General features: G+C 41.2%; 1 protein-coding gene, 1 long non-coding RNA gene and 1 pseudogene across 2 annotated transcripts; all 3 read left to right on the top strand.

Annotated features, from left to right (window-relative positions):
• Positions 1 to 3,102: 3,102 nt before the first annotated feature.
• Positions 3,103 to 3,949, top strand: LOC145822578 (uncharacterized). The gene is made up of 3 exons (XM_082919925.1): positions 3,103 to 3,250; positions 3,333 to 3,499; positions 3,617 to 3,949. The coding sequence occupies exons 1-3, from the start codon at positions 3,103 to 3,105 to the stop codon at positions 3,947 to 3,949; spliced, it is 648 nt and encodes a 215-aa protein (XP_082776051.1).
• Positions 3,950 to 65,182: 61,233 nt separating this feature from the next.
• Positions 65,183 to 96,001, top strand: LOC114292957 (geraniol 8-hydroxylase-like; annotated as a pseudogene).
• A 1,767-nt stretch (positions 96,002 to 97,768) lies between these two features.
• LOC145790623 (uncharacterized) lies at positions 97,769 to 118,110 on the top strand. The gene is made up of 3 exons (XR_014329495.1): positions 97,769 to 98,001; positions 98,262 to 98,322; positions 118,003 to 118,110. It is a non-coding gene; the product is annotated as an uncharacterized LOC145790623 (long non-coding RNA).
• Positions 118,111 to 144,179: the final 26,069 nt, after the last annotated feature.

The following is a 144,179-nucleotide window of genomic DNA, read 5'->3' as shown; positions in this document are numbered from 1 at the left end:
CTCAGATGCACCTATCACCAAGATAGGGGGCATATGACTTAGAATTGCAGAGCACTGAAGCAACACCTAGAAGACTTGGTAGCTGTTAGACACCTCTGAGACTACATTGATCAGGATAAAGGGGTGGCTGAACAGGGGAACCCTCTACCAGAACCGAACATTGAGCATCCACCTCGGTTGGTAATAAATGTAACCCATGGAACAACTACCCAAGAGCGTGAAGAAGCACTAAAAGAAAAAATTGCCAAAGCTGTGCAAATTCAGTAGGTTATGTCAGTAGGGCCCGCGTCAAAAAAGGTACGCACAGTACCCAAGTCCCCCTTGTGCACTGTTTCATTTACTAAAAAGGATTTAGAAGGCATTCAACACCCATATATTGATGCACTGATTATAACTGTGGGAATTGGGAAATGATTTGATGTAAAACGAGTCGTGGTAGATCAGGGTAGTGCAACGGATATATTGTATTATGACTTGTTCAGGAAGCTCGGTCTTTCTGAGTAGCACCTCACCCCGACGGCAGCTCCATTGGTCAGCTTCAATTCACAGCTTGAATGGCCATTTTTCAAGATAGTGTTGCTAGTTGTGGCTGGGACAAAGACCCTGCAGATAGAATTTCTAGTTATTAATACACTTTCTCCTTACAATGCCATACTCGGTCGTTCTTGGATTCACTAAATGGAAGCGGTCCCTTCGACCTACCACCAGCTTATCCGCTTCCTAACGGAACACGAAGTAGAGCAGATCTCAGGGGACTAGGTTTCGTCAAAACATTGCTTCATGGCTGCTATGAAAGTTAAACAACTTTGCAATCGAGTACAGACAGTTGAAGTAGCCAAACAGCCAGTCTTGGAGGATGTGGGAGGCGCCCCAACGGAAAAGATAGCAGAGGATTTAGAGAAAGTCCTAGTAAATGAGGATGATCCAGAAAAGTACTGCCTTATCGGTACCTCGCTAGGCGCTAATGAGAAACTTCAGTTGCTGGTTTTGCTGAGTGAAAGTATAGAGGCATTCGCATGGTCAGCATATGATACTCTAGGTTTAATCCGGATTTTGCTTGCCATAAACTCAACGTCAGCCCTACTGCTCGGCCTATCGTGCAAAAAAGTCGAAGATCCTTGGTTGAGCACATTGAAGCAGTAATTACCAAGGTCGAAAAACTCCTAGCATCAGTTGCGATTAGAGAAGTTCAGTACCCACAATGGCTATCCAATACAGTTGTAGTCAAGAAGAAAAATGAAAAATGGAGAGTCTGTGTTGACTTCACCTGCCTAAACAGAGCTTGTCCCAAGGACAGTTTTCTCCTACCTCGCATTGATCAACTGGTAGACTCAACAGTAGGACATGAGCGTATGAGCTTTCTGGACGCTTATAGTGGCTATCACCAGATACCACTATTCGGCCCAGATCAGGAGAAGACAGTATTCATCACTCCAAGAGGCACCTATTGCTACAAAGTAATGCCGTTCGGCCTCAAGAATGCCGGGGCAACCTACCAGCGAATGATCACTCGAATGTTCAAGGACTAGCTCGGAAGAACCATAGAAGCTTACATAGATGACATGGTAGTGAAAAGCAAGCTGGCTACAAACCACCTTCTAGACTTAAGATAAGTTTTTGGTATCCTGAAAAGCCATAAGCTTTGCCTTAATACCTCGAAATACACTTTCGGGGTAGGAATATGGAAGTTCTTGGGATACATGGTGACTCACAAAGAAATTGAGGCAAATCCGGATCAACTAAAAGCAATACAAGGGCTGGAAGTACCAACAAAGGCAAAGGAGCTACAGAAACTGGCTGGAATGGCGGCCGCCATGAATCGGTTCATCAACAAGTTTTTAGATCGGATGAAGCCCTTCTTCCAGTTACTAAGAAAAAAGGCTGCATTTGAATGGGGTCCTGAATGTACCGAAGCATTGTAAAGTCTCAAAAAATACCTCAGTACACCGCCTCTCCTATCCACTCCAGAACCAGGGGAGGAACTGTACCTATATCTAGTAGTCTCGGATCAAGCTGTAAGTACGGTACTGATTCGAGAGGTTGGCAAGGAACAAAGGCTGGTATACTACATTAGCAAGACTCTACTAGATGCCAAGACACGGTACCTACCCTTGGAAAAGCTAGCTTACTCACTGCTCATCACCTCAAGGAAGCTGCAACATTACTTTCAGGGTTATACAATCAATGTCCTCACTGAATTCCCCCTCAGATCCGTCTTCAGCCGAGCCGATTTCTCTGGCCAAACAGCAAAATGGGTGGTTGAACTTGGTGAGTTTGACATTTGATATCAACCCAGAACAGCGATCAAGGCCCAGGTCTTGGCGGATTTCATTGCCGAATTCACTCCCACCCAGGGCATCGAGCTCGAGAACTCTGGCTCGGTACAGGTGCCACGCACTACCGAACTAGGAAAACAGTGTGCTACAGAAGCATGTAAACTCTTTATTGGTAACATCTGGCAGCTCTATGTCAACGGATCATCCAATAACTGAGGCTCGGGAGCAGGGGTAGTGCTTATGTCACAAGAAGGGTTTATCTGGGAGCAAGCTCTTAGGCTTGGTTGGAAGGCTTTTAACAATGAGGCAGAGTACGAAGCACTGTTGGCTGGATTACACAGTGCCGAACACTTCAATGTAGAATAACTTTGGGTTTTCAGCGATTCTCAGTTGGTTGTAAACCAGCTTATTGGGGTCTACGAAACACTAGACGAAAGAATGGCAATGTATGCAGCCAAGGCTAAGGATCTACTCAAAAAATTCCAATCCATACGAGTGGAATGAATCAATCAGGACAGAAACAGCCACGCTGATGCTCTGGCCTGCCTCGGCTCATCATTAGATGCCAAATACGCTAGAAAAGTTTGGGTTGAGTTCATGCCAGAACCAAGCATTGCATCTCCAGTGCTCTACAGTAACCCAGAGCCAAGCTGGATGGATCCAATACTTGTTTTTCTGAAATCTGGCACTCTCCCCGAAGACAAGAAGGAGGCCAACAAAATCCAACATAGGTCAGTTCGGTTCTGAGTCTCACCATCTAGAAAGCTATACATACGCTCCTATCTCGGTCCTTATCTTTTGTGTGTGCATCCAAATCTAGTCGAAAATGTTCTTTACGAAATTCATGATGGGATTTGTGGATGCTACGCTGGTGGAAAGTCACTGGCGCACCGAGCCCTCACTCATGGGTACTGGTGGCCACGAATGCAACAAGATGCGCAACAGTATGTTCAGAAGTGTGATAAATGTCAGAGGTTTGCTCCATTGATTCATCAGCCAGCCAAAGCTCTCTCTCTCCACTCACCAGCCCATGACCCTTTGCCTAATGGGGTCTAGATATTGTTGGACCGTTGGCACGAGGCACTGGGAAAAGACGATTCTTCATCGCTGCAATCGGCTATTTCACTAAGTGGGTTGAAGTTGAAGCACTAGCGAGTATTAAAGAAATAGACACAAAGCGGTTTGTTATGAGAAACGCCGTGGTCCATTTCGGCATCCCGCGGGTATTGATTGCAGACAATGGAACACAGTTTGATGGAAAGATCTTCAGAAAATTTTGTGCCGACCTTAGAATCGAATATCAGAACTCTTCTCTGTGCTGCCCACAAAGTAATGGGTAGGTAGAAGCGTCGAACAAAACCATCATGAATGGAGTAAAGAAGCGGCTCGAACATGCAAAAGGAAAATGGATTGAAGAGTTACCCCACGTGTTATGGGCTCACCGAACTACGACCCGTCACTCAACGAGGGAAACACCTTACTCCCTAACTTATGGAATGGAGGCTATTGTCCCACTTGAAGTTAGTCTCTCAGCCCTCCGATCTGAACTGTTTGAAAGAACAAGTAATGAGGAAGCTATTACACAAGCACTGGATATGACAGAAGGCCGAAAGGAAGCAGCACTGATCAGACTTGTAGCATATCAGCAGCAGCTTATTAAGTGTTTCAACTAAAAAGTTTTCCCAAGGCAATTCACACCGGGAGAACTGGTTTTGAGGAAAGTTATGGATCACAAAAGGGTGCCTGGCGAAGGAAAACTTGGACCTAACTGGGAAGGTCCATTCAAAGTCACAGTCGTTGCTGGAAATGAAGGTTACTACCTAGAGGATCTCAAAGGCAGAGCCATACCTCGGCCTTGGAATGTAACAAATCTCAAAAAATACTATCAATAGAATTGTCCCCTAACTTCTCTATCAGAGTATAAAGACATTTATCTTTTGATCAATGCAAATGCCTCCCCATTTCTCTCAATTTTATTTTATTTTGTGTGCTTAATATCTTATCGACTTCATTACAAGAGATTTCCAGAGTCAGTTTTGGTGTTTACCAAACGGATTTAGCTTTGGTGTTTACCAAATGGAATTAGCTTTGATGATTGTCAAATGGATTTAGCTTTGGTCTAACCCAAACGGACTTAGTTTCAGAATGACTGAACGAGATTTAATTTTAGTTAGCATTCAAACATGATAAGTGGAATTGCTTGGTGGAATTATGTTTGGCAACTAAATTGGACTTTAGCCAAGTGGAATTGCTTGGTGGAAACCGCACTAACATATTTTAAATAAACATCTTTGAGTCCACAGAATTTCTTAAGTATCGTCACATCAACACTTCAACACTGCTGTATACAAACAGAGTTAGAACAAACTCGGCCAAATTCTATCAGGGGCAAACTTCCAACACTAGTCTTACTCAACTCTAGTTGAGGGAAAACCAACCTGGACTTGAGTAAGACACCTCTTTATACCTTCATCTCATTCAAATACACTCATATTACTAACGTTGCAACAGACTTAAGCAGTTCTGCCTAAATAGCACAATCTTCAATGCCAATCTTACTTAGCTCCAGGTAGGGGCAAATAATTGTTTTTCAAAACCAACCTGGGCCTAAGTAAGACCCTCTCCTTTCATTACAACACCAAACACAGTGGTACAACATATTCGTTAACCAGACTGAGCAGCTATTCGGCCGGAGGTCCCAACAGTGCTCGGCCGAGGGTAAGGAGCACAGATAACATTCAGACATAGTAGGAAGACCGAGCCCCAGTACAACAGAAACATGAAAACAAAAGAAAAAAAGAAAAAGCAAAAACTTCGAATCATTCCAAAGAAGACTTCAACTTCCATCAACAGGAGGAACCTCAGGAGCAACGTTCACAATCTTATCCAGGCCATCTTGGGGAGGAAAAGTAGAGGTAGCTCCAACTTCTTGAGAAGTAGAAGCTTCCCTAACCACATCTCTCACAGCTTTAGTTTCTAGGGTTTTACCCCTTTCAACGTTCACTATCTCATTAGCAACATCGCTCTCCTGAGTCTTGGTTATAGAATTAGTTCCTGGAGAAACCTTAGCCAGAAGAATTGCAAGGGTAGTAGCAGTCTTTAGACCCAAGGATCTTGAGGGAACAGGAGCATCCTGAAACAAGGGAGACCCTTCAGGAACTTAAGTAGTGGCCAGAGCACTTGACCAACCCTTCAAAAAGTGCTTGTCCCGCAACACCAGCACCTCTTCTTTGTAACCAGCCCCAGCATCATCCCAACCTTGCTGCCAATACTTAGCCTCCAACGTAGAACGTTCAACGGCCATCACAACAATAACAGCCTCCAACTCTGCCACCTTCCCTTCAAGTTGGGCCTATACCCCAATGACAGTTTCCTTAGACTTCTCAGCTGAGGTAACAACCTTGTTCAGGTGGAACACCTCCCTCTCGGCAGTCCTGCATCATTCTTTCTCGGCTTCCAAGCTCACTGATAGTCTCTCAGAATTCATAGAGGCCTCCAGTATGGCCTTCTCCAGCTCCTCTGCTCTGGTGATTGACAGGTGCATCCTCTGAATACACTATAACAGATAGCAAGGTATTAAAAGAAAGAAAACAGTAGCATAACACCAAAAAAAAAAAAAAAACACACTTACAATAGTCATTATTTGAAGGGTCCCTTTCAGAACAGGAATATCACGGGCCCTGTTGTGATCAGCGATGTCCATTGGCATTAATAAGGTCTTGGTTAGGTCAAAAGCAAAGTCTTCGGAAGCAATAACTGAATCTGAAGTAGAAATGGGCCTGCCCTAATGCAACATTGGCGGCTCCCAAATCAAACAACTTATCTTCAACAGGATCTTCAGAAGCCTCCCCAACTACTGCCTTGCCGGTTTCCCTCCTCATCTTCTTCGCCCTTGTAGCATCCGAAGCAGAGGGTTCGGCAGCAGCAGCATAAGGGCCAGAGGCTCCTATCTCTAACTTTACATCCATAAGGCTCTTCGTTTCGGCCTTAACCGAAAGAGTCCCTAAAGCGTCAGAGGAGCCAAAAGCCTCCGCTTCTAAATCCACCAATACTCTCCTTTTTGACATAGACCCACCCCCTGCAAAACTGGGGGCAGGAGAAGGTGTCCTCTCAGACGGCACACCTTGGCTTTGGCGACGATTCGTAACCATATGGGTAAGGGATCTATCAGTCTCAGTGTCAGAATCCAGAAGAGACACAGCGAGCCTCGCTTTCTTTAGAATGGTGGAACGATAAGTCGCTTGGTAATCCAATAGCTCGGGTGCGGACCTCTTCTTGTACCTCAAAATAGCTTTGATGGCCTCGGTATTCTCTCGATTCGGCCTGCGTTGAAAACGGGAAGCCTCTGCAGAAAAGAAAAGCAACATTAGAGCAACATTCAAAATGAGGCAAAAAATGCAAAAAACACTAGAATGAAGGACTCGAACCTGGGTAGCCATCCTTCTGGGGCATCCGTTCAGATTGGAACTCAGTCCCAGCAGGAAACTCCCAATTACCACTGACTTGTAGAAAATCGTCATTATGTTTGTTCGAATCAGGTAAACCAGTCACAAGATGGCAATCGACCGAATGAACGCGAAGGTAGTACGTGCTGTGATCCTTGTTATGCGAAAGAGTATAGCAACTCAAAATGTCCCAAATGTCCAGACTTAAACCCAAACGCCTGTTAAGAGCGGGGATGCCATAGACGACTTGGAACAGATTAATAGACACCTGCATAGGGGTAAGCTGAACTTGGTGCAAGAATCGGCACACCAAAAGGTCAAGGGAAAATTGAACCCCTCCCTCAACAATGGTCGCGACTGGGAGGGCAACAGTACTCCTAGTGCCCATGCGCTTGGCATCAACCTTTGCCAGCGAAAGGGCCACATCATCAGAGATACCGTAGTCTCAGCGAAACATGGCCATAGCCTCAGGGGTATCAACTAATGATCGAAACCTCCCCATTAAACAGACCTAATGGGACGAAGACAAAACTCAGACTAGGTAGAAAATAAAACCAGATACTGGAGACAATGACGCAAGGGCCAAAAAGGGTGATCAAGATAGAAAAAGACAAGAAAAGAAGAATCTCAAAGGAACTTACAGAGATTGGAATAGCAGTGACAAGCAGGAGGTGCTGAAATGAGAGCGGCAGTGGAACGTCTGGACAGAGCACCGATGAGACGAACTTAGAGGAACGAAAAGGGTTTTGGACTCTCTAAAAGTTTGAAAAACAGATGAAGGGATTTAAATTGATAAATCCATAGCATTTATTACACCAGACGGCGTGAAGATACATAAATCACGACCATCAGTATAGGATCAGCACACTATCTCTGTGCACTAGTACCACGTTGCCACGTGTCGCCATGAAAGGACATATGCAGGGGGCGTGTGTTAGATTTGAATCGTCACCAAGACTGAATTAGGGCAGATCCGAAGCGATGTGATGCTTGGAGTACAGAGCAATAGCTCCCCCCAAGGGGAACCTTAGCGCGAGCTAGGGAGTGAATGAAGGGGCTAAATATGAAATGGGTCGGATCCAAGCCTTGGGCCGGCCCAATCCATTAGACTCAAGACTTGAGAAGCAGGATAAGCAAGTAGGCCAGTCAGTTCAGTCCAATTACGTCGTCAACAATCCACCCAAGTCCTTAAGCACTTGGGCCCGGCATGTGGTAGAAAGGTCAGTCCAGCCGTGATGTTAGGCTGGGCTGAGCCGCAGGACCTGACCCTTAGATAGAACCCAAAAGAGGCCGAGCCCACACAAAGATATTATATTGGGCCGGCCTATCTCTACAAGCAATCCCATAGAGGGCCGAGCTGAGGCACAACAATGCCGAGCCAAAGGAACACACCAGAGAAACGTGGAAGCTGTGAGCATATGCATGTGCAAGTTACCACCTTAGCTAGTCCCCTACACCTAGAATCATGGAAACACTTAACCAGATGAATGTGGTTTGTTATCAGCATGACTACAATGAGTATATGCACCCCATAACAACTACCAGATGGTCCCTTACCTTGGGCAATGCTAAAAAGAAACTTGGCAGCACCAGAGCTCCATAAAACCATCTTGGACAACAAGCAAGGAGTTATAAATAAACTACCTTGATTTCACATTGAAGGTAACTGATCTAAGCTAAACCCTGCTCACTAAAACATAACTCTCTACACTTAGAGAGCATCTTCCTCCTTCTCCGATTACTTATTCCCACACTGGAGGGGTTATCCGGCCAACCCCAGCCGAGCAGCTCTGACGGTACTCTTTGTTGCAGGGCCTTAATTCCTGGACAGTTCAACCAAGTGCGGAGCCCCGATCCACAATCATCAAGTGCAGTATTCAGTACGCACATATATCATATGAGTCAACATAATGACTAAATAATTAATTTAGTTTTACAGATGAAACTAAATTCATAAATTGTTTTTCTTTTTTGTAAAACCACCCAAACCTTGAAACAGAATCGAAATAAAAGACTCCTTAATACAGATAGATCACTGGGCATGTGAGAGAACCATCATTCTTTGTTTATATTGCGTTTGCGTAGCTCACATTGCTTCTCCTTCATGTAAACAAAACAAGTCCGAGATCTCATTCTGATTAAAAAATCCAAACACAAAGATAGAGAGAGGAGTCTTTGGTTGTCAGTTTAAGTGAAGGAGGTTTATGGTGGGGTTTAAGTGAAATGAGTTTGGATGCAGTGAACATAAATAATTTTATTATTATTATTATTATTATTATTATTACCATAAAATGTATAATTTCATTTTTGAATTATAAAATTATTATAATTTTATCATGAAAAATACATAATATTTATTATAAAAATCATAACATACCCTATAAAAATGTGTAACAATCGTGCATACAGTACACCTCTTATTATTATAATTTTGGTATTGAAATTGTTTGGATGCCATGACAAATAAATTTTATTTATATTTTTTCATAAGTAAGGACAAATTTAGTATTTAAAACAATAGTGGATGACATCATGATCTTCTTATTTTTTTATTTTATTTTTTGTTATTTTTTTTTATGGGGTACATTGGAATACTTTCAGTTGTTAAAGGTTGAAAAAATCTATATAAAAAAAAAAACTAAAAAAAAAAAACAGTGGATGATGTCATCACTTCCATTGTAAAAAAACTTTAAGGATTTGATTTAATGGGAGTGGGACAACTAAGAATTTACTATTTAAGAAGTTGTAGGGTCAAATCCTATGTCAATCAAAAAAAAAAAAAATGGTCAAATTCTACAGAGATCAAGAGTATGTTTGGTTTGGTTTTGGAAGATAAATTTTAAAAAAAAAAAATTTGAGGAGAGAGTTTAGAAATTTTTTTGATTTGTTTGGTTGTATATGTTGGAAATAGTTTTGGAGTATGAGAGTTTGGAATGATTTGATATTTTGTTGTAGTTGAGTAGATGCGTGTGAGAGAAAAAGTGATTCAAAATAAGAGAGGAGAGAAAAAAAAAGTGATTGATTGATGTGTAGAAGAGAGAAAGTGATTTTGGAATTTTTTTTCCAAAATTACTAAACCAAACAAAATTTTAAAATTTTTTCTCTAAAATTACTCTCTAAAAAACAAACCAAACAAGGACCAAACATTTTAAATTTTGGAGTCAGTGGAAGTTTGCCCTTCATTAGCTTGAGGGTCTTGGTTGAGGTGTGTGTAAAATGGTTCGGACATCCGATTATTAATATAAAAAAAAATCAATTCTATTAGAAAGAAGAATGTTCTATTTTTAAAAATACACTTATCATCTTTTTTTTTTTTAGACAAACTCGACAAATGATGAAATCTTTTTTTTTTTTTTTGGTACAAGAAAATCCTCACATCCTCCCGCAGGTCTAAGGAAACGCCCAAGTCGAGATCATCAATGTGTTCTAGTTCCGAATTAGAGACTATAACCTTGAAGCTTACATCGAACCCTCAGTACAAATTCCGCTTATGTCAAGACTTGCTTAGTGGGAGAGAATCAAACTCACGCCAAGTGCTATGTTGGTAGCAACTTGAGGCCCCACCTAACCAACTATGTTGCTGTTGTTAGAGAGAGGAGTCTGTTTTTGTTGAGATCACCTAGCCCAATCTTCTATTCCATTATGAGTACTGCTAGAGATTCTAAAAAATTTATTAAATTTTTTTATCAAATGTTTCACATGAATGTGTGATTCACATGGAAATCACATGATGTGAGTCTCGTACTCATGTGAGATGTTTGATAAAAAATTTAATAAATTTTTTTAAATCTCTAATATTTTTATTCCATTATTTAAATGCTGCAATGTCAACTTGTGTAAGATTGAATTTACACTTAGATTACAGGATTATTACTTCTGGTTTGTACATCTGGTTAACCCGATGGTCTTTCATCACACTGAACACCATTTTGACTCGATCACACCATTGGGATCTCCACAACCTTTGCAACAGTTAAGTAGAAGGAAAGAAAAAGACTTCGAATCTGATTACTTCTATAAGATTTCTTCAAAATATTTTATTATATTAAATTCTTTATTTATTTGTGTTTTTTTAATTTTTATTTTTCTCCTTTTCTTCATTTGGCATCATATACCTCATAGATTCCTCTTTACTTCCTCTTTACCTGGGCACAAAATAATTTTCTGATCCATCACCACAAAAGTTTGTAAGAGGAGCTAATTTGAGTCCACTAAATTAATTAGACCCAATAGTCCAAGGTTGGTGGGCCCGAATTTATTGCAAGACCAAGATTGGTGGGCCCGGATTTATCGCCATCAAACGGGCTGAATCGCTCTAAGCCTTGAAAGGGTTCGGATCTACGAACTTACAGACTTACTCGGGCTCGGACTCGAAAGGGTATTGAGCAAGCCTAGAGATTCGAGGCACTGGGACTCGAAAGGATTCGTACCCACGAATCTAGAGATTCGAAGCACTTGGCTTCGAACAGATTCAGACGCAATCTAGAAGCCGCTCCATTAATGAGTCCCAGAACACTTGCAGACTCGGAGCTTTCCGGGATCTACGTACCAGAACCATGGGCGTAATGGGTTTTTCTCATCCTCGGAGAGGTCACCTCCTCGGACAAGGTGGTTAGAGAGAATATTCCCCATGTGCTTTGCACATGGGCTCCATCCTACATCATGAGGTGCCTATAAATAGTACCCACCCATAGCTTTACAAGGGATGGATTTTGGAGATTTAACACTTGAGAAAGAACTAATTTCCCTTCTCCATTATCAACCTTGAGAGTGAAAGTGGGAGATCCATGGGAGAGCCTTGCCATTATTCTCTCTCCAGCCACTTTGCCTTCTTTTTCACCCAATCTTTTATTTTCATCATCTCCTTTACTCTTGTGTTCTTGAGTTGATTATGAGAGGGTTCAAGAACGTCGTTAGAAAATTCGAATATCTTCGAAGATCCTTGAAGAACAACTTCAAATTCTCTAGAAGATGATGAGAGACTTAGATTCTTCAATAGTCTCAACTCAAGAACACAAGAGTAAAGGAGATGATGAAGATAAGAGGTTGGGTGAAGAAGAAGGCAAAGTGACTGGAGAGAGAATAATGGCAAGGCTTTCTCATGGATCTCCCACTTTCACTCTCAAGGTTGATAATGGAGAAGGGAAATTAGTTCTTTCCCAAGAGTTAAATCTCCAAAATCCATCCCTTGTAAAGCTATGGGTGGGTGCTATTTATAAGCACCTCATGATGTAAGATGGAGCCCATGTGCAAAGCATATGGGGAATATTCTCTCTAACTACCTTGTCCAAGGAGGTGACCTCTCCGAGGATGAGAAAAATCCCGAAGAGGAGATCAACCCCTCGGTGAACCCTTCTTCTTAGCCACACCTAACCAATGATCCCCAATCATCCCAAAGGGTCAGGGGTAGTCCCAGAGGACGTCTTGCCGCATAAGGGTCAGAGGTAGTTCAAGAGAACGCCCGGCCGCAAATATTGCCGAGTCTCAGGGACCCCCTAGATCGTGCCACCTCGACCCGAGTATAGGCTAGTTTAACCGAAGAGTGAATTTATCTCCACTCACCGTCCTCGGGATTGGGTCCTTTGTTCAGACTCCATTACGCCCATGGTTCTGGTACGTAGATCCCGGAAAGCTCTGAGTCCGCAAGTGTTTTGGGACTCATTAATGGAGCGGCTTCTAAATTGCGTCTGAATCTGTTCGAAGCCAAGTGCTTCGGATCTCTAGATTCGTGGGTCCGAATCCTTTCGAGTCCCAGTGCCTCGAATCTCTAGACTTGCTCAATACCCTTTCGAGTCCGAGCCTGAGTAAGTCTGTAAGTTCGTAGATCCGAACCCTTTCGAGGCTTAGAGCGATTTAGCCCGTTTGATGGCGATAAATCCTGGCCCACCGATCTTGGACTTGCGATAAATTCGGGTCCACTAACCTTGGACTATTGGGCCTAATTAATTTAGTGGACTCAAATTAGCTCCTCTTACAAAGTTAAAAGAAAAGAAAAGAAAAGAAAAAGACTTCGAATTTGAATACTTCCATGAGATTTCTACAATAAATTTTATTATAAATCACTTTTTTTTCTGAATTTTTCTCTTCTTTAGTTCGTATCATATGCCTCATAGATTCCTCTTGGCACAAAACAATTTTCTAATCCATCACCACTTTAAAGGTTCAATGCAATTTTAACCTGGGAATGACTTGTCTCAATTTCATTAGACAGTTGAGATCTTTGATCAGTAAGAGGTATTAAATAAAAAAAATTATTGGTAAGAGTTTTTAAAAAATTCAATTAGGCCATATTTTCATAAACTGTTACCAGTTAGAGTTTTCTATGTAATGACTCTTACCGATCAAAAATCTTAATTGTTTAGTCCAGTTCAACTTTCAACTAGAGACAAGCAAAATTATTTTCCTCTAAGGAAAAGGATTCCCTCCAATCCAGATTTTAGACTGAGGGTGTTGTTTGGGCCCGTGATGCCCATCACAGGCCATGTTTTAATAATTCAAACCGTTCATTTTGTTGGACAGTTCATGTATTTCATCTACAAAAAAATACTAGATTGATCCGATGACTGTAACTTGTTTATTTTTATTTTTCATTAAAAAATAGATAATAATTATGTTTTTAAAAATGAACCATTTATTTTTTCAGTGATAAACGTAATTACTTGAATAAGTTATAATTATCGAATCGATTTAATTTTTTTTTGAATGAAATATACAAAGCATCTAACAAATAAACGGTTCAGATTATCGAAATAGGACCCGTAATACATCTCACAAATTCAAACAATACTCTCCAATCCAAAATTTGGACATGAGGAAATCCTCTTCCTCCCTTTAAACCATTTATCTGTACTATTTATGATTCCATTTAATAGAGACAAAACTTTGTAGTTGTAGATTTTTTTTATTGATGGTCTGATAAAAAAAAACACCAACAAAGCACCGGTGAACATGAGGTTTAATCTTAGAGGAATTATACTGACATGTTTCATTCAAAAAATATTTATAAATAAATAAAAAATAATACAAATATTAATAATTATAATTGAAAGGGTAATTTATAAATAAATATTGGCTGATCTACGATCCTTTAGTCTCTGCTTTGGGCCGGACTAAAGGCCGAGGTGTGGACTTCGAATAGCTCGGTCTCATGTTGTATAAACTCCAAGTTGGGCAGAGGTACTGTGGACCGAGCTACCTAAACAAGTGGGCCTAGTGGTTAGCCGAGGTGTTGGTGAGAAAGGAGGCCAGGCTTGATATAGCTCAGCCGAATGCCATCTGCATCATTACTTAATTGAGTATATGACCGAGGTAATATAGCTCGGTTAGGTTACAACAGCTTAAACAAAGGAGGTAACCATTTTACTTGACTGGAGGAAGTCAGAGTGTTGTCATGATAGATATTCTTCATTGAGCTTAAGACTCCTAGAAGGACACTGCTAAGGAGAGTAGAGTCCTACTAGGATTGTGTAAACCATCTCACTTGGTTAGTAGTGAGTAGGGTGTGTGTGATTCCAAGGAGGACTCTTGTAAGGAGAGTTGGAATCCTACGAGGATTGTTCCAGGCAGAGTCTATAAAAGCTCATAGCAGGACCTATGTACAGGTATCCCAAGTCTTACTCTAGAATACACAGAGTTTATTGTTTATTGTCTATTGTCTAGTTGCTGACTTAGGCATCGGAGGGGTTTCTGGCACACACCCGTCGGCTAGCTCACGTTTGTGTTTTTAGGGAGTAAAGCGACGATGTTTGGAGGAAGCTAACTTGATCAACAGGATTATACGAGAAGATTATTTCGTGCTCGTACAATTGGCGCCGTCTGTGGGAAAGTACACAAAGAACAAAACCTTTTGATCAAGTTTGCGCCCCTTATGAGGGGAAGTCCGACCCCTACATGCACCTGAGCCACTCTTGTAAATAAATTGGGCCAAGCTAAGGAAGGGTCTTCTTTGTAAGTTGGATCGCACAATGGGCCTAGGTAAGAGTTGATATAGCCCGGTCTTAGAGCCAACGAGCTTGGCCCAGGCGCAGTTCGGACCGAGCTATGGATTGAGGAACTTGGGCCTCGCGTAATCGACCTCATCCTGTTTAGCCTGGTGAGAGGCTGCTGCATTTAGCTCGGTTTGAACCTCTAGAACCGAGGTGTATGTGGACAAGGACCGAGCTAGGCATTGCGTATAGAATCACCGAATTGAGTATGTCAAAGGGCAAGTGTTAGCATGGTCATACTGTTATCCAGTAGTGGTAAAGCCATCTCACTTGGTTTAAGCAGTGAGGAGGGTGTTGAAGGATAAGCATTATCTTTCAAGAGTGTGATTCCTAGGAGGACTCTAAATTGAGGAGTAAGAGTTCTACTAGGATTGTGCCAGGCGAAAAGTATAAAAGCTCACAACAAAACCCATGTAGAGGTAACAGACCTTTGATTCTCGGAATACACATAGCATTTGTCTATTTGTTTATTTTACTGCCTTAGGCATCAGAGAGGTATTTGACACACACCCGCCGGCTAGCTCACGTTTGTGTTTTCAGGGAGTAAAGCGACGGCGTTTGGAGGGGCGCAAACTTGATCAACAGGATTATACGAGAAGATTATTTCATGCTCGTACAATTGGCGCCGTCTGTGGGAATTCCACAAAGAACAAAGCCTCTTGATCAAGCTTTCCTCTCTAGTTGGAAGCAATGGCACACAATGAAGACTTGCCGCAATCAGCCATCGAGGGGCAAACCCCGGAGGGGGGTGGGAGTCACAAAGGTTTGCCTTCTATCCCTCCCATGGCGGATTTAGAACCCAGTGACAGAACCCCCGGAGGGACTCAAGGGGGAGACGGGGCGGTAGCCCCCATCGTTCTCAAAGTCCTGAAAGACAAAGGCGAAGAATGGACCCTCAAGTTCTGGAGGATCGCGTGAAAGAGCAAGACGAGTTAATAATGAGGATGACGGAAGACATGGAGTCAATGAAGCGCCAAATAAAAGGAAAATGGGTGGCGACAGGAGAGGGGTGCAAAGGCAACACGCCCCCTCGCCACTCGGAAGATCATGGTAGGCATACCACACCATCGCAAGCAAAAAGCAGGAGTATTAGAACAGGCGACACTCAATCACGGACTTCCAGGACTCGTTACTCTAGGTCTGAGAGAACGAGAACTGAGAGGTCGTGTACTGAGAAAAACACCTATCGGCCCTCGCGCATGCACTAGACATCATCTAGGCACACAGAGTTGCCTAGATCATCTGACTTATGAACTGTGCTTGAAGAAAGGGCCCGGTGGAAGGAGGACACCAGGGCTCGCGACCCACGCAGAGTTTCAGCCCTTCAGCGGTTGGCCCCTCGGACGTATGGGAGCGTCGAGGTAGGAATGCCAATGTCGCACCTTGCTTACGAACCTGCAGATAAAGTATTAGTAAGGTTACAGAGCTCACCGTTCGCTCTGAAAATTGAGTACGCATCACTGCCCTCAGGCTTCCACCAGCCCAAATTCACCACTTATAAGGGGAAGTCCGACCCCTACATGCACCTGAGCCACTTTCGCCAGGTTATGGCAGTATACCGGCAAAACGAGGCTTTAATGTAGATCTTATTTCCATCCAGCCTTGGCGAACTAGGTGTAACCTAGTTCGAAAGGCTACCAGAGGGCAACATTGCCTCATGGGCGCAGCTAGCAGAAGCGTTCGTTACTAGATTCAGGACGAACACCAAGACACCAGTGGAGATCGACTAGCTAATCTCCATAGACATGGGCGAAAAAGAGACGTTGAGGTCCTACAACAGTCGCTACTGGGAAACCTTCAACCAGATTGGGGATTGCCCTACGAACCTCGCCATTGCGCAATACAAACGGGGCCTGCCAATCGGTAACAAATTGAGGGACTCAATTACTATGACGCCACCCCTCATGATGGAGGCCTAAATGGAGAGAGTGCACCAACATATTCGCGTGGAGGAAGATAGCGCCCGGGCTAAGACAAAATTTGGCACAACAACAATGCCAGATAAAAAGACTACAGCAAAAGTCAACACGGTAGAGCAGCCTAACAGGAATGGGCGAGGCAGGCGGGCCAACAGAGAGGACCCAGACAAAAGGAGGTTAAGAGTTCGCACTGCCCTTACCACAGTGTTCAAAAAACCAATCTACCGAATTCTCAGTGAGATACGCAATGAACCTTTCGTCCGATGGCCAGCAAAGTTGGGAGAAGCACAAAAAGACTATGACGAGAGGTCCCGGTGCACCTTCCATGATGAAAAGGGGCACCGCACTAAAAATTGCACGCCGTTGAGGCAGCATTTGGAGGAGTTAATGGCAGCTAGGCACCTGGGCACCTGGACTAGTACATAAAAGGAGGAACACAGCCAGCCCCCCAGAACCACAACAACCCAAACAGGATGCCGGTTGACACTCCACCTCAAGGCGTGATTAACGTAATACATGGGATATGCGAACTTGAGCGGGTATGTTAGCTCAGGGGGATGATCAAAAAGGCTGAGTACGTGAGGGAGGTATTAAGTGCACAACCTACCATAAAAAAGGGGAGAACAGAGGCCACAAATGTCATATCTTTTTCAGACAAAGATTTAGCAAGAATATATTGCCCTCACAATGATGCACTGGTTGTCACTCTACGCGTCAAGAATTTCGACATCAAACGGATTTTAATCAACCAAATTGAGAGATTTTGATCGACAAAGAAGGCCCATTGTCCGACCCCTGCAAAACCTTTTTCAGCGACCACCGAATCTGTGTTCATAATGGTCCGGTTCTTAAAGGTAACTCTTGGTGCCCACTCAGAAGGGCTAGCCCAGTCAGAACGCACGGGTTCTGGGCTCGGTCATGTGGTCTCTGGAAGTACGGTGTCATCTTCATCAACAAGACGCGGCCCGGTTGAAGAAGTGCGAGCTCGTTTACTGGGTCGAGATGACGAGGCATGAGCTGTTGGAAGAGCTACCACGGCCTCATGCATTTGTTTGGCCCGTAGTACCTCGGTTTGGTCCCCGACGGCTGCGACAGTTGTTTCGGTGCTTAGTGCTCTGACTGCTCTCTTCTTAGCCATTTCTTGCTCCTCTGTTAGTGGGATCAGCCTAATTTGAGGAAGCGTGGGATCTGGTTCAGGAGAAGGCTCAAGGAGAAAGTCTGACACCCTGGTCTTCCTCCTTCCGCTATATGTGTAGGTCGGTTCGAAGTTAAGTAGCTCGGCCCAACCTCAGTCGTGATATTGAAGCGCGGCGCGGAGAGCGTCTAAGTTGGGATATTGGTATTGTAACTTTAGTTAGTTCAAATCTGCACATGGAGAAAGAAAACGGTTAGCACGGTGTAAAAGTTATAAACAACAAAAGCACAAATTAGACAAGTGAAGCCGAGGTATTCATACCGGCTACCCCTTTATTCCAGTTAATTCCGTATCCTGGTATTAGGGCTTCCTGGTCTTCAAAATTACCAGAAACCCAGAAAAATCGTCATCGTTCACGTCTTTGTCTGGTGTGCTTTTGATTATTTTCTCTCGGCATCTTCTTATTCTTAAATAGTATACCCAGCCGTCTTCATTTTGGCCAAGGGAGTATTGGTGAAATAGTTCAGCTAAACCGAGGTTGAGGCCAAGCCGGCGATTTAGCCCGGCGATGCCATTTATTATCCTATAAGAATTTGTGTTAAGTTGGGTTGGGCATATTCTAGTTTGCCTAAGAAATTCACATATTAGTGGTTGAACAGGAAATCGAAGTCCAGCTTCAACAATGGATATCACGGTGAAAGGAACGAAGCCCTCTTTTCCCCAGGGTATTGTGTCTAGCTCGGCCAAAGAAAGGTGAACATCGTCGGGGATATGGTAATCCTTGCGAAATTCGGCGATGGCCCCTGGGGAGTTTACTAGGAACTGGTATTTACCAATTTATAACTTAAGTTGTGTATAAATTAGCTCGAGTACTAGCTCGGTGTTGAGATGACGTTGAGTATCTCGGTTGAGCGTGCAAAGGAGTGCCTGGCCAACCTAGTCAAAGTCTACAAAGCGAAGAAGAAAAGGATTAAGCCTAGATCGTTGGACCGTGCTAAGTATAGAGGCAGAATAAATATGACCCTAGTTCGGCTACATGGGAGGAGATCCTTTCTTAGTCCGGTTGGAACAAAAGTCTTCAGCTCGGCTAAATGTGAAATGAGGTTCTTAGACCGGTTATAAGATTAGGCGAGGCGTGAAAATTTTAGTTCGGTTATTGAGTGAAGCTCTGTCACGACCCAAACTCGGCCCTATGGGTTTAGCACCGTAACCGGCCAGTAATCCGAGATTACCGAAGGCCTGCTTAACAGTAATACAGTAAAACAGAGTACAGGGCCTGGCGGAAGCCAATACAGTAATTAAACAATGTCCAATGAGCTGTGACAGTCTGTATGCCAAAAAGATTTTTCATGCATTCGTACATACACAAACAGTACAGTCTATACAAAATTTACAGTCACACAGTACAGGGACCTAATCCTTTGATACAGTACAGTTAGTAACTGACAGTCTATACAGTAATCCAAACAGTATGGAGACAGACGGGGGAAAACAAACAAAACACCCCAAAGCCATAGCATGGCAACTCGGAACCTCGCAGTGAGGCACAAAGGCTGGCTTGACAAAACTGGAGTCTAACCCACGCTCCTAGCTCCGATCTGGTGGCTGAGCACCTACATATATATATAAACAGTGAGCTAAAGCCCAGTGAATAACATAATGCGTAAAGAGGTTTAGAATGAATGTCCTTACGGTAATGAAAACAGTTCAATTCAATCAGTATTTCAGTTGTTTAGTACAGTAAACAGTCATATGTGGTACATCCATTAGCATAACAGTAACAGTAGGTCTTAAAAGACCGAACAGTAATGATGGCCATCAGTCAGTAAACAGTAGTGGCTCCACGAGGGAACCGACAGAGATCTCTGTAACAGTAACAGTAACAGTAAACAGTAGGTACTAAGGATGCCACAGTACAGTTCAGAAATAAAGGACATACATTCATTCAGTAATACCAGTTCAGTAAACAGTTCAGTTCAGTATTCAAAAGATATCAGTTGAACATATCTTTACACAATTGTTACTCACAGAGTTCGGGCTACAGAATGCTAGAGCGTGCCTCTCCAGTCGCCAACCCTACACAATTAACAGATTGAACACACTAAGCTACACAGCTGGGAAAGATAATAACTTAACCCCTAATGCCTCGGTGTGTTCTACATCTATATCCTCAACAAGATGCCTTAAACTAGGCCTAAGAATGCCTAGAATGGGATGAGGATGCAAATATGTACAATTAAAAGCATTTTCAGAAAAACAGAGTTCCGCTCGAGCGCAGGTTTCCCCGCTCGAGCGGTAATGCAACAAAGGTACACGCTCGAGCGTAAACTTTCCCGCTCGAGCGTACCATAAAGGTACTGGATGGGTGAAATCTCCGCTCGACGCCCGCTCGAGCGTGAGATATGACTCCGCTCGAGCGCCCAATCCTCCGCTCGAGCGTACTGCAGAACAGTGCAGAGAGATGCTGGATGCTCGGATTACACGCTCGAGCGGAACTTACCCCGCTCGAGCGGAAGTGCGAAATCTGGAAAACCCAGATTACACCTCCAAGCTCAAACTCACACTCAAATGCATCAAAACTCGACCTCTTGGGCTCATTTTCTGAAAAATGTTTATAAACACATAGAATAACATGGTTCAAAGCTCAATTTTGAGAAATCAAAGCCCAAGGGTGTTTTATTCAAACCCAATTTCAAACCATTTTCCAAGAACAATCCTCGAACATGACATGCATGATCTTAAATCATTTTCAAAGCTTTAATGCTGTTTCAAAAGAGCTTAAACCTTCAAAAACAAGATGAACTCATGGGGTACCACAGGATTATGAACATGCATGCACCATTATACCATGAATTCAACTCAAAACTCATTAATTCAAACATGCATGCATGAAATGAGCTTCAATTCACCATTAATGACCCAAATCATGACTTAGCTCTACAATCTAACATGGACCATGCAACAATCAACTCAAAACATGAACAAGAAGACAATGGAGCTACCTTTAGTCTTGTAGCTCAAGAAGGGAGCTCAAATATGCAATCTTCTTAACAATTTCTTCAATTTCCAAACAATTCTACAAGTGAACTCAAGGCTCTCACTTCCTCTCTCTCTAAATTCGGCTAGAACAAGAAGAAATGGCTGATGAAATGTTTTGAGAAAGCATACACAAGGCTTCAAATATGAGTAAACAAAGGCCCCACTAGATGGCAAAAGTGTAATTACGTCAAACTCTTTAATTAGCTTATTTTAATCTAATTTAATCATACCTAATCAGTTTTCAGGTAAATACACCATAAAATCACATTAATTACGAGGGTCATGGAACATCAATCGGTTTCTAATTCGGCCGCCGATAAGGCCTTCAATTAGCAGTTTAAACATATAAGCATGAACAGATAATCATACAGTCAAACAGATAGAATGCAATTTAACTAACATATAATCAATCAATTCGGTTTCCAATTTCAGTCAGTCAGTTCAGTACTTTAATCAGTTCAATTATCAGTCATAATCAATTCAGTTTAACGGTAATCGATGGTTATCAGTAATCAATCAGTCATAAGTCGGTAAACAGTATGAGGGTTGTTACAGTCTCCCCTCCTTATAAAGAGTTTAGTCCTCTAAACTCGAGTTACCTTCATTCTGGAAGAAAACAGGATTCAGTGGAAACAGTTCAGGATATCGTTTGGCCATGTCATCTTCCCTTTCCCAAGTGGCATACACGCCACCGTGGTTTTGCCAGTCAACTTTCACTAACAGGATCTCTTTGTTCCTCAGTTTCTTGATTCGTCTGTTTACAATCTGTATAGGCCGTTCCTCGTAAGCGTAGTCATCACTCAACACTACGTGGGTAGGCTCTATTACATGGAAGGGATCCCGGAGATAATCTCTTAACATAGAAATGTGGAAAACATTATGCATGTGTTCCATTTCAGGAGGAAGCGCAACTTGATACGCCACCGGATTGATTTTCTCAATAATCTCATACGGTTCGACATATCTCGGCGCTAACTTGCCTTTGACTCCAAAACGAGTCTGGCCTTTCATTGGTGTCACTTTCACAAAAACGTGATCACCCACTTCATACTCTCTGTCCCGTCTTCTGACATCTGCATAACCTTTCTGTCTACTCTGTGCAGTTTTCAGTCTTTGCTGTATCAGTTTCACTTTTTCAGTTGTTTCATACACAATCTTGGGCCCAAGCAAAGGCCCATCTCCAACTTCTGCCCAGCAAATTGGAGATCTACATTTTCTGCCATACAATGCCTCGAAGGGCGCCATACCAATACTCGAATGGTAGCTGTTATTGTAGGCGAATTCAACTAATGGCAGATGACTTTCCCAGTCTCCCTGAAAATCAAGGACACACATTCTCAGTAAATCCTCCAGAGTTTGGATGGTCCTTTCTGATTGGCCATCTGTTTGAGGATGATAGGCACTACTCAGTCTCAGTTCAGTACCCAGTGCAGTTTGTAGGCTTTGCCAAAACCTCGATGTAAACTTCGAATCCCTGTCAGAAACAATAGACACAGGCACTCCGTGCAGTCTTACAATCTCATCAATATAGATAACAGCCAATTTGTCCGCATTATAGATTGTCTTGACAGGTAAGAAGTGAGCAGATTTGGTTAATCTATCAACAATAACCCAAATTGAATCCATACCTTTTCTGGAGCGAGGCAATCCAACGATAAAATCCATCGTGATATGCTCCCATTTCCACTCTGGTATGGGTAGGGGTTGCAATAGTCCGGCAGGTCGTTGATGTTCAGCTTTGACCTGTTGGCAATGAAGACATTTGGATACAAAATCAGCAATTTCTTTCTTCATTCCCGGCCACCAGAAATTCTGTTTCAGATCTTGGTACATTTTCGTATTCCCCGGATGGATAGACAATTTCGAATTGTGGCCTTCTTGCAGAACTCTTCTTTTTAGTTCAGTATCATTTGGTACACACAGTCTTTCTTGAAATTTCAGTACATTATTATCAAATTTGAATCCCGGTCTCGGTTTAGATTCTCTTTCTTCGATGATCTTTTTCAAGAAGTCATCCAGTTGCTGTTTCTCTTTAATCTCCTCAATCAGCGCCGGTTGAGCAGAAATAGTAGCTAAGATTCCACCTTGTTCTCATAAAACAATTTCGATTTCAGATTTTTCAAGGTCACAAAGCAACTCTTTCTGTCCTGTAAACAAACAGGCTAAGTTTCCAATCGATTTCCGGCTCAATGCATCGGCAACGGTATTGGCTTTTCCCGGATGGTACAATATCTGTAGGTCATAGTCTTTAATCAGTTCCAACCATCTCCGCTGTCTCATGTTCAATTCTTTCTGTGTGAAGAAATACTTTAAACTCTTGTGGTCGGTGTATACTTCACATGTCACCCCGTACAGATAGTGACGCCAGATTTTCAGCGCAAATACTACTGCAGCAAGTTCCAGATCATGGGTCGGGTAGTTCTTTTCATGCGGTCTCAGTTGACGGGAAGCATAGGCAATTACTCTCCCATTCTGCATTAAAACACATCCCAAGCCCTTATGAGAAGCATCACTAAATACAGTATAACCATCCGTACCTGAAGGTAAGGTAAGAACCGGTGCAGTCACTAATCGAGTTTTCAACTCCTGAAAAGCAGATTCTCTTTGGTCAGTCCAGTCAAATGATGTCCCCTTCTGAGTTAACTGAGTCAATGGTAGGGCAATTTTGGAGAAATCTTTAACAAATCTTCTGTAATATCCAGCCAGTCCCAAAAAGCTTCGGACTTCAGTCACATTTGTCGGTCTAGGCCAGTTCACTACAGCTTCAATTTTCTGCGGATCAACAGAAATTCCATTTTTGCTAACAACATGCCCCAGAAACATAACATGGTCAAGCCAAAATTCACATTTGGACAGTTTAGCATACAGTTTCTGTTCTCTTAAGGTTTGTAGGGCAAGTCTCAGATGATGTTCATGTTGTTCTATACTTTTGGAGTAAATCAATATGTCATCGATAAATACAACAATAAAGTCATCAAGGTATGGTTTAAAAATTCTGTTCATGAGGTCCATAAAAGCAGCAGGGGCATTCGTGACTCCGAATGGCATAACTAAAAATTCATAATGGCCATACCTCGTTCTAAAAGCAGTTTTATCAATGTCTTCTGGTTTAACCTTCAGTTGATGATACCCCGATCTGAGATCGATTTTGGAAAACACTTGTGCACCCTGTAACTGATCAAATAAATCATCAATACGCGGTAATGGGTATTTATTCTTTACAGTTACCTTATTCAGTTCACGATAGTCAATGCACAGTCTCAGTGAGCCATCTTTCTTCTTGACGAACAAAACAGGAGCACCCCATGGCGAAGTGCTAGGTCTGATGAACTTTTTGTCTAACAGTTCTTGCAATTGCACTTTCAGTTCTTTCAGTTCAGTTGGAGCCATTCGGTAAGGAGCTTTAGAAACTGGTTGTGTTCCGGGAATCACATCAACGGTAAATTCAATCTCCCTGTCAGTCAAATCTCCTGGAAGATTATCTGGAAAAACATCTGGGAATTCTCTGACTATAGGAACACAATTCACATCAATTTTAACACTATCATCAGTAGACGCAGTCAGCACAGAACACAGATACCCTTTACACCCCTTCCTAATTAATTTAACAGCTTTCACTGACGAAATCAAATACGGAGGAGGTACTACTCCACTCCCATTAAACACGAATTCAGGCAAACCAGGTGGACGGAAAACAACTTGCTTGGTCACACAGTCAATAGTGGCATGATATTTTTGTAACCAATCCATCCCCAATATTACGTCAAAATGATCAACGTTCAATGGCAGTAAATCAATAAATAGATGCATATCCCCAACAATGATTTCGCATGCGGGGTACATATAAGCACATGTCATGGACCCTCCTACGGGTGATGATACGGCTAGCAGATAGTTCATAGGTTCTAAGGGTCTATTCAATTTTCGTGAGAAAGCATGCGATACATAAGAATGTGTAGACCCCGAATCAATCAATACATATGCATTTTGTGCACAAATAGAGAGAATACCTGACACAACGGTCTCAGTATTTTGCACGTCTCCCGGTACTAGGGCGAACACTCGGCCCTGCCTTATGGGCTCTTTCCCGGTAGCTCTGGGGTTTGGCTTTGGTGCTACAGTTGATACTGCTGCGCTTGGTGCAGCTTTGCTACTGGCTTGTGGAGCAGAGGGGCAGTCTTTAACCATGTGGCCCACCTTGCCACACCTGTAACAGGCTCCAGATATTCTGTAGCAGACCCCCTTGTGCTTCTTGCCACACTCAGGACAGGGTGGTATGAACCCACTCCCTTGGCTGGGGCTAGTTGTCGACCCCGTATTCTGTTTCTTGTTGGCTGGGTTGTGCTTGCCTTTCTTGAATTTGAAACCCTGCCTTTTTCCATGCCATTCGGTTGTTGGTGTTTCAGATTGTTTCACTGCTGCAATGTTCGACTCGGCCATCAATGCCCGGTCGAGAACACCCACAAAAGTCGGTAGTTTCAACACATTTATTCGGTCAAGTATTGCAACATTAAGGCCACCCTCAAATTTTCTGGCCTTCTTTACTCAGTATCCACCATATGCGGTGCATAACGGGCAAGTTCAGTAAATTTCGTTTCATATTCGGCAACCGACGTGGTGCCCTGTTTCAGTTGTTCAAACTCAGTTACTTTCCTATCCCTGACACATTGTGGGAAGTACTTTTCAAAGAAGGACTCCTTGAACTGAGCCCAAGTCATAACAGTATTTGTATCACGGATCAACATCCACCACCTTCTAGCCTCTTCTTGTAGGGTGAAGGTAGCTAACAATACTTTGTTTGCCTCTGAGCACGGAAATACTTCAAATAATTTTTCTGTTTCCAGAACCCAAGCTTCAGCTTTTAACGGTTCAAGGCCTCCCTGAAAGGATGGCGGTTTCATTTTGCTGAACTTCTGGGTCAGAGCAATTATATCCCCATCATTCACATTCACATTAGGTTCCGGCTGAACCGGAGGAGGAGGAGGCTGTTGGTTCTGTTGTTCAAGTGTAGCAGTTATCAGTTCCATCATTCTTTCCATTCTTTCCTCAGTAGATGAGGACTCAGGTTCATTTGCATTGTCCATTTCACTATAAGCAGTTATAACAGTTTTAAACATAAGCAGTCATTTGTTTAACGGTTTACCACATTAGCATGTATTCAGTCATAACATAACCACACACTTATCATCCTCATGAGATGCCCTAATAACTTTTCTAGGACACCCTATAGCTCATTTGGACACGTGTGTGCGGTATAACTCGTGGTAAGTATCGCTCTGATACCACTCTGTCACGACCCAAACCCGGCCCTATGGGTTTAGCACCGTAACCGGCCAGTAATCCGAGATTACCGAAGGCCTGCTTAACAGTAATACAGTAAAACAGAGTACAGGGCCTGGCGGAAGCCAATACAGTAATTAAACAATGTCCAATGAGCTGTGACAGTCTGTATGCCAAAAAGATTTTTCATGCATTCGTACATACACAAACAGTACAGTCTATACAAAATTTACAGTCACACAGTACAGGGACCTAATCCTTTGATACAGTACAGTTAGTAACTGACAGTCTATACAGTAATCCAAACAGTATGGAGACAGACGGGGGAAAACAAACAAAACACCCCAAAGCCATAGCATGGCAACTCGGAACCTCGCAGTGAGGCACAAAGGCTGGCTTGACAAAACTGGAGTCTAACCCACGCTCCTAGCTCCGATCTGGTGGCTGAGCACCTACATATATATATAAACAGTGAGCTAAAGCCCAGTGAATAACATAATGCGTAAAGAGGTTTAGAATGAATGTCCTTACGGTAATGAAAACAGTTCAATTCAATCAGTATTTCAGTTGTTTAGTACAGTAAACAGTCATATGTGGTACATCCATTAGCATAACAGTAACAGTAGGTCTTAAAAGACCGAACAGTAATGATGGCCATCAGTCAGTAAACAGTAGTGGCTCCACGAGGGAACCGACAGAGATCTCTGTAACAGTAACAGTAACAGTAAACAGTAGGTACTAAGGATGCCACAGTACAGTTCAGAAATAAAGGACATACATTCATTCAGTAATACCAGTTCAGTAAACAGTTCAGTTCAGTATTCAAAAGATATCAGTTGAACATATCTTTACACAATTGTTACTCACAGAGTTCGGGCTACAGAATGCTAGAGCGTGCCTCTCCAGTCGCCAACCCTACACAATTAACAGATTGAACACACTAAGCTACACAGCTGGGAAAGATAATAACTTAACCCCTAATGCCTCGGTGTGTTCTACATCTATATCCTCAACAAGATGCCTTAAACTAGGCCTAAGAATGCCTAGAATGGGATGAGGATGCAAAGATGTACAATTAAAAGCATTTTCAGAAAAACAGAGTTCCGCTCGAGCGCAGGTTTCCCCGCTCGAGCGGTAATGCAACAAAGGTACACGCTCGAGCGTAAACTTTCCCGCTCGAGCGTACCATAAAGGTACTGGATGGGTGAAATCTCCGTTCGACGCCCGCTCGAGCGTGAGATATGACTCCGCTCGAGCGCCCAATCCTCCGCTCGAGCGTACTGCAGAACAGTGCAGAGAGATGCTGGATGCTCGGATTACACGCTCGAGCGGAACTTACCCCGCTCGAGCGGAAGTGCGAAATCTGGAAAACCCAGATTACACCTCCAAGCTCAAACTCACACTCAAATGCATCAAAACTCGACCTCTTGGGCTCATTTTCTGAAAAATGTTTATAAACACATAGAATAACATGGTTCAAAGCTCAATTTTGAGAAATCAAAGCCCAAGGGTGTTTTATTCAAACCCAATTTCAAACCATTTTCCAAGAACAATCCTCGAACATGACATGCATGATCTTAAATCATTTTCAAAGCTTTAATGCTGTTTCAAAAGAGCTTAAACCTTCAAAAACAAGATGAACTCATGGGGTACCACAGGATTATGAACATGCATGCACCATTATACCATGAATTCAACTCAAAACTCATTAATTCAAACATGCATGCATGAAATGAGCTTCAATTCACCATTAATGACCCAAATCATGACTTAGCTCTACAATCTAACATGGACCATGCAACAATCAACTCAAAACATGAACAAGAAGACAATGGAGCTACCTTTAGTCTTGTAGCTCAAGAAGGGAGCTCAAATATGCAATCTTCTTAACAATTTCTTCAATTTCCAAACAATTCTACAAGTGAACTCAAGGCTCTCACTTCCTCTCTCTCTAAATTCGGCTAGAACAAGAAGAAATGGCTGATGAAATGTTTTGAGAAAGCATACACAAGGCTTCAAATATGAGTAAACAAAGGCCCCACTAGATGGCAAAAGTGTAATTACGTCAAACTCTTTAATTAGCTTATTTTAATCTAATTTAATCATACCTAATCAGTTTTCAGGTAAATACACCATAAAATCACATTAATTACGAGGGTCATGGAACATCAATCGGTTTCTAATTCGGCCGCCGATAAGGCCTTCAATTAGCAGTTTAAACATATAAGCATGAACAGATAATCATACAGTCAAACAGATAGAATGCAATTTAACTAACATATAATCAATCAATTCGGTTTCCAATTTCAGTCAGTCAGTTCAGTACTTTAATCAGTTCAATTATCAGTCATAATCAATTCAGTTTAATGGTAATCGATGGTTATCGGTAATCAATCAGTCATAAGCCGGTAAACAGTATGAGGGTTGTTACAAGCTCCCTAGTTCGGTTGTGTTTAAAGTCTAGAGTTTCCTAAACAGGTCTTTAGCTCGGTTACAGCGCGATTCTAGATTCAAACTTCATGTTTTCAGAATCCAGACGTTGTGTTCTTGAGCTCGAGCCTAAGGTTTGGGGTTTATAACATTTACTCTGTACTATGGTAGATATCTAGCGTATATGAACACATGTATGTGGGGATTGAATATCAAAAATGAGGAAATAATTAGAAAAAGAACAGCATAAAGAAGTGTTAGCAAAACTTACGAGTGAGAAGTCGCGAAGGAACAGTAGCCAATGGAGATGAAGGTGTGAGTATGGAACTTCGAGTACACAAGTTTTCAGAGGGCAAAGGCAAGAAGATGAACAGTAAGAGTGTTTTTCAAAAAAGGGGATTCTTTTTTATAAAACCTAAAGAAAGGGCGGGACTGTTCAAAATTCACAAGGTACAAAGACGGCGTTGACAACTGTTCTCAACCAATAAGGGCCAGCCACGTGGCTATGGGGATAGCAAACGATTCAGATGTACAGCGTAATTGAAAAGACGTTTTTCGATCGAACAAATTGGGTAGCCCGGTGACGATTTAGCTCGGTTAAAGGTCTAAACTTTTAGCTCGGCTGGTAACAGGTAATCCCAATCATGCTACGCATATGGAATTAAGGGGCAATTAAGAGGGTAATTTGTAAATAAATTGGGCCGAGCTAAGGAAGGGCCTTCTTTGTAAGTTGGGCCGCACAATGGGTCAGGGTAAGAGTTGATATAGCCCGGTCTTAGAGCTAACGAGCTTGGCCCAGGCGCAGTTCGGACTGAGCTATGGATCGAGGAACTTAGGCATCGCGCGATTGACCTCATCCTGTTTAGCCCGGTGAGAGACTGCTGCATTTAGCTCGATTTGAACCTCCAGAACCGAGGTGTACATGGACAAGGGCCGAGCTAGGCATTGCGTATAGAATCACCGAATTGAGTATGTCAAAGGGCAAGTGTTAGCACGGTCATACTGTTATCCAGCAGTGGTAAAACCATCTCACTTGGTTTAAGCAGTGAGGAGGGTGTTGAAGGATAAGCATTATCTTTCAGGAGTGTGATTCCTAGGAGGACTCTAAATTGAGGAGTAAGAGTTCTACTAGGATTGTGCCAGGCGAAAACTATAAAAGCTCATAACAAAACCCATGTAGAGGTAACAGACCTTTGATTCTCGGAATACACAGAACTTTTGTCTATTTGTCTATTTTATTGACTTAGGCATCGAAGAGGTATCCGGCACACACCCGCCGGCTAGCTCACGTTTGTGTTTTCAGGGAGTAAAGCGACGGCGTTTGGTGGGGCGCAAACTTGATCAACAGAATTATACGAGAAGATTATTTCATGCTCGTACAATAATTATAATTTTTTTATTAATAGATAATTAAATTACACTACAATGTTATTCTCCATTAATCTTACATAAGATGACGCGGCAACATCTACACAATAAGATAGAAGATTGGGACGTGGACAAGTGATCCCAAGCCATCTAGGTAATGGCTAGCTTTCCTCTCTTCTTAGATTTTGAACGGATGGGTCTCGATAATTTATTTAATTTTTAAAAATTGTCTATATATATTATTTATAAAAAAAATTAAATTGATTTAATAATTGTATTTTTTTTTTAAATTAATGGGTTTGTTTAAAAAAAATAATAAATAGACAAGAAATGTGTTTTTGAAATTAGACCTTTTTTTTTTTTTTTTTGGTGATAAACGTGATAAAATAAAAATAGGGAGAAACACCAATAAATCTCAAATTAATAACTTATACACTGTTTAGTCCCAAATGTTTTCTTATGAACTGAACAGTCCCATTGTAAGGGAATTGACCGTTGAGGGCATATACATCGTACGCGTGTGTGGTATAACTGCTGGGCAACATTGGTAGTTTAGTAATGTGAAATTACGGAAAAAGGGCGATCCATCATCAACATCAGTGCTAGACATCATCAAACATCAGGGCCATGATCAACATCATCAGCATTAGTTCCATCATCAACATCAGCGACATCCACTACCACCATATCCATCCTCACGATGACCACCACCATCGCGGAACCCGCCGTCTCCGCCAACACCGCTTCCGCGAGACTGGGCCTCCTTGACAGTGATGTTGTGCCCGTCAAGATCCTGACCGTTCGGAACAGATCCGCGGAACAGATCTAATCTCTGCGACGTGTAGATCAAACAGACCTTCGATTCGATTACTTCACCGAACTGAGAGAAAGCGCCATGATCGACATCATCAACATCAGCGCCATGATCGACATCATTAACATTAGTTCCATCATCAACATCAGCGACATCAATGCCATGATCAACATCGTCAACATCAGCGCCTCTACACCGATCTCTCTCTACTTTCTCTCTGTGTAGAAGCCCTTGAAGATTTTGTTTTGAAATCTCTTAATCTTTCGAACAATGCCTTGGGTGAGAAGGGTGTTTGTCACGACCCGAACCCGCCCCCGTGGGTTAAGGACGTAACCGGCCAGTAATCATGAGATTACCTGCGGCCTCAAACTGTTCTAAACGTATTTTAACAGAGTTAATGGGGGCCAAACGGAAGCAAAATTAAAAACTTTGTCCATAGAGCCGTGCTTATATGCACATCAAACAAACCATACTCAGATACGTTAATAACTCACATCAAAAGTGCAGTTTCACAAAATTCATTACAGACAGGATCGTCCAAAACGAGTCAACCTATAACAGACTATGTACAGACATGCACTGGGTCCTTGCCAACAAGACAAAACATAGGTACATAGTAAAAGGGCAAGGATGGTCTCATGCGCGGGGCACAAGGCTGACTCTCCCAAAACTCCTGTTGTTCCTAGCAGACTTCACTGGGGCTGGGTTTGGACTTCCCTTGGCTCACCTACAAATACATGAATGAGCGTGAGCGATAGCCCAGTGAATAATATCAAACATAACAGTTACATAACAATATGTAGATCAACATGCTCCAAACGGCCTTGGGCCCAATTCATACTTCTGTTTAACAGCAAAATATATATAACTATACGAAATGCAAGTCAAGTAACCGTAGTTCCAAACATTCTGGCCTTTGGCCCATCCGGGTTTCCATTCATGTCAAACGGCCTTTGGCCCATTCATTCATGTCAAACGGCCTTTGGCCTATTCATTCATGTCAAACGGCCTTTGGCCCATTCATTCATGTCAAACGGCCTTTGGCCCATTCATTCATGTCAAACGGCCTTTGGCCCATTCATTCATGTCAAACGGCCTTTGGCCCATTCGTTCATGTCAAACGGCCTTTGGCCCATTCATTCATGTCAAACGGCCTTTGGCCCATTCATTCATGTCAAACGGCCTTTGGCCCATTCATTCATGTCAAACTTTTGTCCACAATCCCAATTAACAACTCATAATATTTATAGGGGAATAACAATTGGACATTGACAAGTTTTCAAATATTGATATTACTCACAGTGATCGGCTTGTGGATGCGCCCTGGAGCTTGACCCTACACATTTCATGAATACAAAAGGGTCACTAACAGTTCAATCCGTTCTTTAATTCACATATTCCTCTTTAGGCTTTGTTCTTATCTCATTAACTCATTTACAATGCTTAACACATGCCTAAGAGTGCTTACAAGTGAAAGAGAACGGAAAACGAATCACAGAATGCATGAACAAAATTCCAGGAAACAGGGTCCCCGCTCGAGCGTAAGATTCTCCGCTCGAGCGGACCCTTAAGGCCTGCAAGGTACTGGTTGCACAAAAGATGCGCTCGAGCTGAAGGTCCGTCTACAAAAATCCACGCTCGAGCGTGAAATGTCCCGCTCGAGCGGGCATCCAACTCTGCAAAAATGCTGGGAGCACGATTTTCCCGCTCGAGCGGCCATTACCCCGCTCGAGCGGACCTCAAAAATCTGGGTTTCCCAGATCGTGTTCTTGAGCTCCAAATCAGTTTTCCATCTACATTTCTTGCATGCAATGGTTCAAATTACACATTTACACATGCTAACATGCTACTAATGCAGATTACAACATTAGGAAGCTCAATTACATGAATTATCTACATGCATGTCCCAAATTGTCTCAAACCCATCATCAACATGCTCAAATTCAACATTCAAGACTTATACTCCCATGATTTGTACATGCATGTGGGAGATGCTCATCATTCTCAACTTAGATGGTACAAATGGTGACTACAATATGAGCTTTACCCAAAACTCCACATGAGTCATGTGTTTCAAGCTCAAACATGCAATTTCAAGGTAATTTCTTACATGCATGAGTTCTAAGACTTCAATCTCAACAAAAATCAACTCATTACATGTTCTTGATCACAAACAACCCTTGAACTTACAAATTACCAGTAAGAGTTCATGAAATCACTTACCTAAGAGCTTCAACACTCAAGCTCTAGCCAAATCTTGAGCTAGATCTTCAAAGTCCCAAGTCTTGAGCCCAAATTACACAAATCTCTCCCTTTTTCTCTCCATGACCGGCCTCTCTCTCACTCTCAATTGTCTAACTCAGATTTTGAGTTTTTAAGAGAGCTAAAGGAGAGTGCAATACAAATATACAACAAGCCCCACTAACAAATATTTTAATATAGAATAATGGGGTACTTAATTTCTCAATTTAATCAGTTTAAATTGACCAGAATCAAATTTCAATTAAATTTCACCGTAGGCCCTAAAAATTATGCCAACCACAATGGCGCAATCAATTTCGGGTTCCGTGGCCGATAAGGCCCTCAATTAAATTTCCAAAACAGACTACTCAAACAGATATTCCTACGATGAACAGATAAAATTTCAAACCACATATTTTCACATAGTGGAACACAAAATCATATCAAAATACATAATCACATCATGTTAAGGACCAATTAACATACTACGGAACAGGGGTGTCACAGTGTTAGGGCATTTGAGAAACTCTTGAAATCACAGAGTATATTGGAGGAACTCTATTTAATCCGTTGGTGATGTATATATATATAGAGAGAGAGAGAAAGAGAGGGTTATTCAAGTAATCAACAGTGCTCAACAGTGCGGTAAACATCTATATGATGAGGAAAGTCACAAAATGATAAAGGTTAGATATTTACAATTTCTGATCCAACAAAAAAAATATATATTCACAATTTTAAAATTTTAAATTTACTCCTGATTATGTAATAAGAGAGCAGGTCATATATGATTGAGGCTATTTGGAGTTTAGTTATTTTTAGATTAAAAATATATATATATATATATGTTTGAGTTGATTATGATGTTGTTGATGTTGTTGGTGATTATGATGTTGTTGATGATGTTGGTGATTATGATGTTGTTGATTAAAAAATCTGTTTTAGTAATTGATGTTGTTGTTGATGTTTTTATGATGTTGCAGATTTTTAGGAAACAAACATTCTACAAAAGGGGTATTATTGTAACCTGCAAAATAATCAAAATTAAATAAACAACATTACCAAAATAAAATGGGACTAAATGGTGCATAAGAAAACTTTTAGGACTAAATGGTTCAACTTTTCAAAAAATAGGATTTATGGGTAAATTTTCCATAAAAATATTACAATTATCGAATCGACTTAATTATTTTTATAGATGAGATTGCTAAAGAGCTGAATAATTCAGATCGTTGAAACGGGACTTGTGATGAGCTCCATTTAGAGGTGACAAACTTAACCCAAATTTACAAACTTGTCCAATTATACCCATTTAAAACTCATATAAATCGCCCAAATCAATAAACGTGCTTAAATATGTTTCTCATTGTCAATCCAATTAAAATTGAGTTTACATGGGTTAGACATGATACCCATTTAAGCTCGTCTAAATGGACACCACTTCTACTACCAATCCACCTACACCACCGCCACTCCTCCACCATGCCTCCTCTGCCACCACCACCTCTACCTCCTCTACTACGGCCACTCCACGATTACCACTGCCACTCCACTACCGCCGACACACTACCTCCTCTCTCACTATCACCACTCCACCACCATCACCACCGTCATCACTCCACCACCACTACTTTGCCACCACAATCTCGGCTTTGCCACAGCCATCGTCGTATTAAAAATATAAAAAAATTATTACTTTTTAAATAAAAAAAACAGTTTTAAAAATAATTAAAAAAAGAGATTAAGTAAATGGGTTGATCGAGTTTATTTGTCCAACTCGTATCTATTTCAATCAAATCCGTTTGAACCCATTTATTAAATGTATGAGTTTGGTTAGGTTGCCTTAAATGCATAATCGTTTTGATCCATTCGAACCCACCCACTATCTCGAATAGCACCTTCAGTCGAGATTTGGATCGGAGGAAAACCCAACCCAATATGAAATATAGAAGCAAAGATTTTTAAAATTGCTTTAAATTTAAAGAGAAATGAGTGTAATTTATTATTAAAAAAAAAAGTTATATTAATTTTTTCCTTTTAAGGTATGACTGTCTTTTGGTATTACAGCGGTAGTCCATGTAACATCTTCGGTGGTCTTCCGAACCAAAGTCACAGCCGGCTAATGGAGACAATCAGATCAAAGTAAAGCAAATAAAACTCTTATCACTTGAGTTTTTTGAATTAAATTTTTTAAAAATTAAGTTTTTTTATTTTCGTATTTTTTTATTTTTAGTGAATATTTTTAATATTTTAAACATTTTTTTTTTACTTTTTTAGATACACCTTACTTAGATGTATCTAAAAAGTAAAAAATTTGTAAAAAAATATTTTAAAAAATTAATAAATACATAAAAATACAAAAAAATGTACATAATTTTCGTATTTTTTTTTGTATTTTTAGTATTTAGTGAATTTTTAAAAGGTTTTTTTCACAAATTTTTTACTTCTTAGGTTTAATTATGTTAGGCATATCTAAAAAGTAAAAAAAATTTAAAATATTAAAAAAATTCAGTAAAAACAAAAAAATACGAAAAATAAGAAAATAGAATTTTTTGAAAACTATTTTTAGAAAAATGGAACCAAGCATAGAAATTATTATTTTTATATTATTTTTATTTTTTGAAATTACGCACATCAAATATGAGAATCGCTAGTAATCTAATAATTTTTTCAAATCATATATAAAATATATAAGCTTTGCTTTATTTGAGAATGTGCTCCATGGCTTTAAATAAGCATTATTTGACTGATGTTGCTTCTTTGTTTTCCTAATTATTTGTTCTTCCCATCGTTTGTTTTCCTTTAAAAAAAATATAGAAAAAATATAAAAAACTTCTTGATGATTCTCTATTTTTACTTATACTTCATTCTTTATTGTCATTTTGATTTTTTTTTTTTTTTAATGTTCAAAACCTATCCAATTTTGTAAGATTTTCTTGGGCTTTACATGAGATGATTCAATAATATATGTATATATATTAAACAAGTTAGCCTCGAATTTACCAAAGAAAATTGAGACAGATAAAAAATTAGTTAACTAAAAAAAAAAAAAATGATCAATATGATCAACATGAAAGGAGCATATAAACAACTTCATTGCTCCCAAAAAAAAAAAAAAAAAAAGAAGAAGAAAAAAAAAAAACAAAAACAAAAACAAAAACAAAACAAAAATATATAAAAATAATAAAAGTTTACAATAATTTTTTTTATTGAGATTATGATTCCCTCATCCTGGTATTTTTGAACAATTATACTATAAATTTAGACTTAATTATCTAAATAATACTCATTATTTTATGATTCGGAATTATTTTACAAATGAATCTCACGTTACACAAATTCAATCCCAAACAAACACACTTGAACGGGTAACGAGTAGTTAAATTGGGTTGATAGAATTATTTATTGTTTAATGCAAAGTTCACACCTCACCAAGACTTTAAAAACCATTGAAATCTCTCCAATCTTCTCCAACCCATCCATACATTCACCGGAAACAATGGATTTCCTGAGCTTTGGACTATATCTTCTATTGTCTTTGACTTTGTTAGAATGATTGAAAGAAATATGAAAATTGTGTATTTGTATTATATTTAATTGAATTAGTATACAACAGGGGATGCCTGTATATATATAGGCCGAAAAAACCTAGATAAGTATAGAAGAATGTAGAGATAGAGATACAAAGAGATAGAGATAAGATATATGTACAATACAGATAGGTAAAATAAAGCTAATATATACATTAACAGCCCCCTTCAAACTCAAGGTGGGTAAGCATCAACCAACTTGAATTTGGAAACTAGATCACTGAAATGACCAGGAGGATGAGCCTTGTTGAAAATATCAACAGGTTAATTAGCAGAAGAAATAGGGAGAAGATGAATAGTACCACGTGTAACATGTTGTCGAATGAAATGACAATCAATCTCAATGTGTTTGGTGCGATCATGGAAGACATCATTGTGAGCAATCTAAATGGTACTCTGATTGTCACAATAGAGAGAGATAGCACCGGGAGAAGAAACACCCATATTAGCAAGGAGCCAGCGAAGCCATAAACGTTCATGAGTAGTGTTAGCAAGAGCGTGATATTCAGCTTCATTACTAGAGCGAGCAGTGAGGGACTGTTTCTTACTGCACCAAGTAAGAAGATAATTCCCTAAGAAGAAACAGAAACCCGTGGCGGAACGCCGATCAGCAGGATCCCCAGCCCAATCAGCATCAGAAAAGGCACGAAGCTCGAGAGAAGAGTAAGCAGAGTAGTGGAGTCCATGGAACATAGTGCCTTTGAGGTAGCGAAGTATGCGAAGTAGAGCAGTATAATGCAGGGTGCGGAGAGCCGACATGTACTAACTAACAAGATGGACAGCATAGACAATGTCAAGAGAAGTCACAGTGAGATAGACAAGACTACCTACCAGCTAGTGATAAATAGTAGTATCAGAGAGAAGATCCCCATCTAGAGGAGTGAGACGAGTCTGAAGATCAATGGGAATAGAGGTAGTCTTGCAATCGGTAAGACTAGCACATGCCAGAAGATCAGATGCATATTTGGCTTGGGACAAATAATAACCAGTGGAATCATGAGAGATTTCAAGCCCTAAGAAATAATTGAGAGTTCCAAGGTCCTTCATCTCAAACTGACAATTAGGAAATTCTTTGAGGCTAAGAATACTAGCCACATCATCACCAGTGATAATCATATCATCCACGTAAAGAAGAAGAAGAGTGGTGCCATTAGGAATGGTTCGAACAAATAGAGCGGAGTCATATGAGCTAGAAGTGAAGCCGAAGTCATGGTTGGTGGAACTGAATTTAGCAAACCAAGTTCGTGGGGATTTCTTGAGACCATAAAGAGCACGCTATAATTTGCAAACCTTATGAGCCGGATAAGTAGACCAAGGGGAAGGTTACATGTAGACATCCTAAAGAAAATCACCATTGAGGAAGACATTTTTGACATCCATCTGAAAGAGATCCCAGTGACGAGCAGTGACAAAAGCAAGTAAGCTACGCATAGAGGTAAGCCGAGCAACCGGAGTGAAAGTCTCCTCATAATCAATGCCATATTCCTAGGTGAAGCCCTTTGCCACAAGACGGGCTTCGTAGCGTTCAATAGAGCCATCAAAATGGGTCTTGATTTTGTATACCCATTTGTAGCCAATTGTAGTCTTTCCATGAGGAAGATCAATAACATCCCAGGTATGAGTTTTGTCTAAAGCTTGTAATTCATCAGTCATAGCTTGCTGCCAAAGAGGATTAGTACTAGCCTCACGATAGGAGGTAAATTCATACATAGAAAAGGCAGTAGACCCGACAATATAATCACAAAGATGAACAGGTGGTTGAGTTACTCGATGTGGACGACTGGTGGGAGGAGGATCTGGTAGGGTGATAGGAGACTCAACAGGACCATCAGAGGGAGCAGTCAAGATAGGATCAAGTGTAGGTAAAGGCGTCTCTAGAGAGGAGGAACCTGTATCATAGGCATTAGAGAAGAGATCTATAGAAGGATTAGTAAATAGAATGGAAGTAGAAGATGATGATAAATAGAATGAGGATAAGGATGAAAACATTTTATACTCTCAGAAAACCACATTACAAGAGACACGAGGACGTTTAGAGATAGGATCCCAGCAACGATAGCCTTTATGTTCAATTCCATACCCAAGAAAGCAACAAAAACGAGAACGGGGTTCAAGTTTGGTGTGTTTATGAGGTTAGAAGAGAACAAAGCATGCAGACTCAAAATTCTAAAGATTTGTGTATAGAGAACTAGTGCCATGTAAATGTGCATAAGGAGTTTGGTTATGGATAATAGGAGTAAGAACACAATTGATAGTGTAGACAGCACAGTAAGAGTAACTTCCCTAAAAAAATATTCAGGACACGAGGAAGAGATAAGAAGGGCTCGAGAAGTGTTAAGAATATGCCTATGTTTCCGTTCAACATAGCCATTTTGTTAGGACGTGCCAGCACAGGAACGATGAGGCTGAGTACCATGATGCTGAAGGAATGAGAGAAAAATCAAGGTCCCTATATTCCATAGCATTATCAGATCGAAAATTTTTAATGGTTTTAGAAAATTGGTGTGGGTTCACCTTTTTCCGTGCCCTCGCCTTTTAGAAAGGGGTTTGAAAAGAAAGGCTCTCACAGTTCGGACTCTACCTGCGGTTCTGAATCTAGTCTCACAAGTGCAATGTGAAACTGATAATCACCACAGAGTCCAATCCGGCAAATCATTTTAGAAAATCGATTTTGAATCAAATAATGCCAAACTTGGACTGCTTTGCCAGATTACAGAGTCGCCACCTAAATATTTTGTTTTTGAAAAATTTAGGAAACCCTGACTCGTGCCAAAGGCCACGTGTTCGCCATCACCAAATTTGCCTCAGCTCGGGAACTTGGGTACGAGGGGGGAAGGTCTTGAAATGAGCACCCCTGCTCGCCCGATCAAAGGATCGGCCTCTACTAATCATGATATGTTTTTTTATAAATCTCATATGTTCTTATTCCAGTTACTAGCTAACTTTACTATGTGATGTGCACGCATACAAGTATAGACTATGTCGCAAGAATAGGAACAAATTCAATTCATGTTTGTTTTCAAAAATAGTTTGAAGTTGCCACCCTCAAGTGGGCTTAAAGATGCGGATTTGCCACCTTAAGTGGGCTTAAAACATGATTTGCCACTTCGCAAAATGGGCTTAAAACTTACATTCGTTGAACTGTTCCAATTCAAACAACAAAACCTTCATCCACAAGCATTCATCTAGTTAAGGAAGTAAGCACATAGCTTTATGACAAGCATGCGAAATATAGCAATATGGCAATGACACTCATGCAAGTATGCTAAAGCATAAAACTCACCGAGTGCTCCAAGCCAAAACAAAAGCCAGTTACAAAAATGTATGATCCTAACTATACAAAATGCCTAATGCAACGCATGCAATAATGTAATTAATAGGCTCGGCTACTAATATGGCATATGATGCAATTTGATAAAATGTGATTAAACACGTATTCAAAGAAGTGTATTGAAATGATTATGCAGTTTGAATGATGCATCGAGCCTTCGTGCATGCAAGACAAATGAATGGATGCAAACATGCAAGCATAAAGGTATGCTAATAAAAAATGTCCCTAATCTAACCATCGAAAGCGGATAAATAAAAAGGAGAAAGACATGAGATTAGAAGACATGCACACACGCACGCACACTTATTACAACATTGCACCCTCTCGAAGGAGGGTTCGAATGAATAAGCTAAGATAATCTAAGCTAGGCTAACTAATATAACACGAAACTAATTAACTATTCTAGTTAACTAATTATTACAAACCAAATTGAATAACTAGCCACGCCAAACTAATTAAATATTTCAAATTGGAATTGATTAACTAGTTACACTAACTAATTAAGCAAAGCAAGTAAATAAGCAAAGCAAGTAAATGGCCTCGAGGGGCGAGGGATGCATGCATGCTCGGCTTCTTTTCCCGAAAATGCCACTGCCTTGCCTTTTGCAGCCTCTGTTTGCACTTGCTTAAACACCAAAAATTGTGCCAACTTCCAAAACACGTCTGCTCCCTCTCAGGAACACATAGAGAAACCTTCTTTCACTGGTGGCCGGTTGGACACAAATGGTGGCTATCAGCTACCATTAGTGGTCGGTCGACTACTTTTGGTGGCTGTCGGCCACCTCTTCCCTGGACTTCTCTTTTTTGCTGCAACAAAGAGCAAACAGAGGCAAATCAGTATATTCTTAAGGAGTATATGTATTATTACCCTCCTTATCGTTACACAAGGTCAAAGGAGTGTAATTCTTGGCTCCAAAACCATCAACCAAGCATTTTCAATGCATGATGGCCAAAGAACCAAGAATTACAACTTCATTGTATGCAAAAACAAGACTCAAGACCATCACCTTATCATGTGTGATCAAAGGCAATGGAGACCAAGGAGATTGGCTCATTTCATCACTTTCAGTATCAAATGCTCCAATCTTTCTTGTGTTTAACATAACGTCCGATTAAACACATACAATGCAACACAAGATGCTTATCTTGCCTCTTTTACCTTGTCGCTTTCGCTTACTCATTTTACATTACCGATCAGTCCTTTAATTGATTAAGTCTAAGGTGAGAGTCTTCTAAAGGGAAAGAAGTGTCAACTAAGGGATGATTTAAGGCAAGAGAGAGGTCATGCCTTTGGTTAGTACAAACCCTCAAAAGAGGATTAAAACAATTAAGCATAAACTCTATCTCAAACTTAAAGAATCCCAAACTTGAAACAACTCTCAAAAGCGATTGAAAGAGTGAGACAAATGAGTATGTGACAGAGATTATGATGCTGAGATTACATGCAAAATAACACTGCAACATGCAAGCAACTCAAGCACTTTACTAAACTAGTGAAGCCCTTTACACTACAACCATGCAATACAAGCCTCAAAGGACTTAACCAGTCCAAAACAGAGCTAAAACAAGTCAAAAAAGTAGCAAAAACATGCTGAAATTAAGCTAACACAAGCTAGAATAAGAGGCCAAAGCATAGCACAAGCTAAACTATCAAGCACAATTGCACTACAAGCATATAAAGCAAGCCTCAAGGGCTCCAACCAGCCTAAAACAGAGCTCAAATATGCCAAAACAGAGCCTAAATCATGCTTGAATTAAGCTAAGTTAAGCTAGAAAATGAAGCTAACATGTGAAGCATCCTAAGCATGGAAGCAAGACACAAGGAGGGGAGGCTAACCCCTCCTATTTTGAACTTCAAAAATTGATTTTTACCACTGAAATAACTCTAATTTTTGGTGGTTAAAAGGGTCAAAAAGTTTGATTTAAAGGTGGTAAGAAATGGCACAAACGGCTTCACATGCCAAAGAACAAAAAAGGGAAGACAACCCCCTAACTCACCAAGACTTAAACTACCATTTTCAAACCTCAAAAATAGAGTTTTTTTGTAGTTGAAAAACTAGGTCAAAACAGTACAAAAGCATAGTAACTCAAGTTATGCAAGACAAGTTTAAAAGGTAAGTCTTATACCTCTTGAAGCACAAGACAATTTCAGGCATAAATTCAAGCTAAAAACCCTTTCTAAGTCTCCAAGAAGACCTCCTAGAACCTCAGCTCCAAGGTAGTCAAGATTAATCAAGGGTCTATGTGCAAAAGTGTAGAGAAAGCTAACTACAAAGCACAAAATAAGAAGAGAGAGAGAGAGAGAGAGAGAGAGAGAGAGAATTTTGATCCAAATTGTCTAACTCTTCAAAATAGGGGAGAGACCTCCCTATATATAGAAAAACAAGCTTGGAGCTTGTATTCATCTCTCCACACACGTGTATGGAGATGCATTTTAGTGAATAACAGCTGGCACAACTAGCAAACAAATATCTGAAAAAGGAGAAAAATGGCCGTCGGCCATCACCAGTGGCTGACCGGTCATTAATGTGGCCGACCGGCCACCACAGATGGCCGGCAGGCACAAGCCATGGCTGCTGGACTGTAGGGATGGCCGACATGCCACCTTCTCCTCCAGACTTGAAGCAACAAGCTCTTAGTCCACAACCAAGCACAAAACAGACAAGTTGAGAGGCTCAAAGGCAAGGCGCTCGGCGGAGAACTTCAGGCACTCAAAACGAACACAAGTATACAAAACTATCGAGTATTCAAATGATGACGTCCAAGTCTTGAGAATGATAAAAAATGGGGTGTCTACAGTTGCCCCTCTTTGATAGAACTCGGAAATCATGAAATGACGGGAGTGAATGTCAAAGCCCAGAGACGACTCATTTTTGACAAGGCCGAAGACTTGGACAAACAAGCAAACAAAACAAAGAACGGTTGCGCCCACAGGCTGCTTACATATCCCTTTGCAAGGAATCAAACCAGCGTAGTTCTGGGACAAAATGCAAATGATATGCACAATGCAAGAACATAACTTATGATCATGCAATGTGGCTACAATGAAACATCAAGATGCAAGCGCCGTGCAAAGGAATGCTATAGCAAACTCATACATCAGCAAGTAAACATGAACCAAACCACATTTCATGCAGAAAGGATGTAAGAAAATTAAGCAATCTTAACTGCGCCTTACGCAGGAACAGCAAAGAACAACACAACCCTTGGGTGCACTCGAGGTGTTAAATAAGATTCCAACGCGTGGCACGCGCGGGGAGAGAAATAGTGTGAACCAAAGGACACACCCTAATGTTCCGAACCAAAGGGAATAGTGATAACAATTGAAACACATCTAAATATTATTTAACCAAAACAAAGAGCGGTATAAGCATTGAAATCCGTCCGAATGCTTTTAACCAAAGCATTCTAACGTGTCACGTGCGAGAGGGAAAAGAGAGTGGTGCAAACACCAGTGGATGGTATAAACATCGAAGCACGCCCCAATGTTTCTAACCAAAACAAGGTGGTATGAGCATCGGAATACGTTCCAAATGCTTCTAACCGTGGGGTGGTATAAACATCGGAAACACGTTCTAATGTTTCTAACCAAAACAAGGTGTGGTGTAAACACCAAGCGTACCTAAGCGTTTCAAACCAACAAGGTGTGGTGTAAGCATCAGAACACGTTCCAAACGCTTCTAACCAGAGGGGTGGTATAAACATCGGGAACATATTCCAATGTTTCTAACCAAAGCAAGGCGTGGTGTAAACACCGGGCGTACCCGAGCGTTTCTAACCAACAAGGTGTGGTGTAAGCATCGGAACACGTTCCAAACGCTTCTAACCAGGGGGGATGGTATAAACATCGGGAACACATTGCAATGTTTCTAACCAAAGCAAGGTGTGGTGTAAACACCGGGCGTACCTGTAACATGACTGGGGGTACTCGCGCGCGTTAAACAGTTCGGACTCCCTAGATCTCTTTGATCTAGCCTCACTACTGCAATGTAAAACATAGATGAGAGTCCAAATTTGACAACTGTTATTGAAAATCTATTTTATTGCAATTTTGTCAAAAATGGACTGCATCATCAGATCTCAGAGTCGCCACCTAATATTTATTTTGAGAAATTAGGAAACCCATGACTCGTGCCAAGGCCATTGTTCGTCATAACCAAAGATGCTTGGCTCGGAACCTTAGGTATGAGAGAGGAAGGTCAATAATGAGCACCCCCGCTCACCCGATCAAAAATCGGCCTCTACTAAACCATGATATGAATTTTATTTTCTTTATACGTTCATGTTCTGATTATTTAGTAAACCCTAAAATTTATTATGTGAAGCATACAAGTATAGACTAGTTTGCTCAAATTGGAACAATTCAATTTCATGTTTGTTTGTCGAAAGGGGTTTGAATTTGCCACTTGACAAAGTGGGCTTAAAGTTTGTGAATTTGCCACTACAAAGTGGGCTTAAAACGTACATTTGTTGAATCATTACAATTTAAGCAACAAACCTTCATCCACAGGCATTCAAACAGTTTATTATTTAAGCGATTAGTCTCATGGTAGAAAGCTAACACATAGTAAGAAAAACACACACAAATGGGATTTACAGACGTCCCGCGAACAGCTACAAAATAAAGTTAGTAAAAATATGTATGATCTTATATACAGAATTCTAATGCAATTCACTCATGAGATGCAACTAAAGATTCGGCTTCTAAGATATGGCATGTGAATCATTTCAAGAACATGAGGTAGCGCATATAATCACATAAGAATTGATTAAATCTACAAATGTAAAATTAGCCAAATCTTAATGCATGAAACATAAATGGAAAGTATGGATATACATGGCATGTCAGATGTATATATATGTACAGTTAGGAAAAACGATTAAAGAATGTGTTAGAAAGAAATGAAATGGAAGATTTTTACAACACTTTAATATTACAAATCCAAAAGAGGGACAAAGGAGGGAATAATAAAATAAAATGAAACCTCCAAAACATTCAAAAAAAAAAAAAAATAAAACCTTGAAACCCCCGGCCTTTCATCAACTAGCAAGGAACGTTTGTTTTCAATCCGGCCGACCTGCACACCTCAGCCCATGTATTCATCTTTAATGGAGGGCCCCACCTGAAAAGCATCACCTCGTCAATGAAAATAATTGCAGGCGCATTCTCTTTGGCAAGACGAAAGACATCACGAACCATTCGAGGACCCTCACCCAAGTATTTCTGAACAAACTCAGAACCAGCCACTCTTATGAAGGCTACTGGCTTGTGCTGAGCAACAACCTTAGTAAGCATGGTCAACCACCTCCATGAACTGGCCGATCTTCATAGCCAAAGCTATATCAAAACCCAGCAACTCGGGCCAACACATGCACACCAAAACAAAAATCATGTGTTGGCGAGAGGAACCCATGAAGGACCACAGAACCCAACTTCATTTGATCCAGCGATAACCCCGAAGGATCGTGAAACCCATAGACGGAGCACCGACCCAGCTTATCTCTCGTTATCAACTTTTCTCTCTCTAGAAAAGCAACTCGAACTCTACCAGAAACTGCAGCATCGGCCTTGGCAGAGCTGGTGGTGCTGCAGCGGAGACCGGTGGCAGTGGAGGAGAGCTTCGCGGTGGTGCTCCTGTTGCTTGCAACGAGTGTGCGTGAGACGATAGCGAAGAAGGTTGCACCTGTGGGAAGAGAGAGAGAGTGTAGAGAGTGTGTCCGTGTGTGCTGTGTGTGTATCAGTGTGTGTGTGTGTGTGTGTGTTGAAGCTCCGTGTGTGTGTGCACTGTGTGTATGTCGTGTGTGTGTGTGCTGTGTATGGAGAACCAACCCGAGAGAGAGAAGAGAGAGATCAGTGCATGTCTCAATGTGTGCTGTCTGTGGTCTGTGTGTATGGGCTGTCCTCTTCTTCAAGAGAGAGAGATGATATATATTATTTATACAACACTCCCACAAAACTTCCCACCCATTCTTTCTTTTTTGCTCTAAAACATTATCCTTCGAACCACCACCGAGAGAGAGTGATGATATAGTGTGTTGATATGCATTTTGTTTTTTTTAAATCCCCACCTAGAGAGATATAATGCAAATGTGTGTTGTCCCTTATCAAAAACCATATCATCTATTTTAAAACTCCTCCACCACCTCCCTCTTTTTCCAAAAGAATATTTTGCACCACCGCCCCCATGATATTTCTTTTTTTTTTTTTTTCTATTTCTTTTATCATCATTTTTTTTTTGTTTATAAAATATTTATCAATTTATATAAAACACACCTAAACATATATACACACACATAAAATTATATAAAAATATATAAAATATTAGTATTATAAAATAATTTGGCCAAAAATCTGTGAGGTTTAAGATTAAAGCTTCACTTTGATTTTTCTGCTGAGAGTGGTCGAAATAAAGTGCCCAAGGCTTAGGGCCAGTCAAAATGGGGTGCCTACAGTACCCGAGCGCTTCTAGCCAACAAGGGTGTGGTGTAAACACCAGGCGTACCCGAATGTTTCTAACCAAAACAGGGTGTAAGGGACAGGAATGATCTTACCTGGAGTTCTTCTGAATGAACCGTACATACAATATCGTTTGATTGCACCAACTTTGAATGAATCGTACATACAATATCGTGCCTGCATAAGAAAGAAACTTAACAGGTATAATACAATAAGAATGCATGCTCTATGTAAGACGAATAACCTTTGACACAATGTCAGAGGTATGTTGCATACACAACATGCAAGAAACAAAACAGAAGCATATTCTATGCGACGCGAGCAAGAGCATGTTCTATGCAATAGACGGAGTAATGCATATTCTATGCGATAGTAGCAAATACATGGTCGATACAACAGGTACGAATATTTTCTATGCGAATGTAAGGGCATGTACAAGGCAATACAACGCATCATGCATATCCTATGCAAACATGAGAACATGTACAATGCAATACAACATAACATGCATATTCTATGCAAAATGACAACAATGCATCTTCAATGCAACATGCATATTCTATGCAAACATGAGAGCATGTACAATGTGATACAACACAACATGCATATTCTATGCAAAATAACAACAATGTATCTTCAATGCAACATGAGTGAATGCATGTTCCATGCGAGAGTAACAAATGCATGCTCCATGCTCGCCTAAAGTACAAAATGCGTAACGCACGCCTTACATATACGACAAAAATGCTGTAATGCAACATGTTCAAAAAGCAACTCTTCAATCTCGCGATACAATAAAGGATATGAAAAGGATACGCTTCGTCCAATAAGAGGCAAACAAGGATCACCAAGAACACAGTTCAAGTTTTCGCGAAGAGAACCCAATCTCAACAGTAACTTTTCCTTGCACCTCTTAGGAAACAAGGACCAAATCAGTGGGAAAACACCAAAATAGGAACATTGGGGATTGGAAGACCACCAGGGAGGGGTGCCGACTACCCATCGGCCACTCCTAGGCACCATCGGCCACAAGAGGAAGCTATTGGCCACTAGCGGTGGCCAGTTGGCCACAAATGGTGGCTGTCGGCCACCAATGGCATATTCGGGGCAAATGGGAAATTCACCTTAGGTCTTTATATTTACACCCTCACACCTCATTTCCACACAACCCTAATCCCAAAAATCATCCTCCTCCCTCTCTAGACCTTCATCCTCCTTAGATCCGAGCACTACATGCGTTTTCCAACGCCAACCCTCGTAGTTTACCTTATTTTGAACCGATCGAAAGTTGATTTCGGGGTTTCCTTCTTGATTTTCACCACTCGGGGTTTGTTTTCCCCAAGTTTCTCTTGGATTTGGTGCCCTTTCTTGGACTCCATCCATTTATTCCATTTTCTCCTTCTGAGAGTTAACTTTTGTTGACTTTTGGCATTCTCCGCCCATTTTTCACATTTTCGACCACTTTCTCATCTTCTCTTGAGATGGCGGACGACATCCCACATGACGGAGCTTCTCCAGAGATGGAGGTAGATCCAGAGTTTGAGCCACTGCCATTCAGTATTCGATCTTTTGACCCAGTGACGTATCATCCCGAGATACATGTGCTACCACCTGATAGCATTCGACTGTTCAGGGGATTTGCACGAGGCGCACCAGAGAACCTCTTACTGCGCGAGCTGAAGTCACATTTATCTCATGGCGCCTCTGAGGTATACACTTCTTCTTCATTTTCCGCAATGTATGTTACATTTCTTGCATAGCTCACACCGTCTTTCATCTGTTCATCGCAAACACATTTATGCACTATATTTCTTATACTGCCTTGTATCTGCTTGTCCCGAACATGCTCTTGCACTATATTTCTTACACTGCCTTGCATCTGTTTGTCCTGATCACAGGGAAATTCACGCGCCATCCGAGGATACGAGACCACCTCCACGAGGGAGTGGTACATGGAGCTCCCCAATATTGTTCGCTACATCATTGACGAGGCCGACTTCGGTTCATTCTACATAGGGCTCTCGTGCCTCATAGTGAGCCAGCCTTTACTGGGTGCCTTGGCAGAGAGGTAGTGGGATACCACTGATTCCTTTCGCTTCTTTACTGCAGGGGAGATGACGATGACTCTCTTCGACTTCTCTATGCTCACCGGCATAGAGGTGGAGGGTCATCTGATTCCTTATGATACTAATATGGGTGAGTGGGAGGCCGCTCAGATTCATTTGTTGAGGACTCGCCCGCCTATCTCTCCATCAGGGATAGTTCGATACTCTGGGTTTGCAGACCATTACAGAGGGATGACACTAGTGACCCAAGAGGAGACCGAGTAGTATGCGCGAGGTTTTTTGATGTTCATGTTTGGCACTACCCTGTTCGCCGACCGGGTGAACACCGTCGGGCTATACGTCATAAGTGTCCTGGTGGACCTGTCCCGTGTCCGACTCTATGATTGGAGCGGCGTTAGCCTGGCCACCTTCTACGAATACATGGGCTCGACCTCCCGCAGGAGCGGACATCTGATAGGAGGCTACTAGAGGGCCTGAGAAATATTCTTTACTTTTCTGTTTTACATTTCCTATCGTGCTTTTTGCTTTGAACTTTCTGTATACTGTACAAGCTGTATACTGTACACATCTAATATGTTTTCTGTTTTGCATACTCTGTACACTGCACACACACAGTCTGCCTTCTACTTTACATACTTTGTATCTCGTACAAACATAGTTTGCCTTCTGCTTTACATACATTTATCCCGTACACACACAGTCTGCCTTCTGCTTTACATACATTGTATCCATTGTATACTCACTGTTGCCACTTCGCCTTCTGTAACTATGGGTGTATGCCTACTTTCCGAGACTTGCCCCAGAGCCAGAGGTGGAGATGTCGCCTGTTGTGCCGTACTCTCACCGGTACGACAGGAGATGCCAGCGGAGGTCCCGGGAGTCCTTCATCTTCTTCTGCCGATACTTCGATACTATGACCGTGGCTGAGGTAACTCAAGTTTCTCTGCTATTTTTGTTTTCCTTTGATTCTGACTCATATCGCAATATCTGATGATAGCTAACAATCTGCACACTCTCCATTTACAGATTACTTGGCAGCCCTGGGTGACGATGCCTAAGGGAGTCAGGGATCAGTTCATTGGTGCCCGAGAGGCTTCTCACTTCCAGATCCTGCTTGAGGGCCTGGTTTGTCAAGCATGGTTCTTAGGGGAGCAATTCTTGAGCCAGACCATCAGCTTGCCTGAGCCGGTAGTTCCGATGCTGCCTCCGACGTATATGAGAGGCACAGAGAAATACACTATATAGGAGATGATCGATTTCACTAGAGGTTGGGACGCCGACTTCTTCCGAGTCAAGGGTGATTACACAGCCTTTATCCAGTCATACCTCATGCCACCTCTAACTGGGGCTCGTGGTGATGAGAGAGCGAGGGCTCCAGCTGTAGGAGAGAGAGGTAGAGGGGCCGGGGCGACTAGGACCCATAGAAAGAAAAGGTTCTGGGGCGAGACGGAGGACTGGGTGGCCAGAGCTGCCTACCACACTTACCTACCAGTGACATACCGGGGAGGCTTGCCAAATTCCCATTGAGCCCGCACCAACCAGGCATGAGCTTGTCAGGGTTCAAGGCCCGACTCAAGTATGTACCATACTTTACATTTTGCATATTTACTTCATTACAGTTATGCTTTATAGAACACTAATCCTCTCAATGCACTTGCAGGCACTCATAGAGTACATCGGGCAGGCCCTCGAGCTAGTGGCTTCCCTGACAGAGATGGTGCAGAAGAGCATGAACCTGCTTAGCTTCTACAAGATTCTGGTAATTTTCTTCAATTCACACTTCATGCCATGAAACTTCCTGGTGATACATTAGCATTTCAAACATAATCTATTCCACACTGCACTGATCTTGCACACTGCACTCAGACACTACACTCAGATACTGCATTCAAATACTGCACTCAAATACATTTAGACTACTTCCTGCACATCATTTTTTTGCGTCAGGTATACACCGCGACTGATTTGTTTTGACAAACTGCCCCTTTTCAGATCCCATGCACATTGGATGTTCCAATGGGAGTTGCAACGGGACCATTTATACCTCCTCTGACAGCAAGGAGAGAGAGATGTGAGGCTTTGGCTTACAGTCGAGGCAGAGCTAGGGGCACTTGTGACAAGAGTGGCCCTTCAGAGCCGGTTCCGGATGATGATGAGGATGAGACGAGTGAGGATGAGGAAGCAGCTAGTCGACAGTTAAAGTCATCTGAGGACGGAGAGAGTCATGCTGGCTCAGATTCTGAGGGCGGAGATGATGCTGAGGTCGGTTCAATAGCTAGCTCAGACTCGGGGGCCTCTAACAACGGCGCTGATGGAGATAGTTCTGAGTCCGTGCCCAAGAAGAGGACGAGGAGGGCCTCCCGATCCTGAGGTGAATGGCACTGATTTAGATGTTTTTTGCTTAGTTTCTTTTTGCTAGTACTATTAGCACATTGTACAGTTTTATTTTCTTAAAAACTTGTACCCTTTTGTAAAAAGAAACCATGATTGAAATGAAAAATCAGCTTTTGATGAAACATGTTATATTTTACATTCTGAACATCGCGTTGCACCATTTTACACACACACACACACACACACACACACACAAAAGATGAGATTTGATGGAAATTAAATATTGTACAATGTATTGACAACTTTAATCAGGTAATGAACCGACCAACACATAACAGACAGAGTAAAACAACTCAATGAACAACTATTGCAACAACTCGATAAGCAAAACAACATCAATACAACTCGATAAGTAACAACAAAACAACTCGATAAACAAAGAGAAACAACATAAAAAGTGACTCAACAAAACTCTTAAAACAAGGCGGCAAAATGCACCAAGAGTAGAACAAAACAGAGGTTCTTAGCTCTCTCAACACATAGGAAAGCCATAAAAATCATGTCGGCTATAGAAAGAGGTTGTCGGCCTCCAAAAATGACTATCAGCCACTAGCACTAGCCGGTCGGCTACAAAAGTGGCCAGTCGGCCACCAACACTGGCTGGTCGGCCACTAGTGTAAGGAACCTCCATATTGCTGCCACCTGTCTTCCACTCAACACCTTATCTTCTACAAAAGTTGGGACTTCGTAGTTTCTTCATTCCAGCTCTGTTTTTGCCACAAATGGAGTCATTCTTCACCGAAAATCTTGGAATCCCGGCGTGACAAGAAAATCTTGCCCCAATCCCGTTTTGGCTACATCGAAGCTTTAGGAAGGATGTGTGGGCTCACTTTACATGAGGCTCGATCCTTGGTTCGCAACGGAGAACTAGACATTCCCAGTCTCATTCACCGATTTTCTGATACCGGCAACCGCAGCGACCGTCTAGGGTAAAGTTTTTGGCATTATGCCTCTGTTTGTGCATGTTGGCTCATTTTCTTCTTGCCCCTGGCTTTGGAGGGTCTAGTATTCGCTTGATCAAAGTAGCCCAAGGTTTGAAAGAGGGTAAGAGCTGCATTAGCTTAGTATTGGCCGAGACTTTGATAAGCTTAGACGCCTTCCGCCGGCGAGAAACAACCAAATTCGCAGGAAGTCCACTACTCTTGCAGGTAATGTTTCCCACCCTGTCTCACATGTGTTTCTCATATCATTCGGCCCTCAGGCTCTGTTTTTCTCTCAAAACCCTTTCTCACTTTTTCTCTCCACACACATCTCTCTATTCGTTAATCTCTCTTATTTTTCATCCCTCCCCAGATATGGCTCATAGACAGGTTGCAAGTAGTGGACTCTTGATTTGCATAATTAGCACTAGGCTATTTCTTTCGCCTACAGCTGGTTGATTTCCCGAATGAGAGATGGTGGTGCCACTGGAAGTGCAACAAATCTACTACTGACATTACTTGGCATTGCCCATGGTTTGATCAGCCCGAGATGAGCTACAGTATGTCTCAACAACCTGACATTCAACTGATTGGCTTGATACACTGTATCTTTTATTTTCTATTCCGATTCAGGTGTCAGTTCGGACACGATCAGATTTGCCCAGAATAAGGGTAGAGTACCCAGCTCCATTTCCAATCCGAGGTTCATAGCTAGCTCAATATCCCACTACATGGAGGACAAGAGAACTTCTGGCTTCCACTCCCAATTTCAGTTGCACCCTTCCTGGCGAATGCATAGCTTGGCTTGAAGATGAGGCACAAACCGGGCCTACTTTAGTATCTAAAGCTTCCACAAGCTCTGGGAGGGGACGCAGGAACACCTGACTCATCTGTGCTCCAAGTTTATTGCTTTGGTCTAACTTTCAAGTTTTCCCTTCAAATGTAATAAAAATCAACTTTGATTTATATCGAGAGTTAGAGAACTCTGTATTGAAATCAATGAAATTGAAGGTGGTGGGCATTGAAAATTTTTCTTTCAGTCCAAAAATGGTCTAAGTTGTAAAAAGGTTAATTTGAACAAAATCAACTTTTATTAAAACTTTTCAAAACCATTTTCAATAAGGATCACAACTGGTCACACCCGGAGTCTATCCTTGAGATGTACAACCCCGAATCCAATGAATGGAAAATTACCCCTTGTCTGAATAGCACTACATTGTATTGTAACCAGCTCTGATAGTGAAGATCACAACCGAACTCTTGGATGCAGAAAAGACAAAGATAACCAGAAGAATCTCATAGACATAATTGATTTGGAAGTGTTTATGGCTGGACTTCAGAATGAAGTTGCCTACGTATCCCAAAGATGGGAATCAAGCCTTACGTAGTTCGGTTCGGGTTGACTGAGGTATCAACACTCTCCTTTTGTGCTCTAACTTTTGCCAAGGCCGCCCTTTTTGGGTTTTCAACCTTGCGAGTTCAGTTTTTCTTTTTTCTAATTTTTTGTGCTCTAACTTTTGTCTAGGCCACCCTTCTGGGTTTTCAACCTAGTGAGCCACTCAAGGATAGTATTTCTTCAATTTGTCCATGTTGATTGGTTGGGAGAATTCGAGGCCATCTAGGTCCATAAGAATAACAGCTCCATCCGACCAAATAGATTTGATGATGTAAGGACCAGTCCAATTAGGTCTGAACTTGCCCCTAGGGTCATGAATGGGAGCCCGGTTGTCTTTGAGCACCAGATCCCCTTCTTTCAAATTCCTGGACTTAACTTTCTTGTTAAAAGCCCTAGCAATCCTGTGTTGATATCCTTGGACATGGTACAGTGCTTTCAGCCTCCTCTCGTCGAACAACGTTAGTTCCTCGAACCTTCTCTGCTGCCAATCTGCTGCTGCTATCTGGCACTCAGCCATAACCTGCAGCAACGGAACCTCAACTTCAATCGGTAGAACAACTTCCATCCCATAAACCAGAGAATATGAAGTTGCTCCAGTAGATGTCTGACTTGATGTCCTATAGCCCCAGAGAGCAAATGGCAACTTGTCTGGCCAGTCCCTGTAAGTTTCCACTATCTTTTGTAAAATGTGCTTGATGTTCTTGTTGGTGGCCTCAACAGCTCCGCTGGTTTGCGGTCGATATGTAGATGACTTGTGAAAAGCCATGTTGTATTTTTCTAACAAGTCAATTACTTCTTTCTTAAAGTGGGAACCATTGTCCGAGACGATCTCATTTGGGACCCCATAACGACAGATGATATTATTCCTGATGAACTTGGCTACATGCGACGCCTTTAACACTGCATAGGATTGCGCCTCAACCCACTTTGTAAAATAGTTTATTGCCACCAAGATATATTCATGCCCGTTTGACCCCTTCGGAGTAACTGCCCTAATAACATCAATTCCCCAGACTGAAAATGGCCATGTTGAAGTCATGTTGTACAGCTTCGATGGTGGGATATTCATGCGATTTGCATGAATTTGGCATTTGTGGCATCGTCAAACAAAACCAATACAATCTTCCTCCATGGTTGACCAGTAGTAACCCTGTCTGAGAATCTTCTGAGCTAGCATTACCTTGCTCATGTGTGAATCGCATTCTCCTTTATGGATGGCCTCCATTAAGCGCTTTGACTCTTCTGCATCAACACACATCTTGTGCATTCCCAGATGGCCTTGTTTGTACAATTTACCCCCGCAAATGATAAACTGAGCAGCCATTCGCCGTATTACCCTTTTATCTTTGGCATTTTCCCCTAGTGGATAAGCCTCATTTTTCCAAGAAGTTCTAGATGTCATGATACCAGGGGTTTTGATCTTGTACTTCTTCTATTGCGGTGATCAGCTCGTAGGTCGGCACATATCTTTGTTCAATAATGATCGGATGCATTCGGACTCCCAAATGGATGTCTATCATGGAAGATAGAGTTGGTAAAGCGTCAGCAAACCTGTTGTTCTCTTTTAACAGATGCATGAAGGTTAGCTTCTCAAACCTGGGAATTAGAACGTCTAGGGTTTAGTGATAGATTTCATCATTTTTTCCTTAACCTTCCAATCTCCTTTCGCTTAAAACACAACCAGGTTCAAGTCCCCAATGACGTCTAACCGTTTTGCCCCTAATTCAAGGGTGGCTTCTAAGCCAGCGATACATACCTCGTATTCTACTTCGTTGTTTATACCTTGAACCGGAGTTTGAAAGCTAAAGGTATGTGGGAATTGTCGGGCACTATCAGCAACACCCCTATCCCATAACCATACTGGTTAGACGCTCCGTTAAAGTACATAGTCCAAATCTCTTCCTCGACTTGTAGAATAGCCTCATCTAGGAACAAATACTCTACTGCTTCGTCTCCCTCCACTAGGTGGTCGGCTAGGAATTCTGCTACTGCTCTCCCCTTCATAGACTTGCGAGTCATATACTTCAAATCAAATTCGGAGAGAAGAAGCAACCGGCGGGCTAGTCTACCCGTAAGCGCTAGTTTCTCGAAGAGATATTTGATGGGATCTAATCTCAAAACCAGAATTACGAAGTGAGCTAACAGGTAGTGCCTTAACTTCCTGGTAGCCCATACCAAGGCCAAACAAGCCTTTTCCAATGGGGTGTAATGGGTCTCATATTCCAGCATCTTCTTGCTCAGGTAATAGATGGCTTTCTCCACTCTATCCTCAGATTCCTGTACAAGTATGCCACCCATTGTCGTGTCGGTTACTAACAGATACAAAATCAACAGCTTCCCCGATTCTGGCAGTGACAACACGGGTGGGTTTTGAAAGTACTGTGTGATCTGCTCAAAAGCAACCTGGCATCTGTCATCCCATTGAAATTTCTTTCCTTTCTTTAGGAGACCAAATAGTGGTTCACAAGTCAAAGTTAATTTTGTAACAAACTGTCTTATGAATTGCACTTTACCCAGAAAGCCTCGCACCTCCTTTTCAGTCATTGGTAGTGGCATTTCTAGAATGGCCTTGATTTTGAAAGGATCAACCTCAATGCCCCTTTGTGGAATCAAGAACCCTAGTATCTTCCCTGCTGTGACACTAAAAGTGCACTTCTGTGGATTCAGTCGCAACCAATATTCTCTTATCCGTTGAAAAAATTTCTTCAAGGCGGTGTAGTGGCCCTTTCTTTCCTTAGACTTGGCAATCATGTCGTCCACATACACCTCAAACTCTTTGTGGATCATATCATGCAAGATCATGGTTGCAGCCCATTGATAAGTAGCCCCCAGCATTTTTCAGACCAAACGGCATCACCCTGTAGCAATAAGTTCCCCATGGCGTGGTGAAGGCAGTCTTCTCTCTATCTTCTAATGACATCAAGATCTGGTTATACCCGAAAAACCCGTCCATAAAGGAAAGCAACGCATGGCCTGAGGTGAAGTCCACCAACTCGTCGATGTGCGATAGAGGAAAGTCGTCCTTCAGACTAGCTTTGTTCAGATCTCTGAAATCTACACACACCCAAATTCTGCCATCTTTCTTTGGCACCGGAACAATGTTGGCCAACCAAGTAGGATACTCAGATACTAGCAAGAACCCCGCATTTACTACTTGGTGACCTCTTCCTTAATTTTCAAAGCCCAATTCGGGCGTATTCTCCAAAGCTTCTGCTTGACGGGTCGGGCCTTAAAGTCAAGAGGGATCCGATGCTGTACAATCTCAGGATCGATTCCAGGCATGTCTTTGTAGGACCACGCGAAAATATCTTTGAAGTCTTTTAATAAAGCAACTAAGCGTTCGCGTTCCTCTGAAGATAATGTGGACCCGATCTGGACCAGACGCGGATCCCTCTCAGTATCCACATTAATTAAAATGATTTCATCAACTAGGGGTTTTACAAACCTCTCATTCTCTCGATCAATCAAATGTTTCAAAACCAGAGAAATTCCTTCCTCGTTGTTTTTATCAAAATTTTGAAAGTCATGATCAATGCAATAAATAAGTGGCATAGAAAAGTACTCAGAAACAACAGTGGTACCATTCTTATTCAAAGCTTCCAACTTATCCAATTCCTCGGTTATAACCGACTCAAAAGAAAAGAAAAAAAATGACCTAGACAAAACAACGGCATCCGGGTTAACAACCCCAGGAATATCAGACTCTGACTCAGAAGCACTGGAATCTAATTCCAACTCCACAAACTCTGTAGAATCAGATTCCAGCTCACTACTTGATTCAAAACTACTGGATAAAAAGCCCTCCTCAAACTGCCAAATGAAGGAGAGCGCGATAGAAGCGTTCAGAATACCATCAGAAGAGTCCACAACTGATTGATCTCTAATCATGGAAACGGTGAAGTCATCCCCTAAGCTCTCCAGTGTGATCTGAGGATCTGAAAGGAGACAAGCTAACGCTGCTCCTATCTCAAGTTCTCTGCCATTGGGCTCATCCTCTGTACTTTGTTTAACCTCAGCCAGTAGGTCAGTTTGTTCCTCTGCAACTTCATCTCCTTGCAGCTGTAGGTCGAAGAAAATCTCAAAGCCGGGCAAACGCTACTTCTCAGAGTTCAACCATAGCTCAAGAAAGCCGTAAAATGGGAAATCTTCCCCCTTCCGGACAAAGCGGCCATTTAGGGTTCCTTCAATGGGTCTATGCACCAGCTCATAGTGCTTCCCACTTTGCTTAGCTTTAACTTTTCCTGCCATTTCCTTTCCTTTTCTTACCCAGTATTCTCTGGTAGGCATGTAACCTAAACCAAAGGTATGAGGTTATGTGGCACTTCGGCCATTGCAGCAACGCCCTTCTGACCACTCCTTCCCAATCCCATTCCGGGTACATGCTGTAGCTTATTCATGAGGTAGACGGATTGAGCACTGACGTACAACCCTTCATAATAGCTAGGATATCCTGCACCACCCGGGCCTCGGCCAAGGTGAACCTAGGCAGGAAAACATCTTCATTGCCATGTACAATTTCCAGTACCGGTGTAATGACTTCCAGCGGAGGATGTATAGAAGAATTTCCAAAAATAATAGATACCCTCTTTTCATGGGGGTACTTCAACATCTGATGCAGAGTGGAAGAGACAGCTTTTACTTGGTGCAGCCACGGCTGTCCACGGAGTAAATTAAAGGTGGCCGATCCTGTTGGACCGGACCAAGCTACGTTCTGATCTAGACTGTCCCCATCACTTCTCGACTTGTATTGTCATAAGCCCGAATCACCCAGGCCGTTGGTACAAAGTCTACTAGCTTCAAGCCAATTGCATAGGCAGTGCGCGACGGGCACACATTAATTGCAGACCTGGTATCAACCAAGACGACTGGTATCCACTTCTCTTTACATTCAACAGAGATGTATGGTGGTTTGTTATGCTCAGAGCCCTCAGGCGGTAATTCCTTATCTGTAAAGGCAAAGTTGGCGAAGCCCCTCCTGGAAAGACTAGTCCCACTAATTGCTCAGGGGTTGTGTCGATAGAGAGCTTAGCCTTATCCATTACTAATAGGACGGCTTGTCTGTGCACCCGTGAAGCCATGAGGAATCCCCAAATAGATATGTCTACTTGAATCTTCTTTAGCTGATTCAGTACAGCTTCTTCTTCTAGAACTTTATCTTTCTGTTTCTCAGCTTCCTTATCTTTCCCAGATGCTTCTGGTTGGTCCAGGTGTGGGGGCTTAAAATACCGCCCGCTTCGAGTCATGTGATCGACTTCCTCGGAATACCAAGTATCATCTGGTAGATTCTGCTCCCAATCTTCATCAGTGTGGGCAAGATGCAAATCATCATCTTCCCACCACATTCCTCTGACAACCGACAAGTAACTGTTCGGTTCCATTGTAAGTATTCCCACATCTGCATCACAATCAATCCCCTCAGGGCCTCTGGCTTTTCTAGCCTTCTGATCATTCTCAATTCTTTCATGCTTGAACCGTTTCAGCGTGGCCTCTTGTTCTGTATCGGCTGTACTAACGCTACGTAACTCCTGAGCACAATTCTTAGTACCGGTGCTCTCCGACAACTTTCCCTTGTTGTCGACCGTTCCGACCGTTGCAGCAATTTCGATTTCTGGCTGTTCCTACTTTGGTTAAGACCCCTCATCGACATCCGGTTCATCACTGAGCCATCCCGTATTATCCGTCGATCCGTTCATATCAAACCAGCCAATTTGTATACTCCCCAGATCTTGTTCATCGAAGAACTGCAGATTACTAATGTCCTCCTCAAGCTCAGCTAAGTCATCCAGTCCCTGGCTTAGTCCATCCTCCCGGACTACATTAACCTCTATTCCAAGTCGACAATTCCTTCTCTGGTCTGGCCTGACTTGTTGGCACAATGTAGCAACACGGGTTGTATGCCTCTTCAATTAAGCTCACAGAGCCCTCAAGCATGTCTTCTTCAACCGCAGCCACCACCACAGGTTCGGGTTGGGATATGGACGTGCTCATCATGCACAAGTTTGTGCTTTCTGGGATGAACAGCGTCGGCTTAGGTATGTGGGAAGGGGTGATGTATCTACTAGGGTCGTATGGGACGACCAATGTTTGGATTAGATTTATTTGCCTGGGTAGAAGGGTTTGGTTATGTGGTGGGAAAGGATTTGTAATGACGTTAGGCTTTTGAGGAGGCGCTATCACTTTGTTGTCAATGAGATCCTGAATCTCATGACATAATCTGAAGCATAGGTCGGTGTCATGACCATGCTGTTGGTGGAAGGCACAGTATTTGGCCGGGTTGTGTGTAAGAGGGACGAGATTAGGCAATGGACGTGGCTCTAAGGGCTTTAGATACCCTTTTTTGATCAGGACCCTCAAGGCCGCAGATAGAGACATGTAGAGTGGGGTGAAAACCCTCTGGCCTTGGGGTTGGTTCTTTGTAGGTTGTGAGGTGGTTTCGAATGTACCGGCAAATGGGGTGGCTGTTTTCGGTGTGGTGGTGACCATACCAACATCAAAGGTCCTTACAGCTACATTACTACTTGTAGCCGCATTGGAACCGCGTGTAAAAGCCCTCTTGGACTGCTCTTTCTCGTGGTCTATCAGACCCTGTTTCATTGCATCCTCTATCTGCACCCCTATTTCATGGAGGTCGGCAAATATAGGCAGAGGTAAGACTATCATCTTCTGTAGCAGCCTCGGTTGCAGATTACGGATGACCATTCTTATCTGGTCTTTTTCAGCTGGCCGGATGGTCATCATGGAGGCCTTGGCCCTCCACCGAGTGACAAAATCGGAGAAGCCCTCCTTCGACTCTTGACGAGTTACTTCGAGATCAGGAGTTGTGACCTCAATTTGAGTGTTATAGGAATATTAGGCAATAAAAGCCTCAACCATCTCTTCCCAGCTCCTCTTTATGGAATCTTCCAACTTAGCATACCAAATGGCCACTATACCCGACAAGGTCCAGCCGAAGAGGGATAACTTTTGCAGTCTAGTTAGGCCCATTGGCCGCAAAATGTTTGAAAATAGTCGCAAGTGGACCATAGGATCACCCGAGCCGTCAAAGCGATCTATATATGGCATTTTAAACCTATCTGGCAAGGTCATCGCTGCATCGGTATAGCCGTCCTTTATATCTGGGATCGAATTGACACCCTGCGCTCGTTTGAAAAGCTTCTCAAGCTTGCTCACTCTCAGTACGGTAGGGTCAGCCTCAAACTCAAATGGCACCTCTGTTGGGTAAACCGGTGCTTTGGAAGTCTGGGGTGGAATCGAATCCACTGGGATGTCCACATTTTCCTGGACATTGGCTATGGGAGCAGGTGCTCTGGGTACTGGAATGTTTGCAGAAGATGGATGGGATGCAGGAGCTGTTGCTTGTTGCGGCTGTTGTTGCTGTATCCTAGCAATCAACTCAGCCTACTGGACTATAATTTCCTCTTGGCAGGTAGCATCCAACTACATATTCTCGATAGTCTGTTGAAGTTGGCGCATCATATCCTCCATGTTGACTGAGGGGTACTAATTTATCAGAACTAGTGTGTCCTCCCTTTCTAAAGTTGAAGCAGATAGCTGGGTTCGACTGAGCATAAGTGAAGTAGTCAGTAACTATTGAATTGGCGACTGCTGAACCGGTGAGCTATGCCTAACTCTCCTCTGTCTGGTAACCGGGGATAGCGAAGCGAACACTAGTTGTCCTCCAATAAGATCCTCAGATCGGTAAATCTGCCTTACTCGACTCCAGAGTGCTTGAGGGGTAACTGCCTCGTCTAAAGCAATTGTGAAACACTACCTTGCAAAAAGAAAAATAAAACAAAAGAAACAAAAATAAAAAAATGCAGAACACCTCGGCTTAGACAGAGACAACACACAGTTGAAATCATAAGCTGGACGACTATACTCAAACACTAATTTTTGCCCCAAATTTTCTGCCTCAAAACTGATACCCTCAAACTGATTCCCAGACTTACAACTGATATATACATTCTTGTAGAGTTACGCTCTAAAAGCACGTATCAAGCAAGTGAGAGCCAAAACACCCCTATGATGGGGTAGGGTTGCCCTATCCTAATCTCGTCAGGAGCTAAGGGTTCACTACGCAAATAAGCGGTTTCATACAATCCTGCATTCGGGTGAGCAACCTGTCCTAGTTTGGAATAGTCTCTATGGTTTCCGATATGCAACTAGGCCGATTGGTCAAAAAGGATACCTCAGCAAGACTACCTAATATACCTCTCACACCTAACACCAAGAAGTGAAAGGAGGATCAAACGGTACAACAGTAGTCCAGATCCAAGGGTTGTGTTCCCATCGTGGCAGAGCCCGCAACCGGTCAGCCTTATGGCATGCTTTTCCAAGCAAGCCTTCGACAAGCCATTCAGGAATAGCAAATGGCAAACATTGTGACTTGGGCGCACCGATGCAAATGCAATGCAAAGAAACACATAAGTGTAGATAAAATAACATATCATGAGTTTGAGTCAAGTTCTCTAAATCCCCAGCAGAGTCGCCAGAAACTGTGGGCTTGCCTTTTTCCGCGCCCCTGCCATTCAGAAAGGGGTTTGAAAAGAAAAGCCCTCACAGTTTGGACTCTATCTGCAGTTCTGAATCTAGTCTCACAAGTGCAATTTGAAACTGATAATCACCAAAGAGTCCAATCTAGCAAATCATTTTGGAAAATCGATTTTGAATCAAATAATGCCAAAACTGGATTGCTCTGCCAGATTACAGAGTCGCCACCGAAATATTTTATTTTGGAAAATTTAGGAAACCTTGACTCATTCCAAAAGCCACATGTCCGTCATCACCAAAGTTACCTCGACTCAAGAACTTCGGTACGAGGGGGGAAGGTCCTAAAATGAGCTCCCCCGCTCGCCCGATCAAAGGATCGGCCTCTACTAATCATGATATGTTGTATTATAAACCTCATATGTTCTTAATCCAGTTATTAGCTAACTTTACTATGTGATGCGCAGGCATACAAGTATAGACTATGTCGCAAGAATTGGAACAAATTCAATTCATGTTTGTTTTCAAAAATAGTTTGAAGTTGCCACCCTCAAGTGGGTTTAAAGATGTGGATTTGCCACCTCAAGTGGGCTTAAAACTTACATTCGTTGAACTGTTTCAATTCAAACAATAAAACCTTCATCCGCAGGCATTTATGTAGTTAAGCAAGTAAGCACATAGTCTCATGGCAAGTATGTGAAACATGGCAATATGGCAATCACACTCATGCAAGTATGCTAAAGCATAAAACTCACTAAGTACTCCAAGCTAAAACAAAAGCTAGTTAGAAAAATACATGATCCTAACTATACAAAATGCCTAATACAACGCATGCAATAATGCAATTAATAGGCGCGGCTACTAATATGGCATATGATGCAATTTGATAACATGTGATTAAACACGTATTCAAAGAAGTGTATTGAAATGACTATGCAGTTTGAATGATGCATCGAGCCTTGGTGCATGCAAGACAAATGAATAGATGTAAACATGCAAGTATAAAGGTATGCTAATAAAAAATGTCCCTAATCTAACCATCAAAAGTGGGTAAATAAAAAGGAGAAAAGACGTGATATTAGAAGACATGCACACACACACACACACACACACACATACACACACACACACACACTTATTACAACATTACGCCCTTTCGAAGGAGGGTTCGAATGAATAAGTTAAGCTAATCTAATCTAAGCTAACTATTACAACACGAAACTAATTAACTATTATAGTTAACTAATTATTACAAACCAAATTGAATAACTAGCTACACTAAGCTAATTAAATATAACAAATTGGAATTGATTAACTAGTTACACTAACTAATTAAGCAAAGCAAGTAAATGGCCTCGAGGGGCAAGGGATGCATGCATGCTCGACTTCTCTTCCCGAAAATGCCACCGCTTCGCCTTTTGCAGCCTCTGTTTGCACTTGCTTGAACAACGAAAATTGTGCCAACTCCCAGAACACCTTTGCTCCATCTCAGGAACACACAGAGAAACCTTCTTTCACTGGTGGCCGGTCAGACACAAATGGTGGCTGTCGGCTACCATTAGTGGCCGGTCGACTACTTTTGGTGGCTGTCTGCCCCTTCTAGTGGCCGGTCGGCCACCTCTTCCCCGGACTTCTCTTTTTTGCTACAACAGAGAGCAAACAGAGGCAAAGCAGTGTATTCTCAAGGAGTATATGTATTATTACCCTCTTTATCGTTACACAAGGTTAAAGGAGTGTAAATCTTGGCTCCAAAACCATCAACCAAGTATTTTCAATGCATGATGGCCAAAGAACCAAGAAGTATAACTTCATTGTATGCAAAAACAAGACTCAAGACCATCACCTTATCATGTGTGATCAAAGGCAAAAGAGACCAAGGAGATTGGCTCATTTCATTACTTTCAGTATGAAATGCTCCAATCTTCCTTGTGTTCAATACAACATCCGACTAAACACATGCAATGCAACACAAGATGCTTATCTTGCCTCTTTTACCTTGTCACTTTCGCTTACTCATTTTACATGACTGATTAGTCATTTAATCGATTAAGTCTAAGGTAAGAGTCTTCTAAAGAGAAAGAAGTGTCAACCAAGGGATGATTTAAGGAAAGAGAGAGGTCATGCCTTTGGTTAGTAGAAACCCTCAAAAGAGGATTAAAACCATTAAGCATAAATTCTATCTCAAGCTTAAAGAATCCCAAACTTGAAACAACTCTCAAAAGCGATTGAAAGAGTGAGACAAATGAGTATGTGATATAGATTATGATGCTCAGATTACATGCAAAATAACACTGCTACATGCAAGCAACTCAAGCACTTCATGCTTAAAGGCCTAAAACACTAAACTGGTGACGCCCTTTACACTACAACCATGCAATACAAGCCTCAAAGGACTTAACCAGTCCAAAACAGAGCTAAAATAAGTCAAAACAATAGCAAAAACATGCTGAAATTAAGCTAACACAAGCTAGAATAAGAGGCCAAAGTATAGCACAAGCTAAACTATCAAGCACAATTGCACTACAAGCATATAAAGCAAGCCTCAAGTGCTCCAACCAGCCCAAAACAAAGCTTAAACATGCCAAAACAGAGCCTAAAACATGCTTGAATTAAGCTAAGTTAAGCTAGAAAATGAAGCTAACATGTGAAGCATCCTAGGCATGGAAGCAAGACACAAGGAGGAGAGGCTAACCCCTCCTATTTTGGACTTCAAAAGTTGATTTTTACCACTGAAATAACTCTGATTTGCAGTGGTTAAAAGGGTCAAAATTTTGATTTAGAGGTGGTAAGAAATGGCACAAAAGGCTTCACAAGCCAAAGAACAAAAAAGGGATGACAACCCTCTAACTCACCAAGACTTAAACTACCATTTTCAAACCTCAAAAATAGAGTTTTTTTGTAGTTGAAAAACTAGGTCAAAACAGTACAAAAAGATAGTAACTCAAATTATGCAAGACACGTTTAAAAGGTAAGTTTTATACCTCTTGAAGCACAAGATAATTTCAGGCACAAATTCAAGCTCAAAACCCTTTCTAAGGCTCCAAGAAGACCTCCTAGAACCTTAGCTCCAAGGTAGTCAAGATTAATCAAGGGTCTATGTGCAAAAGTGTAGAGAAAGGTAACTACAAAGCACAAAATAAGAAGAGAGAGAGAGAGAGAGAGAGAGAATTTTGATCCAAATTGTCTAACTCTTCAAAATAGGGGAGAGACCCCCCTATATATAGAAAAACAAGCTTAGAGCTTGTATTCATCCCTCCATACACGTGTATGGAGATGCACTTCAATGAACAATAGCTGGCACAGCTAGCAAACAAATATCTAACAAAGGAGAAAAATGGTCGTCGGCCATCAATGTGGCCGACCGGCCACCACTGATGGCTGGCAAGCACAAGCCATGGCCAATGGACTGTGGGGATAGCCGACAGGCCACTCTCTCCTCTAGACTTGAAGCAACAAGCTCTTGGTCCACAACCAAGCACAAAACAGACAAGTTGAGAGGCTCAAAGGCAAGGCGCTCGGCCGAGAACTTCAGGCACTCAAAACAAACACAAGCATACAAAACCATCGAGTGTTCAAAAGATGACGTCCAAGTCTTGAGGACGGTCAAAAATGGGTTGTCTACAATTGGGTTTGGACCATGCTTATCTATGTCTAAAACATCTCACAAACTATTTTCTTCCCATGCTATTATTATTTAATTTATTGTTATTTAATATTTAATTTCTAATTTCTTGAACAGGTGTTGCGGTGGATATTGGGAGAGTTGGTTTCAGGACGTCAATGAATGTGTTGTGGAACACCATTTTTTCGGAGGATTTGGCGGACACTAGTCAAGATACTGGGAATGAGTTTAAGGATCTAGTTTGGAATATCATAGTGGAGGCCAGTAGATTCAACGTGGTGGATTTTTTTCCGATAGTGGCAAAGATGGATCCACAAGGGATAAGGCGGCGTATGACTAAGTACTTTGGTAGTATGATTGAGCTTTTTGGGAGAGTGATTGATCGGAGGGTGGAGGTTAAGATATTAAGCAAGAGTGGTGAAGAAAATGATATGATAGATATATTGCTCAATATTAGTGAAGAGAAGAATGGTGACGAGCTCGACAGAGTTCAAATCGAGCGCATGTGCTTGGTTTATTCCGTCTTACTTTTATGGGTGAACCTAACTACTCGTGTTTATATTTTATTTCTTATATTATTTTGATTCTTATATTTTTTAATTGGATCATTTTTTATCTTTCATTTAACTTTTGTATCAATTTAGTGCAATTGATAATATTGTTTATGTTTTTTTTATAGAAAATTATCACTAAATTGGTTTATATTAACTCGCTAAATTAAGTAAGTTTATAATTTTGTCCTTAAAAATATGACATCTAACACTTATATGCATATTTTCTATTAAAAAAAAAATTAAGAGTTGCAATTAATCGGACCAAATTGAGACAAAGTCATAAATTCATGATCAAAATCGAGTCAATTGAAATTGTAGAGATTAAAATGACACAAGAACCAAAATACAGGGACTGCTATCATAATTTGCCCTACTTTTATTATATTGAATTTGAATTGAGTAATTATTTAGTCTGAATTCGTACAAAATTGTGTTATAGGATTTATTTATAGCATGGATAGATACAACTTCAAGTACATTAGAGTGGTCAATGATAGAGCTTTTACGCAATCCAGAGACTCTAAAGAAAGCCAAAACCGAGCTTGAACAAATAGTTGGCAAAGGCAAACCAATATCAGAATCAAATATTGTACGCCTACCTTCCTTGAGGGCTGTTAGCTGTATACTTATATATTCCTATACTTAGGATTCTTGTACACTTAGGTTTCTTGTATACTTAGATTTCTTGGCCTATATATACAGGCTTCTCCTATTGTATTGTATTAATTCATTAATACAGTTCTTATACTTCTCTCTCTCTCTCTCTCTCTCTCTCTCTCTCTGTTACTCTTACATGGTATCAGAGGCTAGGATTTTCTCCTAACCTTCTCTTCTTCTTCATCATTTTTTTTTCCTTTCCTGCCTGACAGATTGATTCCTTTTTACGTTGGTTTCTACATGTCTAGTCATTCCCTGTTTCTAAGGCCAATGCCACCAGAATTATCTTCATCCAACGCTTCACGCGCCGCCAGAAGATTGGTCACGCGCTGTGCCGTTTTCTTACGCGCCTCTACATGCCTCATGCTCCTGTCTCGTGCTATCTTACGTTGCGGCCTCATCTGTTAACGTAAGCCACATGTTTTGACGTCATCGTTGATGTCATTCCTAATTCACTGTACGCCGTTTCTGCCTTTTTGCTATCGTGCGCCGCGCGCACCTCTACTAACGTACGTCACATGTTTCTAATGCCAATCCCCTTGTTGTGACGTCAACCCTTGTTCTGGTTGACCAAGTAGGTCAAACAACTTTGACCAACCGATTCGCCACCTTTCTAGTCCTATCTTTGGCCCGTTCAGACCATATCCTAATTGTTTTTGGCCTCTTGAATCTGCTGGTGTGTTCTGTTTTGGCAAAATCAGCCTCTACAAAGCACCTTCTTTTTCTTTTTCTTTTTCTTTTTTTTTTTGCCCTATTTGAGCATCATGCATCATTTTGACAACATTCATTCAGTTTCTGTTATACTTAATGGGTCAAATTATGTTAGTTGGGCCCAAGCTCTCTCCAACTTCATCAAAGGGAAATAACTTTGGCGAATCTTTACTGGTGCTCTTCCTAAACCCACCCAGAAGGAGGATAAGACTAACTCGGCATTTGCTGACCGTTTTAACGAATGGGAAAGTAAGAATTATCAAATTATCACATGGTTCTGGGCCACCTCAGTTCCCTCCATTAATCTTTAGTTTAGCCAGTTCTAGGATAATGATCAAATTACTTCCACTGCCAAAGCAATTTGGGATTTCTTGAAGGAACATTATCAAACCACTGGACATGCTCATCAAAATCACCTGTTGCAGACTCTTCATCTGTCACGACCCAAACCCGCCCCTATAGGTTTAGCGTCGTAACCGGCCAGTAATCCTTGGATTACCAAAGGCCTCTGAACAGAATAACATATAATTAGGGGGCTGAGGAAGCGAATATATAAAACACATTGTCCATAGAGTTGTGCTGACATATATGGGATAGAAATTTAAAACTTTAAATACAAATATGTTACGTTAAAAATAAAGTTGTCTTACGTCACATTCATTACAAATAGAGCAAAAGGGGAACTGAGCCCCATAAATAGATAAACAAAAGTTTGCTCATATGTTAACAGAAAACAAAGTCTTAAACGTTTACAAAACATGGTCATAAGGCTTGACTTAATCCGGAACCTCCTTGGGAGACACAAAATGGTAGCTGACACACCAAAACTCCAAGCAGCAGCTTAGGCCTGGTCACGCGCCTAGTCACTTACATACATAATATAAATAGTGAGCAGAAGTGTGATAACCCTACTCTGTGTTATGTTAATTAATCTTAATTATGCTTATAATTATGAGCTTGATATGATTTTGAGTGCTAATTATATGATTATGGGTGTTTGTGAATTTATATATGTTCACCGTAGGAAAATCTGTTTGATTCTCTGCTATAAAAATTAAATTGAATGCCGTAAAGGCAATAGAAACCAAAATTGGCCGTATTATTGTGATTAGCATAATTTTTAGAGCTTATGGTGAAATTTAATTGAAAACTGATTCGGATCAAAATAATTAGATTAAATTGATTAAGTTAAGTACAATTGATTAACTCTAAGAAAATATGATTAGTCAAACTAATCACCACTATCTATACATAGTGCAAGTGCCTAGGCTCATAGTTTTGAGCTCTAAACCTTGCAAAATCTAAGAAAGGCCTATATATATATATATATATATAGAGAGAGAGAGAGAGAGAGAGAGAAAGTGTGATTCTAAGGGAGAAGAGGCTCAAATTTAAGGACTTGAGCTCAAAGCTTGGAGAATTGAAGAACTAGCCTCAAGAACTAACTAGATTTGGAAGAGTTAAAGACTCTAGGTGAGTAATTGAACTCAAATTTATGAGTTTAATTTCATAACTATGTGAATTCAAGAAGTATATGTTGATAAATATGAGAATTAAGCTAAATGTGTTGAATTTAAGATCAACTTGGGCATGCATGCATGAATTTATTGTGATTTCTCATAGTTGAGTATGAATCATAATGATCATGTTGAATTGAGAGTTGTTTGACACATGCATACATGAATTGCCATGTTTTGAAGCCCAATTTTAAGTCTTGAAGCTTGTATATGCAAGATATGAAACATGGATTTTACATACATGGTTTCAACTTCATGTTTTGAGTTTGAATTCGGAACAATTGTTCATGATTTGAGTATTTGGTCTCAACTTATTTATGTTTCCATGTCATATGATGGTTTTCCATGATTCTAGACCAAAAATATGAGTTTTGAACATTTGAAGATGTGTTTTGAGCTTCAAACAGAGTTTTGGAAAGCCTATAATTCGATTTGTCCACTCGAGCGAAGAAAGTGTCACTCGAGCATGAAAGTCAAGCTTCCATACGTTTTGCAGAGTTTTGCACTGTGGCTCGAGCGGCAAACTCTACGCTCGAGCAAACCCTGTTTTGCAAAATTCCCCGCTTGAGCGTCGAGAATCTCACTGGAGCGTGAATTACATGCAACCAGTACTTTTGCAGACCAAAGGGGTCCGCTCGAGCAACCAAAGCTGCACTCAAGTAGAGAGCCCTATTTCAAAAATTTTGAAAAGTCATTTTATGATTCGTTTTCCGTTCTTTTTCATTTCTAAGCACTCTTAGGCATGCATTGCACATTCTAAATGAATTAAAGAGCATGAAAGAAGCCTAAGAACATTATATGAATTAAAGAACGGAATGAATTGAAGTATGACCCAATGTGTTATGAATTATGTAGGGTCAAGTGCAAGGACGAATCAAGCACCGGAATACAGTGAGTAACATCTTAGTAAAGATATTTTTATGTATGCATTATTTTCTAAATGTTACCTACGTGATAAATTTTTGACCCTATGAATTTGTACTATGAATGAGTATTCTATTTGCTTGATTCGTAATGAAGTATGTGAAGTGATTGATATATGAGTATGAAATGGGCCTAAGGCCATTTGGTATGTTTGACGAGGACACAGATTGGGCCTAAGGCCGTTTGGTATATTTGATGAGGACGCGGATTTGGCCCAAGGCCGTTTGGAATGTTTAACAAAATAGACTAAAAGTCATCTTATATACAAATTGTACCAAAGGTCGTTTTGAATATAAGCATGGATGTGATCACGATCATATGCGCATAATTATGAATATAAGAATGGTGGACCCAAGGTCGTTTGGTAATATGATATGGAGGACCGGTGGTCCTTGGTACATGGATCCATTATACCTGAAGTTGGTCTATGAATGTGTATTGGACTCGAGGTCTCTTTGTATAGATGGACCTAAGGTCGTTTGTTTTATATTGAGTTGGACCCGAGATCGTTGTGTATATGGCTACGATGTATTGTACCCAAGGTCATTTTGCTTTGTTATGATTTACAAATTTGTATGTGAATGGGAATAGTAGTTCAAATGTTTAAATTATAAGTATGACTCATTTGTGAATCAAACTCATTCATTAACCTCTTTACGCTGGTATTATTCACTGGGCGTTAGCTCACTCTATATTTATATGTATGTAGGTGAGTAGCGGGACGTCCAACTCCAGTCCCAGTGAGCGTTGAGAAGCCAAGTTTTGTGAGATCAACCAAGGTTGCCTCATGTAGAGGCCTTACTTTTGTTTTACTTTTGTTTTTGTTCTCTTATGGTCAGGTATGACCAATGTCGTGTATAACCTTGGAACTTGGTGTTGAAACTATAAAATGATCCTGAATGTACGTGGTACATACATAACGTAAATATTACATGGTGTGAGTTATTTCATGTATATGAGAAAGTTTTTGACTAAACCATGTATGCACAGCTCGTTGGACAATTCTTGTATGCATTGCTTCCGCAGTTTGGCCGCCTATTATTAAATATGGTTTGATTTTTGATTGAGGCCGTAGGTAATCTCATGATTACTGGTCGGTTATGACTCTAATCCATAGGGGCGGGTTTGGGTCATGACAGGAAGCCCAGTGAATAATAACAGAGTAAAAAATTTAATGAATGATATCACATAGCTGATTTCGAATTAGAAACAAATTCAATTTTGCATACTTAACCAGAGACTATAGCAGTTATATGCGATACATCTATTTAGCCGTCATATCATATCTAATTTGCATAGTCAGTACCGATGACCACATAAGCCCACATCTTGTGCACAAGTAGCCATGGTATTGTTACCCCCAGGCGAGGGCCACGTGAACATAGGCTTCGGTATTGTTACCCCCAGGCTAGAGCCACATGAACATAAGCCACAGTATTGTTACCCCTGGGCGAAGGCCACATGTATATCAGCCACAGTGTTGTTACCCCCGGGCGAGGGTCACATGAACTATAGATGCCACAAATACATTTTAAAAAAATGGACATTCATTCATGATTCATAAATAGCATTCCAGATAGCATTTCAGAAAAAAGATCTTATTACATCATACAGAAAATAAATAAAGTTAAACATAGCTTTACTAAGTTATTATTCACAGTTGGCTTCAGAGGCAGACAGACAGAGCAGATAATTTAAAGAGCTTACAGCGCGTGACCTATGCAAACATAACAGATACATTCTTGAAACACACACCCGGATATAACTTAACCCAATACATTCACTCTTAGTGTGTTTCTAAGTCTTATCCTTCTTATTATGTCTTAACCATGGCCTAGGAATGCCTAGGATGTAATGAGGATGCTGAAATGTACTTGAGAACACTTAAACAAAACTTGTTGAAAACAGGGCGCAACTTTCTTCGCTCGAGCAGACGTTCAAAAATGTGAGTGGTCGCTCGAACGCAACTTCCTTCACTTGAGCCGTCTGTCAAATGACCAGCCCTCCAGCCCTTCTTGAAATTGAATCCGAATCGTTTACCTTTCCATTCAGTTGTCGAAGCTGGAGCTTGTTTCTTTGCTGCCAAAATGACTTCTGTCATCAATGCTCTATCAAGTACTTCTACATAGGTCAGCAACTTCAAGACACCAACTCACTCAAACACTTCCAAATCCAAACTGCCTTCAAATTTTCATGCCTTTTTGTAATTAGTATCCACCATGTGTGTAGCAAACCGAGCTAATTCAGTGAATTAAGCTTCATACTCAGCTACGGACATTCTGTTTTGCTTAGGTTTTTGAAATTCTAACACTTTTCGATCTCTGAAGCATTAGGGAAAATACTTGTTGTAGAAAATCTCATTAAACTGAGTCCACATCATGTTCCCATTATTAGTTCGGATCAGTAACCACTATCTCCGAGCTTCATTTTTTAACGTGTAGGTGGCCAAAAGAACTTTTTGTGTTTTGGAGCAAGGAAACACTTCAAATAGTTTCTCTATTTCGAGCAACCAGGTTTCTTCCTTTAAGGGTTCAATGCCACCCAAGAAAGTTAGCGGTTTCATCTTCATGAACTTCTGAGTTAGGTTTATTATATCATTGGTATTTGGCTCATGTTGTGCTAGTGGAGGCGAAGAGGGCAAAGTTGCTACCTCTGTTGTTATGCCAATGCGTCAGTCAGAGCTGTAAGCATTTGTTCCATACGACTCATGCGAGTCTCAGAGGATTCGGTGACATCATTACTTCTTGTGTTTTCCATTTGCTATAGGTAAACAGAGCACTATAAACATAGGCAAATAGTCATTTTTACAATATTTAGATCATTCATTTCAATTTTATGTGTTTATGGTCAGATTCAATGTAATGCCCCAGCCCATAAATTTTTTGGTTCAATGCCAGACACTCCGGACTCGACCGTGCACCCTTCGAAACAAGTGACACTCAAACCCGAAATAAACAGGGACAGGAATTTGATGAAAAGTTCCGAACGCAATGAACCCAATATAGACAAAGAGTAAAGCGACGCACAACGAAACCGATCATCACATTCAATTTTTACATTTAAAGAACATACTCACTCACACATGTAAATGGAATGCCCGTACTCCTGACTAGAACATCCTAAGCTCATATGGGCTCGTGTGTGTGGTAGAACACATGCTCTGATACCACTCTATCACGACCCAAACCTGCCCCTATAGGTTTCGCATCGTAACAAGCCTGTAATCCTTAGATTACCAAAGGCTTCTGAACAGATGATCGTATAATATGGGGCTGCAGAAGCAAATATAGAAACATACATAGTCCATTGAGCTGTGTAGACCTATATGGGGCAAAAAACTTCAAAACTGAAATAGATATATACATATGTAACGATAAACTGCCTTAAGTCTTACATCACCTTACAGATAACATTATGTATTATAAGGAACTTAACCCAGTGTACAAGTAAACAAAAACAAAACAGCCTTAGCATGGTTACAAAACTTGACTTCTCAAAACAGGAACCTCCCCGGGAGGCACGGTGGCTGGCTGATCCAAAACTAGGCAACAGCTTAGGCCTAGTCACGCGCCTGCTCACGGACATGCATAATATAAATAGTGAGTGGAAGCCCAGTGAATAATAATAGAGTAAAGGGTTAAATGAATGATGCCCCACCAGATTCAGAAAAATAGAAACAAATTCATATTTACATTCTTGTTTGAATCATATACAGAAATTAAATTCATGCTTGTTCATATGTGATATATTCATTAGCGCAAAAGTTCAAATACAGAGCATTAAGAGTCATACTTGTCAGTTTCACAAAGGAACCTCCAGTACTGGGAACAGATAACACACTTGACAGTTCCATAAAGGAACCTCCAATATTGGGAACAGATAACATACTTGTTAGTTCCACAAAGGAACCTCCAGTAATGGGAATAACTAGCATACTTGTCAGTTCCATAAAGGAACCTCCAGTACTGGGTACAGATAACATACTTGAGCCATGGAATTGTTGCCACAAATACTTTTCAATATATGGACTATCATTCATTGATACAGAACATAGCATTTCATGAAAACGGAACATTTCTTGTCATATCATATAGGAAAATAATTAAACATGAACATAACTTTACAAAGTTATTACTTACAGATGGCTTCAAAGCAAACAACAGAGCAGACAAATCAGGTAACTTGCGGTGCGTGACCTACACAGATACAGAACGAATACGTACTGAATTACACACCCAAAATTATTAACTTAGTTCTTTCTTCTTTAGGTGTGTTTCTACATCTTATCCTCATTATTATGTCTTAACTAGGGCATAGGAATGCCTAGGATGCAATGAAGATGTCAAAACATGCTATTCAACACTTAGACAAATTTGCTGAACATAGGGGTCTCGTTCGAGTGCAACTTCCCTCGCTCGAGCGGACGGCCAAATATGTGAGTTGTCGCTCGAGCGCAACTTCCTTCACTCAACCGATCTGTAAACTTTGCAAAAGTACTGGTTGTGTGAATTTTTCGCTCGATGGCCACTCGAGCATGTGACTGAGGTCTTCGCTCTGGCGCAACTCTTGTCACTCGAGCGGTCTACAAAATGTGTCAACTTCTGGGAGCATGCATTTTACACTCAAGCCAAATTTTGGTCGCTTGAGCGCAAGATCTGTCGCTCGAGTAGTGAGGTCGAATTCTAGAAATTCTAGATTCACCTCTAAGCTTCAAAACCTATCTTTAGCCTTTCAAAGCACTTCCTTTGGACCCAAAACTTGAGAAAACAAGTTTAAACTTGGAAAACATAGAGAATTAAAGATCATTTCATGAAATCAAGACCCATAAGCATGTCAATTATACAAACTCAAGCTTGAAATGTGAAAACATAACATGAACATAACATGTATGAGATGATTTGAGCTCCAAGTTTCCAAATCAAGAGCAAATGAGATGTTTAGGTCAAAAACATGTTGAATTCTTTGAATAAAACCAAGATATGGATATGCATGTGGAAATTCTTGAGAATCAACTTACAATTCTTAGTGACTTATGCATGCATGTAGGAATCATGCTCCAATTCCTTAATCTAAGCTCAATTCTCACATTTTGACACTTAAACCTCTTAAGTTCAACCACCTATGTCTTAAATACAAACTTTGAGGGCATGATTCTTACCTAGAGTTCCCAATTCTCTTGAATTCTAGCAAATTCTTGCTCAACTCCACAAATTTTTCTTTAATCTTACCAACTCCCATTTTTTTCTTCTTGAATTCACTATCTCCCTCTAACTCTCACTCTCCCTCACGTTTTGTTGTCTCAAGGGAATAAAATAAGAGTGTAAAATGTATACTAGAGTCCACTCATGCCTTATATAGGCTCAATTAAGTTGACTTAATTAATCTTGGCTTAGGTCAATCACATTGACATTAATTATTCTAATTAATTCGTTCCGAATCAAATTTTAATTAAACGTACCATAACATTCTAAAAATTCCAACTAACACATATATCAAATCAATTTCATGGTCGGATGTCGATAAGGCCTTGAATTCACAAAATATAATAAAATCTCAAATAGATATTCCTACGATAAATAGATAGAAATACATATAATGAAACACATATGCACTTAATTCAGAATTTCATTTTAATTACTTATTATGCATACTTAATCATGGCTTAATCATGGTTTAACAGTTAATCATGGATCGGGGTTGTTACAGTCTCTTTCTCTCTCTCACACATTTGTAGGCTCAAAAGATGAGGAAATGAGTGTGTATCTAATATCCTAGAGTCATTTCTTGGCTTTATATAGGCTTGATTAGAGAATATCATTAGTGGCTAATTAATTGCTATTAATTATTCTAATTTAATTCGTTCCGAATCGAATCTTAATTAGACCTACCATAAAATTTTAAAAACTCTAAATAACACATAAATCAAGTCAATTTCTTGATTGGATGTCGATAAGGCCTTCAATTCGCTGAACAAAATAGAAACATAAACAGATATTCATACAATAGACAAATATAAACACAAATAATGCAATGCACATGGAAGTTACCCGGAATTTCTTCTGAATTATGTATTAAGCATACTTAATCATGGATTATTGGCTAATCACAAGTCGGGGTTGTTACAGTCTTCCCCCCTTAAAGAGTTTGGTCATCCAAACTCAAATTACCTTCGTTTCGAAAGAATATCGGGTCCAAAGGGAACAAATCAGGATATCTCTTTATCATGTCCTTTTCCGTCTCCCATGTTGCATATGTCCCTCCGTGGTTTTGCCAATCCACTTTCACTAAGGGGATTTCTTTATTCCTCAATCTTTTGATCCGGCGGTTCACAATCTGAATTGCTCTTTCCTCATAGGTATAGTCATCCTTAAAAAACACATGTGTTGGTTCAATAACATATAATGGATCTCGTAGATAGTCCCGAAGCATTGAGACATGAAAAACATTATGCATGTGTTCCATAACTGGCGGTAAGGCTACCCGATATGTCACCGAATTGATTTTCTCAAGAATTTCATATGGTTCAACATACCGCGGTGCCAATTTTCCTTTTACTCCAAATCGCGTTTGCCCTTTCACAAGAGTTACGCGAATGAACACATGATCCCCGACTTCATATTCTCAATCTCTTCTTCGAACATCCGCATAACTCTTTTGGCGACTTTGTGTAGTTTTCAGTCTCTGTTGAATCAGTTTCACTTTCTCAGTCATTTCTTGCACAAGTTTTAGTCCCAACAATGGTCTATCACCTACTTCAGCCCAGCAAATTGGAGATCGGCACTTTCTACTATGCAAAGCTTCATAAGGAGCCATACCGATACTCGAATGGTAGCTATTGTTATACACAAACTCGGCTAATGGTAAGTAGGTCTCCCAATTGCCTTGGAAATCTAGGGCACACATCCGTAACATGTCCTCCAAAGTCTGATTGGTTCATTCAGATTAGTCGTCTGTCTGTGGGTGGTATGCACTACTCAACCGTAATTCAGTTCCCAAGGCCTGTTGTAAACTCTGCCAACACCTTGACGTGAATTTTGAGTTTCTGTTAGATACAATGGATACTAGCACACCATGCAACTTCACAATCTCATTCAGATAAATGTTAGCCAACTTGTCTGCAGTATAAATAGTTTTAACAAGCAGAAAATTGGCAAACTTAGTTAAACAGTCAACAATCACCCAGAAAGAGTCCATACCTTGAGAGGAGTGAGGCAATCCAACAATGAAGTCCATCGTAATGTGCTCTCATTTCTATGTTGGTATTGGAAGTGGCTGAAATAATCCTGCAGGTCGTTAATGTTCGACTTTAACTTGTTGGCAATGCAAACATCTAGCCACAAAGTCAACAATATTTTTCTTCATTTCAAGCCACCAAAAATTATGTTTCAAGTCATGATACATCTTCGTATTCCCTAGATGCATAACAAATTTAGAATTGTGTGCTTCAGTCATAACACATTTCCTCAAGTCAGAACAATCCAATACACAAAGTCTATTCTGGAATTTCAATACATTATTGTCAAGCACAAATCTAGGCCTCGGTTTTGAGTCACTTTCATCAACAATTTTCTTCAATAATTGCAGGCTGAGCAGAAATGGCGGCTAGGATTCCACATTGTTCACGCAGGACTATCTCAATTTCATTCCTCTCTAGGTCACATAATAATTATCTCTAGCCAGTGAGCAAACATGACAAATTTCCAATAGATTTTCAGCTCAAGGTATCAGCGACTGTATTTGCCTTCCCTGGATGGTACAAAATCTGCAGATCATAATCTTTAATCAACGCTAACCATCTTCTTTGTCTCATGTTCAATTCTTTTTAGGTGAAGAAGTATTTGAGGCTTTTATGGTTAGTATACACTTCACAAGTCACTCCATACAGATAATGGTGCCAAATCTTTAGTGCAAAAACCACAGCTACAAGTTCAAGGTCATGGATCGGATAGTTCTTGTCATGTGGTTGGAGTTGTCACGAGGCATAAGCAATTACCTTACCATTTTGCATTAGCACACATCCCAAACCTTTATATGAAGCGTCACTATAAATTTGAAACCCATCAATACCATTAGGCAAAGTCAAAATTGGTGCATTTACTAACCTGGTCTTTAGTTCTTGAAAAGCCGATTCCCATTGATCAGTCCAATCAAATGGCACATTTTTCCGCGTCAACTGTGTCAAAGGCATGGCAAGGCAAGTTTGGAGAAGTCTTTCACAATTCTTCTATAATAGCCAGCAAGCCCCAAAAAACTTCGAACTTCTAACACATCAGTTGGCCTAGGCCAGTCCACAATAGCTTCAATTTTCTATGGGTGAACAGAGATACCCTCCTTGTTGATTACATGCCCCAAAAATGATACACTGTCAAGCCAGAATTCACATTTGGACAACTTTGCATACAATTTCTTTTCTCTTAGAATCTGTAAAGCAGTTCTCAGGTAATGTTTATGTTCTTCCCTGCTTTGCGAGTAAATCAAGATATCATCAATAAACACAACAATAAATTCATCAAGAAATTGTTCAAAGACCCTATTCATTAGGTCCATAAAAGCTGTAGGTGCATTCGTTACCCCAAATGGCATGACTAAAAATTCGTAGTGCCCATATCTTGTCCGGAAGGCGATTTTCTCTATATCTTCTGTTTTAACTTTCAATTGGTGGTATCCGAATCTAAGGTCAATTTTTGAAAAGACATAGGCTCCCTGTAGTTGGTCAAATAAGTCATCTATTCGAGGTAGTGGGTATTTATTCTTAATAGTCACTTTGTTCAACTCCAGATAGTCTATACACAACCTCAAAGATCTGTCTTTCTTTTTAACAAATAAAACTGGTCGGATGAACTTCTTATCTAACAAGTCTTGAAGTTGGCTTTTTAATTCTTTCAACTCATAAGTTGACATTCTATACGGGGGTTTGGAAATTGGTTGTGTTACGGGTACATCATCAATAGTAAACTCAATTTCTCTATCAATTAACTCCCTGGGCAATTCAATTGGAAATACATCAGGAAATTCATTTACTATTAAGATGTTCTCTATAGTAAGGCTATCAGAAATCACAATCAAAACATAACACATGTACTCTCTACATCCCTTTCTAAGCAATTGAACAGTTTTCAAGGTAGAAATCAAACATGGGCACAAATTCAGGTAAAACAGATGGACGAAACACAATGGATTTATTCACACAGAAAATAGTTGCACAGTATTTCGTCAACCAATCCATACTTAATATAAAATCAAAATAATCAATACCCAATGGCAATAAATCAACATACAGTGTCACATCACCAATTACTAGTTCACATGCCGAATAAACATAAGTACATACCATAGAACTCCCAAATGGTGTAGAAACAGACAATAAATAATTCATAGGTTCTAAAGGTCTAGTCAATTTTCGAGAAAATGCATGCGACACAAATGAGTGTGTAGAACCAGAATCTATTAAGACATATGCATTTCAGTTACAGATGGAAATTATACCTGACACCACAGACTCGGTGTTTTGTATATCCCTGGGTACTAGTGCGAACACTCTTTCCTGTCTCAGTGTCTCATTTCCTGTGTTACCCCTGGCATTAGCTCATGCATTTGTTCTCGCTACAAAAGCAGACCCAACTGAACTTGCTGCAAGACAATTAGCATCATCGAATCTCAGCGGACAATCTCTAACCATGTGGCCAATCTTGTCACACCGAAAACAAGCACCTGATGCACGGTAACATGTGCCTTTATGCTTTTTTCCACAATCAGGACAGTTTGGAATAGATCCACTACTCTGACTAGAGTTACTGGAGGATCCCGTATTCTGCCTTTTTGAAAATGACCGACACTTCTTTCAAATTAAATCCAGATCGTTTACCCTTTCATTCAATGTTGGAGCTAGAGCTTGTTTCTTTGTTGCCAAAATGGCCTCTGCCATCAATGCTCTATTAAGTACTTCCACCTATGTAGGCAACTTTAAAACACCTACTCAATCAAATACGTCCAGATCTAATCCCCCTTCAAATTTTTGAGCCTTTTTGTAATCTGTGTCAACCACATGAGGAGCAAATCTGGCCAACTTAGTAAACTTAGCCTCATACTCGGCTACAGACATCTTGCCTTGCTTAAGTTCTTGAAATTCTGACACCTTACAGTCTCTAAAGCATTAAGGAAAATATTTCTCGTAGAATATTACTTTAAACTGACTCCATATCATAGTTCCGCTACCATCTCGGATAAGCATCTACCATCGTCTAGCTTCTTCTTTCAGAATATAAGTGGCTAAAAGAACTTTCTGCATTTCCGAGCACAGAAATACTTCAAATATCTTTTCGGTCTCTAGCAACCATGTTTCTGCTTTCAACAGCTCAATCCCACCCAAAAAGATTGGCGGCTTCATTTTATTGAACTTCTGTGTTAGTGCAATAATATCAGTGTTTTCCAACTCAGCTGGCACCGGAGGTGGTGGAGGTAACGGTTGTTGCCTCTATTGTTGCGTCATTGCCTCAGTCAAAGCTGCAAGTATATGTTCCATTCTACTCATTCGGGCCTCAGAAGACTGAGTGGCATCATTACTTCTTGTATTTTCCATTTGCAATGTTTAGAGTAAGTTCATTGTTTTAAATTTCAAGAGTTCATGAGTTCATATTCAGATTCAGTTTACACATTGACAGAATTTAACACACACTCACATATGCAAATGTAATGTCCCTACTTTTTTTCTAGGATAACCTATAGCTCATATGGACTCGCGTGTGCAGTATAACACGTGCTCTGATACCACTCTGTCACGACCCAAACTCGCCCCCTATAGGTTTAGCATCGTAATCGGCCAGTAATCTTTGAATTACCAAAGGCCTCTGAACAGAATAACATATAATTAGGGGCTGAGGAAGTAAATATATAAAACACATTGTCTATAGAGTTGTGCTGAAGTATATAGGACAAAAATTTTAAACTTTATATACAAATATGTGACGTCAAAAATAAAGTCATCTTACGTCACATTCATTACAGATGGAGCAAAAAGGGAACTAAGCCCCATATACAGATAAACAAAAGTTTGCTCATATATCAACAGAAAACAAAGTCTTAAACGTTTACAAAACATGGCCACAAGGCTTGACTTAATTCGGAATATCCTTGAGAGGCACAAAAGGGTGGCTGACACACCAAAACTCCAGGCAACAGCTACATACATAATATAAATAGTAAGCGGAAGCCCAGTGAATAATAACAGAGTAAAGAATTTCATAAATGATATCCCATAGTAGATTTCAAATCAGAAACAAATTCAGTTTCCCATACTTAACCAGAGATTATAGCAGTTATATGTGCTATATCCATTTAGCCGTCATATCATATCAAATTTTTATAGTTGGTATCAATGACCACATAGGTCCGCATCTTGTGCACAAGTAGCCATGGTATTGTTACCCCCAGATGAGGGCCACGTGAACATAGGCCTCGGTATTGTTACCCCCGGGCTAGGGCCACATAAACATAAGCCACAGTATTGTTACCCCTGGGCAATGGCCACTTGCAAATCAGCCATAATATTGTTACCCTCGGGCGAGGGCCACGTGAACTATGGATGCCACAAATACATTTCAGAAAAATGGACATTCATTCATGATTCACAAATAGCATTCCAGATAGCATTTCAGAAAACATATCTTATTACATCATACAAAAAATAAATAAAGTTGAACATAGCTTTACTAAGTTGTTACTCACAGTTGGCTTCAGAGGTAGACAGACAGAGCAGATAATTCAAAGAGCTTACGACGTATGACCTACACAAACATAACAGATACATTCTTGAAACACACACCCGCATATAACTTAACCCAATATATTCATTTCTAGTCTGTTTCTAAGTCTTATCCTTATTATTATGTCTTAACCATAGCCTAGGAATGCCTAAGACGTAATGAGGATGCTAAAATGTACTTGAGAACACTTAACAAAACTTGTTGAGAACAAGGGTCTCGCTTGAGCGCAACTTCCTTCGCTTGAGTGGACGTTCAAAAATGTGAGTGGTCGCTCGAGTGCCACTTCCTTCACTTAAGCAGACATTCAAAAATGTGAGTGATAGCTCAAGCACATGCTTGAGTAGTCTGTAAACTCTACAAAAGTACTGGTTGTGTGAATTCTCCGGCCTACGACCGCTCGACTATTGCTCGAGCATGTGACTGAGATCTTCACTCGAGCGCAACTCTCATTGCTCGAGCGGTCTGCAAAAATTGTAAACTTCTGGAAGCATGCAATTTATGCTCGAGCCAACTCTTGGTCACTCGAGCGAAAGTACAAAACAAAGGATGGTAGCTCAAGCACAAATTATGTCGCTAGAGCGAGGAGGCCAAATTCTGATTTGCCTTCAAGTTCAAAACTTTACTTCAAAGCTAAAATTCATGGTCTTTTGGGCCAAAAACTGAAGGAAACTTGTACAAACTTGTCAAACGTCATGAATTCAAAATCATTTCCCAAAAATCAAGGCCCAAAGCATGCCAATTTTTCAAAATTAAACTTAAAAGTGTGAAAACATAACATGCATGTGATGATGCAAGTCCAACGCTTCTAAAACATGAACAATTGAAGGAATACAAGTGACACCAAGTTAAATTCTTCAAAGTATGCAAGTAAAGCTTCATGTATGTGGAAAATTCTTTGACTTCAACTTCAAAAGCATGAGATTTATGCATGCATGTATAATTCACTCTCATTTTCACCTATCTAAGCTCAATTCTAGCATTACACAACTTTATTCTTTGAATTCATGTGCAAAATGACTCAATCCCAAAGCTAGAAGGTTGAATTCTTACCTTAGATGATCAATTACACTTCAAATGGTTAATTATTTGAAGTCCCAAGCCAAAACCTCCAAGTTCTCTAGCAATTTCCTTGTTGATCACTTCTCTCTCGGTCTCTCTCTCTCTCTCTCTCTCTCTCTCACACACACACACACACACACACACACACACACACATGTTTGTAGGCTTAAGAGATGAGAAAATGAGTGTGTATCTAATATTCTAGAGTCATTTCGCTTTATATAGGCATGATTAGAGAATATCATTAGTAGCTAATTAATTGCTATTAATTATTCTAATTTAATTCGTTCCAAATCGAATCTTAATTAAAATTACCATAAAATTCTAAAAATTTTAAATAACACATAAATCAAGTCAATTTCTTGATCGAATACCGATAAGGCCTTCAATTCATAGAACAAAACAAAAACACAAATAGATATTCCCACAGTAGACAGATATAAACACAAATAATACAATGCACATGGAAGTTACCCCATAATTTCTTCTGAATACGTATTAAGCATACTTAATCATGGATTATTGGCTAATCACAAGTCGAGGTTGTTGCATCATCACATGTGCCAGGCACCCGGTCAATCTATCAATGAATTCTTATCCCAGATGACGTCTATTTGGGACCAGTTAGCTCTTTCTAAACCTACATAGGCATATTCTGAGGATGCACAGTTGTTTATTACTTATCGGAATCATCAGCAACTATTACAGTTCCTTATGGCTCTTCGTAGCATTTTTTAGCCCGTGCGTACTTCTTTGCTCTATCATTGGCCCTTGCCTACTTTAAAGCAAGCCATTACTAAGCTTTTATCAGAGGAAACTTGTTTTGGGACTCTCAAATCTCAGAATATGGATTTTGTTCTTGCTACACCATCATCACGGAGTTCCTCATCTTCATAGCCCACTAGTTTTTATAATTATTGTCATAATTGTGGCCTGCCAGCCACTCATTCTTTTGTTTAGTGCCAGGTTCACGAATGCTTGACTTGCCACAAGACTGCTCCAGGTCATCTGCAACGCAATTGTCCTCGAGCCCCCTCCACTACTTCATCCAGGAAAAGGTCTTCTCGTTTTGGATATCAATCCAAATCTGGACAAGGCTCTCACTCTGCTGTTGTTGCCTCTAAGGGTTTTTCTACTCACTATTCCACTGATTTCGCTACTCCTTCATTCTCTATGGATGATGTTGAGTCCATCATCCAACAGGTGCTTACCAAATCTGGTACTCCTCCCTCTACTGCTCTTTTAGTGACCTCAAGTAACTCTCCATGGTATTTTGATTCCGCATGTTGTAATCATATGACTTGTGACTCCACTATGTTTTCTTCTATATCATCATCATCTGTTGTCCCCACCATACACACTGCTGATGGTTTTTATATGATTGTTAGTCACATTGGTCAAATTTCTACTTCTACTGTGTCTCTTTCCGATGCTTATCATATTCTTTCTCTACAATTGAACCTTATCTCTTTCGGTCAGTTATGTGAACTTGGTCTAACCGTTACTTTTTCTGCTAACGGTTGTTTGATGCAAGACCCTTAGACGATACAGATCCTTGGGATAGGCCGTAAGCATAGACGTTTGTTCAAGCTTACCCATCTTTGTATTCTACCCAAATCATCTACTGCTACTCACATTGCTTCCTCTGCTGCGTCTACTTCTGTCATGTCTTCTTTTCACCTTTGGCATTGTCGCTTAGGACATGTCTCTTTTAGTCATTTGAAAACTTTGGTTTCTAGTGGTCAGTTAGGTCATGTTCGTCTCGAAGATGTCGATTGTTTATCTTGTCAAATTGCTAAACAACCTGCCTTATCTTTTAATAAAAGTAATTCTATGTCTATTACTCCTTTTGATCTTGTGCATTCAGATATTTGGGACCCTTCCCCCACACCGACCATTGGGGGTCCACATATTTTGTGATTTTGTTGATGATTTTTCTCGTTATACTTGGCTTTTTCTTCTCAAAGATTGATCTGAACTTAAACAGATTTATTATGATTCTATTACTCTTACAAGGGCAATTGTTAAGGAAACCTTCAAGATGCTCTGAGTCGTTCCCTTCTTAATTCCTCGTAAAGTTGACACATACGAGCAAGTCTGTGGCTACACAATCCCAAAGGAGTCACAAGTACTAGTAAACGTTTAGGCTATTGGTCATTTGGCTGAACCCCGCCTCATTCATGCCAGAAAGGTCCTTGGACTCGGACATTGATGTCCATGTGAAGAAGTGGTTTGGAAATACTCTTCAAATCCTGGGAGACGCTAGTGATCCTCAGCTAGTCACCTGAAAAGATACAAACACTCCGGTCGGGGGTGCCAGAATTAGCACTCCGACGGACAAGTTAGTTCAGACACTCAGGATAGCTTGTTTACCAAATTTTGTGAAGTGATTCTTACATACCTTTCTATAACCGTTGTTCCTGTATTTATACCTGTTCTTTTTGATCCTCGGGGCCAGGACCTACTTTTTAATCATTGTCCTTTTTTTTATTCGGCCCTAAGGACTTACATTTATTCGGCGCATATATTATATTCGGCTCCCCACTCTTGTAGGATACAGCCGATTAATATCAGTCTTCCAATGGTACACACCTTCTAATTTTTCCATGTATTCGGCTCCCACAATTGCCCCCCGAACTCCCTATTGACGAAAGTTAATCGGCGTGTTTGGTCTTGAATTGGAAAAATTAAAAATAGATCAGGCGGCCTCGCGTACCCCAATATAGATGTCAGGATTCGCACACCTTTTCGTTCATCATTACGCTTTCCCGCCTCAATCATGCGTCTCGCATTTATTGTGATTTGAAATTTCAGTCCTTTCGAATGCACAGTTCGTCGAGTATTCGAGACTCTTGGACCGCCAGTGGATATCCCTTCTCTGACTCGCATTTTTTGCAACTCTTCTCCATCTACCCCCGTCTCCCTTGTTCCTCGTAAGTTTTCTTCTCTTTTCTTTGCAATCCTACTTTCTATTTATTATTTTCATTTTGGTGAACCCTTTTTTCCCCGTGAAAATGGCCAAACACTTGAAAGACCTCCTTTCTGAGGGTCGTGTCTCCGGATTCCGGTGACACTTTTCCATCCCCGTCGATGTGCATCTATCTCTAGTGACGGACAACACTCTGGACATGGAAAGAGAGGATCAAAATTCAATCGTCTTTCCTCTCCTATCCATTGCAGAGGGCGGGGTCCGTTTTCCCCTACATCCATTCCTTAGGGCCATCCTCCGCTATTGGGGTCTGATTCCTTCTTAGCCTAACATGAACTTTTTTCGAATCGTAATGGGGATCGTAGAGTTGAACCGGCGCCTCAGGATCGATCTTGGGATTTCGGCCATTCGGCACTGTTATGCATTAGCCAAATCTTCCGGTCGGCTTGGGCGGTACTTTCTTAGGGCCAAGGATACTGACCATCATTTGGTAACCATGCTCGCCAGTTCTGGCAAGCATGTGGATGACGGAATGGTCAATATCCGAGGGAATTAGGAATTTGGCAAAGGCAAGGGTCGCCTAGACCCTATTCCTAGATGGAGGGGTGAACCAGGCTGCCGTATGTCTCATTGTGTTTACTGAACTTTTCCTTTACTCGGCCTTCCCTCTGTGTCTAACCCTTTGTCTTTGCAGGCAGTAATTTGAAGAAGATTCTGGTTTCTACCGATGACGCGGTCCTTGCGCAGGTTGCGACTGCACTTGGATACTTCGGCCGTCCAAACTTACAGAAGCAAGGGAGAGCGGCCCACATACTTCTTCGATACGAGCCTACTTACACTACTTTTTCGGCCGTTGACAATATTCCAATTCCATCTGGCGATCGACAGCTTACGGCTCTTATCTTTCCTAGCTTCAAGAGTCTCAGAAAAGTTGGTCTCGAAGCTTCTGACTCGGGGCAAGACGTCGAGCCGGTGGTAGCGGTAGTCGCCGAACTAGACAGAGAGTTCATTGAGGAGGCCAAAGAGGTTGACGAGGCCCTAAACTCGGCGTTTGAGGCAGCCAAACATAGTCACCCTACCTCGCCGTCCACTTCGGGTCGGGCGGAGTTTTCTTCTAGAGATATTTTTGGAGGTTTGAGAGATTTACCCGGCGGTTTTTTTGAAGGTATGGCTGGGGAAAGCCTCACGTAGATGGCTCGAAAGAAAAATGCCGAGCGTATGGCTGCCCAGAAAAAGGCCGAGGCCGCCCGTTTTGGACCTGCCTTGGTTGAGTCTTTCGAACTCGTTATTCAAGAGTCGGCTAAGATTGTTGCGGCCGAAACGGCGAAAGAGGTTGAACAACCGGTCATTGATGAACGGTTGATTCCGGAAGAGCGGGGCAAGAAGCGTAGCACCGAGGAAGAGGCCGGTTCAGAAGATAGTCTTGCCGATAAAAGGCCTCGCTTAGAAGAATCGGACGTGGTTGTTCCTTTTATTGTTTAGCCAAAGATCAGAGACACGCCAATTCCCTCTGACGCATCCATCATTACCGACCCGGCAATAGCCTTGAGCCTAGCGGCGTCAGTCTCCCTACCAGCTGATAAGGCATCCTTTCATGCCGTGCCAGATTTGGTGGCCATAGCCCTATCTGCGTAGTCGGCCCTTTTGGTAGGTGAACTTTGACTTGTTTTGATTTTGGTTGCCTATGGCATCTAACGATCCCAACTCGTTTTACAGACGGTCGGCAGGATCGCCGACTTGGGCCGCTGCCTACACGATGCCCTTGAGAGGATTGACCGTTTGCAGTCAGAAGTGGTCGATCAAAAGAGCAGGGCCAAGTTTGAGATGATGAGGGCCGCTATGGAGACTGCGCGAGCCGAAGTCGAAGTGGAAAGGGCTCGGGCTGCCGATCAGCACCGTTCTGATGCCGAAGATAAGGCGAACGCATGCAAAGAATTGCTTAGGCTAGCCGAGGAGGCGCTTAACAAGATGGAGGCTGAGTTAGCAGAGTTGAAGGCGGCCAAGGAAAAGGCAGAATCTAAGGCTTCTGCTGCATTCGAAGCAGGAAAAGGCATCGCCTTCAAAGAATATGTAGATGAAGTCCCCAGGTTTGAGAATCGGAGGTTCAAACACGGGTGGCTCAAGGCCCTTGATGCCGCTGGGGTTACATTGGCCATGCCAATTCCTTATGAGCAGGTGGACGTTGAGCCACTTGAGTCTAACCCCGAGGATTGGTCTGGGAGTCGTTTGAATTTTATGAAATGCTTTCCCTTTTAATGTATGTTTTTGTTTTTAGGACTTTTGTTGATTCCGAGTAGTTTTCATGTATAAATTGGCTACTGTCTGCGCTCAATTTATTAATGAAAATTATCTTCTTGTTTCACTACTAATGCGCAGTTTGTGATGTTATGTTGGTGTATAATGTTTTCCTTTCACTACTTTAGATAGAATGATTACTCTGTTGACCTTTCTATGATTGAATATCATGGCAAACTTATCATTCGTATGCCGAATAGTTCGTTGGTATTATGCTGAAACGATTCATGGGCCGGCTGGGGCACTTAAGCCGAGTATATTGATAAATCTATCACGACCTTGCCCCAGGCGCTGCATGATCATTCTGAAGTCGATTCATGAGCCGGCAGGGGCACTTAAGCTGAATAGATTGGTTAATCTGCCCTTGTCCCAGGCGGTGCATGATCATTCGAGTGCTAGAAAAGACGGACTTAGGAGTTTTATCGACGATTCATGAGCCGGCTGGGGCACTTAAGCCAAATAGATTGATTAATCTGCCCTTGCCCCAAGCGGTGCATGATCATTCTGAAGTCGATTCATGAGCCGACTGAGGCACTTAAGCCGAATAGATTGATTAATCTGCCCTTGCCCCAAGCGGTGCATGATCATTCTGAAGTCAATTCTTGAGCCGGCTGGGGCACTTAAGCCGAACAGATTGATTAATCTGCCCTTGCCCCAGGTGGTACATGATCATTCGGGCGCCGGCGGGTCTATCCAGTCGGTGCCGGGCGATTGAGGTTTTCACAATTAATGAAATTGCCTCGAGGGTGCTGCCTCTGTAAATGATAAATGATTAAGGGCACAACTTTACAGTAAACAACTGACTCCAGCTTTTGAAGGTATCGTGTGAATGTCGAACAGACTTTTCTTTAACAGCAGAGGGGAAGCGAGGACACTAGCTGAGCTGGGCGGAGACATGCATCGAGGTGGTGACCCTTCGCGCACAAGGGGTAGGAGTTCCAGGGATCGAGAGAGGCGTCAGTCTCCTCGACGTCGAAGCAGGTCGCCCAGGCAGGACAAGCAGTCGCAGGGCAGATCTTCTCAACCTCGAGTCGAGAGAGGATCTGACTCGAATCCGTGCCCATTAAGCTTTGCGGTATTTGTAGGGAATAGACCTATGACAGAGGTGGACTCGATCGTTCGGGACCCAAATGTAGCGGTCGAGTTTGCTCGACAAATTTTTCCTCCTGAGGTTCAGCAATCGATGGTAGGTCGTCAGGACTATGAAGTATTTCGCGAAGGCATTCACGGGGCGGTGAAGGGGCTTTACACTGCTTATGAAATCGGCATGCGGTTGCGTGCTGCCCGCCGAGAAATGAAGAAGAAAAAGGAACGTATTCGAAGTTTGGAGGCTCGCGCGGAGGTGGTTGAGTGTGAGTTAAGGGCCTAGGCACAACCCACCGGGTGCGGAAACCCAATCGTGGGAGAAAGGGTTACTAGTCGGCTCATCAGTTCCGCGCTTCCCGATCGTGAGACGGCGAATATGTTCGCAATGGAGAACACGAAGGGGAAGGCCTATGAGAAAGGTTTCCATGAAGGCCGAAAAGTTAGAATCGAAAAGACCAAGGAAAAACTTGCCGAAGAAGTTTGCCGATGTGAAAATCATGGATTTAGGCACGGTTGGATCAAGGCATCTCAAGCCGCAGAAGCTCTTCAAGCGTCGGCCATTGATTCGGCATCGCCACTCTACCACAGTAAACATTTTTCGTTTTCTGCTTTTGAAGTCGAGAAGAGTGAGGATGAAGGTGATGCCGTATAAGTATACTTATTGTAAGGTTGAAACACAGATCGCATTCGAAACTATGTAATATATTGCTTGTTTATTGAATAAAAAACGTTCTATGATAAATATTTTGTTGCAGTTCGTATTTAGTATGTATGCATTTCGTTTTACTGTATATGTTTGAATGAATGTATAGATGTTGATCGGCAGGATCGGCCCATACATGATAGCCGTTTATTCCTGAATGAGGCTATTGTAACTTGAGGAAGCCGAAAGCCAGTGGGTAGAGTGGCTGCGGCAAATTCAACTCGGCTCGGGACCTAGATTTTTGGCCAGTGCACGTGCTTCAAAAATTCGTTTGGATGACTACGCCATAGCGAATGTCAACCGACATTTTTCTCATGGAGTTTAGTGTTAGTGAAATCACCTCGGGATTGGGGCCTCGAGATCGCTGCCAGTATTGAAAATAAAAAGAGTGAGCGCTTCGCGCAGATAAACAATCACTTATGTGAGGTGGGATAAGTGGGGATGTAAGTTAGAGAGACTGGAGTTCAGCCGAACTTGATATTGCCATGGAGCGCGGCAAAGGACCCATCTGTATGAGAAGTAGGGCGTCCAAAAGTTGGCATGAATCTTTAAGTCGTCGAAACAGATCACCTCGAAAGGAAAGGCAACAACCGTTGGGTTTATCCTTCCTTGTCCTGGATCTTTGCCTTGACATTGTCAATGGTATCAGGGGAGGACTTAGGCACAGTTGGCTCAAGGCATTGCAAACCGTAGAGGACTTCCAGGTGAGGGGAGTTGATTCGGCACTGCCGCTTTACCAATGCCTCTTCTCCCCTTTTTAGCTTTCGAGTTTGGAAATGGGTATTGTAATGCTCAAACGCAAGTTGCGTTTATGTAACAACTGTCTGAATAAATAAAAATTGTAATGCTCAAATGCAGGTTGCGTTTATGTAACAACTGTTTGATCGAATAAAAAGCTTTATTTCAAACATTTGCGTCTTATTCTGAATTTTTTATATGCTCAGTTAAGCACCTTATTTTTTATGTTGGCGAGTTTTGTTTTGTTCGTGCCAAAGGGTACTCCGTATCCGGAGGCTAAATCGGCACTAAGGTGTTATGCACCAAAGGGGGGCTCCGAATTCGGAGACTTAATGTGGCCAATCGTGATATCCACGAAGGGCGCTCCGAATCCGGAGGCTTAATCGGCCCTAAGGTGACATGCACCAAACGGGGCTCCGAATCCGGAGACTTAGTGTGGCCAATCGTGATATCTACGAAGGGGGCTCCAAATCCAGAGGCTTAATTGGCCCTAAGGTAATGGGCACCAAAGGGGGCTCCGAATCCGAAGACTTAATCAGCCCTAAGGTGACGTACACCAAAGGGGGCTCCGAATTCGGAGACTTAGCGTGGCCAATAGTGACATCCACGAAGGGCGCTCCGAATCCGGAGGCTTAATCGGCCCTAAGGTGACATGCACCAAAAGGGGCTCTGAATCCGGAGACTTAATCGGCCCTCAGGTGACGTGCACTAAAGGGGGCTCCGAATCCGAAGACTTAGTGTGGCCAGTCGTGATATCCACGAAAGGGTCTCCAAATCCGGAGGCTTAATCGGCCCTAAGGTAACGTGCACCAAAGGAGGCTTCAAATCCGGAGACTTAATCGGCCCTAAGGTGACGTGCACCAAAGGGAGCTCTGAATCCGGAGACTTAATGTGGCCAATCGTGATATCCACGAAGGGCACTCCGAATCCGGAGGCTTAATCGGCCCTAAGGTGACGTGCACCAAAAGGGGCTTCGAATTCGGAGACTTAATCGGCCCTAAGGTGACGTGCACCAAAGGGGGCTCCGAATCCGGAGACTTAGTGTGGCCAATCATGATATCCATGAAAGGCGCTTCGAATACGAAGGCTTAATCGGCCCTAAGGTGACCTGCACCAAAGGGGGCTCCGAATCCGAAGACTTAATCGACCCTAAGGTGACCTGCACCAAAAGAGGGCTCCGAATCCGGAGACTTAGTGTGGCCAATCGTCATATCCACGAAGGGCGCTCCGAATCTGGAGGCTTAATCGGCCCTAAGGGGACCTGCATCAAAGGGGACTCCGAATCCGGAGGCTTAATCGGCCCTAAGGTGACGTGCACCAAAGGGGGCTCCGAATTCGGAGGCATAATCGGCCCTAAGGTGACGTGCACCAAAGGGGGCTCCGAATCCGGAGACTTAGTGTGGCCAATCGTGATATTCACGAAGGGCGCTCCGAATCCGAAGGCTTAATCGGACCTAAGGTGACGTGCACCAAAGGGGGCTCCGAATCCGGAGACTTAGTGCGGCCAATCGTGATATCCACGTAGGGCGCTCTGAATCCGGAGGCTTAATCGGCCCTAAGGTGACCTGGACTAAAAGGGGCTCCGAATTCGGAGACTTAGTCGGCCCTAAGGTGACGTGCACCAAAGGGGGCTCCGAATCCGGAGACTTAGTGTGGCCAATCGTGATATCCACGTAGGGCACTCCGAATCCGGAGGCTTAATCGGCCCTAAGGTGACCTGCACCGAAGGGGGCTCCGAATCCGGAGACTTAGTCAGCCCTAAGGTGACCTGCACCAAAAGGGGCTCCGAATCCGAAGACTTAGTCGGCTCTAAGGTGACGTGCACCAAAGGGGGCTCCGAATCCATAGACTTAGTGTGGCCAATCATGATATCCACGAAGGGCGCTCCGAATCCGAAGGCTTAATCGGCCCTAAGGTGACCTACACCAAAGTGGGCTCCGAATCCAGAGACTTAATCGGCCCTAAGATGACGTGCACCAAAGGGGGCTCTGAATTCGGAGGCTTAATCAGCCCTAAGGTGACGTGCACCAAAGGGGGCTCGGAATTCGGAGACTTAATCGGCCCTAAGGTGACGTGCACCAAAGAGGGCTCCGAATTCGAAGACTTAATCGGCCCTAAGGTGACGTGCACCAAAGGGGGCTCCGAATTTCGAGGCTTAACCGGCCCTAAGGTGACGTGCACCAAAGGGGGCTCCGAATCCGGAGACTTAATCGGCCCCAAGGTGACGTGCACCAAAGGGGGCTCCGAATCCGGAGACTTAGTGTGACCAATCGTGATATCCACGAAGGGCGCTCCGAATCCGAAGGCTTAATCGGCCCTAAGGTGACGTGCACCAAAGGGGGCTCCGAATTCGGAGACTTAGTGTGGCCAATCATGATATCCACGAACTGCGCTCCGGATTCGGAGACTTAGTCGGCCCTAAGGTGACGTGCGCCAAAGGGGGCTCCGAATCCGGAGACTTGGTGTGGCCAATCGTGATATCCACGAAGGGCGCTCCGAATCCAGAGGCTTAATTGGCCCTAAGGTGACCTGCACCAAAGGAGGCTCCAAATCCGGAGACTTAGTTGGCCCTAAGGTGACCTGCACCAAAGGGGGCTCCGAATTCGGAGACTTAGTCGGCCCTAAGGTGACGTGCACCAAAGGGGGCTCCGAATCTGGAGACTTAGTGTGTCCAATCGTGATATCCACGAAGGGCGCTCCGAATCCGGAGGCTTAATCGGCCCTAAAGTGACGTGCACCAAAGGGGGCTCTGAATCGTCGTCATGACGAGCGTTACAATGGGGTTTGTGAAATGAATTGAGCTATGAAGAAAAATGGTTTGCATTGCAGAGGTGATATATATACAAGTATCAAAGCCCACAGGTCGGGTCAGTGATAGGGTTTTCATAAAATCTCTGCCTGTGCCGATTGGGGGGAGCCACGGATCTCTTCAATGCCATGGGCTGTCGGGTAGCGCACAAGCTGATGATAAGTGCTTGGAACGGCCTTCATAATATGTATCCAGGTTCGCCCCATGATGACATTATACGGTGAAGGGAGCTTTACGACCAGGAATTCTACTTCGACCGTTCTGGAGCCCGCTCGAACAGGTAATATGATCTTCCCTAACGGGTATTCAGGATTCATATTAAAGTCGAACAATGGGTGAGGCGCCGGAGATAAATCTGACTCGCTGAGGCCTAGTTTGATGAAAGTTTGGTAATACATAACCTCTGAAGTACTCCCTGGGTCTATGAGAATGCGTTCAATGGTGAACTGATTTATGCGTAATTTAATGACCAACGGATCGATGTGGGAAGCTGTTGTGCTGCTAAGATCGGAGTCATTGAAAGTAATTGTCGGAGCTTCTTTGGGCCATTCAGTCGGAATACGTCACTTTTGGGGGATTGGATGTGATTGAATTATGTGCACGGTTGGGGGTGCAGGGCTATAGATCATATGGATCACGCCAAGTGGAGGTGAGTCCTGCCTCAAGGCTAGTGCCTTGATTGGCTTTCCTTTTCTCACATACTGTTGAAGTCGGCCGTCTTGCACTAGTTCTTCCAGGTGATCTTTTAATGCGTAACAGCTCTCCGTTTCGTGGCCGTGATCTTTGTGATATTCGCACTGCCTATCCCTTCTTCACATGTCGGGCGGCCCCACCATCTTTGACGGCCATTTGAAGAATGGAAGGTGTTGGACTTTGGTCATTATTGCAGCGATTGGTTCTGACAACTCTGTGTACTTTTTGTCGACACGCCTCGAACGCCTACTGTCGACTTGTAGTTGTTCATTCGTCCGGTGGGAGCATTGATCGCTTGATCGGTGAGTATCCCGCCTTTTGTCTCGTTTAGCGCATTATCGAGGCTCTGGGCTAGGAGGTGGCACGAAACTTATTGGTTGAGCAATTTCAGGGGGGGCCGTTCTGTTGGACATTTGGCCGGCTTTTATTCTCAAAGCATCATCTTCCACTTTGCAATACTCTTCAACTTTCTTCATCAACGCCCAGACTGTTTTGGGGGGTCTTCTGGTCAGGGAACTGCGAAGAGGACTGTCAGGATGTAGTCCCATTTTGAAGGTGGTGATGGCCATGGAGTCATTGCAAGCGTCATCGACGAGGTTGAAGCACTCTCAATAGTGCGCTGAATACGCTCTGAGCGTTTCTCCTGACTGAATCTGCATAGCCTACAGAGAGTCGGCCTGTTTTGGTTGTACCTCGTTGGTGATGAACCTGGCCCTGAAGGATTTCTGTAATTGATGGAAGCTTTTGATCGAGGCCGGCTCTAGCTTGTAATACCACCTGACAGCTAATGGCCCTAGGCTGCTAGGGAATATTCGGCACATGAGGGCTTCGTTGTCTGCGTGCAATGTCATGGCCTGCTTGTAGTGACGGATATGATCAGTGGGTTCTGATTTTCCATCGTAAAGAGTGAATGACGGAGCTTTGAACTTCTTGGGCAGGGTTGCCCTTGCAATCTGTCAAACAAAAGGATCGTGCTAGTCCTCTTCATCTGAACTGCTCCTCCTGCGCTTGTTCCTTGTATGTAGACTCTTTTCGGAGGAGTTGGAAGTTTTGGATCGTCCCTTCTTGTTGAGCTCTATGGGTAATGAGTTGGTGTCACTATCGGTATCCTTTGGTCAGGCTCGGGGTTGTTGTCCACCGGCCCTCGGAGGTCGTTTGGTCTCTTGGCGCATGGCTTCTCTCGATTTTGCGACTTCGAGGGCCAAATATTGACGAAGACGTTCATTTTAAGCGATCATGTTCTCCAGCCTTTGTTCATTCTGCTTTGCTTGTTCTATGACCGCCTGCATTGTCTCTTGCACTAAGGTCGTTGGTGAGTCGAAGTTCAAGGCGCGTCTTACAGCGATGGTTTCTTTTCTGAGCATATTTGCTGGAGTGAGGTCATCTCCCTATGTGGTCTCGTCAATGGCTACCGGACGATCTTCAGTCACGCCTGCCATGGATGTATTTGAGTATTCCCACAGACGGCGCCAATTGTAGAGAAGTGGTTTGGAAATACTCTTCAAATCCTGGGAGACGCTAGTGATCCTCAGCTAGTCACCTGAAAAGATACAAACACTCCGGTCGGGGTTGCCGGAATTAGCACTCCGACGGACAAGTTAGTTCAGACACTCAGGATAGCTTGTTTATCAAATTTTGTGAAGTGATTCTTACATACCTTTCTATAACCGTTGTTCCTGTATTTATACCTGTTCTTTTTTATCCTCGGGGCCAGGACCTACTTTTTAATCATTGTCCTTTCTTTTATTCGGCCCTAAGGAGTTATATTTATGCATCGTTGTCCTTTCTTTTATTCGGCCCTAAGGAGTTATATTTATTCGGCGCATGTATTATATTCGGCTCCCCACTCTCGTAGGATACAGCCGATTAATATCAGTCTTCCAATGGTACGCACCTTCTGATTTTTCCATGTATTCGGCTCCCACAGTCCAATACTGCAATTTTGAGTTAATTCCATTTGGTGTAGGTCAAAGAATATGTCCAGGGCTACCATTGGCAACAAGGATGATTTCAGTGATGTTGGGTTCACTCTTAAATTCGCTTGATTGGAAGCTTGATGGTGGGATTAAATCGGAGGACTTGGATATGGAGGAGAAGTTTGGCATGATCTTACAGAAGGCTCAACCTCTTTTTGTTGTTCCAATCCAGGTTGACAATGTGCATTTTTTTTTTCCCTTCTGTTTTGGTACTTCAATTCGTGTGCGGCAATAAGAATGGGTCTAGTGGTGTTGGGTTTGCTCATAAACTTATTTGATTGGAAGAGTAAAGATGGGATTGAACTAGAGAACTTGTACATGACGGAGAAGTTTAGCATTGCACCTTACAGAAGAAGGAACCAACCTCTTCTTGTTATCCCAACCCAGGGTTGACATTATGTTTTTTTCTCTGTTTCGGTACCTCACTTGGTGTGTGGCAATGGTCCTGGCGATGTTGGGTTTGTGTGGTAGTATGGTTTCTTTTTGTGCTTAAGTAAATGCCAGAAAAACTTTGTCGCAGTTAGTATGGTAAGGTGCTCTTATGTATATCATTGTAAACTACATTTTGTCACAGTTAGTATGGTAAGGTGTTCTTATGTATATCATTGTAAACTACATTTAAAGTGCCTCCCACTCAACTTTTATTTCTACTTTATCTGTTTTATTAAGTTGGATTTATTCCTTTCTGTTCATTTCAACAAAAAAGAATATTTTTCACAAGAAATAGTTTTTTGATTTACAAATTTGAGATTAATATATTAATGATTGCATTAGTGTTGATGTTAGTGATGATCAGTGGCGGAGGCACATAGGGCCCAAGGGGTCATATACGCTCCCTGAGTTTTGGGATTTTTTTTTTTTTTAAACATAAAGAAAATATTTTAAATAAAAAAATTTATAAAAATATTATTTAAAGTGAAATGTCAATGACATTTTTAAAATTATGAGAACAATAATGATTATTTTGATTAAAAATAAAGAGACTATGATAAGTCATATTATTATTTATGAAAATTTCAATATAATGGTAACTAGCGTAATATCCGTGCTATGCACGATTTTAAATAAAATAATTAGTAAGTAATTTTAAAATTAAAATTAAACAGTAAACAAATAAAATTAATTAAATTTTAACTATTTTTATCACAATTTCGCTTATGGATTTATTTATTTTTTCCTCCTACCAATAATGCTATGTTTTAACATTACAACAAGACTAACTATTTACGGCATCATGTTTATGGCATGCATTAAATGCATGTCGTAATTAGTACATTCTACGACATTTTTTTTTTTAGAAAGCTGTTAATGTTTTGTCAATAACAGTATACATATCATGTAAGTCGTTAATTCATATATTTATGGCATACAAAAGTATGCCGTAAAAAATGTAAATTTTTACAACTTACAAAAATATGTCGTAAAATATTTGTACTTAAGACGACATACATTTTATATTGTAAAATATTATAACTTTACACGACATGCTAATGAATGTCATGAAAACTTGTATAAAAAAAAAAAAAAAAATGCAATCTGATTTTTTTAAGGCATGCAAAAGTATGCCGTAAAAAATATATATTTTCACGACATACAAAAATATGTTATAAAATATTTGCATTTCAGACAACATGCATTTCATGTTCTAAAATATTAAATTTTATATTTTTTGAATTTAGTATTTTTTTAGAAAATTAAAAAATATTTTTCCTTCTAAATATATGTAAATTATTTGAATTTAAAAAGTAAAAAAAAAATTATTTAAAAACTTACGCCACACTCCCTCTCATTCTAGATCCATACCTGTTTTTGTCCCAAACTGTCTCATTCTATAGAGAAATTATATTTTAATTATAAATAATAAAAATAAATTCTAGACGTTCTTAAATATTTATAAATTTCTAGTAAATATGACAAATTTTTATTTTTTTTCCAATAAACTAGAATTCTATTTATGATCTAGATTTTTTTAATACAAAAATAATTTATAAACTTATACTTAAATCTTTTTTTCTAAAATTTTTTACTCCAAATTTTTTTTATTTATTAATATTGTTAAAATCATACATTCTTTACCTCCTAGATTTTTTATTTATTAATATTGTCATTTTTTTTTGGAACAGAATTATTGCATTCTGTTAGCTCACACATTTTTTTTTAATATACGTCTCTCTCTCTCTCTCTCTCTCTCTCTCTCTCTCTCTCTCTCTCTCTCTCTCTCTATCAACATCTCACACAAACACACGAGCACCACCAGCAACCACCACCAGACACTGCCCCTCCGATGATGTTAGTTACATGAGCACCAATCAATTGATTCCGAGTTTGATTCTAATTCCGAGCTTGGAGTTCGATTCTGATTCTGAGCCCCTTCCACGGATTTGATTTTCTTTGTGAGTTTCTAACTTATTCAATTTCCATTTGATTAATTCGGTATATATTGTTGCTTGCATATCTATTTTTTCCGATTTCTATTCAATTAATTCGGTGAGAGCCTTGAAATGCATCCCTTATTCGATTAATTCAATTTCTCCTTTCTCATCTCTCTTTGATTTTGATTTGATTTCTAGAGTTTTGATTTTGATTTCTAGGGTTTTGATTTTGATTGTGATTTGATTTCTATTCAATTAAGCTAAATTTTTCTCCCTTGCAGTTTCATTTCAACTTTATGATCTCAAGCAGCAAGGATTTATAGAGAGACAGGAGCTTATGAGGTATTTTGAATTGTGTTGTGTTTTATAGCTTTGCAATGAAAATTTCTATTGATTTGGTTATGTAACATGTTTTGATGGTTTGAATGTCTCTGTTCTTACATAAATTGTTTCCAATTGCTAGTTGAATTTTTCTTTGTTCTGAATTTTGATGGAGATATTAGTTGCTTAGTTAGTATTATTAAATTTAACTTGCAAGAAAGATATACTTGAAGTAAGAGATTAGAATAACAGATGAAACCTAAATGATGATTGTGCTTAGTTAGTATTATTTTGATGGCATGCATTAAAAAATAGATGAAACCGAAATGATGATTCTTGCATACCTCTGACTGGAGTACCATCCATCAACTCGTACTTTGCAAGTGTCTCAGTCTCAACATGGGTGTTGGCCCCTGATCCTGTCGATTCTCTGCGTCTGATCTCAAGGTCCATACTTTGCCCACAATAACGTCTTTCAGATGATACCTAAGTAATGAACACCAGAGTCAGCCAAGGCATACATCCCTGTTTTTTACTGAAATTTAAGTGACAAACTACAACTAAACTGTGCCAAACACCAGGGCAACTGATTTGGTTAGGTTAGATTGTGAATTCAGAATCCAAATAGAGAAGTTGTCCAATCGAAAGCCTAATACATATGGCTTAATATCAGCTTTAAGTTATAAGAAGCTTTGATTGATTGAAGAAGGGGGACCTGGGTTTAGTGTCCTGCACAACCTAGTTGAACTGAACAACCAAGAGCTGCCTTTTCTATTTCTTTTTCTTTTTTTTTTCTTTTTTATCAAGATTCAGTTTATTAGATTAACAAAGTTTAATTATTACTAGGTGTCTAAACAAGAGCATAGTAAGCCACAGATAATAAACTACTAATCAAAAACACAAATTTGTCATTCTTGCTTACTTGCTTTTATTGTACTCAAATTCTTTATGAAGGCAATCTTCAATCCCAACTTCCAGCTGCAAGGCTAAACGGTTAGAGATTAAGAAAATTCTATTGGGATTTGGCGATTGTGTTATGCTTCAGTTATAGCGACCTTGGTTTTGACCCGTCTCTTGTGGTATTATGGACTCGGATTCCGTTATTATATATTGTTGTCTATGTCTTACTTCCTTCCTTTAATTCTTTGAATTTGAATTTTAGGGCTTGTTGGGCGAATTTGGAGCAGGTTGGTTGTCTTTTGGTACAAATGGTTGTTGCACAGATTTTGGCTTCTTCGCTCGAGCGAGGCTTCTTGCGCTCAAGTGAGCCTTGTGTAAACTGTTCTTCGCTTGAGCGAGAACTCTTGCGCTCAAGCGTGCGTCTGCGTCTCTGTAAGACCTGAAGGTTGGTGTTCTTCGCTCGAGCGTGCTTCTGCGTTGCAGACCTGAAGCTTTCCATTGTTCACTCGAGCGACGCTTCTTATGCTTGAGCGAGGCGACCTTTTGTTTCTGGTCACTCGAGCGAGCCTGTGTATATCAATTCACAGCAGTGATGTTTTACATCACGTTTTGATTTCACTTCTTCCCCCAAAACCCTAATCCGGCTGTCTCTCTCTCTAAAACTCACCTTCTCTCTAAGATTTCATCTAGATCCATTGTGTTCTTAACCCTAGTGTCATTGAGAATAAGGTAGAGGGCTTCAAGAGCTTCGTTTTGATCCAAGAAGAAATTGGTTTCGTCATTTTTGGAGTTCCGCTTTGTTGCTTGGGTTTTCTACACTTGAGGTAGGGATTTTCTATACTTTAGTATGGTTTTTAGTTTAGTTATTTGCTATTGTATATAGATGATGAGATTTGGTTGTGATTTGGACAAATCTAAGATTTGGGTGGGAAATTAAAAGAGGGGCTTTTGATGTATAAGAGATAAATGAGTATGGGGTTTGAATATAAGATCTTGGTGTACCAAAATAGTTGATTTTGGGTGTTTGGGTCAATATTGAAAAGGGGGGGATTTTTCCCAAATTTGATAAAATGATTATTTTGTATAAATAATTTGACTTAACATTGAATATGTTAAATTGGATGGTTATTCATATAGATGGTGATATTGGATATGTATTATCTCACCTATGGAAGTTTTGAATAAACTATTTATTCCGAAATTGAACATTTATTGGAAATAATTGCATTGGGCTATCGGTGGAGGATAGTTATGATTGTTGTAGAAATTGTATGAGGATTAGGCGATATAATGCTAATCTATTGTTAGTGTCATTGAATATGACCATGTTATAAATACATTGTATATGTGTAGACACCCTATTTTTGACCGACCTTAAGACTCAGACGTCACCGATTGAGCGCTCGGTGATGGTGCATATTGTGCTCGTTCAGAAGTTTCAGAGTCTCGGCTGCGAGCCTTGCCTCCGGACTTCCGGACTCTTTCGTGTCTTGCCTCGGTTTGCGAACCAGGCTCCGTTTTCTCTGTTTTCTCTTCCCGAAGGGAGGGAGAGGTCTCGTAGATCATCTCTCAGTGGTTGTAGGCTACGTTTCATGGTCATAGGCCATTTTTCCCGTTTGGAGCCCGGTTTTCGATTTTTTTTCGGAGCCGACGACTATGTGCCTCGGTTCGGGACCGCTTAACCACCTCCGTTTGCCCCGGTTTTTGGTATACACCCCACCACCATCCATTCCAACAACTTGGAGCTGTTTTTCAAAGCTTAGGAGCACCATTTCTTAGACCAAGAGCTGCTGGTCCATTGGTCTTCAAGGGTATGCTTCTTTTCCCTCTTTTTTGTTCCTATATTGCTCTATATCTAAGCCTTGCTTGCAAGCATTTTTGGGCTTCGAACCAAACTGTAAATAGTCATATTTTGAGCTCCTTTTCATGTTTTATTAAGGACCTTTTGCTGTTTTAGGTCTCCTACTATCACTTGCCTCTTTAACTCTCTTTTAGGCCTATTTTTGCATGGTATTTTAGGCTTATTTGTGAGCCGTTTCGGACTTGGTCATAAACTGTAAAATGTCTTTTTTTGAGCCCCTCTTCAACTTCATTGAAGGGCTCTCTTCATTTTGAGACCGGCAGCTACCACTTGCCTCTTTATCTCTATTTTAGGCCTATTTTTGGGGGTAAATTTGAATTTCATTTTCCCCCCTTTTCCTCCACTCCTTTGCCTATATAACCAGCACCCCCAGCTGTGTTTTCAGAGGTTACAAAATTTACTTTAAGGCTCTTGCATTATCTCTCTCTCTCTCTCTCTCTCTCTCTCTCTCTCTATTCCAAGCTCCAAAACCCCAAGTTTCCTACACCATTTCTACACTACCTCATAGCACAAAGCCTCCATACTCCATTCCAGACCTTTGAAGCTGATTTCCAGAGGTGAAGAGCTTCTAAACTTGGTCCAAAAGTCGTTGAAGCTTGGTTCTACAAGGGTGAGTCCCATTTTCCCTCTTTCTTACCTTGTTTTGTTCCATATCTAAGCCATACTTGCTTACACTTTTGGGCTCTGACCCTAACTGTAAATAGTCATATTTTGAGCCTATTTTCATGTTTTATTAAGGACCTCCTACTGTTTGAGGTCTCCTACTACCACTTTCTTCTTTATCTCTCTCTTAGGGCCTAATCTTGCATGATGTATTATCCTTGTTTTTGATCATTTTTGGGCTCCAAGACAAACTGTAAATAGTCTTATTTTGAGCCCCTCTTCAACATTATTGAAGGGCTCTTCTCTGTTTGAGGTCCCCTACTGCCACTTGCCTCTTTATCTCTCTTTTGGGCCAATTTTTGCATGGTAGTTTAGGCTCATTTGTAAGCTGTTTTGGACTCTTCCATAAACTGTGAAATGTCTTTTTTTGAGTCCCTCTTCAACTTTGTTGAAGGGCTCTCCTCTGTTTGAGAACAGCAGCTGCTACTTGTCTCTTTACCCCTCTTTTAGGCCTTTTCTTGCATGATAGTTTGGCCTTATTTGTGATCATTTTCGTGGCTTGATGTAAACTGTAAAATACCTTATTTTGCACCCCTCTTCAACTTCATTGAAGGGATCTTTTCCATTTGGGGCCATCTTCTGTCCCTTTGTGTTTAATCTCTATTCTGGGGCCATTTTTGCATGATAGATTAGCCCTATTTGTGTTCATATTTGAGACTTGTTATAAACTGGAAATATGCATGTTTTGGGACTTTCTTCCTTCTGTCTTCATACTTCATGATCAAATAATGCATGTTTTGTATAGCTATAGGCCAATGCATATGCCTAGTTTTGTGTTTCGGGTTCATTCCATGCATCGGGTGCCATGTTTCCATGTTTCGGGGCTGTTTTGCATCATAATTCAGCACTGAAATTTGTATGTTTGCATACCATGTTTCATGCCTTGCCATGCCTTGTTAGTGTTGCATGTTATGCCTTGGGTTCGGTCCTCGGTTTGCGTGCATGTGTGCACGCATTTCGAGTGTCTCATTTTTCATCTCATTGGCTACTAATGTGAGTGTGGCTGAGGTCCACTCATGTTAGTGTAAGACCATTGTGCATTGACTATGCCATTTCATTTTACAGCATTGCGTATGCTAGGTTGTATGTTAGAGCATTGCGTATGCCTTGTTACATCGTGCATTGTGTATGCCATCTCATAGCATTGTGCATGCTAGGTTATATATTAGTTGCATTCATGCATGTCATGCATATTGTATTGTGCTTGGGATAGGAGTTAGCCCGAGCATGGGAAGCGAGGGACGTTTCGTACTTCGAGTGACGGAACGTGTCTCAATTCCCAGTCACCGACACTCCGGATTATCCATGATGGAGTTTAGGTTTTGTTGTGTTTATATGTGCATTCATTTCATATTGAGTCATGCAATTCGACTCCTCGGCCATCATGCATCGATATGCGTGATTGGTGGCACGAGGACCGAGAACTACACTCCCTGAAGAGTAGTCATGCATACATATGTGAAAATACTTTGCCATGCCCCTTTGTTGCTCTCTGTTGCAGCAAATCAGAAATCGATAGCCTTCCGGAGCTTGGCACGCATCCCAAGAACAATTACAAACAGAGGCAAATCGGGACATCGCGAGGGATTCTCCGCACAAGGCAACCCGAGCATGCATCATTTATCATCCGGAGCAGATTTGAGGCAGTCCCTGGCTTGCATGCCAATTTATTGCTTTCCTAATTTAATTTGTTAATTAATTAGGGTTTTGTACATATTTGGACTTTAATTATTCATTTGGGACTGTATATTATTTATTCGGACCCTCTCCGCGAGGGCAATGTTGTAATAAGTGTGCGTGTGTGTGATGTATGTCTTCCAACCCCACGTCTTTCTCCCTTTTATTTACCTGCTTATGATGGTTAGATTAGGGCATGTTTCAATTAGCATACAGTATGATAGTATGTTTGCATTCATTCATCTATTTTGCATGCACCGGGCTCGGCGCATCATACTAACTGCATTGTATTTTCAATTCCAAGTTGAATACATGTTAGCTGTAGCATTTCATATGCCATGTTTAGAATAGCCGAGCCTGCTATTGTTGCATTTTTGCATGTGTTGCATTAGGCATTTCCGTATAATTAGGATCATGCATGGATTTCTAATTAGCTTCTGTTTTGGCTTGGAGTACTCGGTAAGTTTTATGCTTTAGCATCCTTGCATGCGTGTGAGTGACTGCCATGAATAGCATGCTTACCATGAGGCTATATGCTTATGTGATATAACTGTCTGAATGCCTGTGGGTGAAGGTTGGGTTATTTGAATTGGAACAATTCATCGAATGTGTGTTTTAAGCCCACTAGATAGTAGCAAAATCATGTTTTTCTAAGCCCACCCGAAGGTGGCAAATCCATGTCTTGACCTACTTGCGGGTAGCACCATCAAACCACTTTAAAAAAATAAACATGAAATGTTTTGTTCCAATTCAGACGATCCAGTCTATACTTGTATGCTGTGCGCATCACATAGTAAATCTAGGCTAATAACCAGAATAAGAACGCATAATGTTTTTAAAAATAGATATCATGGTTAGTAGAGGCCGATCTTTGATTGGGCGAGCGAGGGTGCTCACGAAGTGACCTTCCCCAATCGTACCCAAGTTCCCGAGCCGAGGCAACTTTGGTGATAACGGACACGTGGCCGTAGGCAAACGAGTCAGGGTTTCCTAAATTTCCCCAAAATAAAACATTTAGGTGGCGACTCTGTATCTGGCAAAGCAGTCCATGTTTGGCACTTCTTTCAAAATCTGTTTTCTTAAAACGATTTGCCGGATTTGGACACTTTGGTTCAGATTTAGAACCGTGACAATTTGAGAGTCCGAACTGTAGTGAACCCCAATACGAACAGAACGGGACTCATCCCTCCCGGGGCGTTCGGGGACGTCTACAGTTTCTGGCGACTCCGCTGGGGATTTAGAGAACTTGACTCGAACTCATGATATCTGGTTTTGACTACACTTATGTGTTTCTTTGCATTGCATTTGCATTGGTGCGCCTAGGACACCGTGTTTGCCATCTGCTATTCCTGAACGGTTTGCCGGAGGCTTGTCTTGTCAAGACATGACCATAAGGCTGACCGGTTGTAGGCTCTGCCAGTATGGGAACACAAACCCCGGTTTTACCAGGGCACCCTTTTGACCATTCGACCTAGTGCATATTCGGAATCCATAGTGACCATTCCAAGCTAGGACAGGTTGCTTACCCGATTTAGGTTGTTTGAAACCGCTGCGTGCGTAGTGAAACCCTAGCTCCTGACAAAATAGGACATGGAAACCCTACCCCAACATAGGGGTGTTTTGGCTCTCACTTACTTGCTATGTGCTTTTAGAGTGCGTCTCTACAGGAATGCATGTATCAGTTTACAAGTTTGGGCATCAGGCCTGCGGGCACCAGTTCTGTATTTTGGGATTCGGTTTACCAAAGGGTAACAGTTTACAGGCCGAATTTTGGGGCAGAGTTCAGTAGAGGGCACAGTCATCCTGTTATGCTCATATCTGTTTTGGTGAAATCAGGCTGACATGCTGCATGTTTCCTCTTTTGCTAGGATAGTCCTGGAACTATAGCTTCAGAAAGCTTCGATATCCCCCGGGTACATTAGACTAGTGCTGATAGACTTTGTTAGGTCAGAGATTCAATTCAAGGGCAACCAGTGTTCTTTCGCTGAGGCAAGGCAAAGAAAAGCCAGTCAGGGCTCACCGGTTCATCTAATCCGTCAGTCGCCAGTCACATCACCTTTGTTCAGACTCAGCAGACCGTGATGGCATAGGGTTCGGAAGAATTTGTGGCCGTGACAGCAACGCTAAATCAGGGAACTGCCATGCAGGCTGGGACCAGTATTGAAACGCAGCGCCCATCTGGGGCATCTGCCTTACATCCAGCTTTGGGACCCCAGCCGAACTTTGACCCACTTCCGCCAGCTGAAGATTTGCACGGTCCAGATCCTCGAGAAAGGGTGGCTCAAGCCCGAGTTTCCAAACCCCTGGTGCAGCCTAATGAGAGGCTTTATCCCCTTGATGCTAGTGACCTCGATTCGACCGCGGTGAAAATCGCAAACCTTGAGAAGCAATTCAAAAAGGCACATGGCCTTAACTTCATTCCCGACATTGAGGATGGGTACACCGAGTCTGCCGTACGACTCCCAAAAAGATTCAAAATGCCATATATCGACCGTTTTGACGGGTCTGGAGATCCAATGGTACATATTCGACTTTTCTTGGATGTCCTGAAGCCGATGGGTCTGACTAAGCCACAGAAACTCTCTCTGTATGGAAGAACCCTGTCGGGTGTAACAGCCACTTGGTACGCTAACTTGGAGGACAAGGTGAAGCAAAATTGGGAAGAATTGGCTGAGGCCTTCGTCGATCAGTATTCCTACAATACCCAAGTTGAAATGACCATCCAAGAACTTGAAGCAACCCGCCAGAACCCAACAGAGCCTTTTGTAGAATTTATTGCGAGGTGGAGAACAAAGGCAGCATAGATGACAGATCGTCGCCCTTTTGAGAGGGATCAAGTGCAGATGATGGTGCGAAACCTTGAGCATGATATGTTGCAAAAGTTGATAGTCGCTCCGCTATTCACTTTCAAAAGTTTGCATGAACTAGGGATTCAGATCGAGAATGCGTTCAACAGTGGGATCATTTCCAGAACAAGTGAACCGACAAGGAGGGTGATTTCAAGGAGTACCAATGCTGGTAGTAGCACTATTCCCAAACCCGCAGAAATCAATATAGTCGCCACAGCCGGCCCTTTTGCCAAACCAAGCCTACAACCAGCCAGCCCAGCCCAAGCTCAGGGCAGAACTTTCACCCCCCTCTATATGAGCCTGACTAGCGCACTAAAACTCCTGATGGAAAAAGGGCATCTCAAACCCCTCGATCCTCAACCTCTTCCCGACCCACTCCCAGCCAGACATAACCCCGTCAAGTACTATATGTACCATCAATAGCGCGGTCATGGCACCGACCGTTGCTACCGCCTTCGTCATGAGATCCAAAATCTCATCGACAATCAGACGATAGCTCCACCTTCAGACCCCAATGACCAAACATCTTCTGCCTACCTTAATCTCATCCATATACTTTCATCCACCTATGACCCCAGTATATACATCACCCCGGCCCATCTACCCAAGCCTGAGGTGTTTATCCCAGAAAGCATGGACTTATGCATGATGGGCGCACCTGAACCTCAACCATCTCAAACCCGTGAACCCACTACTTCTGAGTTGATGGGAATGATTAAAGATCTTCAAAGAACCGTGACAGACCTGGCCTCCAGGACATTGGCTCCATCATCGACCACACCACATACCGCGAACTTCATGTCAAAAGGCTCCCCGATCTTGGGACGGGCTGCATTTGAGGAAGGCCAATCCCTTGGCAAAGTGGAGGCGAGTGGAAAGAACAAGGTAGGGGCGGACATGGATCCCCATGAACATCTCATGTTCGCTGTTAAGGCTTTGAAAGCCGAGGGACTGAACAAAGAGCAAGTGCTCGCAGTTGTTGCAAAAACTGTGGACGACACTTTCGCTACTCAAGTTGGGGGCAGTCTGAATCAAAGGGAACATCTTGAGAAGGGCTGTCATACCAGAGACAATCCTGTTATCTCTAATCCTCCACTCGGAAGAGATCGGCAAACCAGGCCAGCACCTGCCAATCCCTTTGCTGGTGCGCCCAGTAAAAATCCACAAGCCTTGAAGTACCAACCCCGAGGTTGGAGGGTCTTCCATGCCCTCTATATGCCTTTGTCCAAAGCTCTCCAAATCCTTGTTGGACAAGGCCATCTCAAACCCCTTGAGCCTCGGCCTCTGTCGAACCCTCTTCCGGCTACACATGATGCTACCCAGTACTGCGCGTACCATCAGCAAACTGGCCATACTACCGACAACTACTTTCGTCTTCGCCACGAAGTACAGGATCTGTTTGACAACGGGGTCATTACCGCACCAGGTCCTGCAAAGTCTATCGGCACTTGATTAGTGAACTTGTGGGGGATAATCTAATGTGATCAAGGGATGAACCACCTGCGGGCGGCACTCAGTTTACTCCAGATGTGGCGTGTGGCACGCGCTGTTTTGAGCATTTGTGAATACTAGTTTTGGTAGCTTCTGACTTGGGTGTTGAGTCAATTCTGTGGTTTTGTTTTGAGTCTGTCTCTTTGTTTTGAGTTGGTCTTTTTGATTAAGGGTCTGTCTCGTTGTATCGAGTCAGTCCTGTTTTGTTAAAGTCGGGTGATTCCGGGGGTGTTACTTCGGATATCACTATTTTGTTTTGTGTTTGTCCTTTTGTTTTCTTTTGAGTCTGTTTCTGCCGGGGAGCCAGTTGTGCCAACAGATTTAAATGAAACAGCAGTGATTTTCACACTCTTGTGTTTGCTTCGCCCGTGTGCCAATTGTGCCAGAAAATTTGAATCGAACAACAGTACCTTTTGCCTGTTCTTCTGTGCCTTGAATCGTTGTATTGACCTAAGCTTTTCAAAACTTTTTCTAACACTGTAGTGAAAACAAAGAGGAAGGAATTTCTCGAGATTTGCAAAAATTTGATCAACTAAGAGAAAGATAGACGTGCTAAGCCCTTAATGAATGAGATCATGCTTGTTAATATGAGTACTGAAAAGGATCCTAGCTTGATCCAGATTGGTTCTACATTGTCTTCAGCGCAAGCGACTAGTCGCTTTCTTAAAAGATTTCAAAAACAAAATGTTTTGCGCAGTCCTGTGAAGACTTGTGTGGAATCGCCCTTGAGATTGTGCAGCCTAGGATCGCTCTCAGCCTCAAGATTCAATCCATTTGTTTTCGAACCTTGGACCCATTCAGAACGTTCAACGGTCAACCGCCATGTAAGGCCTGTGTGGCCAGATTTGAAGCAGCCCTCGAACAAGAGGCACCCAAAGTCAGGTCAAGAAGATTAGATCTCATCAGAAGAAGCTTGCGAAGCTAGAACAGCAGCCATTCTCCTGGATTCAGATAATGTCAGGATCTCAAAACCATTTGGCATGGACTTGTTATACTTTTACCCCTTGAGAGGCTCGCTGGGCCAAAAACCCGGAAGGGCGACCCAGGCAAAAGTTAGAGCAAGAAAAAGAAGAAAAAGAACAAGAAAAAAAAGAGAAAAATGCAAAGAATGAAAAAAAAAGAAAAAGAAGAAAAATGAAGAAAATGAAAGAAGAAAAAGAAGCAAAAGAAAAAAAAGATGAAAAGAAATGAAAAGAACACAAAAATTGAAAATAAGAAAAATATAGCTCGCAAGGTTGAAAACCCGCAAAGGGTGGCCTTGGCAAAAGTTAGAGCGTAAAAGGAGAGGTTAATACCCGAGTGTACCTTAACCCCGAACTACGTAAGGCTTGATTCCCATGTTTGGGATACGTAGGCAACTTCATTCTGAAGTCCAGCCGTAAAACACTTCAAATTGACTGTGCCCATGTAATGGTTTTGATCATCTTCGCTTTCTCTGTATCTGAGAATTTGGTTGTGTTCGTCACTCTGAGGACTGACTACAAGGCGTTGCGAGGCCATTCAGACAAGGGGCAACTTTTCGTTGCCATTCAATGCGCTGCAGTGCCGTTCAAACAAGGGGCGACTGTCCGTTGCCATGCAGCTCCCCTCAAGCAAAGAGCAATTTTCCTTTGGATCTGAGGTTGTGCATCTCAAGAGTGGGTTCTATGCTTGTTGAGCAGTGGTGTTTGAAAAAACAGTTTTTAAGAATTTTTACAAAGGTTGACTGATCTTCTCTCGAAAACTATTCCATTTTTCCAAAACTGGACCTTTTTCTTGGACCCAAAAAAGGAAAATTTTTAGTGCTCATAACCTAACTTGCATGATTTTGAATCAGAAAATCGAACAAGCGTGTTAATCTAACTCTCATTTTGGTTAAAATTGTTTTAGTAGAAAGCCAAAAACAAAAATGGTCAAAATGATGAACTAGGGGCACAGTTGAGTCAGGTGTTCTGTATTTTCCTCATTGTCAACATACATGCCAGAAAAGGCGCCATACTTGCCAAGAAGGGCACTCTATTTGCCAGAAAAGGCACAACTAAAGGCGACAGCGACAGCGACTGCGAAAGGGCTAAAAGCTCTCTCATCCTCCAAGCAGTGAGATATCAAGCCAAGTCCGAAGCACAAGATTGGAACAGATCAAGATACTCCATTCCCTTATCCGGCGCATCGACAAATGTCACCGGAGGAAATAGCCGCGAACTGATTATGTTGGGCAAGAACCCGCAACTTTATGTTTATCCATCAACCACCCAGGGGAGCGATGAAAAATGAGAGATTGAAGAATAGAGAGATGTGCGCTGAGAGAAAAAGTGAGGAAAGGGCTTTTTCAGAAAAACAGAGCCTGAGGGCCGAGTGATGTGAGAATCACAAATAAGAAAATGGTGGGAAATAATACCCGGAGAAACTGGCTCCTCGTGCACCAAGAGGTCTCTCGTCTTTGTAACACGTCTGAGTGTTGTGTCTTTTGTTTTGTCTCGATTCTTGCTTTGAGTCAGTCCGAGTGTGTCTCGATGTGTTTAGGTTGTTTACCTTTTGTTTTCTATTATTGAGTCTTTTTCGCCGTGTTCAGTTGTAGGCTCATTACTCGGTCAAGAACTCATTTCTCAATTTCAAAAAAATCATCTTGTGCTCAAAGTGCTGTGCCATTCTCCACATTTGTGCAAAACAGGATTTGTTCTTTCATAAAACTGCAGGGTCCACCCCCGATAAGTGTGAACGGTAAAACAAGGACCTATCTGAAGCTATATAAGTTCTGGACTGCAAAGCAAAAGAAAAGAGGGAAAATTTTGAGCATCTGAGTGTGTTTCACCTTCAGAAAATTCTGAGATTGCATTCCATATGTACCTCTTTAGGCCTTGTCAGTGCTCCGAAGAATGAGTGTGCCTCTACTCCAAGCTTAAGCATGCTTCAAGTCAGAATGGCAATTAAAGCAGCAGCAGATGTTATCTCTCGCCAATATGAACAGGGTGTGCCCTTTTTGAGCTGAGTGTGTTGCAAAGTCCTCTAAGAGGTAAATCAGAGGCACCAGAGTACATATTTGATGCTCCTCTACTGCATAGAATGTGAACTTTCATATACACTATTGTTGCATACGTGCCGCACATCGTTATGATTCATGCATAGAATATGCTTGCTTTCAATTCCGCATAGAATATGCTTTGCTTGTTTCATGCATAGAATATACTTGCTTTCAATATTGCATAGAATGTGCTTCCATACTTGCATAGAAAATGCATGTATCTTTTGCATGGAAAATGTCCCCATACTTGCATAGAAGATGCATTTTATCGCACTTTCTTGTGCATTTTATCTCACTCGCACTGTCTTGTGCACTTACACTTTGTGTCTCACTTGCACTGTCTTGTGCATCTTATGGTTGTATCTCAATCGCAATGTCTTGTGCATTTCAAATCACTCGCGCTGTTTAGCGTATCGCACTGTCTTGTGCATTTCAAATCACTCGCACTATTTAGCGTATCGCACTGTTTTGTGCATTTCAAATCACTCGCGCTGTTTAGCGTATCGCACTGTCTTGTGCATTTCAAATCACTCGCGCTGTTTAGCGTGTCGCACTGTCTTGTGCATTTCAAATCACTTGCGTTGTTTAGCGTATCGCGCTGTCTTGTGCATTTCAAATCACTCGCGCTTTCTTGCGCATCGCACTGTTTTGTGCAGTTTACATTCGCACTATTTTGCACATCGCACTGTTTTGTGCAGTTTATCATTTGCGCTATTTTACACACCTCAATCGCACTGTTTTGTGCAGTTTACATTCGCACTATTTTGCGTATCGCACTGTTTTGCGCAGTTTATCATTTGCGCTATTTTGCGCACCTCAATCGCACTGTTTTGTGCAGTTTACATTCGCGCTATTTTGCGCATCGCACTGTCTTGTGCACTTCCGCATTTGTAATCACTCGCGCTTTCTTGCGCATCGCACTGTTTTGTGCAGTTTACACTCGCGCTATTTAGCGTATCGCACTATTTTGTGCATTACATTGTATCATTCGCGCTATCTTGCGCATCCCACTTGCACTTGTTAGTGCATTGCATCGCGCTATCTTGCGCACCTTATCTGTATCGCACTGTTTTGTGCATTCACCATGCTCGTACTGGTTTGTACACCTTTAGCATTGCACTATTTTGTACATCTGTTTGGCCCTGTTTTGTGCATTCGCTCTGCATCGCACTGTCTTGTACACATTGTTTTTTTGTATCATTCGCACTGTCTTGTGCACTTTCTGGTCTAGGAGATCTTAAATCCTCTGGTCTAGGAGACCTTAAATCCTCTAAAGGTGCAATTCCTTTGGTGTTTGTTGTGCCCGAACGACTTCCAGTGGTCTGGTATAGCCACCTGCCTGTGTTAGCAGTGAGTTCCTAGGAGATCAACTGAGACGGTGGAAACTAGAGTTCGAATTGCTCTTGCCTAGAACGCAAAGGTTCGGGATTTCCGAGACTAAAGTCTGGTTTAAATACCCAGGGGTATATCCTCGGCATGAAATCTATATGGCAGCCCCATAGATTGAGATAGCATATATATGCACCTCAATTCTGGATACCGAATCAACCTAGTCTGTCACCCTGTTGGAGAATAGGGAAAACTGCGACCATAGTCAGGGAGAAAAGTAGTACCTGTGGCTCAATCAAGAAGAAGCAAGAGATCCCCAACAGCGTGAGGCACGATATTGCATGTACGGTTCATTCGAAGCTGGTGCAACCAGACGAATCGTGCAGGTATTGTATCTTCTCCGTGTGAAACGTGGCGAGAATCGAACAATTCTCCACATTCTTAACTGCATGAAATATAGTTGTTGCTTTGCATTCTCGCTTAAAATTGTTGCATCTATTGTGAATATGTGCTTAGTTGTTGCTTTGCATTCTCGCTTAAAATTGTTGCATCTATTGTGAATATGTGCTTCGTTACAGCTTGCTGCATTTGCATGATCATTGAGATACCTTCGGCTTCTTGCATTGTCGGTTGCATTTTGCCCCTGCCTGCGGGCATGCCTGCAGGCACATCTCTGTTTGTCTTGCCTATTTGTCTAAGTCTTCGGCCTTGTCAAAAATGGGTCGTCTCTGGACTTTGACATTCACTCCCGTCACATGTGACTTTCGAGTTCTGTCAAAGAGGGGCAACTATAGATACCCCATTTTTGACCGACCTTAAGACTCAGACGTCACTGATTGAGCGCTCGGTGATGGTGCATATTGTGCTCGTTCAGAAGTTTCAGAGTCTCAGCTGCGAGCCTTGCCTACGGACTTCCGGACTCTTTCGTGTCTTGCCTCGGTTTGCAAATCAGGCTCCGTTTTCTCTGTTTTCTCTTCCCGAAAGGAGGGAGAGGTCTCGTAGATCATCTCTTAGTGGTCGTAGCCTACGTTTCGTGGTCGTAGGCCATTTTTCCCGTTTGGAGCCCGGTTTCCCATTTTTTTTCGGAGCCAACGGTCGTGTGCCTCGGTTCGGGACCGCTTAACCACCTCCGTTTGCCCTGGTTTTTGGTATACACCCCACCACCATACATTCCAACAACTTGGAGCTGTTTTTCAGAGCTTAGGAGCACCATTTCTCAGACCAAGAGCTGCTGGTCCATTGGTCTTCAAGGGTAAGCTTCTTTTCCCTCCATTTTGTTCCTATATTGATCTATATCTAAGCCTTGCTTGCAAGAATTTTTGGGCTTCGACCCAAACTGTAAATAGTCATATTTTGAGCTTCTTTTCATGTTTGATTAAGGACCTTTTGCTGTTTGAGGTCTCCTACTATCACTTGCCTCTTTAACTCTCTTTTAAGCCTATTTTTGCATGGTATTTTAGGCTTATTTGTGAGTCATTTCGGACTTGGTCATAAACTGTAAAATGTCTTGTTTTGAGCCCCTCTTCAACTTTGTTGAAGGGCTCTCTTCATTTTGAGGCCGGCAGCTACCACTTGCCTCTTTATCTCTCTTTTAGGCCTATTTTTTGAGGGAAATTTGAATTTCATTTTCCCCCCTTTTCCTCCACTCCTTTGCCTATATAACCAGCACCCCCAGCTGTGTTTTCAGAGGTTACAAAATTTACTTTAAGGCTCTTGCATTATCTCTCTCTCTCTCTCTCTCTCTCTCTCTCTCTCTCTCTATTCCAAGCTCCAAAACCCCAAGTTTCCTACATCATTTCTACACTACCTCATAGCACAAAGCTTCCATACTCCATTCCAGACCTTTGAAGCTGATTTCCAGAGGTGAAGAGCTTCTAAACTTGGTCCAAAAGTCATTGAAGCTTGGTTCTACAAGGGTGAGTCCCATTTTCCCTTTTTCTTGCCTTGTTTTGTTCCATATCTAAGCCATACTTGCTTACACTTTTGGGCTCCGACCATAACTGTAAATAGTCATATTTTGAGCCTATTTTCATGTTTTATTAAGGACCTCCTACTGTTTGAGATCTCCTACTACCACTTGCTTCTTTATCTCTCTCTTAGGGCCTAATCTTGCATGATCTATTATCCTTGTTTTTGATCATTTCTGGGCTCCAAGCCAAAATGTAAATAGTCTTATTTTGAGCCCCTCTTCAACATTGTTAAAGGACTCTTCTCTGTTTGAGGTCCCCTACTGCCACTTGCCTCTTTATCTCTCTTTTGGGCCAATTTTTGCATGGTAGTTTAGGCTCATTTGTAAGCTGTTTTGGACTCTTTCATAAACTGTGAAATGTCTTGTTTTGAGCCCCTCTTCAACTTTGTTGCAGGGCTCTCCTCTGTTTGAGAACAGCAGCTGCTACTTGTCTCTTTACCCCTCTTTTAGGCCTTTTCTTGCATGACAGTTTGGCCTTATTTGTGATCATTTTCATGGCTTGATGTAAACTTTAAAATACCGTTTTTTGAGCCCCTCTTCAACTTCGTTGAAGGGCTCTTTGCCATTTGGTGCCAGCTGCTTTCCCTTTGTGTTTAATCTCTATTTTGGGGCCATTTTTGCATGATAGATTAGCCCTATTTGTGTTCATATTTGAGACTTGTTATAAACTGTAAATATGCATGTTTTGGGACTTTCTTGCTTCTGTCTTCATACTTCATGATCAAATAATGCATGTTTTGTATAGCTATAGGCCAATGCATATGCCTAGTTTTGTGTTTCGGGTTCATTCCATGCATCGGGTGCCATGTTTCCATGTTTCGGGGCTGTTTTGCATCATATTTCAGCACTGAAATTTGCATGTTTGCATACCATGTTTCATGCCTTGCCATGCCTTGTTAGTGTTGCATGCTATGCCTTGGGTTCGGTCCTCGGTTTGCATGCATGTGTGCACGTATTTCGAGTGTCTCATTTTTCATCTCATTGGCTACTAATGTGAGCGTGGCTGAGGTCCACTCATGTTGGTGTAAGTCCATTGTGCATTGAGTATGCCATTTCATTTTATAGCATTGCATATGCTAGGTTGTATGTTAGAGCATTACGTATGCCTTGTTACATCATGCATTGTGTATGCCATCTCATAGCATTGTGCATGCTAGGTTGTATATTAGTTGCATTCATGCATGTCATGCATATTGCATTGTGCATGGGATAGGAGTTAGCCCGAGCACGGGAAACGAGGGACGTTTCGTACTTCGAGTGACGGAACGTGTCTCAATTCCCAATCACCGACACTCCGGATTATCCATGATGGAGTTTAGGTTTTGTTGTGTTTATATGTGCATTCATTTTATATTGAGTCGTGCAATTCGACTCCTCGGCCATCATGCATCGATATGCGTGATTGGTGGCACGAGGACCGAAAACTACACTCCCTGAAGAGTAGTCATGCATACATATGTGAAAATACTTTGCAATGCCCCTTTGTTGCTCTCTGTTGCAGCAAATCAGAAATCGATAGCCTTCCGGAGCTTGGCACGCATTCTAAGAACAATTGCAAACAGAGGCAAATCAGGACATCGCGAGGGATTCTCCGCACAAGGCAACCCGAGCATGCATCATTCATCATCCGAAGCAGATTTGAGGCAGTCCGTGGCTTGCATGCCAATTTATTGCTTTCCTAATTTAATTTGTTAATTAATTAGGGTTTTGTACATATTTGGACTGTAATTATTCATTTGGGACTATATATTATTTATTCGGACCCTCTGCGCGAGGGCAATGTTGTAATAAGTGTGCGTGTGTGTGATGTATGTCTTCCAACCCCACGTCTTTCTCCCTTTTATTTACCCGCTTATCATGGTTAAATTAGGGCATGTTTCAATTAGCATACAGTATGATAGTATGTTTGTATTCATTCATCTGTTTTGCATGCACCGGGCTCGACGCATCATACTAACTACATTGTATTTTCAATTCCAAGTTGAATACATTTTAGCTGTAACATTTCATATGCCATGTTTAGAATAGCCGAGCCTGCTATAGTTGCATTTTTGCATGTGTTGCATTAGGCATTTCCGTATAATTAGGATCATGCATGGATTTCTAATTAGCTTCTGTTTTGGCTTGGAGTACTCAGTAAGTTTTATGCTTTAGCATCCTTGCATGCGTGTGAGTGACTGCCATGAATAGCATGCTTACCATGAGGCTATATGCTTATGTGATATAACTGCCTAAATGCCCGTGGGTGAAGGTTGGGTTATTTGAATTGGAACAATTCATCAAATGTGTGTTTTAAGCTCACTAGATAGTGGCAAAATCATGTTTTTCTAAGCCCACCCGAGGGTGGCAAATCCACGTCTTAGCCTACTTACGGGTAACACCATCAAACCGCTTTAAAAAAATAAACATGAAATGTTTTGTTCCAATTCAGACGATCCAGTCTATACTTGTATGCTGTGCGCATCACATAGTAAATCTAGGCTAATAACCGGAATAAGAACGCATAATGTTTTCAAAAATAGATATCATGGTTAGTAGAGGCCGATCTTTGATCGGGCGAGCGGGGGTGCTCACGACGTGACCTTCCCCAATCATACCCAAGTTCCCGAGCCGAGGCAACTTTGGTGATGACGGACACGTGGCCTTAAGCAAACAAGTCAAGGTTTCCTAAATTTTCTCAAAATAAAACATTTAGGTGGCGACTCTGTATCTGGCAAAGCAGTCCATGTTTGGCACTTCTTTCAAAATCTGTTTTCTCAAAACGATTTGCCGGATTTGGACACTTTGGTTCAGATTTAGAACCGTTACAATTTGAGAGTCCGAACTGTAGTGAACCCCAATACGAACAGAACGGGACTCATCCCTCCCGGGGCGTTCGGGGACGTCTACAATATGTATGTTTATTGGGAGGAGAAATTTGATGTACTCCATAATTAATGATGTCATGAATACATTGTATATGTATATTTATTGGGAGGAGAAAGGGGATGTAATCCATATATGATTATGTTTGTAAATGCATTGCATATGTATATTTGTTTGGGGAGGAGAAAGGGAATGAACTCCATTTGAAGCAAGTTGGCCTGAGTGTCCTGGGTGAAAGACCCGAAATCTCTTATATAAATGGGTGCCGGTTCCTTCGGACGAAATATCCGTAAAATGGCAAAGTTTGAAGTGTTTATGTATGTGTTTTACATAATTGAAAAACCTTTGAGTTGTAATCTCATTTTAGTTGTTGAAAGATAATGAATTTAACTCATGAATTGAGTAGTATATATATGAACTGGAAGTGAATTGAAGGAAAATTGAATACGATTGGTCTTAGTGGCATATAGATATGCAGGCCTTGTGTATGCTTCCATATCGGTATTGTTTATATACGTGGTATTGATACCTTTGCTTCATAAATTGTGTTAGATTATTCCTACTGGGCTGCTGGCTCACCCTATAAGGGAATACCATTTTCAGGTGCAGATGAGATGTTTCCTCCAAGGCAAATACGTGGATGGACTTTCGGGAAGCAAGAGCTTCTTAATTATGTTTTGTTGTGTGTATATTGGTATTTGTAAAGTCAAGGGTTTGTCAAGGGTTTAAGATGTAATGAGCGAGACTCAATTTGTGTAACCAAGTAATGATTTGGAAAGATGTAAGCCTATATGGCATTTAATTGTTTGTTAAACAGTAAACTCTGATGCATGAAAGTATGTTGTTTCTCATATTTATTCCGCATATGAGTTATCTTTATTGTATTATTTTGGGGGCGTTATATCAGAAAAACATATACTAAAAATATATAGAATTGGAAATTAGAGTTGCTAACTTTGTTTTTGCTTCCCCATCTAATACATAATTTCTCATGAATATGAAGCATGGCATAATGCAGATAATAGAATGCTCTCGCTCTTTTTCTTTTCTTTTTTTCTTTTTTCCTTCCTTTCTTTTTCTCCCTATAATTACATAGGCCAACACTAGAAGCACCCTGATCCCAGCCATAGACTCTAGTCTACCCTTTGGAATGGCCACTGGTCAGCAAAGATCAGTTAATGCGAATGTAAAAGACATTGCAGTAGCACACTTACCTTAATACTATTGTTAATATCAGGAGGTGGGCTGTAATTGCGAACCTGATGCATAAAAATTGAAATAAATAGATCATAACAATAAATTGCTAATTGATAAATTTCATGAGCAGCACAATAACAGTACAGTTGCAAACTGGAAGAAAAGACACAACTGAAAGAAGCTGAGTGAGCAACAAGATCCTAATTATCCAAACAAATTAATAGGAAACAATTATCATAAACTAGATGATATACAAATTTTGAACTGATTAGCGCATGACTTGTGCACAGGCCAATGCATCCAACCAGAGACATAAATAATGAATAACTCAACATGCTAAAGGCACAGTACTTGATGCATGTAACATAGGAAGCACTTTAGCATAGGCCAGATTAAATTAGTAAGTACAATTAATTATTATTTATGCCTCTAAGAGAAGGAAAGAGAGATTATACTATAGTAAGGGATCACAAGTTACAAAAAACTCAACTCAACTAGGCTTTAATATCAACTCATCAAGGTCAACAAGATAACACCTTCCTTTTCATTCAGTTACTTTGAATAACCCATTTCAAAATTGTAACTAAAAGAGAGAGGGGTCTATTTAACATCAATTCATATTAAAGATAGAGATGGTGGCGGTAGAATGATGAAGTCTTACATGAGCGCAGTACAGAGCCCATTATAAAGCTCAGAGAAGTACGAGAAAAAGCCTGCACTATAAATAACAATAGCTGAAGCTATAGACTGAGGAAGACATGGAAGGGTGACAAATTAACTCAGAAGTCCAAACTCTCAAATTCCAAAAACATAATAATAATAAATAAAAATAAAAAATAAAAAGGAATTAACATTTAGATGTTAAAAATTCCATGACTTGAATGAGGGATTCCAAAGTAAGGACCTAAAAAAGTTTCACAAGGCGTGGCGTGACCTCCCTGAGATTAGTAGCAGAGTGCAAAGATAAGTACTGGTTAGATGAATGTTCCATAAAAATTATCTCCTTGCCACAATACTCCTTTTTTTTATTTTTTTATTTTATTTTTAATACAACTCTCATAATGAGGACTCCAAAATCATCTTCTTGTGTTCTTTAGTAAAGAACTGAGGAACTTATTAGAGGTCCACTTGAATTAGATTGTCCATTTGGTTTTTATAAATTCATCAGGTTGAGTAGACTCATAAGTGTGACTATCTCAAAATATGTATTCATTAGGTTGAAATTTTCTTTTCTGACATTGATGACGTATATAAGTGAGTTCTCCTTGAAGCTTTTTTACATTTTCATTTCCTTTGTTGAACTAATACTTGATAAATCGGATAAATGTTATGCAGTATGCCTATATACTCTTAATTTTTGTAGGATCAAAGTAATGGTGTGTCAAGCTTAGAGAATATCAAATGCAAGTTATTGCATTGGGAGGGGACAAACTTGGTGGTTGCAGAAGACCAAATTGCATCAAGGGATCCCAAGTCAAAGGTGCATCATGTGACTCTTGGACCTATGTGTTGGAAAGTATGGGTAAACCACGTAACAGTCAACGTGCCATTGTTTCGTTCTACTCTTGAAATGTATGATGTTCAAGATGCCATAAGAAGTACAGTTGCATAACCTAGTCAATTCATTCTTTTGGACTAAATATTAGATTAATTGATTTACGAATTGTAGGTATACTTTTTGGATGTTTAAAGTTGTATTTTAGAGATTAGTGAATCTTATAATTTAGATATTGTTCTTGGTTTGTATGTTTGAGGTTGTTATCAGCTTGATATCATAGAAGTTGAGGATGAAAGTTAATATGCAGGTTGTTTGGTGTATGGATATTAGATTTTTTTTGCTTACTTCATAGTTGCTGCTTCTGCTTGGTTTGTTAACAGGTTGCATTTTATAAGCTACTGTCTACATACTGTTAGGCAAGGTTACATTCCTGTATATATATTATATATTAAAAACAACCTTCTACGGCATATAAAATTACGTCATGAAAAGTGTAATAATTTATGACATGCAATAAAATGTCGTAAAAGATTATATATGACATACAAAGTATGTCATAAATATATTAAAAATGACCTTCTACGACATACAAAATTATGTCGTAAAAAGTGTGATGATTTATGACATGTAAGAAAATGTCGTAAAATATTATATACAACATGCAAAGTAAGCAATAAATATATTAAAAATAACCTTCTACGGCATGCAAAATTATGCCATAGAAACTATGATGATTTATGGCATGACAAAAATGTCGTAAAAAATTATATACGACATACAAAGTATGTCATTAATGTTTAATTGATTACTTTTTACAACCTTACCTGCATGCCGTAAATGACGCTCAACTTTCCACGACATGTCATATAACGGCATTTGTGTGCATGCCGTGAAAGAGTTTTTATGCATTCATTACAAGCCGTAAAAATTTAATTTTGTTGTAGTGTAAGTTCTAAATAACAATAACATGAATCATAATGTAATTAGAAAAAATTAAACAAAAATTATGATAAATTATAAAATTACACTTTTTAATTTCTATTTTTTAGAATAAAAACTACACCTATGATAAAATATAAATACATTATTATTTTCTAAGGGTTTCATAATTTTAATTTGCCATATATTAGATGATATGGTAAACTATGTGAAACTCAATAATCATTATTATTATTATTTACTAATTATATTTTTTTAGTATGCCATATAATAGTAATAGTAATAATAAATTTTTTTTTTGAAACTCAATCTAGCAAAATTTGTTTAAATCAAAAAAATTGAATAACAAAATGAAAATGACAAACAATGAATTATCAGTGACCCTTAACCTCTTATCTTTCCTGAAATCAGCATTTACCTATCAAGTATAAGTTTTAGATTTTCTTACAATTGCTAGTTCTGCCATGTCACATTGGTCATTTTCTTACTTCTTCTCTCTCACTCACCTTTGCTTAATGGATCTTCATAACACGGGTGTAATTTTTTAAAATTATTTCATAAACCATAATGCTCGTGCTATGCACGGGTTTAAATCAATAATTAACAATTAATTTTGAAATTAAATAATAACATAAAATTTATTTATAAGAAATAAACAAACTATGGTAGAATGTATTTTTAAAAAAGTGCAATAAAATTGCAAAACTTATTTTTACAATGAAATATAAATACATTTTGTCTTATAAGTTTTGCAATTTAGTTTATTTTATGTCAAACATAGCCCAATCATATAATAAATTATATTTGTCAATTTATTAACTACACATTGTCTATTTTGTAATAGTTTAAAAATATGCCATAATTCACAAGTACAAAAGAATAAGAGTTGGCTTGAGAATTTATAATTGTGCTAGACACTAAAACTGACATAATCTAATTGACTCAACATTTATCTCAACTTGTCTATGACCTAATAATTATGTCTTAATCTATGTCTAAACATGAACCACTTAACTCATTTAATTATTAAATTGGTGAATCAATATATATATATATATATATATATTAGTTTTTTTTATAATAAAATAATAAATATGTACATGTTTATGCATAGTTATTAAAAAAAAAATTAAAACTTTTATAAAATTTTATATTTATATTTAAAATTATTGAGGATTTAGAGTTGTGGTAGACACTAAAAGTGACATAATTAAATTCACTCAACATTTATCTCAACTTGACCATAATCTAATTATTAGAGAATTGTTTTAGTCTATAGCTAAGTATGAACCACTTAAGTCATTTATTTATTAAATTCATGAATAAATATATGTTAGTATTTTTTTATAATAAAATATGTAAGAATTGGCTTAAGGATTTATAGTTATGCGAGACTCTATCAATGACATAATCTAATTGACTCAACATTTATCTTAACTTGGCCATGACCTAATCATTAGATAATTGTCTCACTTTATACCTAAACATGAACTATTTAATTCATTTATTTACTAAATTGGTACACAAATATATGCTAGTATTTTTTATAATAAAATAATAAATATGTACATATTTATGCATAGTTATTAAAAAAATTAAAACTTTGATAAAATTTTATATTTATATTTAAAATTATTGAGGATTTATACTTGTGCTAAAAACTAACTAAAAGTGACATAATTTAATTGACTCAACATTTATCTCAACTTGGCCATGACCTAATTATTAGAAAATTGTCTTAGTCTATGCCTAACTATGAACCAATTAACTCATTTATTTATTAAATTGGTAAATAATATATATTAGTATTTTTTATAATAAAATACATAAGAGTTTGTTTGAGGATTTATAGTTGTACTAGACACTAAAAGTGACATAATCTAATTGATTCAACATTTATTTCAACTTGGCCGTGGCTTAATCATTAGAGAATTGTCTTATTCTATGACTAAACATGAACCACTTAACTCATTTATTTATTAAATTGATAAATAAATATATGTTAGTATTTTTATAATAAAATAATAAATATGTACATGTTTATGCATAGTTATTAAAAAAATGAAAATTTTGATAAAATTTTATATTTATATATTTTTAATTATTGAGGATTTATAGTTGTGTTAGACCCTAAAAGTGACATAATCTAATTGACTCAACATTTATCTCAACTTGGTCATGACCTAATTATTAGAGAATTGTCTTACTCTATGCCTAAATATGAAGCACTTAACTCATTTATATATTAAATTGGTAAATAAATTATGCCAATTTTTTTTAAATAAAATATATAAGAGTTGGCTTGAGGATTTATAATTATGTTAGACACTAAAAGTGACATAATTAATCTAATTGACTAAACATTTATCTTAGTTTGGTCATGACCTAATCATTAGAGAATTTTCTTAATTTATGCCTAAATATGAACCACTTAACTCATTTATTTATTAAATTGGTGAATAAATATACATTAGTATTTTTTATAATAAAATAATAAATATGTACATGTTTATGCATAGTTATTAAAAAAATTAAACTTTGATAAAATTTTATATTTATATTTAAAATTATTCAGTATTTATAGATTAGTAGACACTAAAAGTGACATAATTTAATCAACATTTATCTCAACTTGGCCTTGATATAATTATTAGAGAATTGTCTTAGTCTATGCTTAAGTATAAACTATTTAACTCATTTATTTATTAAATTGGTGAATAAATATATGTTAGTATTTTTTTTATAATAAAATATGTAAGAGTTTGCTTAAGGATTTATAGTTGTGCTAGACTCTAACAGTGACACAATCTAATTGACTCAACATTTATCTCAACTTGGCCATGACCTAATCATTAGATAATTGTGTTAGTCTATACCTAAACATGAACTACTTAACTCATTTATTTATTAAATTGGTACATAAATATATGTTAGTGTTTTTTATAATAAAATAATAACAATGTACAGAGGTCGTTTGAGTTTGTCTGAGATTGATGTACGCAGGGGTGGTGATGGAACTAGTGATATTGATCCTGGTCCGTCGATTTCGAAGGTTGGTGTTAGCAAAGAAGAAATTGATCATAGAGGATCAGTTGTTGTAGATCCAGCAAAATTTTTTGATGTTTTACGAAATGTAATAATGAATGTAAAAAATAGTGATGTGACTCAAGATGTAATAGTTAATGATAAGGGAAATGTAGTAAGTAAATAAAAGTCTGAATGGTTTCATAAATAAAACTAATAAAATTTTTCATTAATCATGACAGCGGTTACATTACTCTTCCCAACTCCAGTAAATATCTTGTCAAGTGTGGGGACAGAATCTAATGGACTATTATCACTTATGACGAAAAACAATATGTGGTAGACCACAGCTTCATCTTTAGTATCTTGTCCCAATTGAACATTCCCAATTAATTTTATACCCTTAACCACAATCTTGTCTGATTGACGGTCACATCTCTTATTACCCAACTCAATACCATTAATCAATCTTGCCACACCTTTATTATCAAATTTAACGTCCCTTAATTGTTCATCGTATAGTTGTAACTTCCTTACTCCCCTCTTAGTCTTCTTCATATATTAGGGAATATTCTGAACATACTATCTGCGAATGTATGTTGCCTTAAAAGGTGCACGACCACGGTAACTACGCTTATATCCACTGGCTGCCGGTGTCCTTAACTGGGGATACGCAAGGGGAGTCCAATACTGGCTGCTCATATCTCCTTCCACTTTTTATAAAACACTCCAAATCTTTTATCCTACAAATTCTGCAGATTCTGTTACCTCTGCTAACCCTTCTGTTCAGACACCTTAACTTTGATATTTTTTCCCTCTGCTCCTCGTACCCACGAACAAACTTCGTCGGAGCTGACCACCGCCTCTCTTCCCACAGTCCGATTTGGCACGTTAAAAAACGATCTACACACATTTGAGTAAACTGCCTGTGATTCTCGGGATACTCTTCTAAGAAGTATAACATTGTATACCAAAACAATCACTAAAAAAAAAGACTGAAAATGAGGGACGAAATAAGGTACCAGAAAACAACTTCACCATAATAGCTTTCCCACTGTAAAAGCATATTCCTCTATACCATCAAATGTGTTCTGGTACCAAATAAATAGCAAAACTGTCCCATGATTAAGTACGAAGATTCCCGATTCAAAATAATTCAAACATATTTATTTTGCCGCATTTGCTTTATGCATATTATTCTGCAAGAATATTTACTTTAGAACCACGCTGTAGACACCCCATTTTTGACCGCCCTTAAGACTTGGGCACTACTGATGATTTACTTGATGGAGAAAGGTGTGTAGGGCAAAGGTTCAATTTCTTTGGCAAGGAGAGTCAAATCTCAACTTCACACATTTTGTTAAATGTTGCGCTTTTCGATAAACCGAGTCAGGACAGAGTGGAAACGAATGAAAGAAAGATGAAATCTTTGAAAAATCTTTCAAAACACCTTGTTGAGGGGTTTGGATTTGAAGAAAAGAGGAAAAGAGAGAAGAAAACTAGTTTGGGAGAAGTTCGACATGAACTCGGGTAGGACCGAAACTGCGCGGCTTCACCGAAACGGGCATAACTCTTTGCACAGGAGGAATTTTGATGCAAGGTTGGCGCCATTGGAAAGCTAACTTCTGGACCTTCAATGTGGCCACATGGAAGACCATAAAATCAGATGGCCGACCACTTAGGTGGTCAAAAGTGATTTGGCATGAATCCGAGAAGGAGAGAGAGGAGCAGCCCTCGCTGAATCGGGCTTATTCATTTTCATACTTAGATTTAAGATATGAGGCCATCACCGTTGGAAAGATTACTTCCGGGGCTTCATTTTGCACTAAAGAATCTCCTAAAGCCAAGTCCGAATGGGGGAGATATGGTTGGTTGAAGTAGGGCATCAATCCGGTTGGACCGAATCTGCGCGGCTTCACCAAAACAGGCATAACTTTTTGCACAGATGGAATTTTAATGCAAGGTTTGCACCATTGTAAAGATAACTTCTGGGGCTTCATCCTAGGGGGTGGCCAAGCACCTTGACCCTTTTGGCCTGGTCGGCCGACCACTTGAACTGGTCGGCCAGCTCCCATCCTGTTTGTCTCAGTGAGTGTGTTCCAGCTGTGCCAGCTGAGAGGCATTTGCTGGCCCTTGGTTTGAAGCTTCTTTGAGAAACTTTAGACCTTTTGTTTTATAAGAGAAACCATATCCCTCACTTGAAAGGGTTCAGAAAATTGCTAGGGCTAAATAATATATCTCTCTTTATATCTCTCTATTTTGAGCTCTAAATTGCTTGGTTCTTGGCCCCTTTGCACCACCTCTCATATCCTAACACTTCCATCATCAACCTAAGGTCCTTGGAGGGTATTTTTCAGAGGTTCAAGGTTGGGTTTTTAGGTCCAGAGGCTGCTGGTTTCTGCTGGTCTTCAAGGGTAACCATTTTTTCCCTTTTTGAGCATTATTTTGATCCATCTTTTAGCTATACTTGCAAGCATTTTCGAGCTTTGACATAAACTGAAAAGAGTCTTATTTTAAGTCCCTCTTGAAGTTTGTTTCAGGACATTTTTCTGTTAGAGGTCATCTACCCCCTTGTATGCTCCATCCCTCTTTTAAGGCTTATTTTACTTCATATCTTAGCCTTACTTGCAAGCATTTTCGAGCCTTGACATAAACTGAAAAAAGTCTATTTTGAGTTCCTCTTGAAGATTGTTTAAGGTCATTTTTCTGTTGGGGGTCATCCACCCCCTTGCATGCTTGTTTGCATCTTATTTTGAGCCTTGCATCTAGGCCTTGGTTTTATGCTTTGTTTGGCCTTCTAGCCACTGAAATCCAATGGATTTTCAGTGGCTAGAATACTATTTTGAGAGCCAAAATCAGAGGGGGGGTGACCCCCTATCTCCTTGCCTTGTTTGTTGGCCATTTTGGCCTTACAAAGGAGCTCCACTTTGCATGTTTTGAAGCCATGTTTTAGGCCCTATTTTGTGAGTTTTAAGATCTGCCTTGGCTCTATCTGGAGCCCATTTTCCATATGAAGTGTCTATTTTGCATGTGTAGAGCAATCCTATTCAAGGCCTTTCAAAGGGGCTTTCACTTGCATGTTTTCTAGGCTAATTTCAGGGCCTTTTTGGTGAGTTTTAGGGCCCTCATAACTGATTTCCAGAGGTGGTTTTTCCATTTTGCATGTCTATCTTGTATGTGTTGAACAACCCTCTTATTGGCCTCTCAAAGGAGCCCATCATTCTTGCATGCATTAACTGAGTTTCAGTGGTTTTTTGGGCATATTTTGGCATGGCATACTCCTATTTTTGGCTGGTTTGGTGAGTCCTCATATGCTTCATGTAGCTATGGGACAACTCATGGTTCACTAGCTTTTTTGCATGCTTTGTTGACCCTTGATTCTAGCACATTTTGGCCATGCCTTAAACTGATTTTGTGCATATTTTGGAATGCCGTAACTCTATTTTTAGGTCTCATAGTCGAATGGTCTTTGTTTTGCATGTTTGTGGTTCAATACACTTGCTTAACTTTGAGTTTCGAGGTCCATTACATGCATATACTGAGGTATTTCCTTGTTTTGGGGCCATTATAAATCATATTTCAGAGCTTGTTTGAATGCCATATTGCCATGTTTTGTACTCTTTAAATGCATTTGAGAGTCGGGCTTGTATGCCTCATTTACTGACCATTGAATGAGCTCCATTTCGTTGCATTCCGAGCCATCATTTTAGGCCATTTCCCCACTATTTCAGACCTGCCTAGGGTCTATTTGGGGTTGATTTTGCCATTAGTGCATTGTTTTGGGTACCTCTAGAGAAACGCACTTCACTAGTTTCGGTACCCGTGTCCCCCTAGCTTGCATTATGTGCCATGTTTGTATGTTTCGAGACCATTTTGTATCATGTTTCAGAGCTGGAATTTGTGTGTTTGTATGCCATATTGCATCCTTTTCCATGCTTTGGTAGAGTGGCATTTGATGCCTTAGGATCGATCCCTTGCATCGTGCATGTTTGCACGTGTTTCGATTATCTCATTTCCATCATATGGTCATTGATGTGAGTGTGGTTGAGGTCCACTCATGTTGGTGTAAGTCTATCGTGCATTGTGTATGCCATTTCAGTCTATAGCATTGCGTATGCTAGGTTGCATGTCAGAGCATTGTGTATGCCATGTTACATCACGTGCATTGTGTATGCCATTTTTGGTCCATAGCATTGCATATGTTAGGTTACATGTTAGTCGCATTGTGTATGCCATCTCATTTGCATTGTGTTTGGGATAGGAGTTAGCCCAAACACGGGAAACGAGGGACGTTTCGTACTTAAAGTGACGAAACGTGTCTCAATTCCTGGTCGCCGACACTCCGGATTAACCATGATGGAGTCTAGGCCTTGTTGTGTTTATACGTGCATTCATTTCACATCGAGTCGTGCAATTCGACTCCTCGGCCATCGTGCATCGAGATGCGTGATTGGTGGCACGAGGATCAAGGTGTGCATACATATGTGAAAATATTTTGCCATGTCCCTTTCTTGCTCTCTGTTACAGCAAATCAGAAATCAGCAACTTACTAAAGCCTTGCACAGCATTCCGGGATCAATTGCAAACAGAGGCGAATCGAGGCATCGCAATGGATTTCCGCGCAAGGCAACTCGAGTATGCATCTTTCATCATTCGGAATAGAGCTGAGACGGTCCATGAATTTGCATACTAGTTTATTGCTTTCCTAGTTAATTTGTTAATTAATTAGGGTTTTGTAATATTTAATTATTCATTCAGACTATAATTATTTATTCGGACTGTATTATTCATTCGGACCCCTCAGGGGGGTCAATGTTGTAATAAGTGTCCGTGTGTGTGATGTATGTCTTCCGACCCCACGTCTTTCTCCCTTTTATTTATCAGCTTATGATGGTTAGATTAGGGCATGTTTCAATTAACATACTTATGCTCGCATGTTTGCATTCATTCATCTGTCTTGCATGCACCAGGCTCGGTACATCATACTAACTGCATTGTATTTTAATTCCAAGATGAATACTTATTAGTTGTAAGATTTCACATGCCATCCTTAGAATAGCCGAGCCTACTACAATTGCATTTTGCATGTGTTGCATTAGGCATTTCTGTATAGTTAGGATCATGCATGGATTTCTAACATAGTTTTTGTTTTGGCTTGGAGTACTCGGTAAGTGTTTTTGTTTCAGCATCCTTGCATGTGTGTGAGTGATTGCCGTGATTGCATGCTTACTGTGATGCCCATGTCCCGTAATATGCTAATTGGTCCTTAATTTGAGTATGATTATGTGTTTAGCATGATTTTATGTGCCATTATGTGAATGTTTGTGATTTTGAAGTCTTATCTATTCACCGTAGGAATACCTGTCTGAATAATGTGTTTTGGAAATTAAATTGAGGGCCTTATCGGCCACAGAACACGAAATTGATTACGCCATCGTGATTGGCATAATTTTTAGAGCCTACGGTGAAATTTAATTAGAAATTGATTCGGGTTAGATTAAATCGATTAAATTGATGAATAATGCCAAATTACTTTATTATTATTATTATATTGTGAGTGGGGATTTATGTAAAGGCATGTTACACTCAATTCCCTTCCTTTAACTTCATTTGGGCTGATCAACTCTCTAGAGAGAGGCAAGGCCAGCTGTTAGAGTGAGAGAGGAGAGAATTGTGCAAATTTGGCCTAAAGCTTGGGAATCTTTGAGATTTAGCTCAAGAATTGACTAGAGCTTAGGAGATCAAAGCTTCTAGGTGAGTAATTCTTGGAGTATAGTTTGTTATTTTGTGTGTTCAAGCTAAATTGGTGATCAAGAGTAAGGTTAAAATGAAATTGGGTTGTATTTGTTGAATTGAAGCTTAATATGTGCATGCATGTAGGAAATCACCTTGATATTGCATGTTTGAGCACAAATGTGTATAATCCATGTGAAATGTTAAAGGAAACTCATGTCTTGATCACCATTTGTGTTACCTAAGTTGAGAATGTGGCTAATTCATCACATGCATGTACAATTTGAGAAGATATGAGCTTGGATGCATGAGTTTGTTATGTTGGTGTTGAGTTTGACATATTTTGGGACATGCATGTAGATAAATCAAGAAATTGAGCTCTATAATGTTATAATCTTGCATTAGTACCATGTTGATATGATTATATTGAGATTTGAGCCATTGCGAGCAAGTATTGTGGCTTGAAAACCGAATTGGAGCTCAAGAACACATTCTGGGTTTTCCAGAATTTTGAAGTCCGCTCGAGCGGGGTAATGGCCGCTCGAGCGGGAAATACGTGCTCCCAGTATTTTTTTCTGCAGACCTTGATGTCCGCTCGAGCGGGTAAGTCCACGCTCGAGCGGGGAGCTATGTAGGATGGACTTTCGCTCGAGCGTCCGAGGTCACACTCGAGCATAAAAATGATACATCCAGAACTTCTTGCAGACATGGCTTACGCTCGAGCCGGGAGTTTCACGCTCGAGCGGGGAGCCATGTAAAGAGGCCTTATGCTCGAACGCCGGATTGAACGCTCGAGCGTAAATTTCCCATATCAAGTACTTTTGCAGGCCTCAGGGGTCCGCTCGAGCGGGTAAGTCCACGCTCGAGCGGGGACCCTGTTTTCTGAAATTTTGTTCATGCATTATGTGATTCGTTTTCCGTTCTCTTTCACTTGTAAGCACTCTTAGGCATATGTTAAGCATTGTAAACGAGTTAATGAGATAAGAACAAAGCCTAAAGAGGAATATGTGAATTAAGGAATGGATTGAATTACTAGTGACCCTTTTATGTTCATGAAATGTGTAGGGTCAAGCTCCAGGGCAAATCCACAAGCCGATCACTGTGAGTAATATCAATATTTGAAAGCTTATCAATGTCCAATTGTTTATTCCCTTATAAACGTTATGAATTGTTAATTGGGATTGTGGACAAAAGTCTGACATGAATGAATGAATGGACCGAAGGTCGTTTTGATGTAAATGAATGGACCGAAGGTTGTTTTGATATAAATGAACGGACCGAAAGTCGTTTTGACCTATATGAATGGACCAAAGGTCGTTCTGACATGAATGAGCGGGCCGAAGGCCGTTTTGACACGAATGTATGGGCCAAAGGCCGTTTTGACGTAAATGAATGGGCCAAAGGCCATTTTGACAGAAATGAATGGGCCGAAGGCCGTTTTGACATAAACAAGTGGGCCGAAGGCCGTTTTGACAAGAATGGAAACCTGAATGGGCCAAAGGCCAGTATGTTGGAACTACAGTCACTTGACCTAAATTTTGTATAGGTATATATATATATGTTAAGTAGAAATGTGAATTGGGCCCAAGGTCGTTTGGAACATGTTGTTCTACATTGTTATGTAAGTTCTGTATTTGATATTATTCACTAAGCTGTTGCTCACGCTCATTCATGTGTTTGTAGGTGAGCCAAGAGAGGTCCAAACCCAGCCCTAGTGAAGTCTTCTAGGAACAACATGAGTTTTGGAGAATCAGCCTTGTGTCTCACGCACGAGACCCATCCTTGCCATTTTGCTATGTATTTATATTTTGTCTTGTTGGCTAGGACTTTATGGATATCTGTATATAGTTTTGATATGGGTTGACTCAGTTTGGATGATCCTGTCTGTCAAGGATTTTATGGTACTGTATTTTGTCGTGGGTTATTAACATATATGTGTATAGTTGTTTGATGTGCACACAAGCACGGCTCTATGGACAAAGTTTTAAATTTTTGCTTCCGTTTGGCCCCTTTACTCTGATGAGTTATGTCTGTTTTGGTTAGAGGCCGCAGGTAATCTCAGGATTACTGGCCGGTTATGTCCTTAACCCATAGGGGCGGGTTCGGGTCATGACACTTACCATGAGGCTATGTGCTTATGTGATATATCTACCTGAATACCTGTGGGTGAAGGTTGGATTATCTGAATTGGAATAATGCATTGACTGTGAGTTTTAAGCCCACTAGATAGTGGCAAAACCATGTTTTCTAAGCCCACCCGAGGGTAGCAAAATCTGTATTTTAAGCCTACTTGTGAGTAGCAAACCGCTTTAAAAAATAAACATGAAATGTTTTATTCCAATTTAGGCAATCCGGTCTATACTTGTATGCTGTGCGCATAACGTAGTAAATCTAGGCTAATAACCGGAATAAAAATGCATAATGTTTTCAAAACTCGATATCATGGTTAGTAGAGGCCGATCTTTGATCGGTCGAGTGGGGGTGCTCACGAAGTGACCTTTCCCAATCGTACCCAAGTTCCCGAGCCGAGGCAACTTTGGTGATGACGGTCACGTGGCCTTAGGCACGAGTCAGGGTTTCCTAAATTCCCCCAAAATAAAATATTTAGGTGGCGACTCTGTATCTGGCAAAGCAGTCCATGTTTGGTACTTCTTTCAAAAAAATCTGTTTTCAAAAACGATTTGCCGGATTTGGACTCTTTGATGATTCATCGGTCTTGCATTGCACTCTGCGAGATTAGATACAGGACCGTGACTTTTGAGTCCGAACTGTAGTGAGCCCATAATGAACAAAATGGGATTCCTGCCCGGGACGTTCGGGGACGTCTACAGTTTCTGGTGACTCTGCTGGGGAGTTAGAGAACTTGACTCGAACTCATGATATCTTGTTTTGACTACACTTATGTGTTTCTTTGCATTGTATTTGCATTGGTGCGCCTAGGACACCGTGTTTTCCGTATGCTATTCCTGAACGGTTTGCCGGAGGCTCAGTTCGAGAAGCGTGCCATAAGGCTGACCGGTTGCGGGCTCTACCACGACAGGAACACAAACCCCGATTTTATCGGGGCACCCTTTTTGACCATTCGACCTAGTGCATATTCGGAATCCATAGTGACCATTCCAAAGCTAGGACAGGTTGCTTACCCGATTATAGGTTGTTTGAAACCACTGCGTGCGTAGTGAAACCCTAGCTCCTGACAAAATAGGACAGGGAAATCCTACCCCAACATAGGGGTGTTTTGGCTCTCACTTGCTTGCTATGTGCTTTTAGGGTGTGTCCCTGCAGGAATGCATGTAACAGTTTGCAAGTCTGGGTATCAGGCCTGCGGGCATTAGTATTTGGGAATTAGTTTTACCTAAGGGTATTAGTTTACAGGCAGACTTTTGGGCAGAATTTGGTAGAGAGCACGGTCATTCAGCTATGCTCATATCTGTTTTGGCAAAAATGAGCCGAGATGCTACCTGTTTTCTCTTTTGCTAGGTAGTCTTGGAATCATAGCTTCAGAAGGTTCCAATATCCCTCGGGTACATTGGACTAGTACTGATAGACTTTGTCCAGTCAGAGACTCAGTTCAGAGCAGCCAGTGTTTTCCTTCGCTAAGGCAAGGCAGAGAAGGGCCAGTCAAGGCTCACCGGTTCATCTGATCCGTCAATCACCAGTCACATCATCAGCAGACCGTGATGGCACAGGGTTCGGAAGAATTTGTGGCCGTGATAGCAACGTTAAATCAGGGAGCTACCATGCAGGCTGAGACCAGTATTGAAACGCAGCGCCCATCTGGGCATCTACCTTACATCCAGCTTTGGGACCCCAGTCAAACTTTGACCCACTTCCGCCAGCTGAAGATTTGCAGGGTCCAGATCCTCGAGAACGGTTGGCTCAAACCCAAGTTTTTTGACCCCTGGTGCAGCCTAATGAGAGGCTTTATCTCCTTGATGCTAGTGACCTTGATCCAATTGCGGTGAAAATCGCAAACCTTGAGAAGCAATTCAAAAAGGCACAGGGCCTTAATTCCATTCCCGACATTGAGGATGGGTACACCGAGGTTGCCGTACGACTCCCAGACAGTTTCAAAATGCCACATATTGACCGTTTCGACGAGTCTGGAGATCCTATGGTACATATCCGGCTTTTCTTGGATATCCTGAAGCCGATGGGTCTGACTAAGCCACAGAAACTCTCTTTGTATGGAAGAACCCTATCGGGTGTAACGGCCGCTTGGTACACCAAGTTGGAGAATACAGTGAAACAAAACTGGGAAGAATTGGCTGAGGCCTTTGTTGATCAGTATTCTTACAATACCCAAGTTGAAATGACCATCCAAGAGCTTGAAGCAACCTGCCAGAACCCAACAGAGCCTTTTGTGGAATTAATTGTGAGGTGGAGAGCAAAGGCAGCACAAATGACAGATCGTCGCCCTTCTGAGAGGGATCAAGTGCAGATGATGGTGCGAAACCTCAAGCATGATATGTTGCAAAAGTTGATAGTCGCTCCGCTATTCACTTTCAAAAGTTTGCATGAACTGGGGGTTCAGATCGAGAATGTGTTCAACTGTGGGATCATTCCCAGAACAAGTGAACCGACAAGAAGGGTGATTTCAAGGAGTACCAATGCTGGTAGTAGCGCTATTCCCAAACCCACCGAAATCAATACAGTTGCCACAGCCAACCCTTTTGCCAAACCAAGCCTACAAACTGTCGGCCCAGCCCGAGCTCAGGGCAGAACTTTCACCCCTCTCTATATGAGCCTGACTAGCGCACTAAAAATCTTGATGGAAAGAGGGTATCTTAAACCCCTTGATCCTCAACCTCTTCCTGATCCACTCCCAGCCAGACATAACCCCTCGAAGTACTGTGTGTACCATCAGCAGTGCGATCATGGCACCGACCGTTGCTACTGCCTGCATCATGAGGTCCAAAATCTCATCAATAACCGGACAATAGCTCCACCTTTAGACCCCAATGACCAAACATCTCCTGCCCTCCTCAATCTCATCCATATACTACCATCCCCCTTCGACCCCAGCATATACATCACCCCGGTCCATCTACCCAAGCCTGAGGTGTTCATTCCAGAAAGCATGGACTTATGCATGATGGATACACCTGGACCCCAATCATCTCAAACCCGTGAGCCCACTACTTCTGAGCTGAAGAGAATGATCAAAGATCTTCAAGGAACTGTGACAAATCAGGCCTCTGAGACATTGGCTCCCTCATCGACCACATCACATACCGGGAATTTCATGACAAAATGCTCCCCAATCTTGGGACGGGCTGCATTTGAAGAAGGTCGATCCCTTGGCAAAGTGGGGGCGAGTGGTAAAAACAGGGTAGGGACAGGAATTGGTCCCTATGAACACCTTCAACGGGCTGTTAAGGCTTTGAAGGCTGAAGGACTAAACAAACAGCAAGTGCTTGCAGTGGTTGCAAAAACTGTGGATGATACTTTTGCCACTCAAGTTAGGGGTAGTCTGAATCAAGGGGCAAGCTGAGACAAGAAATGTTGTACCAAAAACACCCTTTTCAGCTCCAATCCTACACTCGGAAGAGATCATCAAAAGTCAGCACCTACCGACCCTTTCGCTGGTACGTTCAACACAACCAGCTCACAACCTGCCAAATACCCACCTCGGGGCCAGAGAGTGTTCACCCCACTGGACATGTCTCTGTCAACGGCCTTGGGGGTCCTGATCGAAAAGGGGCATCTGAAGCCCCTGGAGCCGCGGCCATTACTGAATAAATTTTCTCTCTTCCACAACCCGGCGAAGTACTGTGTCTTTCACCAACAAGCTGGCCATAACACTGACATGTGTCTTCGTCTTCACCATGAAATACAAGATCTGATTGATAAAAAGGTCATCTTCGCGTCAGCTCCTGCAAAGTCTATCGGCACTGGATCGGTGAACTTGGGGGATAATGTGACCATGTGATCGGGGGATGAACCGCCTGCGGATGGCGCTCAGTTTACTCCAGATATGGTGGATGGCATACACTGTTTTGAGCACATTTGTGAATATTGTTAATTTGTACTTTTTGACTTGGGTATTGGGTCAGTCTTGTTGTTTTGTACAGAGTCAGTCTTTTCTTACTGAGTCAGTTGGGTCTGTCTTGTTGTACCGAGTCAGTCCTATTTTGTTGGAGTCGGGTGATTTCAAGGGTGTTACTTCGGACATCACTTGTTTGTTTTGTGTTTGTCTTTTCGTTTTCTTTTGAGTCTGTTTCTGCCTTGGAGCCAGTAATGCCAACAGATTTGAATGAACAGCAGTGATTTTCACATTCTTGTGTTCGCTTCTGCCTTGTGCCAGTTGTGCCAGAAGTTCTGAATGAAATGGTAATGCTTTTCGCCTACTTTTTTGTGCCTCGAACTCATTGCATTGACCTAAGTTTTTCAAAACCTTTTAAACACTGTGATGAAAACGAAGAGGAAAGAATTCCTTGGGATTTGTAAAAATTTGATCAATTGAGAGAAAGAGAGGCATGCTAAGCCCTTAATGAATGAAATCATGTTTGTTAATGAAAGTACCGAGAAGGATCCTGGCTTCATCCAGATTGGTTCTACATTGTCTTCCACGCGAGCGATTAGTCGCTTTCTTAAAAGATTTCAAAAAATATTTTGCACAGTCCTGCGAAGACCTGTGTGGAATCGCTCTTGAGATTGTGCAGCTTAGGATCACTCTCAGCATCGAGACTCGACCCCCCTTTGCTTTCAAACCTTGAACCTTAACTCAGAATGTTCAACAGTCAACCGCAATGTGAGGCCTGTGTGGCCAGATTCGAAGCAGCCCTCGACCTAGGGACAGAAAAATATTAGATGTGCTCGAAGAGCCGAAGATGGATCATCTTGCAAATCAATGAAGGCTGGCAAGAATGCCAAATCCCAGAAGAGAGGAAAGAAGAAAGTTTGTGCTGAAAGACAACTAAGTTCCTATCCACAACACTAGGGGCAAATTCAGCTCTCATTGGATGGACTCCTACATCATCAGTGAACATCAACCATTTTCCTGGATTTAGATGACTTCAGGATCTCAAAACCATTTGACATGGACAAAACTACACTTTTACCCTTGAGAGGCTCGCTGGGCCGAAAACCCAGAAGGGTGACCCAGGCAAAAGTTAGAGCAAAGAAAAAAAAGAAAAAGAACAAAAAAAAAAGAAAAATGCAAAGAATGAAGAAAAGAAAAGAAGAAAAATGAAGAAAATAAAAAGAAAAGATGAAAAAAATAAGAAAAGAAATGAAAAAAAAAAAGAAGAACGGAGCTCGCAGGGTTGAAAACCCAGAAGGGAGGCCTTAGCAAAAGTTAGAGCGCAAAAGGAGAGGTTAAATACACGAGTGTACCTTAACCCCGAACTACGTAAGACTTGATTCCCATCTTTGGGATACGTAGGCAACTTCACTCTGAAGTCCAGCCATAAAACACTTCAAATCTGACTGTGTCCATGTGATGGTTTTGGTCATCTTTGTCTTCTCTGTATCCGAGAATTTGGTTGTAATTGTCACTGTCAGGACTGGTTGCCATGTGCTACGGTGCTAGAGAGGACTGGTTGCCATGTGCTGTGGCGCTATTCAGACTAGGGGCAACTTTCCGTTGCCATACAGTGTGTCGCGGTGCTATTCAAACAAGGGACAACTTTCCATTACCATGCAGTGTCCTTCAAACAAGGGGCAATTTTCCTTCGGATCTGAGGTTGTGCATCTCAAGAGTAGGTTCCGTGCTCGTTGAGCAATGGTTGTATGCAAAATAGTTTTTGAGAATTTTTACTGAGGTTGACTGATTTTCTCGAAAAGTATTCCATTTTTCAAAACTGGACCATTTCTTGGACCCAAAAAAGGAAAATTTTCGGTGTTCATAACCTGACTTACATGATTTCAAATCAGAAAATCGAACAAGCATGTTAATCTAACTCTCATGTTAGTCAAAATTGTTTTAGTAGAAAACCAAAACAAAAAATGGTCAAAATGATGAATTAGGGGCACAGTTGAGTCAGGCTTCCTGTCTTTCTCCCGTTGTCAACATACTTGCCAAAAAAGGGCACTCTCCTTGCCACAAAGGGCACTCTACCTGCTAGAAAAGGGCACAGCTGAAACTGTCAGTAAAGGGCTGAAAGCTCTCTCATCCTCCAAGTAACGAGGTATCAGGCCATGTACAAAGCATGAATTGGAATGGATCAAGATTTTCCACTCCCTCATCTGGACAGATCTAACCACGTCCAAATTCCCCGACAGAACATCGTCAACCGGTGTCAGCTACTGATTTGCTACACACCCAGTTGTAGCGCAACTCCTCTGTGGGAGGAACTCACTAGCTGTGCGCAGAAGAAAAAGAATCTAGCAGAATGCTAGGGGCCGGAGCCCGCAATTTCTTGTTTATCCATCAACCACCCAGAGGAGGGATAAAAAAATGAGAGATTAAAGAATAGAGAGATGTGCGCTGAGAGAAAAAGTGAGGACAAGGGCTTTTTCAGAAAAAATCGAGCCTGAGGGCCAAGTGGTATGAGAATCACAAATAAGAAAGGGTAGAAAACAATACCCGGAGAAACTGGCTCCTCGTGCACCGAGAGGTCTCTTGCCTTTGTAACACAGCTGAGTGTTGTGTTTGTGCATTTTTATTTGTCTCAATTCTTGTTTTGAGTCATTTGAGTGTCAATAGATGTGTTTAGGTTGTTTTACCTTGTTTTTCCTTTGTTGAGTTGTGTTTAGGTTGTTCTACCTTTGTTTTTCGTTGTTGAGTCGTTTTGGCTGTGGTCAGTTGTAGGCTCAATACCCGGTTGAGAACCCTTTTCTCATTTCAATTTCAAAAATCATTTTGTGCTCAGAGTGCCGTGTCATTCTCCACATTTGTGCAAAACAGGATTGGTTCTTTCATAAAGCCGCAGGGTTCAACCCAGGTCATGTCAGAATAGTAAAACAAGGACCTATCTGAAGCTATTTAGGTTCCAGACTGCAAAGCAAAAGAAAAGAGGGAAAATTTGGAGCATCTTAGCATGTTTCAACTTTAGCAAAATCCGAGACTGCATTCCAGGTGCATCTTGTCAGGCCTCGCCTTCCTCTGGAGTATGAGTGTATCTCGACCCCAAGTGTAAGCCTGCTTCAAGTCAGAATGGCAATCCAAGCAGCACCCGAGGGTTTCACATGCAGATGTTATCTCTCGCCAATATGAACAAGGTATGCCCTTTTTGAGCTGAGTGTGTTGCGAAGTCCTCTAAGAGGCAAATCAGAGCACCAGAGTACATATTTGATGCTCCTCTATTGCATAGAATGTGAGCTTTCATATACACTGTTGTTGCATGCGTGTCGCGCATCATTATGATTCATGCATAGAATATACTTGCTTTCGATTCCGCATAGAATATGTTTTGCTTGTCTCATACATAGAATATGCTTTCAATATTGCATAGAATGTGCTTCCATACTTGCATAGAAAATGCTCGTATCTGTTGCGTAGAAAATGCCCCCATACTTGCATAGAAAATGCATTTTATCACACTGTCTTGTGCATCTTGTGGTTGTATCTCACTCACACTATCTTGTGCATTGCATATCACTCGCGCTGTTTAGCGTATCGCACTATTTAGTGCATTTCAAATCACTCGCGCTGTTTAGCGTATCGCACTGTTTGTGCATTTCAAATCAATCGCGATGTTTAGCGTATCGCACTGTTTTGTGCAGTTTACATTCGCGCTATTTTGCACATTGCACTGTTTTGTGCAGTTTACATTCGCACTATTTTGCGCATCGCACTGTTTTGTGCAGTTTATCATTCGCGCTATTTTGCGCACCTAAATCGCACTATTTTGTGCAGTTTACATTCGCGCTATTTTGCACATCGCACTGTCCTGTGCATTACATTCATTCGCGTTATTTTGCGCACCTCAATCACACTATTTTGTGCAGTTTACATTCGCGCTATTTTGCGCATCGCACTGTCCTATGCATTACATTCATTCGCGCATCGCACTGTCTTGTGCTTTACATATCACATTGCGCTATTTTGCGCACCTCTCCACACTTGTTAGTGCATTACATCGCGCTATCTTGCGCACCTTATCTGTATCGCACTGCTTTGTGCATTCACCCTGCTCGTACTGTTTTGTACACCTTTAGCATCGCACTATTTTGTGCATCTGTTTAGCACTATTTTGTGCATTCGCTCTGCATCGCACTGTCTTGTGCACATTGTACTTTTGTATCATTCGCACTGTCTTGTGCACTTTCTGGTTTAGGAGACCTTAAATCCTCTGGCCTAGGAGACCTTAAATCCTCTAAAGGTACAATTCCTTTGGTGTTTGTCGTGCCCGAACAACTTCTGGTGGTCTGGTATAGCCACCTGCCTGTGTTTGCGGTGAGTTCCTAAGAGACCAACTGAGACGGTGGAAACTAGAGTTCGAATGGCTCATGCCTAGAACGCAAAGGTTCGGGATTTTCGAGACTAAAGTCTGGTTTAAATACCCAGAGGTATATCCTCGGCTTGAAATCTGTATGGCAGCCCCATAGATTGAGATAGCATGTGTATGCACCTCAATTCTAGATACTGAACCAACCTAGTCTGTCACCCTGTTGGAGAATACAGAAAGCTGCGACCATAGTCAAGGAGAAAAGTAGTACCTGTGGTTCAACCAAGAAGAAGCGAGAGATCCCCAGCAGCATGAGGTACGTCATTGCCAATTGCCCCTGTAAGGTACCTTCACTTCCTAGTTATTACATTGCATTTTAGCTATTACATTGCATTGCATTGCATAAATCCTGAATTATCAAACCAACTTCGCGCATCGTATAAGTCCAATTATCAAACCGGCTTCGCGTAGCATATAAGTCCAATTTTTAAATCGGCTTCGCGTAGCGTATAAGTCCAATTATCGAAATCTTTCAGCATATCATTTTGCATCCTGCCCCTGAACTACGCTGGTTTGATTCCTTGCAAAGGGATACGTAGGCAGCCTGCTGGCGCAACCATTTATTTATCTGTACTTTGTTTGTCCAAGTCTTCGGCCTTGTCAAAAATGGGTCGTCTCTGGGCTTTGACATTCACTCCCGTCACTTCTTGACTTCCGAGTTCTGTCAAAGAGGGGCAACTGTAGACACCCCATTTTTGACCGCCCTTAAGACTTGGGCACTACTGATGATTTACTTGATGGAGAAAGGTGTGCAGGGCAAAGGTTCAGTTTCTTCGGCAAGGAGAGTCAAATCTCAACTTCATACCCCATTTTGGACCAAAGCTATTTTGAATGGTTTTTAGACCTTAAAACCCTCTCTTTCAAAACATTTTTGAATTAAAGTTTTTACAATGTTCTGAGGCTCACATTTTGTTAAATGTTGCGTTTTTCGGTAAACCGAGTCAGGACAGAGTGGAAATGAATGAAAGAGAGATGAAATCTTTGAAAAATATTTCAAAACACCTTGTTGAGGGGTTTGGAGTTGAAGAAAAGAGGAGAAGAGAGAAGAAAACTAGTTTAGGAGAAGTTCGACATGAATTCGGGTAGGACCGAAACTGCGCGGCTTCACCAAAACGGGCATAACTTCTAGGGCATTAGAAAGATAACTTCTGGGGCTTCAATGTGGCCACATGGCAGACCAGAAAATCAGATGGCCGACCACTTAGGTGGTCAAAAGTGATTCGGCATGAATCTGGGAAGGAGAGAGAGAACCAGCCCTCGCTAAATCGGGCTTATTCATTTGCATACTTAGATTTAAGATATGAGACCATCACCATTGGAAATCTTACTTCCGGGGCTTCATTTTTCACTCAAGAATCTCCTAAAGCCAAGTCCGAATGGGGAGATATGGTTGGTTGAAGTAGGGCATCAATCCTGTTGGACCGAATCTGCGCGGTTTCACCAAAACAGGCATAAGTTTTTGCACAGATGGAATTTTAATGCAAGGTTTGCACCATTGGAAAGCTAAATTCTGGGGCTTCATCCATGGGGGTGGCTGACCACCTTGACCTTTTGACCTGGTCAGCCGACCAGGTCAAGTGGTCGGCCGACCACTTGAACTGGTCGACCAGCTCCCATCCTGTTTATCTCAGTGAGTGTGTTCCACCTGTGCCAACTAAGATGCATTTGTTGCATCCTCCATACACAATGGAGGATCTTGGCCCTTGGTTTGAAGCTTCTTTGAGAAGATTTAGACCTTTTGTTCTATAAGAGAAACCATATCCCTCACTTGAAAGGGTTCAGAAAATTGCTAGGGCTAAACAATATATCTCTCTTTATATCTCTCTCTTTTGAGCTCTAAATTGCTTGGTTCTTGGCCCCTTTGCACCACCTCTCATAGCCTAACACTTCCATCATCAACCTAAGGTCCTTGGAGGGTATTTTCAGAGGTTCAAGGTTGGGTTTTTGGGTCTAGAGGCTGCTAGTTTCCGCTGGTCTTCAAAGGTAACCATTTTTTCCCTTTTTAAGCATTATATTGATCCATCTTTTAGCTATACTTTCAAGCATTTTTTATCTTTGACATAAACTGAAAAGAGTCTTAGTTTAAGTCCCTCTTGAAGTTTGTTTCAGGACATTTTTCTGTTAGAGGTCATCTACTCCCTTGTATGCTCCATCCCTCTTTTAAGGCTTATTTGACTTCATATCTTAGCCTTACTTGCAAGCATTTTTGAGCCTTGACATAAATTGAAAAAAAGTCTTATTTTGAGCTCCTTTTGAAGATTGTTTAAGGTCATTTTTCTGTTGGGGGTCATCTACCCCCTTGCATGCTTGTTTGCATCTTATTTTGAGCCTTGCATCTAGGCCTTGGTTTTGTGCTTTGTTTGGCCTTCTAGCCACTGAAATCCAGTGGATTTTCAGTGGCTAGAATACTATTTTAAGAGCCAAAATCAGAGGGGGGTGACCCCCTCTATCCTTGCCTTGTTTGTTGGCCCTTTTGGCCTTACAAAGGAGCTCCACTTTGCATGCTTTGAAGCCATGTTTCAAGCCCTATTTGGTGAGTTTTAAGGTCTGCCTTGGCTCTATCTGGAGCCCATTTTTCCATATAAAGTGTGTATTTTGCATGTGTAGAGCAATCTTATTCAAGGCCTTTCAAAGGGGCTTTCACTTGCATGTTTCCTAGGCTAATTTCAAGGCCTTTTTGGTGAGTTTTAGGGCCCTCATAACTGATTTCCAGAGGTGGTTTTTTCATTTTGCATGTCTATCTTGTATGTGTTGAACAACCCTCTTATTGGCCTCTCAAAGGAGCCCATCATTCTTGCATGCATTGACTGAGTTTCAGTGGTTTTTTGGGCATATTTTGGCATGGAATACTCCTGTTTTTGGCTGGTTTGGTGAGCCCTCATATGCTTCATGTAGCTGTGGTACAACTCATGGTTCACTAGCTTTCTTTGCATGCTTTGTTGACCCTTGATTCTAGCACATTTTGGCCATGCCTTAAACTGATTTTGTGCATACTTTGGAATGCCCTAGCTCTATTTTTGGGTCTCATAGTCGAATGGTGTTTGTTTTGCATGCTTGTGGTTCAATACACTTGCTTAGCTTTGAGTTTCAGGGTCCATTACATGCATATACTGAGGTATTTCCTTGTTTTGGGGCCATTATAAATCATATTTCAGAGCTTGTTTGAATGCCATATTTTCATGTTTTGTACTCTTTAAATGCGTTTGAGAGTCGGGCTTGTATGCCTCATTTACCGACTATTAAATGAGCTCCATTTCGTTGCATTCCGAGCCATCATTTTAGGCCATTTCCCCACTGTTTCAGACCTGCCTAGGGTCTGTTTGGGGTTGATTTTTCCATTAGTGCATTGTTTTGGATACCTCTAGAGTAACGCACTTCACTAGTTTCGGTACCAGGGTCCCCCTAGCTTGCATTGTGTGCCATGTTTGCATGTTTCGAGACCATTTTGTATCATGTTTTAGAGCTGGAATTTGTGTGTTTGTATGCCATATTGCATCCTTTTCCATGCTTTGGTAGAGTGGCATTTGATGCCTTAGGATCGATCCCTTGCATCGCGCATGTTTGCACGTGTTTCGATTGTCTCATTTCCATCATATGGCCACTGATGTGAGTGTGGCTGAGGTCCACTCATGTTGGTGTAAGTCCATCGTGCATTGTGTATGCCATTTCAATCTATAGCATTGCGTATACTAGGTTGCATGTCAGAGCATTGTGTACGCTATGTTACATCACATGCATTGTGTACGCCATTTTTAGTCCATAGCATTGCATATGCTAGGTTACATGTTAGTCGCATTGTGTATGCCATCTCATTTGCATTGTATTTGGGATAGGAGTTAGCCCAAGCACGGGAAACGAGGGACGTTTTGTACTCAAAGTGACGAAACGTGTCTCAATTCCCGGTCGCCGACACTCCGGATTAACCATGATGGAGTCTAGGCCTTGTTGTGTTTATACGTGCATTCATTTCACATCGAGTCGTGCAATTCGACTCCTCGGCCATCATGCATCGAGATGCGTGATTAGTGGCACGAGGATCGAGGTGTGCATACATATGTGAAAATACTTTGCCATGCCCCTTTCTTGCTCTCTGTTGCAGCAAATCAGAAATCAGCAACTTTCTAAAGCCTTGCACAGCATTCCGGGATCAATTGCAAACAGAGGCGAATCGGGGCATCGCAATGGATTTCCGCACAAGGCAACTCTAGCATGCATCTTTCATCATTCGGAACAGAGCTGAGGCGGTCCATGAATTTGCATACTAGTTTATTGCTTTCCTAGTTAATTTGTTAATTTATTAGGGTTTTGTAATATTTAATTATTCATTCGGACTGTAATTATTTATTCGGACTGTATTATTCATTCGGATCCTTCGGGAGGGCAATGTTGTAATAAGTGTCCGTGTGTGTGATGTATGTCTTCCGACCCCACGTCTTTCTTCCTTTTATTTATCAGCTTATGATGATTAGATTAGGGCATGTTTCAATT

This window comes from Camellia sinensis, chromosome 1, assembly GCF_055761805.1.
Source record: "Camellia sinensis isolate YWXY chromosome 1, ASM5576180v1, whole genome shotgun sequence".
In the NCBI taxonomy this organism is placed as follows: domain Eukaryota; kingdom Viridiplantae; phylum Streptophyta; class Magnoliopsida; order Ericales; family Theaceae; genus Camellia; species Camellia sinensis.
Note: the sequence above shows the minus strand (reverse complement) of the source record. Positions and strands in the feature narration are given on the sequence as shown.

Excerpts from the sequence above, each read along its gene's own strand:
- LOC145822578 (XM_082919925.1), top strand. The coding sequence starts at position 3,103 with ATGTTCTTTACGAAATTCATGATGGGATTTGTGGATGCTACGCTGGTG. Across the intron at positions 3,251-3,332 it reads AAGTGTGATAAATGTCAGAG|ATATTGTTGGACCGTTGGCA; the intron begins GTTTGCTCCATT and ends AATGGGGTCTAG. Across the intron at positions 3,500-3,616 it reads TCCATTTCGGCATCCCGCGG|GTAGAAGCGTCGAACAAAAC; the intron begins GTATTGATTGCA and ends AGTAATGGGTAG.